Raw genomic sequence first — 101,243 nt, forward strand, 5'->3', positions numbered from 1 at the left:
TCAACGCTTTTATAGAAAACCAGTGTAATAAGTCTGGCATTGTAAAATAGGATAAATTTTTATTATGTTTAGAATTAGTTGTCAAAATGAGTTTTGCATATTGGCAGTTTTTGACGCAAGTACATTAGCTTCTTACTTTTTTTGTATAAAGGATTAATCGTTTTATTTATTAGATCCTTTAAAAAAAAGACTTAAGTAAGAATTTATTAACTTACTTAGTTTTTCGTGACTTTCTAAAGTATTACAAACATATTATATATTATTTTATACATTTTATCTTGCTATAAAAAATTTGAAATCCTGTAAATTTATCATGAAATGCACTAATAAATAGACGAAATTCTCGTTGTGTTGAATAAATAAAAAATGAGAAAATAATTAAAATTTATTACCAAAGTGCCTTTGTCATAAGATTAAAGTAAAAATATCACTCCGTAAAAAAATCATCAACGACTACTGACTTGGTCAATCGATTTTCAGCTGGTGTTCTCCTGTGCTTTTCACGAATATGGCCGAAAGGAGCAACGTATGTGGTAAAGTGTACTAAACAAATGACAATCTCAAAAGGCATAAATACATCGCCTCAGACAACGAGTCTTATAGTTGCAGAGTATGTTACTAAGGTTTTATCAGTATAAACCACTCGATGGAGCACGAGTGTACACGCCTTGAAATTCACAAACGGGTCTTGTTTAGTGGTAAGCCCTACTGCTGCAGACACTGTTCAAAAAGTTTTACTCAAAAATCGCATCTTACTACGCACGAGCGAACTCATACAGGTGATAGGCCCTACAGCTGTAAACACTGTTTACAAAGTTTTACTCAAAAATCGCATCTTACGAGGCATGAGCGAACTCATACAGGTGACAGGCCCTACAGCTGTAATCACTGTTCAAAAAGTTTTACTCAAAAATCGCATCTTACTACGCACGAGCGGACTCATTCAGGTGATAAGCCCTACAGCTGCAAATACTGTTCAAAAAGTTTTAATCAGCAATTCAGTCTCAAAGTGCACGAGCGGACTCATACAGGTGACAGACCCTACATATGCAAATTGTGTTTAACCAGTTTTGCTACGAAATCGTATCTTACTACGCACGAGCGAACTCATACAGGTGATAGGCCCTACATCTGTCAACACTGTTCAAAAAGTTTTGCTCTAAAATCGGATCTTACGAGGCATGAGCAAACTCATACAGGTGATAGGCCCTACAGCTGTAAACACTGTTCAAAAAGTTTTACTCAAAAATCAAATCTTACTACGCATGAGCGAATTCACTCAGGTGATAAGCCCTACAGCTGCAAATACTGTTCGAAAAGTTTTAATCAGCAATCCAGTCTCAAAGATCACGAGCGGACTCATACAGGTCATAGGCCCTACAGCTGTAAACACTGTTTACAAAGTTTTACTCTAAAATCGCATCTTACGAGGCATGAGCGAACTCATACAGGTGATAGGCCCTACAGCTGTAAACACTGTTCAAAAAGTTTTACTATAAAATCGGATCTTACGAGGCATGAGCAAACTCATACAGGTGATAGGCCCTACAGCTGTGAACACTGTTCAAAAAGTTTTACTCAAAAATCAAATCTTACTACGCATGAGCGAATTCACTCAGGTGATAAACCCTACAGCTGCAAACACTGTTCAATAAGTTTTATTAAAAAATCAAATCTTACTGCGCATGAGCGAATTCACTCAGGTGATAAGCCCTACAGCTGTGAACACTGTTCAAAAAGTTTTACTCAAAAATCGGATCTTACGAAGCATGAGCGAACTCATACAAGTGATAGGCCCTACAGCTGTAAACACTGTTCAAAAAGTTTTGCTCTAAAATCGAATCTTACGAGGCATGAGCGAACTCATACAGGTAATAGGCCCTACAGCTGTAAACACTGTTTACAAAGTTTTACTCTAAAATCGCATCTTACGAGGCATGAGCGAACTCATACAGGTGATAGGCCCTACAGCTGTAAACACTGTTTACAAAGTTTTACTCTAAAATCGCATCTTACGAGGCATGAGCAAACTCATACAGGTAATAGGCCCTACAGCTGTGAACACTGTTCAAAAAGTTTTACTCAAAAATCAGATCTTATGAGGCATGAGCGAACTCATACAGGTGATAGGCCCTACAGCTGTAAACACTGTTCAAAAAGTTTTACTCAAAAATCAAATCTTACTACGCATGAGCGAATTCACTCAGGTGATAAGCCCTACAGCTGTGAACACTGTTCAAAAAGTTTTACTAAAAAATCGGATCTTACGAGACATGAGCGAACTCATACAAGTGATAGGCCCTACAGCTGTGAACACTGTTCAAAAAGTTTTACTCAAAAATCAGATCTTACGAGGCATGAGCGAACTCATACAGGTGATGGGCCCTACAGTTGTAAACACTGTTCAAAAAGTTTTAATCATCAATTCAGTCTCAAAGTGCATGAGCAGACTCACACTGGCGATAAGCCCTACAGCTGCGATTACTGTTCAAAAAGTTTTACTCAGAAATCAAATCTACAGAGGCACGTACGGGCTCACATGGATAATAATCTGTTTAAATGCAAATCATGTTTCAAAAAATTTCCTCGCAATGGTCTTGTAGAAGTGGACCAGTCGACACGCACTAGTGATAATTCCTGCAAATTGTGTTTAAATAGTTCTACTCAGAAATTAAAGAGGCACACGGAAAATTTACAAGGTATATGTACAGTACTGCCCTTATTTTCCAGTTCTTTTTTACGTAAACCTTTTTAGAATTAAAGTGGTTAAAAAAAACTTCCACCAATACTTCCATGAAACTTCCCCATTAAAGCAAGTACAAAAATGTAAAACTCGGAAATAGACCATGTTTTCCTGTAGTTTAGGGTACACCCAACAAGATCCGAATAGCTGATTTGTCAACCACTAGACATATGGCCTAGACTAATGTTGAAATATTTATTCAAAATTTCTTGTGAACTCTACTGAAATTTTGCAGACCCTTGAATTGCAATGAAAATAATATAACCACATTTAATGGTGCTATGGATTTGGATTTTTTTTATTCTATTGGACTAGTACAAGAAATTAATGAGTAAATTTTACAGATATCCAGGTCCTTACCTTTTAATAGTAAGTTAGTTGGAAAGGTCATGGAGCTTCATTTAAAAAAGATGGGGAGGCTGATACGTAAAGAAGTGTATATTGCAGCATTCGTTTTTTTCTTCTTTCTCTATTCATAACTGTAAGAAAAAAAAATTGTGTAACTTTCTACATTTTGGATTTAAGATTTTTAAATAGTTACGTTTAATTTATTAATAAATATTTTTAAAACGTATTTTACAAAAAACATTTCTACATATGATTGTATACTGCTTTTGAAAGTGTGTTTTTATTTTAACCTTATATAAGTATTTTCTTATACTACTATTATACTATATACCGTTGATTCACGAATTTTGCTAACAGTTATACAAGTGATTTATTAAAAATGATTCATCAGAGGTGAATAATATCGTAATAAGTGATAGCGAAAAAGAGTGAAGCTGTAACGACCACATTTAATGTGATGATTGTGCTATTATAATAATTCAAGTTTTGGACAAAAAATTCTTTTCCAGATTTTTTTTTGTTTTTTTTTTTTTTGTTTTAAGATTTGGAAGAAAAGCAGCTTGATAATGTATCACTACTCTTTAATACTTGCACAATCACACGTATAGAGGTGGAAGTAGGAAAAGGAGACTAATGCTAGATTTTGTTTGATTAAAAATTTGACGCAAAGTTTTTAAAATTTGACTGTCTGTCAGATAAATAGTTCGAACTCTTGTGCAAAAAGGCAAGCTGATGTAACTATACAGCTTTTAATAAAATCAAATTTAAAAACCCCCTTTCAAGTAACTCAACAATACCATCAAATTGTCACTTTGTATACGTACAGCAAAATACTAACACTCAAATATAATTTTAATTGAAGAATTATGTATTTTTTAAGATATTTAATGACAAGAAAATTTTTAAAGGTAATTAAAAGGTAATTATTCCTAACAAGAAGCAAAGATTTAACAAATCATGTATGCTTATTATTTTTATTGCATGTGCAATAGCGTTTAAACAGATTTTAAATTGATGGAGTCTGCAGTAAAAAAATTATTTCTGCATATATACTAATCATCGATAAATTAATACGTTGATGCGCGTATGTTTTTTTTTTTTTTTTTTTTTCCTGTTTTAAATCGTCGATGATCTGTCTTATTGCAGTTGTCTGTTTTAACCCATAGTTCTTATGATTATATTTAAAAGTAAAAAAATTTGTTGCCCCATGATGGTAATAATATTAATAAAAAAGTTATCAAAGTTTTTATTTAAAGTTTTGAAAAAAATTTAAAAAAAAGTCTGAAAACACTAATTATATCAGAGGTACGCCCGGTATTGACGGCATTAGAAAACAAGCGGAACGTGAATAAAAAACAAAAAAAAAAAAAAAAAAAAACTTGAGGAAGAAAATGACAGAAAAAGGTAGATAGCGACTCAACTGCAGGACGACCACGACAACTATATAGAGTAGATCGGTGACACGAGGCACCGATGGATATGATGGATGAGAGGGCGGCCAGTTTCCGCAGATCCCAGCCTCTGACGGGGTGGTCCGTCTTTTCGTCTGTCGCAACGGCACCTCATATACGTATCGGTTATGCATACCTGTACTTATACGTGCATGTGTAAATGTATCAGTGCATATAGTACACGTACGTACAAAAAACTTGGTGCTCCTGAAGTAAAACAGTACACGTGCATTCATTCAATATAAAAAATTTTAAAATTAGAAAATGTAAAAAACGGAAATTTTCATAAACGATACCTGAATTTTCTACGTGTTCTAATAATAATATTTATTACTGAAGAAATGATAGTTATAAAATAAAAGTGCTTACAACAGTAGCAATAAAATGGTTCTCTTTTTTTTTCAGGAAATTTTTAATAAAACGAAAAATAAATAATTTTTTGCTTAAATAAATGTTTTTAAAGAACAACGTTTTATGCTTTAAAACAAATGAATAATATTTACCTAAGGAGATCTTATTGTCATAGATGCAATGAGTCTTACCACTCACGACTACTCAATTTTTGATGGACTGCCTTAAAAAAATAAAAAACAAAATCAGTACAACCGAACATATAAGTTCATATAGTTTAATAAAAAAACAAAGTTTATTACTGTACGTAAATAAAATAGGTTTTGATAATCTCACTCGTCGATTTCTTGAAATTTCTGGCTTATCAACGGTTAACAGCTTTGCAGTGTATGACGACATAACATAACTTACAAATGGTAAAGACAATTTTTAAATTCTACTTTTATTAAAATATATTTATTATTTCTTGAACCTTATTTAAATACACTATAAAATACTTATTATCATTATTATATTTTGAAAACTTATCTCTAACAGTGAGTAGATAACTTTTGTCGAGTCTCGAATTATTACTCTAGTTTTCAAGAGATGGCGCAAGTATCTATTTTGAGAGGGATCACCTTACATCAAAGTAAAGAAAATTTAGCCCGTAATTTTAGAACATCATTTATGAGTATAAATTGCACGTTATTATGATAAAATTTTTAAACATGATTTCATAATGACGGACAAAATTTTTACTATTATCTGTACTACAATTCAAATTATCAATAGCAGTGATAACACTTTTAAGTCTTTTCTGATCGATTTAATACTAAATTAATCGTACGATACTTATTAAATTGTCAGTAAATTCCTAATTTTTCATTATTAGCTTCCTATTTCTTACTTATCTCAAGTCCTTTGATCTTATGCCACTGTCTTTGGCTTGGGTGAAAACGGCAATCGCGTAAATCAGTTTCGAGCAAGATTTGACGTATTGAATTCCAGATTGAAATCCTGAAGTAAACATAAATAGTGGATGACTAAAATAAAAAGAGTTATTTTTTCACTTTCAGATTTAACAGTACGAAAAATTTTGCGATGTGATTCTGTGGATTCATTAGGTAAGAAAAAATAGCCCACATCTGTATACACATTTTCATAAATAGTGTACTGTTTGAATTTTTAAAAGAGCTAATCAAGTTATGAATTGATAAACATCGAAACAAATAAGCATGTTTATAATTTTCTTCACACAGTTAATACATAGTTCTTATCCATTTTGGTGTAATATAAGTATTTATGTCCTGCAAAAGACACGCATAGTACAAAATACTCAGATCCAACTTATTTTGAATAAAAATTTTTTCTACACAAGAAGTGTACGATGAAGGTATAATTTTTGCGCTATTAAAAATGTTAAATACACCGGTGGAGCAGTGATGCTTAAAAAGGGCTCATCAAATATGAGATAATCTTTTACTAAAATACGTTGCAAACAATCAAATTTAAAATTACAAGAAAATGCAAATTTATTTCACATGTTACAGGAATAAAAAATAATTATCAGCAGCTTTTTTTTATTTCACGCCTTTATATTGATATTTTCTGTGACTATAAAATACACCAGAATCCCAAAGCAATGTCTCACACGGACAAAGTTCCTCCCTGAGCAAGGAACTCCGTCCTCGATCAAGAACTCTAAACCTTACAAACCGATTCTCAATCACGCGAGGCAAACATCATGGCCTAGAGAAAAAAAAAAAAAAAAAAAAAAAAAAAAAAGTGACAGGTCCCAAAAAAATATCTGCACATTGACTCCAGCGTGAAAAAGCTACCGCAATCCGGTCCAAAATCCCGTTCATCTATATGCCAAACAGAAAACCCATTCCGTGCAGCTGCTGATGCTCCGATATTATCTCGTTCCTGTTCGCGCACCCCTCGATCCTTCGTTCGTTATACTCTGTGCTTCCGTCCTCTGGTGATTTTTCAATGCCCCACGATGGACTCCCAAATCCTCCATTACACAGGTATACGTAACGTATAACGAAAACCCTCAGGAAGGGATGGGAGGGCTAAGGCCCTCCTGATAAGGGCACTCTATCCCCCTGCTCGTGCTTATCTTGGCCAAGAGCCTATAGTCTCCGGAGAGAGAGTGAGGAAGGGAGGGATCGTAGCATTTCATATATATACATATATACATGCACGTGTACACATAGGATAATACTGCGCTCGGGCTGCACGTATCTTCGATCGGACACTTTCGATTTATTGCGAAAGTCCTTCGCGCGCTACTACCGTTGCACCGCTGCTCTATGGACCTGTTCTGTACACCTACGCAAGTACATACGTATACAAACTGTCCGTGGATCTGTCTGGGGGTATATCACGTGGGTAAATAAACAACTTTCTTATACGGCTATTTACCAGCTTGAAGTACACGTTCGTTAGTACATGGATTATTTACTTGTACGTGTATTTTACCAATATTATATACGTGTATTTTCAGGTGTGTAAACAACGGTTCACATGGGCGAAAAGTTTTTTTTTTAACACCAGCTGCATGTGTCACATTTTTTACTTCATCTCTTTCTTCTTTACTCTTCCACTTCTTTTTTCGGTTGAATGTATCTAATCTAAGCTTACGTATACACGACTTGTATGGAGTAAAAAGCTTCGATCGGCATTGCGCTCAACCTTGTACCTTTCGAGTGTGTCACACTCTGGAGGATTCAATAGTTAATTCGCTTACGACTCTTTCAATGTTTCCACTTGTGTACACGTGTATAATTTTTCAAATCGATTACACAGTGCATACAAGGCACTTATCATTCAAGGGTATCTTATTGTACTTCTGATTTGATTGTTCAAATTTCAAGTAGACGATCAAAAAATTATTTCCATAATTTTCTTAATCAGCGTGCCAAGAAATACTTAAGCTTTTTACGTACTTTTGTTTTCCTCACGATATATTTCAAGGTCTTGTGATTTTTAATTGAGTTTTGTTCATACAACTTTTATATCATTGGAAAATATAGACTTAAAAATCAAAGGTTGACCTTACAGAGTTTGTTATGCAGAATTATTTTTCTCATTATATTTATTATTCTTCTTGAATAAGGATAAAGTTATATTGAGAATAATTATCAAGAAAGGACCAATGAAGCGATTTTTTTAGAAATTTTCGAAATCATGATAAATTAAGAATTTGACTTATATTCTTTGTCTCAGAGAGCTTATTTTAAATAAAGCTACCATCGGAATTAATGTCTATTAGACTTACCAATTTTTATTTAGATTATTTTTATTGATAATTATTATTAATATGACACTTACTCTAAGAGAAAAAATTGTTATGTAAAGCTAAGAATATAAGACCAAAAAATTCTCTGGTTGTATCTTTGCGTGATAGAACATTTCTCTAATGCATCGTGTGTGACTCATTTTAAATTTGTACAACATTTAATTATTCTCAAGTTTCGTGTACAACCAAAGTTATTTTTATTGTTACCTAAGTTTTATTCTCTTGTTAATGTTACCTTAATATGTTAGCAATAAAAGAAAACCAAAAATTTGTAAGCGTTATACAATTTTCAAATAATATATTTTCTATTTAATGTTTTACTATCAATTTTTTATACTTCATTCAAAAATATTTTTTTGCTATCATCGAATCAACGGATTGAATGTTGACTCACATTTTGTTAAGAAATTTCTTGTTTAAAAATATTATTCTTGTTATTGTGTCGTTAAAGGATATTGAAAATTTAGTTAACGTGACATAATTTTCATTCAAAGTTACACATTTCTTTCTCAATACAAAAAAATAAATAAAATTTGATTCACTTTTCATAAAATGCATGTTTTTTAAATGTGATTGTTGAGATTCTTGCTGGCATCGATGAAACTTTCGGAGTATCTATAAGTAACTTGCGATACATTTTAATGTACGTTGCATTTTAGGTAATATAATATTCTATGTAATGATTTCATTTCGAAACAATAAAGCATTGTGATATCAAACAGCTGTAAGCAATACAAGTGTAAGCTCCGAAAGATCGTTTCAAGGAAACATTTTTATTGAACTGAGTTGTAATTATTTTGTCTGCAATCTATACAACTCCATACCAACCAAGAATCGCACAAGATGTACACGACTTCTCCGAAAAAAGCCTTTACAAGTACTTTCAATCGAAACAATACAGCATACAAGAGTCGAAATTGCGGCAACGCAATTGTAGAACAATCACTGCTGTAGCTTCCTGAAACGTGATTAGTATTTCAACAATCTTTTTTGTTGCAAACAATGAAATCATGATCAAGTCTGTTTTCTTATCTTTTTTTAATATGTTAGTTAAAGTTTTAGTAAAAATCTTAAAAATAAAGAAATTTGTTTTTACTTTTTTAAATTTAATCTTGAAAAAAAAGTTGTGATTCACATGTACTGATGATAAAATGTATAAATTAAAAATTAAATTCATATTGAGAGAAATTTTCTTTACTAGCAGCTGGAATGAAAATGTACTTTTTACTAAATTATATAGTTTTTATTGAATTAGTTTTTAGATACAAATAATGTTTCTCATTGGTAACTAAAAACCTCGACAATAATTACACCAATTTTATGTCCAGCACAAATATAAAATTGTTTGGTGATCCATAAACTCAATTTGTTGATCCATAAATGTTTGTTTCGCATAAAATCTTTACACATGTAAACATGTATTTTCAGCAAAATTTTATTCATGACAAATACAAAATTCCCTACTAGGAAGAAAAATCAGTCATCTAAAAAATTATTATAAAAAAAAGGTAAAATGTCTAGCTTCTTAATAAAGTATAAATCACAACTTTGGCACATCCCATCAAGTGCCTGATACTCATCACATGCGCCACAGATAACCATTCCTCCATCAAACTTGGAAAAGATGTAGGTGCGCGCGTGCTGGAGCTACTCTATTCCTTACACGTACTATATATCCTCAAAACGCAAGGCGCTTTACTTGCACTCTCTTTCGCACACGTACCCATAAGTACCACTACACAGATGTACGTATACTACATACGCCGTAAATATACTCTTACCTTTACCTCGGGACATCACGTACCCTCCCATATTACGTGTACATATATATACATACACGTGGGTAAGCTCTTGCCAGTGCAATTCTCTTTTTACTCGGACTACAGTAAAGTGGCGCGTGGTCGAGATTTTCAAGGTCGCACGCACGCTTACTTACCTATTTACCAACAGATGCCCACCACTTGATAGAGGCGTTTGAATCTATCTATCTCCAGCAGGTGCTCAGTCGAGAGGTAAAAGGATGGACCGCCATGGGATGACCGGTTTATCGCGATCCGATGTCTATATATGTATACAAACGCGCTTAATCGATCGTTCACGCATCAGTGGCCTTGTTTGCTATTCTTAAAGAGATGGGGCTTTTATTCGAGATAAGCCAAGTACTTACTTGATGGTGTGCGGTTGATGCAAGACATTGCAATTAATTACAGGTGTTACAACAGATTTTTTGTTTAGTTTCACTCACTTTGGCGTGCATTTTTGAGCGAAATAATTTAAGATTGATAGTTGGTAGGTAACCAGAGAAGTTCTTTGTGAAACAAAACTGAATTTTGTTGACGTTCTGATGTGACTCAAAAGCTAACGATACTTTTGTCTTAATCTCACTGCAAATGAAGGTAATTCGCAGGATTTTGTAATTTTTTGATGAGCGAAGAGTTACGCAAGCCCTGTAAATACATACGTGATAATAAGTTTTTAACAATTTATTACAGGTAGGCTTGTGAATGCGAAAAGTAATACATTCACGAGATAAATACCGGTTTTAAACGAAGATATTAGGTTATAAGTAAAGGTCACCCGAAGAAATACGATTTAATATATTTTTTTTTTTAAACTCGATTATTGCAAAATTATTTTACGAGATTATTTTACATTTTTATGATAAGCTTAAACTTAAGAAAAAAAAATTTCATAAGCAATAAGTCTTTGGGGAAGAATTCTGGATATTTTATTGAGATGGAAGAATTTACAAAATGACTGATATTTTCAAAAAAACTGAATCATTTTCTTTTTATGGCTAAGGTCAACGTTATTGAAAAATATCGGCTTGTGCAGCATCCAAAAAATACACAAACTAATGTTAACTTCAATCATTTTACCATCAGTACAAGTGAAACAATTATTATCTACTCTACATGACATTCAATAATTGCATCGCTGGATTGTTTTTCAATGTCATTTTCGACAGACATAAAAACTTGAATCATCCAACTTTAATCTCAAATATACTTTACTTGAGAAAAGGTAGACAAGGGCTTATGATCAAATTTCTCAACAATATCACTGGAACAAGCTTCCTGGCTTTTGTAATTGCGAAATATACAAGAATAATTCATAGCTGCAATTTCATACGATTACGCCTTTTTTTCTTTTAATGGGCATAAAACTCACAAGTCACACTTACACAAAGACAATCTCAACGCAGTATGAATCGTTTGATGTTTCTGGAAAATTTTCAATGAAGAAAAAAATAATCCAGCACCAAGCTAACTAACTTTTATTCGTTGCATTTTCTTTTGTTACAATTTCTTCGAATGACCAACAAAGCCTGGTATTTGTTCGCCGAACGCGTTTTCAGTCTCTTTGACGCGTCACCTTCAAATGGCCCTGACCCGAGAATCGAAAGTGCCACGTTCCCTGTCGCGCGAACGAATGTCCTATCGTAGAATTTGACGTCAATTGAAGCGATCGTTAACTCGAAAGCATCATCGTAGGATTATACACTTTTCTTTATCTTTCATTTCTTGTAAAAACGATACTTGAAAGAGAGATACCATATTAGAAAAAGCATTTTTCAATCCAAAGCACTGAATCAACACAAAATCGTACTTTTTTTGCTTCTAGCATTTTTTAATCTTCTACGTTCTTAATGCAGGAAAAATCCGTGTATTGTGAGCCGTTATGTTTTCATACTTTTATCCACGCCCATTAAAAAAAAAAAAAAAAAAAAAAAAAACCCGAGCAAATATAATTTTACAATCTCGTGCTTTCGCAAGTTGTACAAACGAAATTTCACTCAGACCGGAGCTTTTTTACCTCGGCTTGTACGGCGTGTACGTTCAAAGTTTGCAGATGCTATTAAGCTTGAATCTACCTCCCTAAAATAACAGCATAAAGACGAAAACGAGTGGGGCCTCAAGTTTTTCATTTTAAAAGCATGTATATGTACAGTATTATTTGATAAATTACGTCTGATACGAACTAGGATTTACTTGAATGTTTTTTAATTGAAATGACATAGATTTTATCGTATAACAGCGCTGCTATGTATGTGTTCTGTTTGTCTTTTAACGAATTTGTTATTCGATGCCGGCAAAGAAACTGTACGGCTAACTATCAAAACGAAAAGTGATTTACTATGCCAACAATGAGTTTTTCAATTTTTACTGGGTTGTTTTTTTTTTTTTTTTTTTTTTTTATTGTTATAGAGTAAGGAAAATGATTGCACTACGAAAAATCGCAGTAAGTAGTTTTTTACAAGATCAAGGAAGATTATGAAAACAAGTGGAGTTATTGAGTAATAACAAGACATTGAATAAATTCTTCCTTACGGATATAATATTAACAAGTTAACTACTATTTCGAATCAATGATTAAATTACTAGTGGGAACTTTTACCAAACTTTTTTTTCTTATTTTTTACTATTTGTCTACGCACGTAATTGATGAATAAAACGATTGTTAAAAGGTAAAAAAAATTTTTAAAATGAAATAAAAATTATTTTTTAACTAACTCCTGTACTCTCTTACTGTTCAGAATATAACTAAACTACAAATAAAATAACACAGTTTAGTTTGTATTTTCGTTGTTTCGGAATAATAATATTATATCAAATAGTTAATTGAGATGATTCTCCCACTCTTAATTTTTTTTACCCAATTGTTTTATGTAAGTACTTTCAGCTGAGATTGAGGAAAACAAAAAAAAAACTTCTACAGAAATCTCTGATTACTGGTTGAAAATTCTCGGATTTCAATGCAAAAATTTTAAGTGCCGTATCAATTTTTCATTGATTTCTTGTACTGAAATGATTAGACAGAAACAAGTAAGTGTAATTGCATCGTCCAACAGTACAATACAATGATTTATATTGCACCTCGCAACAGTACAGCAGCTTCGCATTTAAATTAAGACTCTCTGGGGATCATATGCACGTGGGATACGATCGAGGAATTAACGATTGGAAGATTTACGCTTTCAAAAAACGCCATTAAATCATACGACTAAGTATCGTTCGTTGCGTGTATACTTGATTAAAATCTCTGCTCATATCCTTACTAAAGTCCGGGTTGAAGCTCGTAAGGTAGCTGTTTTTTTTCTTCAAATTTTACAATGATTTAGTGGATTTGAGCATTCAAAAATACAAGTAAAAACACTGCATGAAAAAACAACGTCATCGATTGGATTGGGCATTCAAAATCATTTGGACCACCGTAACAAAAAATATCGGCCATGTATTTTTTTTTTTTTTTTCCACAAAGACGAATGACAAGAGCAGAGTTAACTCATGAATTTTGAACTACGTTATAATGCAGTGAATTTTACAAATGAAATCATTGTATCTAACGTCATGAGCACATAACTCCATGATTTTAACCTTTTCCGTCTTTGTTATTTCTTACTTATGTGAAAAGAGAGAAAAAAAACACACTTGCATACGTAATATTTTTTGATAAACTACATCAGACAAAAAAACATTTAATGAAATTTTTTCTATACAACGTAAAAAATTAGTTCGAAAGAATGGTTTATTATAGATCACCTAGCTTTGGAATCATCACACTCAGCACACAGTCCATTGGAAGCAAAAAAAGTACACCTTCATCCGAAACACTTCAAACCCACAAGAGCCGAAAAAATACTGCCAGTCCAAAATGTAGAAGACAGCGAAGTACATAGGTACATATACCTATATGGAAGCGCAGGCTGATTCGCGAGGGGGTTTAGCGAGCCCTTCTTCTTCTCCCTCTCTTTTCCTCCCAACTCTCAACAGAAATTCGCTGCGGCGGATAGCTCGAGGAGTAAAGTTGCGAGCTGGTTAAGCAAGTTACGAATGACAGAGTGGAGCAAGGGAGGGAAGGAAAAAAATTGGAGGCGAAGGTTGGAGCCGGGAGGGGACCACCACTGCTGCATTCCGCTGTTGGCTGTGTGTTACGTCTTCGCGAGAATGGAACTTGGTATAGGAAGAGACGGAGTATCCTATTGTCTATGCCTGATGACATCAGGTATGGATGCACGCGCTGGAGCAACGAGTTTTGTGCTTTCATAGTTCAGGTGATTTTTAACGCAGGGTACGTTCTTATGATTCTGAGATTGGAATCGTTTTTCCTTTGAGCTACGTCATTATTTTATCCCGAAGATAAATTATTTTTCTCGTCTCGCGACTGTTGTCTGTGCGAAGAAACCTGTTGGGGGTGAAGCTTTAGTCAGTGATCAAATTGTTTTTTAAAAAGCTGATTTCTTGGGATTTTTTTTATGATGATTGCAATGCACACGAGTAACAAACGATTAATTAAAAAAAGCATAGCAACATCGATTCAATAAATTCAATATACATATATATATATTTTTTTTTTCGAATGCAACGTAGTAACTTTGTTCAGGACAAAAAAAATTTATTGCTACCGAAATATTTCTACCTCGTAGTTGTACCATATCCAAAGCTACAACACCTAACCCCCCCTCCCCCTCTTAAATTACACTTCTCGCTGAGTACCCGTATACTCTACGCGTTTGCGAAAGCATAATCGAGCGTTTTCTCTCGATCGCTACGTCGCATTTTAAAAATGGCCCACAGGGAGATATATATGTATATGAAAGTAAACTATAATCTCTCTCGGCTCGCTCCGGATCCCAAAAAAATTCATCACTGCCTGGCAGATAAATTTTCACCGGCAATGCATGTGTACGCGTATACTACTGCGTCCATCGCTCAATTCAGCTGTGGCGTGACTGAAAAATGGCAAGCGCGGGGTCCTCGGTCCGGGCGAGCTTGCGATCACGAGCCTGGATTTATGCTCGCGTACCTACGTTGGTATTCACGTGCGGTGAAAAAAAAGGGAGCAGAGAAAGAGCGTTTGCGTACATTCATTTCTAGAATACAGGCGTGTACTGTAAGCGGAAAAAAAATTGAGAAAAGGAAGAAAGAAACAGCCTCGCCTTGTATGTAAATATACGCTCAGATTTATAGACTATGGGTAACTGGGGTAGGATGTGTAAAAAAGGAAGCTTCGATGCTTTTTATGATTGTGTCCATTTGCGTGTACGGACGAATTGATTTTTTTCCCATTCCATGTGTGTGCACATATAGGCTTATGAATAGTGTACACGTATATCGATACGCTTCGCTAAATTTTTCCTTGTACATGTATATGTACGTGGGATAAAAAAAAGCTGGTTATGCAATTTGTGTACCTCTAAGTAAAAATGCAGGGATACGTATAAAGCAATCTTTATATAAAATAACAGAGATTTGTAAAATCCCAATTACCATGTTTTAGTGTTTATTGACTAACTGAAAAGGAGTAAAGAAAATTCTTTAACTTCTGACTCTTTATGCATAGGCACATGTGAATATCTAATTGAAAAGATGTATTTCAATTTTTTTATTCCATTTAATATATGTTTTTAACGCATTTTTAATAATTATCAACCAATACGAAGCTTCTTTCAAGAGAAATCAGAATTTTATTAATTTTAACAAAAAAACGTAAAACCTCATAGAAGCCCACTTTTCACGTTAAATGTTCAAATTGAAAGGTGTGATCACTCAATATGTATTTTTTTTTTTTTCTTTGATGTGAGCTATTAAAAATATTTACCCAAGAAAAATTTTTATGGTTTTTTTGAGTTTATTTGTCGTGATAATGAAGAAAATACCGAAAATTGCAGTTTTTTTATTTTTTTTTAACTGTCCCACTACTGTTTAAAATCTCAAAAAATTAATAATAATATGAAAAAAAAATGTGTGTTTTGTTACAAATATTTTTCTGTAACCTCTTGAAAAAGGAATTTTTTTTGTTTTTTAATTTCATTTTTTTGTTTAAAATAGACTTTCTTCAAATTTTTTCTCATATTCATTTTGCTCACTAAGCAGAGAAAATTAAAGAAAAAAAAAAAAAAAACGGACAACCGCGTTTTAACCGATCATTTCTACTGGGAGTGCATAATTTTAAGTCAATCATCGCTTAAAACAATTATATACGTATCCGTATCCAGTAATCTAAAAACTCCGGAAAGTGATTACTTCGCCTAATGTTATCAAAAAACTCCTAAAGAGTTTACCCTTACCCAAAATATTAAAATAACTCTTATTCTCGGGAGTTGGTAAAATCTATTGGATACATATTAAGATATACAATACAAGCACAATACTTATACAGAAAAAGTGACTGAGTAAAAGCTTAAGCGACATCCGCACTCGTGTAAATTTGCATGTATTCTCCCTTTGCTTATTACCACGGATACTCGCCCAGATCCCTTCTCTTATTACCCAGACAGCGCACAACTGCATTCACCTACATGCGCGTGTACATAAAGCAAGCAACGACTCTCTGTTCTCGCTACCGCTATGCACATCAAGTATATACACATAATACAATAAGACTCGAGTTTTTCTCATTCGCTGTTTTCGCATCCTCATCCCCTTGCACTGCTACTGCTCTTCTCGTCCATATCTTTCTCTCATTCTCTATCTGGGCATGTAGGTTTTACTTCTAGTTTTTATACGGGTTGCATAAAAATAACAAGGTTATTGTTTTTCCACTCGCGAGTAAGTAACAAAGAAAAGTTGTTTTCATCACTTATAGAGTTTTTCATAGGCTTTAAAGTTGATTACATGGCACAGTTAACGTTAGTGTTTATTCTCTTGCATTCGTACATTTCACTGAGTATAAATACAGTGAAGAATTAAAAAAATTCAAATCATACTGAAGAGCCATATAATATGAAAAAATATGTAAAAAAAAAAAAAAAAAAAAAAAAAAAAAAAAAAAAAAAAAAAAAAAAAAAAAACTGATCCCATCGAAATTGTATTTTTATCAGCACAAAGATTGATCTTATGATTATTGAGTTAGGAAGCAAAAGCTGGTATCGATTCACTAAATAAAAGCACTTTTGAAGAGATGCATAAGTAAACCTCGTGTGTACACGTGGTAGCTCCCTGACTTCCCATCAATTATTTAATAGCATGTATACGTATCTATACGTATGACAAGTTCAGCAGCAAATCGAGAAGTGGATGGTCGAAGAGCCCCCGAGTGTTTCTTTCTCTTCCTATACTCCTGACTGCGAGTCCTCCCGTTACATGCTTACTCCAAAGGGAGTTACGCGTCGACGGAAAAGAGATTTGTGCCCCGTGATTTTTCACGATAGAACGTTTTTTTGTATTCCATATTTCCAAGAGCACTATGCAATTTGACGTATGAATCTTGGAATCCTGACCCAAGAGTCATCTGTTACTGACAGCACGAGTTAAAAATCACTCTTACGTGCTAGAAGAAACTTTGAATAGTATTTTTATATGTCTCTCAGCAATTCGTGTATGCTAAGAAGAAAGAAAACAAAAACTAGATATTTATTTATTTCCTTTTTTTAATAAAAGTTATGAAATAAATTGTTCAAAGAGCTTCATTAATTATCAAGGATGCAGATTAATAAAAATATTTTTATTCCTGGGTGGGTCATGCTTCAAGCCAGAAAGAATCAAAAAGCTAAAATGAATATAAAAATCTTACAGCGCTGCTGAAAACTTTGCTTCTAATTTGGATTTATGTATTCTTGTATGCAAATATAATAATTCTCATTACAATTTTTTTTGGTATTAACAAACAAAACAAAACTCTGTTACAGTAGAACAAATCTAAGCTGAGAATTGTTTCTGTTAGACGATGAAACAGGCCATACTCAATACTTTTTACTACGAAGCACGAGTTGTATTTCTGTTGTTATTTTTGTCACACGCCAAAATAGTTCTTGCTTTTTGATGACAATAATTTTGGTCAAAGTAAAATTAATTAATCAATATTTTGCCTTATTTTACAATAACATTGTTGTATGTACAATGTAGAGTAATGTATGCTTTCACATAAATTATGCAGAAACACTGAAATCTATGTGACGCGTCACTGTGTGGCAAAAAATTATAATTTTTTTCCTTCCACGCGGAACAAATGAGAATATTCTCTCTAACAAAACTTTTCAGCCTGAAAAAACAAAAAAGAAGTATATACTATTTCAAAACTTCAGCGAGCTGTACGTAGAAATTAAAAAAAAAAAAAAAAAAAAAAAAAAAAAAAAAAAAAAAAAAAATGCCAAATGAACCACATCCAGCGCTAAAAAAGCTCACTCGACCGCGAGACTGCGTACAAAAGCGCGAGGAAAAAAGGGACGAAATAATAAAAACGCGCGTCATGCGGCAAAAAGTTTAACCATAAAGGAAGTCTGACGTGCGAGTGCACGAATTATCTTGTGTAAAAAGCTGCACTGGAGAGGATCTAATTGCGTTGCTCACTCGCTGCGAATTCAATGAGCCACAGCTAAATGGTACGAAAAATAGGCGAGATTGGCTTTGCGAGTCTTTTCATCTGGATAGGATCGTAGGGTACATTTGTGCTTCAATCCACAAAAAATACCCCGCCATACAAACAGGGAATCAAAGGAAGGGAAAACGAAAGAGCGCTGTGGTCCAGACGCAGCAGCTATAGTTTAGCTCGCTAATTTGGACTTTTGCGGGATACGCATTTTTCGCTTTTTCGATTTTTTAGTTTTATTTATGACGTAGTGTACACAGATTTTCAATAAAAAAGACAAATTGTATAATATTTCCATTCATCGATAACGTTGAGTAAATTATAAATCGTCAATCAAAGGAAGGAGCAAAAGGTTGATTAATACCAGCGTTCACTCCTACTTCACCGAATATTCAAGTGAATTTCAGATATTACGGTGTTTTGATGCCAGCATTCTATTTGAAATTAAATGACATCGAATCATTATAAATTTGTCGAGTCAATATCTGTAAATATATATATATATTTTTTTTTTTCAATTTTGTACAAACATAGGAATTTTTTATCTTTTAAGAAAGAGAGAATTTTTCTGTAAACACCATTTAAATGAGAAAAATTTATGTATAGAAAAAAGTAAAATTTTAACATTAATTTCTTCTGTGGGTTATAAAATTAATTGTTAAAAATTTTTTAAATCAAACAAATTATTTTTATAATTAAATCCAAAAGATAAACATTAAATCAAAATAATTTTAGGACATGATATTTGGGGTAATGCTACTGACAAGATTAAAATAAATATCCATTAATAACGTCATTAAAACATCCTTATATGTATTTATGTACTTGGAAAATTATATAAAATATATATTGCAATAACTTTACTATTTAAAAACAAAATTTTTCTGCCAACTTTTTTTTTAACCTTCATATTAACATGTAATAATGTTGTACAGTAACTTTCGATTACAACACGTGCAAGCATAATTGTATAAAATTTAATTATAGTCTCACTAATTGGAAGGCTTTTTCATCCTACACATCGTTAAAATTATTCACGTGTTGTACATCGCACATAAGAGAAGCGAAAATAATATTTTTATATGTTAACCCGTAGCCCGGGAATTCACTTAATTGAATAAATATTTATTTTTGTACGCACCGAAAAAAATACCTGCGTAACCAAAGAGACTTTTTCCATTAGTCAACGGACCAAAAGAAAATAATGCGTCGAATAATTTTCCATGTGATTGAATCTCGCTCCAGTAAACACAAAAAAAAATAACAAATAAATAAATCCTACTACCGCAATTGGTCAACATTAAATCTCACGAAACGTAAAAAAAAAGCAATGATATCCAGTGGTTTTTTATCCCCAGAGCAAAGTCCATGAGAGGACGAGGGCTAAGAAAATCGGGATTCATCCCGCGTCCTTTACAGAAAAATAACTAAATAGCCGTGGCTACTTGCCGCGTATCTTTTTTTCCCTTGCTAAGAAAAATGAAAAACTCGCGCACACACACACACACACATACTCAGAGACACGTACGTACAAAGGGGATAGGTACAGATGAGCGGAGGGAAAAACTCGTTAAACAAGAAACGCCGAGCGGAGCGCTCGATGCATCCGTCCCCTGCAGTGTACACATTTGGTACACACGTAGTGTAGTGTATGCTGTGTCACCCCGGCCGAAAAAACAATGTGCTCCCGTACCTACTCTCGTATCCTCCCCTCTTTCGATATACGTGTACCGTGTACGTAAAATCCCGGATAAAGGAAATCGTGACCCTCCGCTCGCTCGTGTACTCTTTACTCCTCCACCTCTTCCACGTCCTCTTGCTTCTTGCCTGCATTCACGTGTACATGGTTACGCTTATGCAACATATATCCTGGATCCTGTACGTCTTGAAGAAAATCCGCGTCTTCGTTCGTTCCTCTGTGTTACGCAGAGTAAAATAAACCTTTGTAATTTTTTTATTTCTTTCATCGGAAAAATTACAATCTTTAACAGTTGTCATATCACTGTGATAATCATCGAGTCTTTGCGGTACGCATTTAAGCACAATAAATTTTACCACAAAAGCAGTTTTTTTTTAATATCGTAAAATCAAGATTACTTCGGATAAAAAATTACTATCGAAGTAGAGACACACGATTCTTTTATACGATTCTCCTGATTCATTTGTTGTCAAATAACAAATGTATACCTATACCTACACCCACAAAATCTAACTTCCTTTTTTTAATATACTCAAAAATATAATTGAAGAGCTTGCGTAAATATTAACTATGATTTGCTTTTTTTTCAATAGGACAGTTTTTTTGAACGAGCTTTTTAATTAGAATTGATTGTTTATTTTAACTTTATCGAGAAAAATCAGCTTTTAAAAAATGTTTTTTAAAAGGGAGTATGACATTTGAATGGTATTTATTTTTCTTTATTGAAGTGATAGATAATAAAATAAGAAATTGAGTATGGATTAGTACGATACTTCATTCCTAGATGTACACTCCATAGATAGATGAGTATACATGAACTGTCAAAAAAAGAGAAAAATTTTTTATGTACTTTTTAAGAAGCAGCTTTTTTAATTTTGTTGGGAAAGAGAAGCTGTTTTATTGCCACTGAAAAAAATAAGCTGTATCAATCATTACAAAGAAATGTAGATAACTTGCATTTGCTGAGAAAAACCAAATATTAGTTACAAAAACATAAATATTTTAGAAGAAAAAGTAACATCATAGCATTTTCTTTTGAATAGGTAATTGCAGAAAACAATTCTACGTTAATGATAAAAAAAAATTTTGATTCAAGCTTTTAAATTAAATTGTACTTGTCCGAAATAAAAATTAAGTAATAACCATGTAATCGCATAAAAGCTTCAACTACCACATCTCATTTCAACACCTCAAGTCCCGATTTTCCCATCTACATGCTTGAAAAACAATCTTTCATCGCAGCACCTATCGCACTCCACATCCAAAACCGGTATATAAATATAACACTCGATCGGTCCAGTAAGCAAAATTAAAAAGCCGCAAGCGGCTCTCCCACGAGCAACACACACGCACGCAAGCAGGCATCATCCGGACAACAACAACAACCAAGCGCACGCTGCCAGACGGTTGGAGCGGCGCGCGCTTTGACGCTCCTCTCCTCGCGGATAGCTCGCCACGGCCGCCCCAGACCCCAGCACTCCCAGCAGTCAGTCCGGCGATTGCAGCCGGTCCGTACGGTCGGTGGGAGAGTACGGCTCTCTGCGGCTGCTGTGCGGCGCGCGGCTCCGTTATTTTTTTCTTTCTTCTTTTCTTTCCCGCTTTCATCTCGATCGCACAGCATCTCTTTCCCAATACCACGTGTGCGCGTGTCCGAGTAGATATTATTTTTATCCGTGCACGCCCAAAGATCGGTAAGAGAATCGTCGTGAAACGCTCGCCGACGCCGATGCCTCGGCTGTGACTTTTGTTATTGCTTCCTTTATCTCGGTGCTGCATCCGTGCTACTCGTCTCCTCTCTTTTGACCTATCGCTTCTTTTGAAGAATAGAGGCGGAACCAGAGGAATAGGAGCCACGCGAGGGAGCCCGCCAAATTTCGAAGCAGGAGATCCGACGCGCTTGTGTGACAGTGTGCCAGTGCGTCCCCAGAGCTTCCTTTGCGGGGCTACTATTTTTTTTTTTTTTTTTCACCCCCTGCTTGCGAGTGGGTCCTTTGAAGTTTGGGCTGCCGATCCGAGCCGATTCCGTGTACAGCGACTGGACCGACTTCCGTGTGGCCGGAGTCATGTGACCTCATCTGGAACTGTCCTTTCTCGAAACGAGGTAAGTTGGGGGGTGTGCGGGGGAAACTGCCCGGGTATATAACTGAAGGGGCGCTACCCAATGGGGGTTCGAGTGGAGTCTGAGCTGTTGGCTCTCTTTTGGAGTGTACTACTTGGGTGCTTGAGAGTGCACTCGAAATCGAGCCCTCGGTGGAAAAAGGAAAAGAGGGAACATTGCCCATATTACTGGACTCACTGATGAGTGTGCCTTAAAACACTTTTCGGCAACTTGACTTGTAGATTTTGTTGATTTTGTTCTAAAAATGTAAAGTCATCGTTTGGGCTGAAGTTCGTTGTATCACCCCTTGTGATATAGTACTTGACAAAACTTTTTCCAACAAGCAAAATAATTCGTTGGATTTCGAATGAGAATCAAATTCATAAGAAAAAAGTATCAGAGTATTTTTAATAAATGATTTAAAGAAAGTTTTTAAAGAACGGGATTACAAATCGTAAGAAAAATTAATTTTACCTGAGAAAAAATGGTGCATTCGGAAAAAACGTATTTTTTATAGGTTTAAAAATCTATAAAATAATTTTACCCAAGATTGAGGTCTATGATTAAAACTGTTGGAGAAAAAACTTTTCACTTCATGGGTATATATGAAATAATCAATGAGCCAAACAGACGTATCAAATGGTGTCTGTTGTCGCTACATAAATTTCAAATTCACTTGAAAAGTATACCAAGAAATTTCAATCGTTATGAGAATATCATTATGCAACGAAAATATAACAAGCGAGACGTTGTTTTATCAGCTGAAATAATTTTAGCACAGGGGGGAAAAAGTTATGTAATATTCGCAACGTTGTTTGCCGACTGAAAAAAAAATTAGGGGGATACGTTCGAAAACACGATGATTTAGGAAGAGAGAACTAGTTTTTTGATCGCTATCAGTTTCTCTTTTCACATGTTGAGTGTCGAGCTGAAACTATGGTTTTTTGTAGTGACACATCATTGATGTGACTCAGTTTGAAGAATAAACATCATTTTAATGAAAAATTTATACATACATACAAGTCACAAAGAAGTCAGTAGTATTTACTTATTCATCGAAAAATAAATTTCATTCGGAATACGTGTAAAACCCCATGTCGATTATACACCAATTTAAACAACTGTAAAAACAAAAATATTAAAAAAGAAAATAAAAATAAACTCATAAAAATATTTCATACCTTAATTGCCGCTGAGCTTAAGATATTGTAATGAAGACAAAGACAAAAATTGACTCGATTGCGCTTACGTCGTTTTTCAAGCGAAATTAGGGTCTGTTAAAATAGTTGGAATGTCAATAACAATTCAATTGACTTTGCCCATCAAAGATAGGTTGTCAAAGTTCTACAAGAATAGCAAAACAATGATTTTTGATAGAGTATAGGATAAAAAGTGCTTTTCCTTGTACCTATCAATGATCATGAAACCATTTAATTGTTAGCGAGCGAAAAACTTTTACATTGCAACACGGATGGTTTCTCCGAATCTTCATAAGATATTTCACAAAAACAGTTTGTTCGGTTTTTTCAGTAAAGTAGATTATCAAATAAACATTCGGAACGTATTTTTTTTCTTTTTCTTTTGTCATACTTCAAAGTTTCGGAGTGGAGGGAAAAAAGATCACGAGTATAAAAATTTTCACGTAAAAACATCAGCTTGTTCTTTCTTCGTCAACTTTTTTTTTAAACGTTGAAGAAAAAAAAATGTGTCCATTATTTTTTGATAATCTACTTGACGGGCCAAATAGATTTTTTGCCTTGGAATCAACGAGTAAGATTCTCCTGTACCATCGTTTATATTATTCTTGTCTGTAAAACAATACTACTGAACCAATTACAACAAAAGTTATACATAATGTGGTTTTTCGTCATCTACTGTCAATATCCATTTAGTTTCCATACTGAATCGCTATATTTTTTAAATTGGATAAAATTTGAATACCACATGGAATCCTTGATCGATCCATCTGGCGAAAAGAGACAGATTTCAAGATGATCCGACTTATATTGTGATCGCTCCACAACCAAAGATCGGCTCGCTCGAAAAGACAAAACAATTGTCAGCCTACGTAACAAAACGTTGTTCCCACGCGGGCACAAGCGCCAACGCACGAGCTTCTGGGCTCTCACTTATCTTTTTTCTCCGAAACAACTATAGTCACTCACTATACAACGGAGTCGAGGGAAGCGCGGAGACAGAGGAACAAAAAAAACCTTCAAACGATTTCCTAGCTGCTCAGCAGACCACGGAAAGAAAAAAAAAAAAAAAAAAAAAAAAAAAAAAAAAAAAAAAAAAGACAATTCCATTGGGAAAAACCACGTGCTTGGCACATGACGAATTCACACCTGAGCTGCCGTATCTGAGATCTATACCTCCATCGCTCCAAGTATTTTTTCGAATAATGCCATCGTACCCCATGTGGCACGTTCAGGCAACAACGCATTTGCTCGTATTTTGTGAAACGAGCCCAAAAACTAATAGATACGCAACATCAGTCATTGTACCGCATAGAACAGCAGCACGTGCCACTTTGGCAATGCGCGTAAATTTATTACAAAAGCAATAAAAAAAATAATAATAATAAATCAAGCTTGGCGTTTAGCGACGCGTCCTTGATACACTGCGCGCTAGCCGAGTAATGACCTTAAATGCAGCTCTTCGCTGTCTTTCTCTTTTTCCCTCGTTCACCCCCGGCGCGCTGTTTACCGTGTCTCCCTCCTTGCAAAACTCTCCTCGACGTTGTCATCGTCGTCATTAACTTCGAAAACCTGCACTCGCCGCAGGTACAATATATTATATATGCACGACCGTCAGCTTTGTAAATCGCGTTATTTCCTATACGTTTTCTCCGCATCGTATGTATACAACACCTTGTATATTTTGCCGTTTCGCCCTTACTCGCATCCCAGTTTTCCTCAGACGCTTCCTTTTCCTGTGTGTTTGCCGGGCAAAGACGGAAGAAGGGAAAAGGGAAAACTAATGCCTCTGAGACCCTTGGACGCTCGCGCCGTGTCTGATCGTCGCATAAGAACTTTATACTTGTTATTTTCGAGCCAAGCACGTGTGATCGGATGATCCCAGCCGTATATGATATGGTTTTCCAAATACACTTTGTTGCAAAAACTCAGGTAATTGATTATTTAAAAACATCCACCGATTGGTCAAGTGACAATTAATTATCTAAATAATCGTACGTTATAACTGTGTCATACAATATTAGACAAAAAATATACAAGAATAAAATCAAGCTGATCTGAAGACATCGATGTCTCAACAATAGTTCACTGATTATTTAGTGCTATACTTTCCATTTACTAATAAATTATCACAAAAGCATTCTAAATAGTTAAACTAAATATCGTATGGAAATTGATTTTGCAAAACCATAACTATCATTAATATTATGTAAGATTACGCTTCATTCAGTCAAGTATCACGATATTAACATGATAATTAATGTACGCACATGGCTGTATCCATCGATACGTAATAAAAGTTAATGATGTACCTACAACGAACATAGGTATGGCAACAATCCCGGCGAGGCTCACTCATTTTCACTACCAGCTGAAATCTGCAGACCTCTCACTCTCATTCCTTCAGGCTTCAATGACTTTTCCATTTATATATTTACGTACATACACTCTGCACTCTATGTGACTACAATGTATATTCTGTCATTGTTGAAAACTTAAATCTAAGGGAAAAACAATGTGTCTCGAGTAGTACACTTTTAAATAAAACTGTTACTCGTATATTTGTTCTGATGCCGCTGCTGTGAGAATTATCTCATCATTAGAATTGACGTGATTTAATAAGAAACAAGAAGCATACAGAGAAGATATCTTTGTTGACATTATCAATTATTGATTTTTTTCCTCATTGTATTTAATATTTACGGAAAACCTAAAAATATGCGTTTAATTCACTGTTATTAATTTTTCAACATTTAACAGTTCAAAAACATTACTACTTGTGTGAATGCAGTTTTATGCAGTTAACATGAAGCAAAACAAGTCGTTGTCACTTTTATAAGTAATTTAATAACGTGATAGTTGGCTTTACACTTAAAATTACCTACTCACAACTCTTGCCTACATAGACAAGTTTCTACGTAGTGTACCAAGTTAGAAAATTACATGTAATTTTATACAATCTTATGTATATATTTTTGAAAATACATCCAACTTGATTGAACCTAGTTTATTAGATAATGTTAAATCTCACTAAGAATGAGCATTGCCCATAGAATCTTGGAAATACTTTTTTAATTATAAATTACAAGTATTTTCTGAAAAAAACTCAGCCCCCTCGATTCCTTCAACAACGTGTCTCGTTATAATCTCCTCGTTAATCTCCGTGACGGACCAGAAATAATAACAAATTCATCGATGCAATGGCCATACAACGTGACTCGCCTCGTTATAATTTTCACTGAAACTACCAAATAAAATTTAAAACCCAGAAAAAAACCATTTTCAACCCAAACTCCATCAGATATTCAACCGAGCAATCCTCAAGTTGAAGTATAATCCGCAACCTCAGAACAAAAAACCATCGAAAGAGAAAAACCGCAAATCAGCAGCCTCGGTAGCGCGTGGCTTCCGAATTCTACGCCGGGCGACCGCAAAAAAGCATGTCAAGGCGCACGCGATCGACAACAATCGCAACTCTCGTTTCAGCGCCTCTCTCCCGGCAAGCATCTTTCTCTGTAAGTGAAGAAAAAAAAAAAGTTTCCGGTCGCGTATCGCGATTACGTCGCAGGCACCGATCGTTTAAACTATAAGTCTCGTAACACACGGCGATATTTCGTCCATTGGAAAGTTGGAGAGGAAAAAAAAAACCAATAAATAAGCGTCCACGGCGTTTTCGCACCCGCACTGTGTAATGTGATGTGCAAACGATGAAAAAAATTCGCAAGCAACGCACGCGCGACCATAGCCCGCGAGTGCAATGACAATAATCTTGTCCTCCGTTCGTTGAGCGTTGCCGTCAGCAGTTTCGGTTCGTCACCGAATGGGTACGGATGTTTTGTCGTTTCGCAAGACAATCTGTTTTTCTGACGCAACGCTAACGCGCTCTTTCTGTCTTATTTGCTCGTTTGTCTTTTCCGACGAGTAGGCACTTTTTTTTTCTTTTTTTTTTTTATCACGCGCTTTTGGATTGTTCTGTACGTAAAAAAGGGTTAGTGTGAAGCTAATGTGCACCTACCTTCCGACTCTCGCCACTTTGATGCGCGAGGGGACTTTTTTTTTACCCAGTTGGCGTCGTATAATTTCGGACGCACAACTTTTTCGTTTTTTTTCCCTCAAAAGTTTAGGAGTCGAAATGTGAAAAATGTTTCGGCTGTTCCGTTATGGTCAAGATGACCCCGGAATGTTTCAACAAACAAGCCCAACTCGGTATTAAATTTTTACGTGGCGTGATACGTGACAGGAAGGAGAACATCGAATTCCGAGTTTGTTTGCTCGCTGTTTTGATGTGCTCCCCTGAAAAATTAATCTCATGAGCTTGTGCGGCTTTTTACTTTTTGAGAGAAGAAGAACGGTGCTGCGCATCACGGAAACTGTTTCAATTTGTTACCTTGGGCTCTATTATTAAAAGCTTATGTACGGGGTTTCGTACAGAAAGTTCGGGAAAGAGAGTTGAAAGTTTGTTACAAAGGCAGCCTGATCCACATGCACAAGTTGTAACATTTTTAATTTGGTTATTTGAATTTTTTGTCGATTGCTGTAAGTAACTCTTTTTTTAGTGATAAATCTAAAAATTTTTTAATGATTGATAATCTTCAATTATTTGAGAAAATCTAAGAATTCGGGGAAAAATTAAGAACTAACCAAACGAAACAAGCATTCAAGTATTATCTGAAATAATATAGTTTTATCAAACTGAATGCATATTTAATAAGGTACGCAAAGGTTTTAATGAAATGTTCAAGCCAAAAGAATAATGTTTCCATAATGATGTTCCTGCAAAACTTGAAAGGAGATTGATGAGTACATTAGTGTGTAAATTATTTTTTGAAAATTGGCATAAGTTTTTTAAGCACAGTTTTTAGGAAATTATATTCAAAACATTTGATAACTTACTTATCTCATGAAAGTGTTGTCTTTTCAAATTTTAATACAGAAAAGTAAAAAGGGAACATCATACAAAAATGTTTTTTTTATTGGTAAATATGATTAATCAATGTAGCAAAACAAATTCTTATTTTGAGAGGAAATCAACGTATCTGGAGAAAATGACAGTTATTTAAAAATTTATATCAAAAATATTCATGGAATTTCAACAGATTATATTTCATCGACATAGGAAGTCTCAAAGCAATAAAATGAATTTTCAGAAAAATGTTTATAAATCATTCAAAAATCGTTTAAACTAATACAAAGAAGGTAGTAAAATTAAATTTAGTTTGTAAAATTACACTCATAAAAAAGTTTTCGAAATCCCACTCACATAAGCAACATAAACAGCACAACTACCAAACAGCAGCTTACAAAGTCTGTCAGGTTTTACAGTCTTCCTGTACCTTTATTAAATAATAAATGAGCCATAAATCATTTAACAAAGATAATTTCCCTTCCGAGCTCCTGCACGTGTTCGCCGCTAATCCATACCGGCAGATTACTACTGCTGCCGTACACAGCTTGTAAATATCCAACTTTCTGTTAGCTGCACTATATTTCACGTGCCAACGGAAGGCTTTAAATATAATTTTCATTGAACATCGGTAATAAAAATTTTGGCTCATTTTCACATGAAACTATTGAAAATGTCTTTTTTTCAAACCTGTTACATCAAAACTATTATAATTTCTAATTTTTTATCTATTACAACTGTTTGCGTTATTTTTATTTAATCGAAGCGTTCCGATAAATGCCTATATTTGCTCCATCACTCGAATTCGTCAGGCTCGATTGGGCGATGGAAAACAAATCCCCCCCTAAAAAGTATCGCTCGATCTCGTAATCGATGAAATGGATGATCGGCAAATCAGTGCTCTTAACAACTTCAAAAGAATACGGAGAAAGTTTGAGTATTTCTCAAGCCTCACCAACGCTTGCTTCGGCAAATCGAAGGAAACCAACCCAATGCCCCTGACGAGGCAAAAATTAAAATCCCACTTTGATTGCTTTTCGCTCCAGTACACGCGCGGTGCTGGATCCCAAGTTTTTAGATTCGAGGATTATCCGCAAAAGGTATTACCGATGTAACGAATTTTCGACAAAATATTTGTCCACGGGATACCATCGAATTCATTCGAGCTCACTCTGAAGATATATGTCTATGTATATTTTGTACCAATCGATCCGAGATGAAGCAGCGCGGCATTTTCGAGACGAGCTGTCGAGTTGATTCGATCGCCGAATCGGTACACCTATAATACGCGCAAACCTAACGTGCATACGAGTACAAAGTGATGCGCGAAAATGGGCGACCGGTTTTCCTCGCGATTGCGCGATCACGCCGCGCGCTATTTGATTCGTTAATCCCCCGATCGCTCCGGGATTCCGATACTCGGTTGTTTTTTTTTTTTTTTTTTTCAATTCGCAGATGGTGGCTCCAAATTTTCTATTTCAAACCATCAGATGATCCAGAGCATTCGACAAAATTATTTTTGGAAAATGTAACATGCATTCTTTGTTTCTTCGAATACTTTGGAATAAACGAAAAAGAAATTTGTTGAATTATTTTCAGCTATAATAACACATTGGATTTTTCAAAAGTAAAATTTTATTCCCAAATGCTTGAAAATGTATAAAATAATTGTACCTAAAAGTAAAATGTCCCAAAACACCAATCATTATATTTGCATGACAAATTCATCCTGGTTTTCTTTCATCGCTAGCATCTACAATCCAATCTAAAAAAAAAAAAAAAAAAAAATTAAAAAAAAGAGGTTGATCACAAAGGAAAATTTTTAACTCAGAGTGGGAGCGAAAATTTCCATAAAACGTAGCGCCAACAGCTCGCGAACCGTAAAAAATACTACCGATGCACTCGTCAGAGTCGTTATTCCGCAATAATAGCGAGTCAACGATAAAAAGCGCACTCCACGGAGAGTGGGAAAGTTAAAAAAAAAAAAAAAAAAAAAAAAAAAAAAAGGATAAAAGAAACGAACTCGGCAAATTAATAAGCGCGTCCTCCTCCCTGCCCACTCCATGTATACGAATATACATCTATTTTCGTAAGCGGCGATGGCAAGGAAAGAGGAAAACAGTCGGCATAATGGAAAAAAGAAATGGAGTGGAAAACAATGGTAGGAAGAAGGAAGAGGAGCCCGCAAAGCGTAACGAACCAAAGCTAAAGCGGGTAAGTGCATAATATTTATTTATGCGTATAGGTGCGATGAGTCCATTTTGCAGCTAGAAAAGCAGAGAGAGACTCGTATATAGTTAAACCGATGGTGGTAATAGTAGCGGTGTAGTAGGCTTGTCGCAAGTGTCGTAATGTTACTGTAATTACGATGCGAGAGACAAATTTTCGCGTGAATTATTCATGCACCGACACGCCGGTCTGATTGCGCTGGTGACTGTTCGCGCGTATGTAAGTGAGTGTGCCTATACAGTGTGACACCAATGTCGACGAGTGATATAATATGTAGGTATAACCATTGCTCGAGGCAGACTCTGACTGCACGGCTGGTTCGATTGTATGAGTGCTGGAAAGTACACCACGAAGAATTTTATAATGTGCGTGCCCCGCTTTGTTTTCTATAATGGAGCTTAATTATATGTATGGCAAGTGGTTGCCATTTTATTTTTAGGACCCGCTATCGATGATCAAACTCGGTATCATTTTTTTCGAGTGATATACTGCCCCTTTAGCACGCCAAATGAGTTTTCGACTCGACTCGATTTCCCAATATGTGGCAATTCGCAAGCTTTCGATAGTTGAAGGTATAATAACGCGAAATAATGGCCCTTTTGGGAAAGAGATGGCGGCAAAGGGATTTGCACGGTAAATACCACTGTCTGTCCCATCAGTTGAAATGATGGATTTTTCTGTGCTCCTGTGTGCTATTTTTGATCATACGACTCGATCGGCTGAAATTATTGGAAATATTCTTCAAATCCAGCTGTTGACGTAGCATTGCCTTGTACGTGAGTTACGCATATCGCTTTATGTTTTTAAATTCTCGTTTTGAGATGATAAATGCTTTATAGTTGAAAATCAAATATTTATGTAGCAAAACCCAGGTGCGGTGAAAATGAAAAGTAAAAAGTTTACGGGACAAAATTTTTGAGTGCATCCTTTGAAAATTTCGTACATTTGCATTTGCAAAACCGTAATGAAATGTGTTGATGCCCAGAGGTACGAGAAATATATTTGAATTTTTTACTTGCTCATTTTTTATGTATTAAGTATCTTTTGGCATTTCTTCTCGTTACGTCGGTTTTGGTGCAAAAATAAATTTTATTAAATTTCGCCATGGCAGTGCTGTTATCTTATTTGTTGCGACAATACAACAATTTCCTCATTAAATTATTAAAACCACAATGACCCTGCGTTACCATTTAAAATTTTTTGAGAGAAACGATGTTTTTGACACAGCTGCTTTTTGAACCTTGAAATAGTAAATCGTTATTTCTTTACATAGCTGCAATGAATTTACGTCCGCAATATCATGAATTTACAATAGAACAGTGCATATCACGTATAAAATGTTTTAGAGTGGAACCTACACTACCTGCATCATTTTTCTATGAAGCTGAAACCATTCGCATTTATTTTCATCAGTAAGAAATAAAACGTACTGAAATAAGTTGCCAAATTTCCTTTTTTTCATGTGTTGAGTTAAATACTGTAGCTAAGCATCCGAGCAACAATTGGAGTTTGGGTTTGAAAGTGACGTTTTGTATGCTCAATCGCTAGTATCTCTCATTATTGTATTTATCTGACTCAGGGAGCACTTGAATGGAATGTATCGTTTGATATTCAAACGTCTGTAACACAAACAAAAAATTTTCAAACTAGTAGAGCAATACTACTTACGGTTATTAAACGGATACCAGCATCAAAGTAAACTGAACGCACTATTATGCTTTGTGCTCTCGTGGATGAATTCGGAAAAATTATTGGTACGATTACCCCCACTGTACCTACACACACATGATACAAATTTTCAATAACACTGGTAACCTAAGCTCAAAGGACTTAAAAGTACACGTGTTGTATTTGCAACAGTTTCCGACAAAACTGTTACTTAAAAAAAAAAATAATAATACAAACTTTATTATTTAGAGTATAAAACTTACATGCAAGTATTCAAGTGTCTCCAATTTTTTAGTTTCAGTATCATCGGAAAATATCGGATGGTAGATCTTGAACGCATACCTACATGTCAAATACTCAAGCTCTTCAGTCCGTATACACTTGATTGCAAAACTTCATGCATAACAAAAAAAGTGCATTATCATACCATTAATCGTCAAAGCTTTTTTTTTTTTTTTTGTATGCATTCATAACTATTCAGATAATAACCGACCAAATAAAAAAAATAAAAAATTTCAAGAAGGCTGCTTCGAGCCTGCAGCTTATTTATTTATTCAATCCAAATAAAAAAAAAGAGAGTACGTTACAAATTATGTAAACTAAATTAAAAAAATACACGTAGATTTGCTAAACGTTTGCTATTTATTTCACAGAGTTTTAATAATCTAAAGTGTTTGAAATAGCGAGTAATTACGTGAAAGCTGACTATCAAATAACAGTGGAAGAGCAAAGTGACCAAATCCCTCTGGAGTAACCCTATCGTAAGCGACTACTAGTGATGTAGGTACCTAATTTATGAAACATAATCTGAAGCTGTCGTTACACACTTAACAAATTCAAACTAAGAATAGACTACATGTGCAAGCAAATGATAAATCATGCACGATCATAGTATTATCACAATAAAAAAAAAAAATTAATAAAATTCATTTTTCACTACACGTTAGATTATTTCATGGTATGTATACCTTAAGTGATCATAAAGTATTATTACCACATGCAGTATTTTATTTTTTACAGTTATATCAAATATAAGCTTATTTTCATATAATTCATGAGATTATCTAATGCACGTGAAAATAATGATGGTTCATTTTGCTGCCAAAATTTTGAGCGCAACTCGTATAGGTATAGGTTTGAATTACTTTTTACACCACAGCCGAGCTCTCGACTCTCACCTTTCGTGGCGTCGAAGGTTCCGACACGATGATTTGAAATGAAATGCCAAGCTGTAACTGCGCGCACAATGGACATCGGATCTCGTACACATTATTAAAATGCAAAAATTCTCGTTTCGTAAATGTTGAACGATACACGCGGAGAAGGTATGTAGACCATGCGCATATTATGCAGCGTGGAAACTAGATCACGTACGGTATACGAGAAATATTTTTCTGTTCGAAAGTATATGTTTACCCGCAAATGATATTCGTTACACGCAATACTTTTGGTCAATGTTTACATATCTCTTAAGTACTTTGCTGTTGTTTTGTTGTCGAATAGAATTTGAGAGTGTGAACACTAATCGATCAAGTACTTATTTATATGTTTCAATTAATTAAAGCTCTTTTCTCCCATCCAACCCATTATATGGATAGACTTTGATTGGAAAACAAAATTTTATTGTTGAAATATTTTTATATTTATATTATTTAAAAAACATTTCATGTCTGTAAATTTTTTTTTTTCAAGTTTTAAATTATGAATTATTAAGATCTGCCACATGAAAATACAGAACACTAATAAAATTATTGATACATTAATTTGATGAGGTGTCGACATATTGTCAATAAAGAAAAATAAACCATATTATACATTTATTATTACAAATGATTCTTTGTATAAATACATGATATATAAAACTCTATAAAAAATGAAATTACCTGAGGTGATGCCTACAATAGTAATCTATAATATACATTGTTATAAAAATGCAAAATGAATTTTTTTTTAAAATCATCAGTGACAACATTGTCTCAGAAAAACCTTTAACAATAAAACTACCTTTTGTTTATGAATTGTCACGTCTATATTACAGATTTGATTAATTAATTTTTATCTAAAAAATCAGTACATAAATTTTAGTGGCATTGTAAAAAAAAATATCCAAATCTTACAAAAATAAAAAAAACTCTTATAATATTTAAACTGTTAAAAATTGAACGAATGAATAAATAAATGAGAAAATTACTAAAATAACAATAAAAAAAAATTTTGTTTTGGATTTAAATCGTAAATGTAAAAAAATGATAGGTTTTAAAAAATTTAACTGTTCAAAAATCCGCGCGCTTGAATGCAACTATACATACCCCAAATATCACTATGTTCTCGAAGTTGCAACTTTAGCCGCATGGGGGTGACGAGTTCAGTAGAATCGATATTTTTGCATAAAACATTTCATTTCTAAGCTCTTGTTTGATTTTACGTACTGGTAAGTTAAAAAAAACAGTAATAAATAAAATACGCTGTGGAAAAAAATTTTTTCAATGCAGTATGGCTAATGGTTATTTTTTCATGAGTCTTTAAAATGACTCCCGCATGCGGTGAAAATTGATGACGATTAGTATATAACGATGGATCCAAGTAACATGAGTAGGGTGGTCCGATGCTACTCAGTAAATCCTTAATTTGATGCATGAACACAAGGACAAATGATAGGAGTTCTACTGGGCATTTACACATGCAATCGCGATGGTGATGATGATGATGATGATGATGAAATAATGATTATGATGAATTAAAACAAATACCTTTGGAAGAAGTTCATATGGTACACATATAAGTAGTGCTGCCTATTTCCTGTATAGGTTATATTTTAACCCTTCCGTAAATTAAAAAAATAAATGTTGGGCAACCTTCATTGAGAGAGAGAGAGGAGAGAGAGAGAAAAAAAGCTCTGATACCGTACGGATTACACCACTGATTCTACGGCATTGGAGTTTCCTTAGTATAAATCATTCCGCAATCCATGATTGAAGCTTTAGTACCTTCCATAGCAACTTGTGTTCGTGTTATTGTCTAATAAGGGGAACTTTCGTCGAAATTCACTTTCGAACGACTGTAGTAGCAGCTGGGACCACCTTTTTGCTACAGTACTTGGTTGGTAAATATTTTTAAATATGATTTACACACGTCATTATTATAATTAAACAACTAAATTTTTCTGTGTCATTCCTAAGTAACATTCCTCGGTTACATATTAAAAATTATGATTGAATCAGAGATAAAAAGAGATAAAATCAATGGCAAATATCAGATAAAGTTGTTTATCAATTTTTTATAGTAGCAACTGATCATCGTATCTCCAAGGCACAAAAAAAATAATTTAACGTTTTTTTAAAGCGCTGTGCTTTAATGTTTATTACTGTATATAATCTTACATGCAAGACATTATTTTTAAACACTAAAATGTAAGAGTTTAAACAGTATTTAAGTATGATAACGAAGCAGTGAATTAAAATTATCTCAACTATGACCACTGCTGTCTTTTCAAAATTTGCTGTCAATTGCTGTCAAAATTTTAAAATTTATTATACACAACATTTTTTTCCATCCTATTTATTATGATTGGTGAGAAGAAAAATTTAATAGTAACCAAAGCTACCATCTCGTAAATGATTAAAAAACATACATCTACATTATCTTTGTTTGCGAACAGCATGCAAGGAATTCAGTGTTTTTTAATCGTCAAATAAAAAAACTGATCCTAATATACCTGTGTATTTTTATAACTGTATCGTAGATATAAGCGCAAAAAAGCTCCATGATTTATTTTAAAGTCAAACTTAATCTTGTATTATCGAAAGATAAAATCAGACACGCAAAATTCAATCAGTAGATGTACGAAAAAAAAATATCAACCTCGACTCCACCACGATAATACAAACGAACTGATCCACTTCAGTGGCAAAAGCGTATAGCTTACCCATTCACTGAAAAAAAAAAAGTTGACAAAAAGTTCAATCAGCGCAGGAGCGTCTCTTAAAACAAAACACAGTGTAGCGCGTCCAATTAATCTATCAGGCGGGGACACGATAAAATTCCCGTAATAAAAGCCCATATCTCGCGCTTACGAGCAAAAACTCGAGCTAAAAAAAAGAGCAGGGACGCAAAGGGAGAGAAAAAGCTCGGTTGAAAGAGGAGCCATCGTGTCTCCGACATCGGGAACCCGAGAGCCCGGAACCAGCCTCTTAGACGGCATTATCATCTCTGTCGTGCACCATCAAACTCATTAAGACGTCGATGCACTCCACTCTCTATTCCACTTGTGTATATACTACTTCACTACAATTTATATCAGGCTCTTCCGGCTGCGATTATGCATTCTATTGCACATATACGAGAGATTACACGAAAAACTATCCAGTAGGATTATATTACTGTTTTAATTTTTTGGTAACTAATTTTTTTTCAACCAAGAAAATTGAAGTGATATTTAAAAGTTTGAACAGCAAGTGTTCTAAAAGTGGTGCTTTTGAAAAAACCAGACTCAGTCTCTGCAATCAAGGTTTGTTTTTTGCCTCAATATACATAATGTAAAAACTCGTCTTACGTGATTACACTTTTAATTTTTTTCATTGACTTTCCAATACGAATATTTTGTGCTTGTAAACGATGTAATCTCATTCGTATGGTTTAGAAAAAGACAAAAAACACTTGTATTTGTCTAGAAAAATGTTAACCAAACCACAAAGTTTTGATCAAGAAAATTTTGTTTCAAATTTTTAATACTCCTAATTTTTCGCAAATGCGATGGTATTATTTTTATATTACATCTTTTCATGTATTAGGGCATACTACTTGACATCCAATAATTTTTATTTGATCATCCTCAAACTTTAATTATAGTTGCATACATTAAATTGTGTCAAACTCGGGTTCCTACAATCAATTATTCGAAAAAATTTGTTGCACCTCCCAATTTTTTTTTCTCGTCCATCACACAGTCAAACCAAACCATTGTTCCCAAAGGCGTGAAAAAAATAAACTTCAACAACGCGTGTAACGGATGACTTTCCGCGTAATCGCTCGTATAACACCGACGTGCTCTCGCATTCAGATCTCCCTCTCTCTCTCACGCGAAGCAAGACGCATGAATGCGTAAGTATAATAAATACACAGACGCGCACTGTGTCTATACCCGTATATATATGCACACGTACTCTGTCAGTCACTCGCAACATTAGTCGATTAGTGCATCCCAGGCAGAAGATGTCGACGCGTGAAATTGCAATTTCCGTCGCACACGTACCTACCTACTTGCGCTCACGTCTATACAGTTGTTGATGCTCTCACAGACGCGCACCGAGTTCTTCAACAATAATATAATATACACGTGCATACAGATGTAATCGCGCATCCCTCTCTTTCCCACGGGCCCCGTCTTCATTATCATGTGCACAGGTACATTTTAGAAGGCTGCTCTTCTCGGGCTCGCGATGATGAGCTCCATTTACCCACGTAAATATAGTACACCCCACTCGCTCACTCGGTCGAATAGAAGCGAGCGCTCGTTTCTTCTCTCGCGTTTCGCGTGCCGCTTGAGCGATGGGCGCACGAGCGGGCGATTATGCAGTCGGCGCCTTTTATTGTTCACGCCTGGCTGGCTGCTTTTTATTATTCTTCTTCTTCTTCTTCTTCTGGGCGATATTGGCTTGTAATATTGGCCGCCGCCGCTGTAGCCTCGGCAAGGAAAAATGGGGCCCCGAAATTTATGGTTAGCCGGTAGCTATATGTGTGTGGGCACCCACCGGCAGCGGGATTCTCTGATGCCCTTTTGGTTCAATGTGCCGTGAAGGCGAGGTTTCGGTGTGTGTAGGCAAAAGAGTCTCTCCGCTGGGTGAGGGATGAAAATTTTCGAACGGTGGTCGCGATGCTTTTGTCGCCCGTGGATTTATCGGGAAAGTTCCGCGGTGTACGAAAATGAGCCTGAAGTGGAATAATTTACAACATATACATGTATAGATGCGTGGGAGCTTGAGATGAGATCTTGTAATAAGTGGACTGCGAGGAAAAAATATTGTGGGTATGGTGTGACTAAAAGGTCTTTTCTTTCATACAACCGAGTGCATTGTATTTTTTGGCGTTACTGATCAGAGACATGTGATTGGACTCTTTTATTTACCCAATAAACAAAGCCCCTTTTTTAAAGTATAAATGTATAACAAGCCCTTTAAAAAAAATCTTTTATTTACCATTTAAAAAGCCTGATTTTAAGTAGTAAGTAGTTTTAGTTCATTAACCATTTGCTAAAAAAAAAAAAAAACAATGTGTCTGTATCAACATACATACGTACAAATTTGGATGATGTATCATCAAAATAACACTTTTCTTTTTTTTTTTTTATTACTCATTACAGTACAGGTTTTAAAAAGATTAATTTTAATAAAAATAAGGCATATTTGGGAATGGAAAATTAAAAACAGTAAATTAAAAATGCATTATAATCCACAACTCTCTGACGACTGACCATTTACTAATTTTTCTCCCAAGCAGTGCACGTACCATCCACTACAGCCATCGCACAGTCTCGGAGTCATACACGAATTTTGTACGGACATAAACGCGTGAAATCACCAACACTACTCGAAGAATCATATACCAAATTCCTCTCGCACCCACTCGATTATCGTTAATTGTTTCAACGTTTTCGACACTCCGGACGTTAGCATCGCTCTCGTATATTTTGCCGATAAATAATTGCAACTGAAAATACCAAAGTCCCACATCCAAAAGCGAACAATTGAGCAATCCGCCACTGCGTCGTATTATACGTTTTTTGTGGTTTGGCTTATAATTTATGCATATGCCCCTTCCAATTCGGATGATTGAGAGCGCGGTTTGTGGTGGCTCGGGAGTTCGGCTTATTGCGTTGTGCCACTACAGTAGTGCTTCTTGTTGTCAGGCGGCGGATTAGAGATCCCGTAACGCTTTTGAGTATGATCGCTCTCTCGCAATTGTTTGTAACGTTCGTGATATAATTATGTTAGCTTGATGCACTTGCGCAGTTGCTATACAGTCTTTGAAGTGTGTCCATGCGGGCAAAACAAGTGATATAGAGTGCCATTTTTTATACATTTCGAAATTGATTTAACTGTAGTAAATTCCAATAAAAAAAAATTGTTTTCGTCCAAGACTAGTGGAATATACCGGGTACGATTGTAACAGTGTTTACTTAATAACTCGTAACTTTGTTAGTGTGACAGATATCTGGAAGAAAAATGCTTTGTATAACAAATTGGACATTTACCTTCCTGTGAGTACTGAAATTGTGTGTCCAAACGCAATTGTTTTGTTTTAGCAGCAGATTGAAAACAAAACAAAAAATATGACAACCGACCATACCCCAGGGGTTGTTGGGATAGTGCTTTGGAGCTTGTGGATATTAAATGAGGTTAAAACATATGTACCAATATGGTCTAAAATCACTTTCATTTGCTAGTAATGTCTAACGTAATTCAATATAATCTTCTGGAAAAATTGTTAACATAAATGTAACGAAAGAGATAAAATATAGGATGGTTTAATTATTTACAAAATGTTGTTTAGGTTACGATCAGTCAAAAAAAATTGAATAAACATTTATGTTACAACTTTCTAATAGTTGTGCCAAAATAGAATAAACAATTATTAGAAAAAGAAAAAGAAAAGTTAAAACCGATTAATTAAACAATAAAACTACAGTTTTATTAGGACGTTAACATGTATGCCACTAGAAATATTCAAATTTATCGAGTAACAATATTAAATTTTTTCACGATAACAATTCTCATCCACCGCGAAGAGTAATCAGCCTTTTTTAAAATTCCTTACCAAAGTACACGGCAAATACAGCGTTTAGATTCCAAATGCTTCGGCAAATCCAATTTGTACTCCATTTTGCGTGCATTCACAAATCCAATTTGGACCTTCCGTTTTGCATAAGCAAACAGTAGTACCTACACGCGTCCACACACTAGGTACAGTGCATAATTTTGATTTAGAATCCATTATGAATCCTCGCGCATAATTGTCGAAAACAAACATTGCCTCGAAAACCATGTGTGTACCCCAGTAATGTAAGTGTAGCTTGTGCATATTGTTGAGGAATACCATGAATTTCCAATGGAGTACAAGAGAGAACTATGTCGAGAGAGAGAGAAAATTATTGGTCTTATTTATTGCAACACTCGACTTTTTGATAATGAAACTTGTGAAGTCGATCAAAGGAGTACACACGATTTTAAAAAACGAATCATTGCCAGTGGGTCGGTAGAGAGTGCAGTACTAAAAACTGAACGTATGATGGACCCAATATGCACTCTGAAAATCAGTGGAAAAAATCTTCAAAGTCATGCAAAAAATTGAAAATCTTCGAAAGTATCGAATGAATTTTGGAGTCTTTGAGAGACTTTAAAAAGTGATTTCAAGTCATGAGGCGTCATTCTAACTTTGAAGTTCTGATTGAAACTTTGAAATGGACGATCGAACAAAAGCTTCGGGAATTTTAATGTTGATGGGAAGAGGAGAAAACCCTGGATCTAAATGAATTTAAGTACCACCACCCACAAGAATCATTCGCGACACTGTACGCCACTACTCTAACGCCATAAGCAACTATCATTAGTTGCACTCCAAGATGCACTAAGTTATGCGGTGGGGTGTCAATTTTTACAAAAAAAAGCTCTATTAAAATTATTTTCTCCCACGTATGATGGACACTTTCAAACAAGCGATCGACCAACGAGGAAAAAAACTTTATTCTCTCCGTTGTATTGTAGGTATACACTCCCAGAAAGTAGCGATTAGCACAGTATCAACACTCATTCAACGGGAAGATGTTCAACAAACACCGACCCCACACTGGTCGAACAATGCTTTTCTGTATTTTCCAAATACCAGCAGCACAAACCACGCGTATATGTATATAAGCTCGCATACCCAGGTATCGAGTGTCATCTTGGCAATCATCCCTACATACAAACATGGGCACTCTGGTGATGAGTGCGGGGGCACGCCTACTTGGACCGGCTCCCGAGTGTCCCACAACAATTAAATTTAGTGCACAGACACCGATGGTCCATGCATGCATACATCACATGAAAGAAGGACTCGCACAAAATAGAGAAGCTGCACTAGCTTGTATAGCTACACCACACGTTTGGCGATGCTCTTCATAACATTAGTCCCTGCTTTGGAAACCCACCACCAGACTCCGTGTAGAATAATATATAATAGCACTCGCTGAGGAGGAATAAAGGGGGAAGCTGGAGCAAATATCATATACGTATATAATATGAACGAAGGGGGAAAGACGGATCATCGTTGCGCTCGAGCACACCGGAAATGGACTAAAGCCGTCTGATCCGGTACGAACTGTGTATGTATTATATGTATGTACGTATCGTCGTTTGAAATTATATGTTTATTCACGTAACAATGCAAACAAGCCGCCCCCGCTGTCGGTACTCTGTCATGTATGCATTTGTATATACGTGTACGGGGCACTCGACTCGACGAGCAATATTCCTTCGGATGCTCCTCCGCTGAGATACTTACTTACTCCGGACAGTCGAGAATAATTGCCGTCGCCCGCCCGCCCTCGCGTTATTCGCTTGATTTAGAGAAGCGTTTGTTTGTTGGGGGGGTTTTTTTTTTTCGCTCCGTCTCTTGGCTTATTTTTATTTCGCAAGTGTTTTCCCTTTTGTTTCTCGATTCCCCTCGTCTGTTCTTCTTCTTCTTCCGACGGGAAAAAGAATCGAGCTAATTGGTATTAACTTCCGAGCGGCTCTGATTCATTGTTATTGCTGCGTGCTTTATTTGAGGTTGTTAAAGGTTTTCTCCTTTTTTTTTTTTTTTTTTTTTCTTTTTTTTTTGCTTTTAATTGCGAGGGCAATCAATTTTCCGGATGGTCGATTGCTGAGGAGACAAATTGTTTAGGAAATACTGATCGTCGGAATATGTGGGCTGTATCTACTTATTTTTTGATTGCGTGAAAATAAGAGTACAGTGGTTTTTGCAACTTGTTTTGATATTTGCGTAATTTATTTTGAAAAAGTTGAAAAGAATGTTACAATTTGGAGTTTCAACGTGTTAAAAATATCACTGGACAAGTTTAAGTATTCGAAATACACTTATCTGTTGAAAGTCACTAAATGATAAATTTCATTGTTCTACTAGGTAGGTTTGTGTGCTTTGATAAAGTACACAAAAAAATTGTGAAGTTCCTTGTGTTTTATGTAAAAATCTTGGGCAAAAATTTTTGTAATTTAAATATGATAACACATGGTTTTTGTCATCATAAGACGATTAGTTGTACTGTTTAAAATAAAAAACCGTAACATCTTAAATTTAATTTGAAGAAAAAAGCTCTGACGAACATCCTGACATTTTGAAAACTAGAGGGTTTCAAAAGACTTGTAGAGAAAAACAAACAAGAATTAGCTCGTGAACTTTTTACAAACAAACAAAAAAAATAATAATAAAATAAGAGAAACAAAAAAAACGATGAGAAACAGCAGTGTTAGCAAAAAAATGCGCGGAAAGCTGCAAAATCTCTGACAAGTCCATAAAACAATTAGGATTGAAAAAAACGGGCTCTCGCTGTACGCCAAAAAACGCTGTGTACACGATTGAACTGCACAAAAAGTTTTTCGTACACAGATTGATATCTGCGGTCAATGGAAAGCTGTAGTTTCTGATGCAAAAGGACAATATTTTTGAGAAAAAATTTTTCCAGAGCCAATAACCCTCTTTTTTGTTGAAGCGTGTATTCTTTTTCAATCATATTTTCGATAAATAATAATTCATATGATTATTTTATCATACAAAATTCTGAAAAAACAATGTTACGTTTTTTATTGAGCTAAAAAAATTCTAAAAGTCGTCGAATGATTAGTAGAGACTCGAATTGTTATAATTTTTGGGTAGGTTATTTATTAGAATTTTTTATTAATGAGTATCGTTATGATATCACGGTGTATTCTAAAAATACGAAGCATTCTTTAACATTGAAGTTGCTCTGAAAGGAAAATCAATTTCAAAATAATGTGATTGTCAAACGTGATTATTCGTAAAATGAGAAAAAATTGTTCAAAATCAAGATAGCTTTTTTATCCTAAGATAATGATTTAATTTTTAAATAAAACAATACATATTAAAAATAGAGAATGAAATTCTTTTAAATAAACTTAATTTTAAAATTACATTTTACCTTCAGGTAAGTATATTTGATTACACTAACCCATCCATCTTACGTGAATGGCAATTTCGTTTGATATATCACATGGTTCCTGACATAAAAAAAAAATATCTTAAAATGTCAGTGAGACACAAGCTTATTGACTTTTTCCCGAAGCTTTTAACCACTAGAGCTTTTAGAAAAAAATTATCTGCTTCTAGAGCTGCGTACTTAAAAATTCATGAAATAAAAGTTGAAAAAAAGAAAAGTAAAGTTACTTACTACAAACTCTGGCTTTAGGACGCTTTGTCTCGAGCTTTGCAGCTACTCTGAAGCCAAAATGTTATCGATTTTATTATTATAAGAAATACGAGTTAATCTATGAGTGCCTGTATAATCGTAAGTAAAAAAAAAAATTTTATTTTATTTAATTTATTTATTTATTTATTTATTTTTTTTTTTAATACAACTATTTGCAAAATATTTCCCCACTAAACATGGAATTCTCAGCATCTAAATTTGGTGGGCTGCAGTACTAAACATCTTTTTCAATTGATTTTGAACGTGAAGTTTGACGAAAGTTTTGCATAGTGGTATGTGACAACTTCGCAAACAACCTCTTTAAATTTTGTTTCATTCGAAAGACTTTAAATTTACTTCATACTCCTCACCCACTCCTCAAAAATAGAAAAAATCTGCAACGTGTATGCAACGTATCTTGGACGAAACGAGACAACCTTCCTCACATACTCTGACCCGCAGCTGACGGTATAAATTTTCAACGGATTCCCCCATGTGCACCCATAAACGTCGAGATCTGCTCTCAGTTACCTCTTTCCTGCACTGTATAAACTCGCAAGTTGCTAATTGAAGCAATGATTTTCCAGACCAGCATACATAGTCGCGCAAAGGTTCACACGGAAGAATAATATACCTATCTCGTTCCCTGATACAATAAATTAAGCCATCCGACAGTTACATACGCGATGCCGTCGACGAGTATACAGTGCCCGCATGAGTGCACACTTTTAGATGCTGACAGACGCGTCGTCGGTCCCGTCTATAATTAATTAAATTACGACTGCGCGCAGCTACGAGAGTAACGTATAAACCTTTGTTATAACCAATGGGGTGGGTGTATATACTTCACTTCGGCTGCGCTTCGTTTTTTTTTTTTTTTTTTTTTTTTTTTTTAATCGTTTGCAATCGTAAATAAATTCACGTCAGTTAGTCAATAAACAAGGTCAATTGTTCTCTCTCTAGAGTCAGCTAAAAAAAAATTAACGTAGTCATTAATCTAGAGGACCCCAAAAATCGTTCATCAATGCGCTTATCGATAAATTTGTTTCTTCGAGTTAATCGGCAAAATTGATGGTACAGCCACTCTGGTTAATTGATATTTCCAATCTGGTTGGCCGTAACCAGAGCCACTGGATGTATTTCATCGACAAGATAATTTTGATCTCTATAGCTTTCAGAGACATCAAATTGCACGCAATCGTTAACAAGCACCAACTCTGTTGGAAACGTATGTACATAGGTCGTGTCGCAATCTTTCGCGTAATTAGCGTTGATAATGTTACTTTACGCACTTGTCCGGTCGAGTTTCTCAAAACTGGCATCTCAATTATCTCACATTCGCAAGCTTAAACCGTAAAAACGCGATTAAAAGCTCAGTCTCGAGTCTCGTCACGAAATCTCCGTAAACGACGTCGTTTCAGTTGTCTTCCCGTTGTACAGACACTGGAGATACACATTTTTTTCATCAAGTACACTTTGTCAGCTACAGAAGCAAGAACGGAAATGGCTGATATTGCGGAAATTTTTTTTTTTACCCTTTGACGTTGTCGCTCGACAATCCACGCGCCCGTATTTATATTTTACAACTGAGGAATACACGCGCATTCGTAAGATATGGTAATTCGAGAGACATTTCAAAGGGACGTTCCTTCGTATCGGCAAACTGCATTTAACAAGCGCCATAACGAAGGAAAGATGAATAAAAGAAACGGAACGGAATACACGATTATTTCGAGTGCAACAGCTGCGCTCGAGGATCCCAGCCCCTATACTGTTTCCTTTCAAAATTACGGATTCGACGCTGGGCGGAGAAAGAGGGCAAAGAACTGAGGAATGTTGCGAACTCGGTAAAATCGACAAGCGCACACTCGATCTCCCAAGTGCCATTTTTCTCAGGGTAATAGTAACGATTTCTCGGTTACATTAATGTGTATTGTGGAGAAAGGGGGTAAAAAAAAACAAAGCTTGGGCGTCTTGTCGCTCGCAAAGAAGCATTAGTTCCTGACAAGCCGTAACCTCGAAATACGGCACAATAGGAGAGCTTTTTCTTTCAAACAAGGCGGACCTTCTTCAACAAAATAGAAATAACAACAACAACAACAAAGATATATCGTTCTTTTTGTTGTGGTGCGCACACACACACAAGATGAGATAGAAAAAAAAGGAAAAAAAAATCGTACAGCAAGTGATGCGGTTCATCGACCGCAAGCCAGTGGTGAGAGAATAAGGAGGAAAAAAATTAAGGCTCGCAGGCGCTCGAGGGAGTGAGTATCGGAGGTAAAATTCCTTGCGATCTCTTTTTCTCTCTCTTGTGTATTCCACGACTCCCCTCCTCTTTCTCCCTCGCTTCGGACTTTGCAAATGTATGCCCAAGCCGTTTCTAGGAATTAAAAATTCTACCGATACATTTTTCATTAACGGTGATGCTCGTTCCCCCCCCCCTTTTTTGTACCTGTTGTAATCGAGTATCAGGTTCCTGGGCAAGATAAGAGAAAGATCTCTGGCAACTGGGAATTGTGAGGTATTACGTAATTATAATGGACCATCGTTTTCTGATAGTCGAGTATTGCGATGAAACGCATCGATGATCACAATCGTTGGATGTAAGTAGTGTAGATAATTCTCTGATCCAGCTTTGAACAAATTTTGCTTCAATCATAGACATAATAATACAATAGACTGATCGTATCAACATACCCCAAAAGACGGATGTTTGTTATTTCTTGTCCGAGTAAATAAAATGTGGAATGATAATAGAGTTTCCAATAAATATTTGGCAGCTCCCTGAGTTGTTGCTGTACGTATACCTCATGTATTTTTTTTTTTTCTGAGATTCAGGTGATATCCTGCTTCCGGACACTCACCTGCCTCGGACGTGTATCACATTATCAACTATAACGCAACGAGTAATGAGATATCAGCTTCACTTTGGGCTGAACAAAATTTCGTTACATGATATTATAGAGCAGGTTATAATAATACGCCGATGCAAAATGTACAACATTCGAGGCAAACTGAACTATGATGTTCCGTTTCGACGAGGTAATAATCGATCGTCTTTTCAACCAAATGCGTATCTACAGTTCATTAGAAATCAACGTCAATCATGAAATGTCAACCACCCTATAAACAGGCAATATTAATGAACATTTTAAAAAAGTAAATCGAATTATTGTGAAATATTTATCCAGGTTAACCGAATAAAACAATTATGAACAGAAAAAAAATCAATTTCGATTCAACATGTTTAATACAGACTTTTTTTTTACCAATTGTTGAAGAAAAAAGTTTTACTTGATAATATAGTGTTGATAAAGTACCTATTAATTCCATGCCCAAGTCTGATAATGCTGTAATGCAATTTACAAAAAACTGTAGCACAGCAATTATCATTTTTTTGTCTCTTAATGTAATTGAACACTCGAGTGATGCGTTTATTTAAAAAATACTTGGACTTACAATATGTAGAAAAAAAAAATCGACAATTACGAAATCAAGTATTTCCGATCCCTCACTCCCTCGTTTGATACAACAAAAGGCTAACCAAACAGATCGCAAGGCCCGTCGAACGGAATTTTTCATCTGAAACGATCCACACAGCCCAAGCTAAGCGTGCAATCAAACCCCCAGAAAATTTTAATTGCAAAGTCTGAACCAGCGTTGCATCGACATTGTCTCCCATTTCATTCATCGCGAGAATCATATATAACGAGGTCGAGGCGCTCCTACTCCACGGCATAAAATTTACGAGTCGCGAGATCGATGGAAGAAAAAAAAGCGAATCGGCAAATAAAAAAGGAGAATAATCACGAGGAGCCGATCGCTTCGCTAAAACGATTGGCAATCCCACGACAGCTGCCGATGAGGACCGTACGTGTGCTATGTAGCGATGCTTTTGCGTTTCGAGGGTTCTAATTGACTCGGAGCGAGAATTATCACCCTCGCAGGTTTTGATTCTTTTTTTTTTTTTTTTTTTTTTTTTTTTTTTTTTTTTTTTTCTTGCCTCGCATCACTCGCTCGGGTGTTTGAGACGAAGCATTGTGTTGGTGGAATAATTTTCGATGCAGTCTCGCTCGGGATTCACGGCCAGCCGTGCGGGTGAACGAGTTTTCTTTTTTTATTTTCATTTCTTGCAACAGCAAGCACATGGGTATTGTGAGAGGGAGTCTTTTAATTTGCCGCGTGAATTATGCGCGTTACAGATGTAGACGCTCGTGACATCGTTTCTTTTTTTTCTTTTTTTTTTCTTTACTTACTCGCGAGAGAGATGTTGATGATGGATTTGCAAGTCGGAGCTCTCGACGCGCTTCGTATACGTGTGTGTGTGGCGGCACTGCTTGGCTCGGAAATTAATGGCGTCACGAAGATCGTCGCTGATGCACCCGCGAGAGCCTCTCTTTGTCATCGGTGAGGTATGCTCTTTTTTCTCTTTTTCTTTTTCAGCCTCGTGATTAAATTGAAATTGCAGAGGACAACGAAAAAACGAAAATGTGTGATTGGGCTTGTTATTTTATTTTTTTTTCTTTCTTTTTTGTTGAAAAACTGTCCGCATGGACGGGTTTTTTTTCGGTCGGGGGAAAAAATACGCGACAAAGTTTTCGAATTGCGAGCTTCGACTTTCGTTTGTGCTCGCGTTTGCCGGGCGATCCGGGGTTACTTCGGAAATGAAGGCTGGTGGGGTGAGAAAAAAAACCTGGCTTTTTTTTCGTTTTCACGAAAACGAGGGAGCGTCGAGCTTTGGAGTTATTTCGAAAGTTTTGAAATAACTGCGGTGGTCATAATTGATTTTACCTACATGGCACGTCGTATAAAGTAATCGATATTTTTAATTGGACGCCGACAGTTTTTGAATTAAGGGCTCAGTTTATGAGATATTTCGGGGTGATCTAGTGACTTAAGTGTATTCACGAAATTCTATGAATTAATTTTAATTAAATTTAATTATTCGATCACACTCGTTTTACTCAATTATATTATGCAAATTAAATACAAAATCTTCATACGAGTTTGTAATTCAGACCAAAGTTATTCAGGAAATACATCTTAATTTACTATATTTGAGTATTTTATTTGAAAATAAAAAAGATAACCCAATTTCTTATAATACCCTTAATTGTTGTTGTTGAAACACCTTTGTCATTCGTTGAAAATATCCTTAAAAACTTGTAACTGATAAATTATCAGCTTGTTTAAGTATATACACACACGTATGTCCATACTTGTAACTGTGCCGAATTAATCCTTTTAAAATTTTTACAGGTTAAATAAACTCTTATTGACTCAGTATAGAAAAAAAAAAAAAAAAATTCTAACACACACTAACCTTACGTAAGTCTTTCAGCATATACTTAACATCCATGTTATATCTCTCTGAGCACTCCTGTCTTTTGGTCCACGTAAGCTAACAGCCCGTGTGCCGAACCCAAACGCACATGCCTTCAGCTTCGGGACCCAAACGCTACCGATCGAGCCATGTCAGATGGTTATAGGCGCTACGTTTAATTAAAATGGTCAATACCTGTTCAAGCTTCACTGCTCTGCTACACATTGAGCGCACATCGATGCGTCCATACACCTGCGTTTAATTAACCAATCAAGGGCACTGCAAAAAATCTGAGGATTTAACGAACGTGCGTGCAGCATCGGCTGTACGATAAAACAACGGATCGCTTAAATCCGAGGGGCGTACGTGGAAACAAACTCATCAATTGAAAAAGGTACGGACAAGCCTCAACGAGCGCAAAAACCCCCGATCCTGTCGTGTAATAATACATGGTTGGGCCGCAACGTATGGGACGAGTGTTTGCTGATTCAACGCGGAGTACGTACGCGCGTGTCGATGTTACAAATGGGTCAATAGGTGGTCCAGCCTCGCACACGCGATATTGGAAATGGTAGGAGGGATCATATGAGCTCTGAAATGCGTCTTGTATTACCAACTAACTGGTACGCATATGTATAATAGTGATGTCAAAACATACGTAATCGACTGTACAGGACGAAAATCTTTGTGTAAAACTTAAGTGCCTTATTTTGGCACAGGTATCCAATCTACACTTGCTTAGACGATTTAATCTGCATTAATTGAATTTTATTTTTGTTGTTCCTTAAATTTTTTTGTTGCCAATTCGTTTACTTCAAAGTTTTGGTAATCTTAGTCATTTTCTAGACTCTTTATCTCGTCGATTGTTATAAAAATCAATGCTGCGAAGTAGTAATTTATTGTTAGCTAATGAAAAATCAAGGAAAATCAATAGTACTAGTAGCTAAGCAACTAATCCAAAACTACATAAAGTATTTAATTATTCGAGACTATTTAAATACTCCTTACCTTTTTAAGTACAACCCACAAAAACATAACGATGTATGTATACAAGTGATCAAGTAATTGGCGGTAAAATGTTTTTATTCACAATGGTCGTGGGAAGGTGGGAGTAGCGAAAATTGAAAAAAAGCACGCGTCGGCATCACCAACAGCAACACCAAATAATCTCCAGAACAGCATCGGCGGCAGCAGCCGAGAGCAATACACCGGTGAAGTAGCAGCAGCTGCTTACCAAGTCTTATAAGCCCGAAAAGGCTTTTGACTCGAGGCGGTGCCAGAAAAAAGCTCTCTTGCCACCTCTCTCTCTCTCTCTCACCAGTTTTCTCGAGCTCGAGGCTCTTGTTCTGTTCGCCCGAGACCTCGGCTTTGCACACGTGACGTGTATAGCTCCATTGCAAGAGAGCAACCGCGGATCAGGTCCCTCTAGTCCTAACTCCTCTCCTTTCTCTTCTGCAACTGCAGCTTAGCTTATACAAATATACACATGCACACACTTGAGTCTATACATATAGATACAAGCATGTATAAATACGTAAGAAAGTGAAAAGTCGCGGTCGCGAAACGGGACTACTTGATACAAAATGTGCAAACAGGACCCGCACTGAAACTTGTAAGGTCGCCGCTGATTCTCGCAGTGCGCACAAAAGCCGGCGACAAAACCAGTCGGCAATTACGCGGAAAGCTATTATGCCGCGTTAATTAATAGAGAGAGAGAGAGAGAGAGAGAGAGAGAGAGAAAGACCGGAAGACTGGGAATTCTGATGGCCCGCAGTGGTGCGTTTGTATACTGTAGGTGGTCGGGCGAGCTTTTGTGGGCGCATACCTGCCTTGCCTGTTTGTGGGTATCTCGGATATTTCTTTTTTTTTTTCCCCCATGTATATGCGTAGTCGAGCGTGACGGGGATTTTTTTAGTCACATCACGGCGGTGCAGGCGTTCTTTCTCGAGGTGACGAGATCCCTGCGGTCGAGCGGTGGGTTTTCACCGGTTGTGTAGGGTGTACGGCTCAATTAACGCTGATGCTACAGGACGAGTGTGTGGTGCTCTGAAATGGATGGAAAATCAAAGCGCGTTTTCTTTACCTTGACGCTGGAGGACGTTGGCCTTCCGATACTGTCGCTGTGTGTGTTTGAGATGGAGATTGGGATTTTGATTACCTCCAACCATTTAGATTTATTAACCATTAAAATTATTAATAAGAATTTAAAAAATTTTATAAAGTAGCAGTAAGCTAAAGTTCAACAAAGCTTTCTGCCCATAATTTGTCAGTAAGTTTTATTTTTCTAATTTTCATCATCGCCATCCCATGTCAATAATATAACTACAAAAGAGAGGTGAAATTCATTTTGGAGAGCTGATTAATTCGTTATGCACTAGTGCATAAAACAAACAATAACAGGTGACTTAATTTAGCCAACCATTAGCAGAGTTTTTTTTATTATTAAAAATAATCAATTTATCGTCGAAACCATTAACGGATTCCATTGGAAATACATTATAACATATACTACTATGGAAGATTTAAAATTAAACTTCGTGGTAATTATAACAAGAAAATTTATTTTCTGCTTCTAAGATCTCGCGCATTCTTGTATATTTTGGGAACTGTGTTGGCCTATCGTGTTCATTTATAAAATGTTTTGGTCACGTGGAATTTCGTACTTAAAATTAGATGTCATGCATGTTTATAGAATTTTTTTTTTTTTTATACGTTGAATGACATTCTTGGCAAACGTGCTTCGATTTTCGGATGGACGAAAAATTTTTTTTTTCGTCGAATCTGTCAATAAAAATCGAGTTTAACATAAAAATTGGAAATCCTTCCAATTTAAAGGACGAGATTTTATTGAAAAATGGTATTTTTCTTTAAAAAAAATCGCAGTTTCACTTTTTTTTTTGTATCATTGAATATTGTACCTCTTAAATCTATATTATAATCAAGATTATATAAAAGTTGATTAAAAGTACTAAAAACTAAAATATAAGGACACAAAAGTATAGAATATTGAAAAAAAAAATTATGTTAATTTCGCGAAAATATCCAGTCCGTAAATTGACTTTCGTATCAAATTTTTTTTCATACTGCACATGAGGATACAGTTTTATGCCAGTCAATGCATATACCTGGAACATGACATAACTCATAACCCATACGTCAAAACATCATCAAAATGGAGCTCTATCGAAAATCTACGTTCGACTCGCTGAAAATTCAATCCCACTAACAATAGACCATTGCAATTCGTCAAAAAACAATGTCCACCAAAATATCCAACCCACATTCGAGAATCAAATACCGTGAAACAAATACATGTCCTCGTACATTTAACAAATTTCACTCGACGAACCGCAAACGAGAGATTTTCCAAAGCTTGTGACCACACGTTGCGTTGGCCGATTCAAGTGCTCTCTCCTCTACTCCTATCATTACAAAACCCGTACTATCATCATCATCATCCCAGTGACACATTTCGTGACCCACGCCCACTTTTACGCTTCACGAAAGCCAACCAACCTAATAATATTTCAATCCCCCCCTTGAAAAGGGTAGGGGGGGGAAACACTGCACCTGAGCCAGCCTTCCGAAATCACTTGGAGCGTGCCAGCCGCCCCGTAAATTTTGAACTCGCAAAAAACGCACACTCATAGAGCGCGGCATCCGCAGCCATAACTTACAGCTCTTTGCTACGGCCAAAAATCTCCTCACGAGTAAATGCAAGAGCTGAGAGAGAGAGAGGAAAAAATAGGGTAGAAAAATAAGATGAAAATTCCATCGTCGATATACTTTTCGCGCGTATTAGCTCAACGTTATGTTGGGGTGTATGCGTGCCTTTAACAGCTCGTAATGTCAACGTGGAGGAGGTCAAACGTGAAAAACGAGTGTCCCGCCCCTTTCGCTCTTTTTTTCACGTATACGTCGACGGAACTGGTATATATCATGTGTGAAGGTATACGTTGCTGCTCTGCGTGCTATATGAGTAAGTATGTGTATAAAGATTGCTCTCGCCGCCGGCATCAGGAAGAGATTGAGTGGAGCTCTCGCTTTCGATCGCGCGTTTTTTCTTTTTTTTTTTCTTCCCCTCACTCGTTGGCCTTTCCTGCTTCCTTGATACGTATGCGTGTGCACTGCATTCGAGGCATTCTTGAAGCTTTTTCGGGCGATTTTATCGTAGCAAGGTGTCGCAAATTACTTTTTGATTTAAGGGGATGATAAATATTGACCTTCAAAATACGTTAATATTTTTTTTACAACTCAAGTCGAAACAATATTAAATTTGGCTGAATCCTTATCTAGTTCAGACAAAATTTGTATGACACACTTTTTTTGCCCTCTTAGAAGCTTTATTTAATTTTGTCTGAACGCCCAAGTCAAAAAAAAAATTTCAACATTCAAGTACAAATAATTATCTACTCTTGTTTAGTTGTAGTTGACATTTTTTACGAAATCGTACTAATACACTTAAATTACGTATTACATTGAGTTTGAACGTGTAAGACGATAACGACATATTGACGGATGCTGACAGACGTCGTTTTGCATAATTTTCTTTTTATTTATACTTTGTTTAAATCTTTTAGCATAGAACAAGTTGTTTTTATTTTATCATGGTACGTCAACAAGCACTCATTGGCTCTCGTTGCTTTTATTTTGTTGCGAGCTCGGGTTTTCATTGTTTACACGGCTAATTGCGATTGAGCAGATAAAGAACGGAGGAGGAAGGGAAACCAGAGTGAAGGCTGTTTTATCATTAATTAGGCATCGGCGAGTGTTTCTTCGTGCGTAAACGTAGGCACTCGCATATTATCGGATTATGATACAAGTACATGATAAGATGTGGTGTGTATCTACTTTGTGTAGAAGATCGTTTTTTTGTATTCTATTGATGATTTTTTTTCTTCATAAATTTTAAAGCATTTTCAGTTATTGTATACTGTGATTTGATAATTTCAGATTCTTTTATGAAGTAATTTTTTTCTTCATTGTTTCACATTCGTTAAACTATGCAGATATCAACTTTAAAAATTTTTTTTTTATTTTCTCAAATTAGTAAGCAAAAAAAAATTATTTTCAGTTGCAAACTATACGATAAGACAATAAATATACAGAGATTTTTTCGTAATTTTTGGCGCCACATTCAAATTTTCAGAGACTTTTAAAATTTTTTAAAAATTCTAGAAAATACCCTTTTTTGATAGATATTACAAAAAAATTTTTTTTTATGATATAAAAAATTTTTTTACCATTTAAAATTTTTTTAGATTTCTAAAAGTGATATAACAAGCCAAAATAGATCAAAAACTGTTAGTTTTGACGTTTTGCCGTATTTTCATGACGACAAATAAATTTAAAAAAGATTCTATATAATTTTTGCTAAAACTAGATTTTTGTGGTCTAAAAAAGATTTTTTTTGTATTTATAAATCATACTGATAATGCAATAAATGCCAAAAACAGTAGTTTTTCATTTTTAATGGCTATTTCATAACTTTTAAAAATCTAAGAAAATTTTTTGATGATAGGAAAAAAATGTGTTTTCATAAAATAAATTTTTGTAATACCATTCGCAAAAAGATTTTTTCTAGAATTTCTTAAAGATGTGAAACTTCTCTGAAAATTTGAGTTTGTCACCACAAATTTTCCTTAATTTATGTGTGTTTTTTATTACATAGTGTATTTTTGTTTTTTGTTTTAATTTTTAAAGATTTTTTTTCTTGCTTACTACGCCAAGAATATTTAATAAAAAACTTATAAAAACGCTTTGACCGATCGCGTCCATCACGAGTGTTTTAGAATCCTTAAATTTAGCGTAAAATCATCTGTTTATACTACCATTCGATTGACAGGGGGTCAGTTCTACACCAGAAAATTCTACACGTGAGTCAATTCACAAAGTTTAAGTCAATAAGTCAATAGATTGTCAAATTTACGTTTAACTAATTTATCAAAAATGATTTCTTTAAATTTAATGTATCTGCGTATCGTCACACCCTTCAAACCATACCATTTAGCTGGGATCAACAAAAAAAAAGAGCACATCATGACTTACCTTAAATTATTTAATCTTCACGGTTATTCCACACACGCTATTTACTCGTAGCAAAAATTTATATCCGAGAAATAGAATTAAGCTCCGAAGCTAATGCCACGCTAATACCATCCAAGTGTTACGTACCGAGGAAGCGTGTAAGTACACAAGATGAAAATCAAGCCGACGAAATTAGCCGGCTCTTTGCATCTCTCCCTTTCTCCTTCTATTTAGCTCTTTTTTACTGACTTTTTTGAGGACATCGACCTCCATCCGAGGCATGCGGTTGCATCACGCTGCATAAGCAACACCCCCCCTCCCCCACGGCTTCTTACCCTCCGCCTGTACGTGCATTTACGAAGCGCATTGCGCGTCAACAAAAAAAAAAGAGAAAAAAAGGGATGACGAAAAAAGTGGTGCTCAGAATTGGGCCAGCGAACTAAGTATTTCCGCGACACTAGAGAGTTTCATCTCGGAAAAAGGATGCGCAAACGTTGCCGTCGTGTTTGTGTACACTTTGCTGGAAATTATATAACAAATACATTCGCTAGGCGTAACTGGTGCATATTTTATGGGTGGAGAAAAAAAATATTAAGTGTATATATATATACCGCTGGTGAAATGAAAAAAATTTTGTTTGATACAACGTCTTTGGTTTTTGCGAAACTTCCTTTGATCTCTGTAAGTTTTGAAAAACTTTTCCAAATCTTGTTTGCATGTCAAGTATTGTGAAATTGGATTTTTATTTCTTGACATCAAATATTGCAAATAAATAAAACGAATTTGAAAATGCTTGTTAGGTCTCATGATTAAACTTTTAAACGATCGTATTATTGGTACGTTGAATAGTTTGGAGTTTATGATTTCTAACATCTTTATATTCCTTTAATTTTAAAGTTATAGAAACCCGTTTATAGTGACATTTGATCAAATTTTGGCAATCGATGCGCGAAATGTGCACAAATTAAATAGCCATAAAATTTAGCTATTAAAAAAAATGTTCATTAATTCTGTACATAAACGAGATAAAAATTTCATTTTTCTCTCGTAAAAATGTTTTAACACCGTTCCAGTAAATAGTTCATTTATTGATCTTTAATAACAAACATCTACTATTTCACTACCGATATTTTACCCTCCATTACCCTTCTATAATTATAATTGATTTCGCAAGCTCATGCAAGCAAATTTAAATTATAACTTCCACAGTACGTTTCTATTCATCTCAATGATTGTTTCGCTCGGTGATTTACGTGATTTTTCGATAGTTATCCTTTCGTTTTCAATAGATATATTTTGAAGTACAAATAATATTACTTTCCACACTAGGCCTGCACGCTTTTATTTATTATTTTAAACCAAAAATTTCGCAACAAATCAGTCCACTTGAGCTGTGCAAACCCACCGCATGGATAATAATTACTTCACGATTCGTCGCGAGATCCCGAAATACCGCAGCTCCCACTTTCTAGAGGGAGACCCCTTCTCCACCCCAGCATGTTTCACTAGCGTCAAATTAGACGGCACTTACGTTTATTGGCCTCTAGTCTTCTTTTTCCGTAATAACATCTGCGCGTAAACAAACCAGCAAGGACAGAACGACCGAGATAATCACTCTGACCGCATTGCTCGCGGTAGAACGGCTGTCTATGTACGAAGTATCGGTTGTCGAATCTTCATTATTGGCGATTATGCGACAGAATTGAAAAGTATTATCTTCTCGGAAACTACAGGCTGATGCGTACATTTTTTTTTTTTTTTTTTTTTTTTTTTCATGCCAAGCAGCAACGCGATTTTCGTCGTGGTTAACCTTCTCCGATTACTCCGTTCCACTTTTGCAGGCCGCGTTTGGTTTCATTCTAATATTGTGAAAGAGTGGAAATGTATGCTTGCGCTCACTCTTTTTTTTTTACCAACGACTTTGATCTTTTGTATTCGTCACTTGCTTTTTTTTTCTTGTTAAATTGGTACTTGTGTGAAATTAATGTCGTCAGGATTGAACGGATTAAAAAATCTAATGTCCTTAAAATCGTTTTGCTTATGTTTTGTTTGCAATGCCAATTTTCAAGATTATCAATGACACGATTATAACCCATCACACTGCTTGCATGAATTTGTGTACAGGTGAAGCGTAGCACTAGCTCTCATTAATTTTCTGCTCCCCACATGGCGACCATACTTAGTTAGTGTTTTCATGCCGCTAAAACTTGTAATTTTATTACTAAACTTTGAAGTTTGACTTTTAAATAAATGCCTAACGTATGCCGCTTCGTCAGCATATTGAACAGAAAACTACGAGGGTACACATGATAATTGTAAGCACAAATAAAAATGAAATTATATTTTTTTCCGTAATTTATAAACAAATTAGTTCGTGCTTGTCCGTAATACATGATGCCTTAACTCAAATATTAATAATATTATGTGGAAACGCACGAATAATACAAAATTTTCTGCTAACTATAGTTGCGGACACTCGGTTATTCTACATCGGTCATCCTCGGATATTCTGTCACATGCAGACACGTATGCAGCAAGCTTACGAATCATAATTTATTTCCCCGCTTTGTTTCCACTAAATTCGAACTTTACTCTCTATTTCGCGTAGTTTGCACGACTCCCGCACATGCAAAATGTACATAATTATTGTATCAAGCCCACAGCAGGTTGCGGGAGCACATGTGCCACGTGTAAAGTTGTACTGCATCCATAAACTTTTGAAACGCGCAAACGGGAGAAGGACAAAAAGTCGTGCCTATATTATATACTCGGATGAGAGGGAAAGAAAAGTATGCATTTAATGTAGGTATAGTAGTTTGGGACTATCGGATTTCTTGTATTTTTCATGCATGAAAAAAAAACAATGCTTTTGTATGAAAATTTATGGGTGAATTAGCACAATTTAGAACATATGGAACACTTTGAAAAAGTGGCATAAGGTAAGGAGCCTCGAAACACGTGTGCTTTTTTTCTTTCATGTAAATTTGTTTATTTATCCATCCGTTCTTCCGAGAATAAGGCAAGGTTTCTTAAAAATCGCGTGGCTCGATTGTTTTCATTGGTCGCGGACTTGCTTATTGTTATTGTACACATATGGCTCGCACAGCTGTCTTACATACATTATATTTATTTGTCTCATGGTTGAGGCTCACAAAAGAACATTGACGGCCTCTCTGGAGCGACGGAATCTCGCGTCAGCGCCTTTTCCAGTGAAATCGTTTTATTCAATGTTTTTATTTTTTATTTTTACATACATTCATTTTTACGTCTAATTTATTATCCAACGAAAAAAATTAAATCATGACTGGTTGACTAATTTTTCAAAACCACAAATAATATTTAAACTATTGCTTGTTGTGATTACTTGTACGGTTATTCGTATGGTTTTATAAAAATGTAAAAATGAAACCGGACCATTTCCAAAATAATTTGGCATTGAAACACACAACAAAACGGAACGACATAATTTTCCTGTGATTCCCCTACAATTTTATTTTACCTCGAAACCTAAATACACTTTTTATCCACGTATTATTTTCTGGCACGCACAAACCTTGCAGTATATGGATATATACACTTGCACACCACTTGGCTCGCAATCGCAGCCGATAAGCAAGCATTTTCGGGTTATTTAAGGTAGGACAAATACAAGGGAGCAGCCATACGTACCTACAGATACACGTGAACTCTTGAGAGACTCGGCGAGTCGTGTAACCTTCTCTTCCGGATCGAAAAGCCAAGTGGCACTGACACAAAAATTCATGTGGTTCCAGTCGCGTGCGCTCGCTTGTGATTGCGCCACGTTTGTTTATCCTTCCAAATTGACGTGTAAGTACACCGCACAAAGGAAAATCGAGTTGATTTGTCATCGAATCGATGATTGATGGCTCTTTAACTCGAATGTTGTCTTTTGCCATTTATTCTGGGCTCAAAACGAATTTTCATTTTTTTTTACAACTTCAAGACTAATTCGAACAACCATGATTATGAAGGCTACATCGACGTATTTTCACACAATACAATTTTTTTCGTGATGAAAAGTGATAAACCCAACACGTATACACGAATGGGTATATTTTTGGTACTTCAAGGACTCCACCAGCATGGATCAAATGAGCATTTTTGGCACTACCAGAAGCATGTATAATATATTCATACAGAAATCACTATGGCAGGGGGGTAAACAAGGCGCGTATGTATATATAGCACCTGTACAGCGAGTAGGGTAAACGCTTACACCCCCGCACGCGTACACACGCACGTGCACACAATAAATTGGCCGTGTAAGCCACGCGTCTGAGTACATATACGGTGCATCTGCATGTGTAATGAAAGGGACAAATGCACCCACACGCGTGTGCACAAAGAGAAGCTTGCAGGACTGCTCGAGAGTAAAGTACATCTTGCCTCACTCCTCAACATAAATATAGGTACACCTCACCCGAGTCTATACATACACATGTGTGTATAAAAGCTCCTCGGAGTGACATTGCAGCGTGTCCACACAGTAGTGTCTCTCTGTGCTTGCCACTGAGTTCGACTGCATCACGTATGAGGTACTTACTCTTGTACCTCCAAGGCGTCCGCCCGACTGTTTACTCTCGCTGTGTGCCTGTTTGTGTGCGTACAGTCCTGTTGTGCGTTTACCTACTCCCGCAAACTGCACGGGATAATAATGCGCGAGCTTCTTTTCGCAGCCTTTCGTCTCTTTGGAGAGCGACGACGAGAGAGCCAATAATGGCCTCTGGGTGCCTTTTTTGTATCGCGCTGTCTTCCCTTTATCGGTGGGTCTTATTGGGGTTCATTGCGGTGTAGGGATTGTTGTTGGAGCTTGCAGCAAGAGACGTCGCAGCTCGTGCCGTAAGAGCGTAATTTCTAGAGGTTTTTTATTTTACGTAATTTTTTTTTTTTTTTTTGTTTTTTGGCTTGGTTTTCTTTTTGTTTCGCTCTTTTTATCGAATTGAAGATCTACGTGTCAGAATACCCAAAAAAGCATACATACCACATCGCTGAATTGGGAATTTTTATTAGCAATGAGGAATATTTGTTAAAATATCAAGTTGAGTCATTATTACTTGATGAATAAGTATTTGGTTTGATTTTTACCTTTATCCAGCCTCAACCATTGACAAATAAATACTTTGTTTGTTGATGAATGTGTACTTTCTCGTAATATTTTAATCCTCACTTACTACCAAGTAATGAAAGCATCGTGAATTCGAGTAATCCTTTCTAGCAGTGCTTCAAGTATCTTTTACTTTCTTTTGAAATAAATGTGTTTCGATTTTCATCCACAAGTATTTACAAAATAATTATTTGCATATTTTATTTTAGTGCGTGGCTTTACTTTACTAATACCAAAAGTTTTACAAAAAAATTAGGACCTTGTCTTTCTTAAAATAAGATACATATTCAAAACGTAATTTTTTCTTTTTCAAATTCAAAACAAAAATTTCGAAGTACAAGATATCTGTTGAATCTATTTTCCAAACTAGTTTCAACACAAATCATTACTTACACAATGCACAACAACACCCCCTGCAGTCGTCGACTTTTTTGTCAGGTTCGCATTGATCTTTAGCAGCTTTTTCCGAGTCGCCAGAGACAAACATCCAGACCAAGTGCGGGGGAGGAGTCGAAAAGTTTGGAAAATCCGGAACAGCCGGTATATATATATACACCCGTAACGCACTTGGAAATGTTTTGCTCCTATGCGCCCGCAAATGTTATTTGTCCGTTCGGCGAAAATAAAGTTCTCTCGATGAGTCTTTTTCCCTTGTTTCGCAACGAAATTGAATTCACGAGCTAAAAGTGCCAAAGACAACACAGAAAAAAACACACACCCCCTCCCTATACAATACAGACAAGACTAGCACGCATCGCAAGCTCCTAATTTCACGGACCCTCGAGCGCAACGCCGTTGGCTCTACTTGAGCGCAATGTATGTAGATTCGGCACTCACCCGAAATTTCAAGATGCAAATTGGCCCCTACTTTATTGGCTCATGCATAAAGAAGAAAAGAAAAAAAAAACAAACAAAGTTTAACGTAACTTTGTAAAAGGCGATTATATATTATATGGTGTGGAGGTACCATTACTTTTATCACACTTCGAAATAATCTCGAAGCACACGAGGGTGCCATTATAACACTAAGCGCTTGCCTAATACTATATATTATAACAACGAACGAACAGTTGCTTCGGCAATTGTACGGATTCACGGCATACGGAGAACAATGGCGAAACTTTGACAATTAAAAAGTTCATTTTCCGTCGAATTCGTGCAACGATTTCGACGCAGTTGCTCTTCCTCTTCGTTCGTTTTCTCGTTCGTCATAACCTTCGGTGCAATGGAATGAAACAATAAACTAGTGCGTATCTCGTTAAGTTACAACTGCTCGTCGTGACTGTGGGGTAGGTCGTTTACTATATTTAATTAATTCGTCGACTAAGTGAATAATGCAAGTGAACAAACTTTGCTGCTCGAATGATGCCCCCCTCCTTACCTTAAATTATTATTATTATTATTATTATTCTCTCAAGCAACTGTTGACGCGCGAGCACTGGATGAGCAACGGGCGTATAACTTATAAAGTTTTAACTAAATATTTGTGCACTTTCATTAAACTCCAAAGTACAGTATTTTTATCTTCGTTCGAATAATCTTTTGGTTAAAAAAAAAAATAATAATAACAAACAATCGTAACCAGTTAATTATTTTTACTTATTTATTTATTATTTTTAATACTTCGTTTGTAACATCTCACAACTGAGAAGTTCTTTTTCGTAAAAAAACAAGTATGTTGACAACCGTTTCTCTCACCAATTGTTACTTTCGTTTCCAAGAGATGCATGGATCACTGGATAAAGCATCTTTTTTCGTGATTTGATTGGTTTCGACTGATACCACGTGGTTTTCTTCAAGCGGTAAATTTTTAAATATTTAAACTTCTAGGGTTTCCATTCGATTTCGTGTACCAAACATTTTGTCGACAATATGAAAGTGTTCTCCAAATAACAATGATTAGAGTTGAGCAAATTTAGGTTAAGAAGTATTAAATGCTCTGATGAAAGGGATTGTGTGGTATTTAGCTTTAAAAAAGACACAACAACCTACTTTAGATTGAGTTTGAAATATTGTTTGAAACTATTATTATATCATTGAAAAGTATCAGTAGTATAAAAATATAGAGACACACCTTGCATCTGCTTCGACAGTTTCGTCTAACTAGCAAATTCTCCTCTTTTTTTCAGAGACGTAGAAGAGAAAAAAAGTCTGTCCACTCAAAGGAGCACAAGGACAGAAGACGCGCCGGTAGGACAAGCGCTCGAAAAGGGCCCAGACAGCGTCATGTGGACAGGAAGGAGGCCACTGGTGCTGCTGGTGCTGCTGTTACTGAGGCTCCAGCTGACGCTGCAGCAAAGGCCGAAACTTGGGGGTTCCGTCAACGTCTTCAGCCGCTACGGCTACCTGGCCGTCAGCATGAGGGTGGTGCCACGCAACGACAGCGACACCTGGATATTTCGCGAGCCGTCGCTCGACGTGTTTCGTAACGTCGCCCCAGCGCCGCCCAAGGCGAGACGCGACGATGTTCTATTCGACGGGGACTATCACCTGGAGTTCTGCGATAACGTGCGGCAACTTTTGCAGGTGAGCTGGTGATAAGTAGGTACATGATTTTTCTCCTTTTTTTTGCTTCTGTTGAAAACAATCTCACAATCGCGTTTTCTTCAAAACTGTGTGAGACTTGAAGAGTCGGTAAGGTTTGAGTAAACGATGAAGTGCAACTTTATTTTAGCTAAACTTTTTTTGTCTTTTAAATGAACGAAAAGTACAAAAACCTCGGTCGAATTTACGAAATCACGCAGTTCTCGTTACTTCGAAAAATTAAGAAAATTCTTTGTAGCAGATACAGACGTATAATATATTATGATCCACAAGGGATGCAAGCTTTAAGGTTTTTTTCTCCACTTTTTGGGAGTTGATCGTTATCTCATGGTATAATTCTAAATACCCTCTGAAGATTTTATTTTATTTTGTTTATTAATAAAGAAAAATATCGTGTAGTTTCATGCATGAAAATGTGTTATCAAACAGTTTTCGTGTAGTATAAATATTTTTCTACTATCTTTACGGTGCACAACATGTTACATGATACCAAATACAATTTAAAATATATTATCTTTAAAATCTTATTAGACGTCGCTATTTCGTTCTTATTACTGCTCTAATTAAACAGAAGACGATATAAGTATAGCACGTCATTGATGAAATACCTGTTTGCAATCAGTTTAGAGATACTTAATGAAGAGTCTTTAAGACCCGCTGCGAAGAACGTAAATTTAATCATTCCCGGTTTTCAACGTATTTTCAACATCCATATTGTTGCAATTAAATTTCAAAACTATAAATTTTACAATTTTTATTTTTCTAAAAAATCAAGCAGTTTTTTTTTCAAAACCTTGTTTGCCGTAATCATTTACTAATGAACACAATATCTGACATATGATTTTCCAACATATTTATTATGGATCAAGTAATTTTAATATAAAAAACTTTTATGAAATATTTTACGTATGAGCTTTGAAAAATACTGCTGTGAAATAAGTCAAAAGCCTTTTAAGATTGGAACTTAAACGGGAGCATATCATTAAAAAATTGAGAAAGATTTTTGACAACAAACGCATGAAATGAATAAAAAAAAGTGTATGCGGCAAAAAAGCCTTTGAATGAAATGAAAGTAATAAAGCCGAGTTCGGCGCTCTTTGAAACTCGAATGAATTCAAGAAATATTCTTCAAAAGCTGATTTATGGATAAAAAGCGTGCTCGTTGAAAGACGACTTGTTAAAATATATGGTAAGTGGGATAAACGCGGATAATTAACGTCACAAAGTTTGACGGCGATAAAACAACGTCGACCACAAGCGACGAGAGAAATATCGGAAAACATGGCCAAGTAGACGTCTTTGAACTTAATACGAACGAGATGGCAATTTAACTTTGCTCATTGGCTGTTTTGCTGTTTAGATTATGCGATGTATAAATGCTTTTGACATGGATGCTTTCACGAGAATATTACGAGATATTTAATGAATTTCAGTTTTCTTGTATTTTTTAAATATTTTGTATAACTATACACTTGACGTTCATTCAAACGTGGCTGTTGAAATTATTACGAAAATTAATTTAATTCCTCTCAAGTATTAAAATAAAGTGATTTTTCATAAGCTTTTGTACGGTATTCATTAAAAGATAAAATGTTGTAACAAAATGATTTTAATGCGTTCATTGCGTTATTCGTAAATCACATTTTTTGCTAATTAAAAAATTTAATATTATATTCTTACTTTTGTTATTATCAAGTATGAAATTGTCGGATTTTAATTAAATCCTACTGAAGCTGAGTGACACTCGAAAGCTGAAGTTTACTCGTTAGCTTTTTGAAAATTCGCAACTTCAAGGTACGAATGAAAATAGCTTTTGAAAATCACGGGCATGGAAATTACCCAAAAAGGATCATTGAGTGATTAAAATTTAACTGTAATTAAATTAAAAACCATAAAGGTAACATTTTTTTCAAGATACGTAATAAAATGCTAAATTTATTCAAAAGACTTGTAAGGCACGAGTAGTCGACACCACAGCAAAAAATATAATGTAAAATATACGATTTCACTTCAATGTATTTCCTAGAAGTACGATGTTTGAAACAAGTTTCGTATCTAAAATTTTGTCCGTAAACGTTAATTAAAAAGATTATGTTATATGAAACGATTTTTCGATAGTTAAAAAAAAATAATAATTTTCGTAATCTAATAATAAAAAATTATAAACATTTCTTGCTCGAAACATTATTCTGATGGTTCCTAATAAATAAATAAGTAAAAAAACAATTTTTTTAATTCACGATCGAAAAAAGCTGTAAATAACGACCCTTAGTTACTGTAATTAAAAAAAAAACATCTACGTTAGTGCCTAAAACGTAAAAAAAAAAAAAAAAAAAAAAAAATCTGACATACATATATTATGTTTCCCGTTTCGCTTGGCCGCCCGCAAAAACAGGCCTACTTCCGTGACTTCACGTTCGAGCACCTGGAGAGGCCGTGGCGCGCGTTCACCGGCAGCTGGTCGCGCGCCATGATAGCCAAGCACCTCGGCATCAGCGCGTCCTTCGTAACGGGGGACCACTGCTACGTCCTCGTGCGAGTGTCTCGCTTCAGGGACGTCAAGCGCCTCGACACCGGCCCCGGCTCCGAGTACCTGCATCTGGACGAGGACGTCGCCAGGGAGGCCGAAAACGTCACCATCGGCGACACGGCCAGTGTCATACGCTTCATCAAGAACTTCGGCTCGCACTACATATCCAGCTACGTCACTGGCAACTCGCTCTATCAGGTGAGCACTGCTTGCAATTAGGGTAACACACCCACACGGCTCGCAGTGACTGAGGAAAACATTTTTTGGACAATTTTAAGCCAATCCTCGAAGCTTTAGAGAAAAAAAAAGTTTTTCTTTTATGCGTTCTCAAAAAGGGCTTATATGCTGTGGTTGCCAAAAAATGGATCGGGTGAAAAGAGAATTTGCTGCAAATCCCAGTGGGCTCTATCGCCACAACACATTTTACGTGTTTGCACCCGAGTAATTTATGCGTGTAATTTTTTATTATGCGTGAAAAACGGATTATTGCGACCTGCCTTTAATTACGTAAATTATTAATTACTCTGGGTTAAAAAAATAAAAAAATTCACTGATGCAAACGTGTGAGAATCGTTACGGTTTTATTTGCCTTTAATAAGCGGGTTTAAATAAATCACTGGAATTTGCAGTGTTGCCGTCACCAAAACCATGACGCTGTTGGTTTCATTTGAGTCACGTTGTTACAAAAATATTACAACAAAAATTGTGAAAAAAAAAACATTGAGACAAATTGAGTGTAAACTCACCTACTGATCGATAATTATTGCAATTACAAATCATTCTGAAATAACTTTCCTTTGAAATTGGAATACAAAAGCTACATTTAATATAATTTCTACAGTGTAGTAAGATAACGAACAATGGCAAAGGAAAGATCAAAGCAATAGGCCGCTTTTATGCAAATGCCCCTGAATGTAGCTCCTCGCATGATACACAGAATAAATGATGAACCTCGAAGTGCACACGTTAATCGCACAAATGCAGAATATGGGATCGAGCTTTGACGTGCAATCCAAGAGGGAATATTTTTTTGTATTCTCAGTATGTTTTTTTTTTGGAATTCATACATTTTGTAAAATCAATTTTTTTTTCTTTTCAACTCGTTAGGTTCTTTACAACTTAAAAACAAAAATTAAATCCCACTGACATTTGGCAGTACAGGTCACTGCTAGGAGATATACCTGTGTAGTTCAATTTTGATTGGCGTGCATTTTAGCGTGAGCATCCTAATTGAATGGACAGGTGTAATTATACCAATCAAGTGAATTTAGCTGACAATGTCAATATGCTCCCGTTGTGTCCTTGAGAACGAAGCAATTTTGCGATTGAGGTATCATTTTTTCATCAAGTGTTTTTTAGAATCGCGATGAAAGGGGAAAAAACAACAAAATTTCAAAACTTGTAATCACTACAAACTTTATTTCCCTCTTACACTGGTGGCAAAAAGATGACTCTTGTTCCGGATACGTGTATAAAGCAACTCGAGTAACTTTTAAGCTGGGAAATATCAAAAAAACGTCTCGAGTAAATAAGCTCTTAGGTTTAATTTTAAGATGTCGATAAAAAAAAAAAAAAAAAAAAAAAAAAAAAAGTAAATAATTTTTTGGAAAACATGGGCGTACAATAAATTTTAAAGGATTCGTATCTCTTGAACAAATTTCAAATACTAGAGTGATTTCATATTTTACTCGAAGATAATGAAGCACTTGAGAAAATGGTTAATTAGTACGTGACTGCAAGGTCTATATAGACCATCCCCTGTGTTTTGACAAGCGGCGCGAATGCATGGCAACCTAATTTTCGCACAACGAGAGTACACACACACACGACATAGTTCCACAACCAGCTATTATCCGGAATGTGGGATGAAACTGAATTGTTAGTGTAAGTCTGGTACAGTGATTTTAAAATCATTATCACAGAGTACCAGATCGATGGCTCATTTTGTTTTCTTGGAGTATTTATTTATTAGTGGTTTTTTTTTCTTTTTTTTTTTTTGTATGCCGTAAGTGATAGTTTGAACATGTCATTTTTATAACTCAATATTATATTCATCCTACGGATTAAAAATTTTGATTAATTTATGAGATTTTCTTGAAAAAAATTTTTTTCCAACGATACAACAAAAAACAAAATTAGTTTGAATCATTTTTAAATATTTTTAATCATCGAAAACATCAAAGGTACAGTTCTCTACACAAAATTAATACTTAAACTAGAAATTCGAAAACTGTAGCCGTTACACTTTACCTTGGTAAATCCATCCAATTACACCTGACAGTAGAGCTCTTTCGGCAAAACGAATTTAGTTAATGTGCACTCGTGTGTGCACAAGAGATCACATATTATATATATGTATATGCATGTAACAGTGAAAGGTAATCGATATTATTTTAAACGTTGAATCATAGGGAATATTAAAAGCCCAGAGTTGTTTGCGTAATCAAATTCAGCAACTATTTTCTCCTGACCATGACCGGATAAAGTGCACTTGTAATTTCGTTTTATGGGCAAAATAAATTTTGTTACTAAAAATGTGCGTTTCATAGCATTGGATTCCCCGTACACGGAAAAGTTTGAAGCTCGCATAAAATTATTTAGAAATAAATTAAAGTTTTATGTGCCATAACGTTTGAAAAAAAAGAAAAAAAAAAAATAATAAATAAATAAAAATCATTCCTAACGCAAGCAACTGTGAATGAAAGGGGGAAAAAGACCCAATCATTTATCGGACTAAAATTCAATATTCCCGGGGTAAATCAATATTATTGCAGGGATAAAAATACAATCCACGTACTCACCGCGGATTTCACGAATGGAAGCCGATTGATAAAAATGCTCTCTTTCTCCTCGTGTGCGCGGGTATAAGGTATATAGAGACTTGGGCACCGTGAAAGTAATAGCTTCATACGAGCGTTGAAAGGAAGCCTTGACATTTCTGCTCTATTAAAAGGAAAATGTACAATTGAATTGCGTTTCATTCCCCCATTGTATATATTTATATCCCGTTGCTGCCTAGTGTATACATAATATACCTACGTATATGTGCATACGCGTATTGTCTCATTGTACGGAAAACTCCGGAGCCATGGGTACGTATTATGTTGATAAATAAAAGCATTTTTGTACCCGGCGAAATATTGAAGAAAGGAAAAATCAGGCTTATTAAATTGCATCGGGACAAATAAACGATATACGCGGGAGTCGATTTCCGGGTCGCAACGAATCAGTGCCGTGTGTGCATTGGACTCGGGTTTGTCGATGTGTTTGTTATATCTTTGGAATCCAGGCAACGGCACACAGAGAGTTCTGAATCAGAAAAAAGTTTTCATCACCGGTGCAGCCTGCACGTGTCTCTTTGGCGCGAATGAAAAAGTAGCCTAGTTAGAGCGCTATCGCGTATACATATATCGTACGAAAGGGGGGGTTGAGCCCACTGGAATAGGTACAGCTAGGCTGTGGGTATTTGTGTATATATACACGTGTTACAGTGTATGCACGAGCGACGGGTTTTGCATCATCGCTTTTTAAGTAGGCGACGGGAAAGTTGCATAACTGCCTGCAGGTATACGGACCACTCGCTTGAGCTCGCGATCGCGCGGGCGCCGAAATGTGCCACGGACTGCATGCGGGATGAATAAAAGGGAGCGAGAGGCTGAGAAATCGTCGTGTCGTGGGCATCCATACATATTTGCGTGGTTGAAAAAATCCACGAAAATTCAGTGGGTCGAAAAAAAAAAAAAAAAAAAAATTTTTTTGGCAGGATACAAAGGCACGTTTTTATGTGCACGTAAATCGGTAAAGTTGAGCTTAACAACGCTTTGTGTACGAGAGAAACAATAAGAAAAATCTATTTTGCAAAATATGATCAACGTTTGTCAAGCAACACAGTTTTATACGTTTTGAGCTTCGAAAGCTGATATTAGCATACTCTAGCACCACAACCAATATGAAGCTCTCCAATTTCTTTTTGTATATTACTATCCAATCGCAATATCAAAAGCTCAAAAAAATCGTCAAACTGCGGATCTTTAGCGCAGATAGTCTATGAAGTGTGCTTGCAAGCTCCGAAGCTGTTAAACGCAATGTGGCGATGATGATATTACTTTGTGATGATAAAAAAAAAAAAAATTTGGAAAAAGCGCAAAAATTTGTGGTCACAGTTGCTGCTACAACCGCCGGGATTTTTAGTCCCGAACTCCGTGTGGCTTTCGCCGTTCTCCTCTCCCCAATCACCTTTTCGGATCGTCATTTCTTTTTCAACGTTTCTTTTTTCCATTCTTTTCATCATTGTTTTTTCTGTTTCTGAGCTTGTCTTCAATCTTTGTTTATGACACATGAGGTGGTGAACACATACGGGGTAGGTGGGGGGTGTTGTGTCTTACTTCGTAGCGCGGCTTGTGAACTTTTATTGTCTTTTTTTCTTCCACTTTGAAGCACATTTCGTTTCTTTTGAGACACATACTCCAGCTTGGCCCAGGAATATACTTATAATTTTATTATTCCTCTTTTATTCATTGAATTTTTTTTTTCAAGCCACTCATCATGCCAACCAAGCTCCTTCAGTACAACATGCGCAGATGTTCCTTTGGAAGGTAACGTGTATATCTGCCTTGGTGATAACAGGTGATGATCAACGATTCCACATTTGTCGATAGTGATACAACAGTTTTGTCTTCATTCAGTCTTTCTCTGCGTGTATACATTTTGGATTGGTGTACACTTACTCGAGCAGTTGGGAGAGGGTCGGGCATGCCTGATGTTATACAGCGGAGCTGTCGTTGAGAAGCCTCGGACCACACGTGTTTACGTGCGAAAGAGGTTCCTTATATACTCAAAGCAGCGATTTTTCGACACTTGCGGGATTGTTTTTATTTTGATTGTCGTATCAATACCAATGGGACCAATATCGATTAGCCGCCTAGCGATTTCCATTTGAATCATCGATTATTTTCGTTTGTGTCTCTTTTGATTTTCTTTTGCAGTTGGTGAATTCGAACTTTTTTTTTTCTTCGTTTTCTCAACTATAAAAAATATTAATGCAAACCCCCACCAGTTGTATTTGTTATAAGCAGCAGTGTGTTAGTGGGGTAAGAAGCTCTTCTCTTACGTATATTAAAGTTATTTCAAGTGAAAGTGAGAAATTTTTTATTTAAATGGTTTTTTTTTTTTTTTTTTTTTTTTCTTTCCTAGCACAATAGACATTACGATATTCGAACGGTATTTAAAGTCTGCAGGCCGAGCATTTACGATATGAGGGAAAAGACCACAGGAATCTGCTATGATTCAGTCGGAGAATTTTGGTGTTTAGGAATAAAGTGGAAAATTTTTTTTTTTAATGCGTTGATTTATTTTTTTTATTTTATTATTATTTTTTTTTACACTCGCAGCGAAGTGTAAAGAGAAAAATGAAAGATGGTACACACGAGTTCACTTTCAGAAAACGTATGTAACGTATGTTATATGATGACCATAAGCTCTTTCAAGTCCTCGACACAAGCATACCCATATGAAACGTGGCATCTGCATTTTCATCAATACAGAAAATTCGATGGCAACGTTCCTAAAAACGCGTTAAGAAATTCCTTGATAATGTTACGAGTGAATTGACGCATATATGTACCTGATCGTGTTGGCTCACAGAGGAGTGTAATTAATAACGTTGTATCCGATAAATGTAATTAAAATTAAATTATTAACGATTTCTCTCTTGTCAATTGCGACTGGAGCCTATACTCATGGAACTGGTGTGAGGCGAGAGAAGGTGAATTTAGTCAAAAAAACGCTCGAGGCCGCGTAATTATCAACCTTGTAACTTGAATTGAATCGTCACACATGCACGGCTGAACTCGGATTTTTATAGTAAAAGCACGTCGGACACACTGACACGCGAGTAGGTAAAATTGTACAAACAACTTTCAAGTACCTACTACATTGTGTGAAAATATTAGCTCGTAAGATCGAGTCAAGTGCAATAGCCACGGTTAAAACGAGAGATCCAAAAATATTTATGCCCATCCCGGGTTATCTCGAGTTATGTTCGTGGCTTTTCATTTCGCTTTCACTTTTACGGCAAACGAGCTCGCAAAATTATTCGTCAACAACAACAGCTAAGAGACTAAGACGGATGTGAGTAAAATCACTACTCCAGTGGGACTGTATGGGCATATCGAGGTTTTTCCCCCAAACTGTTGGTGATACATTATTTTATCTCTATTGGTGTAGAAAAATCAGTGTAATACAACTTATCCAACTTTTAACCCAATATTAATCATTAAAAAGTTAGTTATCATTTTTATAGAAGATTACATAAATTTACCCTTACTGCCTAAAATAATATGATGATCATGCATGCACTGATATTAACACACTCGTGTAAGAAAAGGCACTTGAAATTAAAAAGTATTGTCACTTTCATCCGAAATATATACCTGCAATTGTACATGTTACGGAGCAATTGTGCGAAGCAGGTAATTGTCGCACAAGTGTGCAGGGTATAAGCTATATACCTGAGCAAAGCAAAAAGGTGAAAATCACACGAGTGTAACCATTCGTCGCACGCACGAAATACGTGTATACTTTTTTTTTTTTTTTTTTTTTTTTTTCACATTCAGAGTGCAAAGATTTTACCTTCAAAAGCGCAAATATTCGGTATACCTACTCATATAGGCGCTAGAACCGACCACTTTGCACGAGTAGTTGAACTTTGCACACCAAGTGTCAATAATTCAATTGTCGATAAGACTGAAACAACCAAAAAAAAAAAAAAATCAATAATAATAATAATAATAATGAGAGGAAAACAATAAACGCTCTCCTGTCCCCCAGGTGTTCGTGTACAGTCCGCAGACGTACCTGCAGATAAAGCGGCAGCTGAAGAGCCGGGGCGTGGCCGAGCTGTCGAGCATCGAGCTGAACAATTTTTTCTCGCCGTGGAACGCGGAGCACATGGGGGCCATACTCTCGGCGTCGGGCAACCGGACGGTCGAGTACTGGGCTGCCGAGCGGCTGCGCGTCCACTTGTACATATTCACCTACGCAAGCCTACTCAAGCTCCACGGCAACGGCGAACTCCTCGCCCAATTGGACTCGCTCCTTGGCGACGAGGCGCTACTTCAGCTCCAGCTGCGCACCCTCACGCCGCTCTTCCAGGACCCCAAGAGGCGACAATGGTTCCTCAACGTCATTGACAACTACTTCAAACTCTGGGAGGTCAACATTTGACTCAACCGCGCGAGTTTCGGCAGCCGAGGGCTCGCGTAGTGTCATCGTTGTCACGCCATGCCACTCGCTTCGTTTTTTTTGTGCGTTGCGTGCGAAAACCGCAACAATCCCGAAGCTGATTTTCTTTTCCCTTCAACTAGCACTACTATTACAATTAATTTCATATTATTATTATTATTATTATTATCATTACCATCGCTGTACTGTTGACGATGATTGTTTATTATTTATGTTCGAGGACCAAAGGAGCGCGCGCGACCCCTCCGAACTCGCCGAGAGCCTGCGTATGAGTGAACGGAAAAAAATCTTTCTTTTCTTTTTTCTTTTTTTTTTTCATTATTTTCTTTTTCTACGTTTTACGCAGAATAACCGAACGCAGAGACTGAAAGCACTAAAACCACGTATATTTATGTATTATGCTCACATGCGCTCGTAACGCAAGTTAATTGTCAATGTGACATGTCGTACGCGTATTGTTATAACAGTGTGTTTGTGCGCGCAGCGAGGCAAGGGGGGGCCTGTACATCTTTTTTGTAGGCGATGCTGTTACGTTGTTGATTACTAAGTATTTATTGCGTGAGTTAGGGTTTAGGAAGCGCAAAGGACAATTTTACGTATTAGGATCGCGTTTAGGTGTAGGCGTCTCCGACACGAGCGACCGGTTGTCTTTTCTGTATAATTTTTTTTTTTTTTTTCTTTTTTTTTTTTCCATATGTCTTTTATGAACCGGCCGCGGAAATCGGCGTTTGATACGAGGAAGGAAGGTAGAAACATACGAGTATTTGCTAACGGCGATTTCATTAATCTCATACTACGTAGTTGTAAAAGTAGGATAAACTGCTCGCGATAGAGAAGATGTGCGTTGTGTTTTATGTGTATTTTGTTATGATCAATGCGATGCGCGAAACAACGAAAATTACAGGGTCAATTTGTACATGGAGACAAGTCAGACTGTTGCTCTTGTTCTTATTGTTGTTATTTGTGATCGATTTAAACGGTGCCACCAGTTGATTTGTTAGCAGGAGTGTTTTTTTTTTATTTTATTTATTTAACGTCTCAGTATTTTGCTTTGGAGGTGAAATTTGAAAAAACGGAATATTAGGTACACTCGGTTGAAACGTTAATTTTTATCATTATATATATATATATTTTTTTTTAGTATTTAGGGATGTAACAATAAAGCATTGGCTTTTTAGGACTTTCAAAAAGTTTCAAAAAGTTTCCAAACACTTACTTTTTAATTTTTATTTTTTATTCTTATAACCATTACTGATACTTGTAATTTTTCATATCAAAAGACACAGATAAGGCTACTGTTGAGTATTTCAGCTCCGTTGGCACAGCGCAAACGACAGTCACGTCTTTTTTTATTACGTGTGTATTCGTATGAGTGTACATTATTTATTTTTTTTTTTCCAAACAAAGAGACGAAATGTTTTGAACAATTGGTCTACTTTTCATGTTAGTAATACATTACTACAGCGATAGCTGATTATTGTAAGTCTTTTTGTCCAGAAAAAAGTCGATTGATTTTTTTTTTTTTTTTTTATTATAAAATTAAAAAACAAAAAAAAAAAAACAGAAAATTCCTCGTTGACGTTTCAATAAACTTGAACGAGTAAAGTGTTAATCAATTTGTAAGATGTTTTATCGCCTATACACATATAGGTATTTTTGATATATTTATATGATTGATTTTAGAAATTTTGTATTTTATAACCGAGAAGCTCGTCATTAAGTTAAGAAAACACTCGTCCAAGACCCAATACATCTTGTTATTTGTATGTGCGTCTGAAAATGAATTTGTTGACATTTTGAAGAAAATAAAACTGTTTTTTTTTTTTTTTTTTTTTAACGGAATAAAATTTTGGTAAAAAAATAAAACTATTTAAAGAACAATAAGAAAAATCTATTTATCGTTAATAGACATTTATACAAATTGTTAGCTGATTATTCAAAACGTCTGTGTACGTAACATTTTAACGCTGAAAAAAAATTTTTTAATCGTTTACATAAAAAATTTGATTATTGCGGTGTAGACGACGTATTTTAATCTAGATAATTTTCGATCTGCATCAAGCATTTCGTTGGAATAAAAAAAAAGTGTTAGCTGAGCGTATGTAGTTGACACTTAGACAGTACGTAAATTCGTAGACTATCGAAAAAATATATGGTCCAGAACTCGTACTAAGCTTATGCAGTAACTATCAAGACCAAAGTTTAGTATAAAAATCGTCAATTTTAAATCACATTATAAGAACTTTCATTTCATGTACACATTAAAAAAAATTATTACAAGATAAACGATGAATTTTCATTTAATTCTATTATCCTCGTTATGCATCCGTTGCATCAATTTCATTATTCAGCCAGTTCAACACATACTGATCACATCATTGTACTTTAGTACAAAACTTGTTCTAAATATTTTCACGATTAGTCACTTTTCTTAAAAGTAGACATTTTTACGCTAGCTTGCTGTTCTCGTCCTAATTTCTTTCCGTTCACAACCAAAACGACTGGCGTTTCAACTCTAATCGATTTAAAATCAAATTTCTGAAAAAAAATAAAACCAATAATTATTAATTATACAACTACTACAAGTACTCTTTAAATAAAATAAAAGGTATGAATCTTACATCATCTTGGTAAGTAAATTGATGATGAATTAAAAAAGGCTCAGGTATAGCAACAGAATCTCCAACTGTAACACCTTTTCCTTGTGCTAAATTGTATAACGTCACAGCCACACAAGTCTTTTCTTTATCAATCATGCAAAAAACGCTACAAACAAAAATATGACAACGTAACAATGAAAAATAAAAAAAAAAGTCTACACAATGAGCTACTTACAATGGTACTGAATCTGAATCTTGAATCCAACAAACAACTTTGCCAAAGACAACTTTTTCTAAATTAATACCTCGTGTTAAGTCTTTTACATTAATTAAATCTAATTTAACTGACTTATCTCCTGAAGTATAACATCCTCCCATGTAAGGCCCCAAATGTTTTTCATTGAGAGACTGAAAAAAATTATAAATACTCAATGACCAATAACTATTTAAGGTTATATTTCTGAAAAAAAACTTACTTGGGTCATTTGAATCATCTTTTTTGTTTTAATACTGCCTTTTGTATTTACAGACTTTTGCACATTATTAAGATACTGCAATAATTCCTTTTGTTTTTCGCTTGGGGTCGGCCAAGTCGGATCTAGCAATTTTGCCTTTTGGAATGATTCTAAAGCCAATTTGTATTCTTCTTGATATTTCAGAGCCTACAAATGAAGACAATGTGAATTATAAAAAATCGTAAGGATATATTTTATTTTTCCGTATGATTTACCATTGCTTTATTGTAATGCAAATCTGGATTACTTTTAGCAATCAAGTCCTTTTCCTGTGATAAAAAAAACAGATTGAAATAAAAAACATTATCACTGAAAAGTTTAAGTAAAAATTAATAAATTAATCACCATACCGCTTGTCCATAAGCAGACATGCAAAGACGTAATGTAGAAGGATTTTGTGCTATCGTGAAATAACAAGACAAGTAAGCATTTCCCAAAATAGCCCAAGAAGTACCATCGGATGGGTCCAAACTTATGGCTTCTTTGGCATACTCTACACCTTGCTGGACATTTTTAATCGTCTCTTCTTTAGTCAAAGTAGCTTCTTGCCTTAGTACCATTGATAAGTTTCTCAAAGATACCTTATTTTTTCCCTGCAAAAATATGATGTGTTACATACTGTTTTTTAAACTAAAAAAACTAATTTCAAAGAATATTCTTACATGTGGCAAGGCACCAGTGAAACAGTTCTTTGCTTGTTGAATATCATCATTTTTCCAGTAACACTCCCCAAGTTCATTCCAGGCTTCTATTAGTTTTGGCTCTAACTTAACAGCTTTGCTTAAAAGTTCCTCCGCTTGGGGTGTAAACTTGTCTACTACATTCAAGGTTTTGCCTTTCAAATAATAATACTTTGCTCGAGCACCATCGATCTCGTATCCTTTACACTCATCAAACTTAGCAAGGGTATTCTTCATTTCTGCTTCAACATCCTTGCTTTTTCTTATAGCATCTTCAATGGAGTGGTTTTCAAAATAATGATCTCGAAACAAATAGAGCGATTTCACTTTATCCTGCAAAACATACCAGTGGAGTTTTTGTCAATAAACAGTCATGAGAAAGATAATCAGATCGAATTATGATAATTTACAATACTTTAACCGTTTAAGAAAAAAACTGTAAATCAAGAGATAATCGAAAGGATCACTTACAGTTAGCTCAACGATGGGATCCTCTTTGACAATGTTTGGATCTTGTGCTCCAGCCACAATTTTGTCATCAATAACAGCTGACATTCTTGCAAGAATTTTTGTAACTGTCAGTCTACTATCATCTTTGGAGACATTGAAATCCTGAAAAATAAAAATGATCAACTGTAAATACCTTAATAAATATTTACAAAATCAGTAGTTTGTGAAACTTACGCGCTTGGGCGTGTTGTAATTTCATTTCAATACGTATCCGAGCAAACTTCTCAAACATTTCATTGTTCAGGTAAAACAATTTTTTACCAGAAATTCGCACAATAACTATAAGTTTACACGTTTACAGTGTATGTATACTTAGGTTAACTTAAAAATTAGAAATATTTTAATCTGTCAAAATAGAAAATACACAAGTAAACTAAAGCCGACTCTTCATGTGTCAACACAATCGTGGCGACTGCAAGACTCATGTGAAACTGCCCTAAGGTTTCTGTCTTGTCCGAGATGAATTAGGATGTCGCTCTTTAAAACTTAACTTTCTAATTCTAAGGTGGATAAAAAGTGCTTTTGAAAACATTTCTTAACATAAAGAGTACAAAACGTAAACAAAACAACAATTCACGTTTATTCTTTTATGTATTTAGCAATCCGCAACACGTGTATGTTTTAAATAATGTTGTCGCGTGGTTGCGCCGTCGCGGTGCTGCAATTTTGGCCCGCGGCAAGGACAAATTGGACAAAAAAGTATAGAAAGAGGGGTAGAAAAAGAAAGGGAAGGTCGTAGCTATATGTTTGGCTGAATTTGGCAAATTTTGGCTAGCTCGAAATTCCGCCATTGACCCAACCGACTCCGTTGAGCTCACATCTCAAATTTCAACTTCGAGTACAGAACTGCTGATGCTGACGAGCACACGTGTTGGCGCGAATAAGTGGTTAACGCCATCTTGAGTAGCGACGCCCTGACCAGAGGCTATTACTAAACAATCGCCTTTGGAAGTTGTGTTACTTATCAGCTTCAATTCAACGACATAACGTCTGTTGCTGTCAACGAAGACGTCGTATTCCGTTTGTTTGACGTTGTTTTATTTACGAAAAACCAAAGAAGGAAGTCACTCCTTGCGGTAGAGTATAAAGCAACGGGTTCGTTTCTAATTTTACTTGGACGTACTCTTCAGGGCCAAAAATGGAATCGGCAATCATACACCTAGAGCAAAGCGTAAGTACCGTCCCTCCTCTTGATCGGGAGTTACAAAAATATACTGTATTATTACGATGTTGGTTGTTAATTTTGAGGAGTAATGGAGAGCCAGTAACTCCTCTTTACTTGAATGTGTGATTGTTGTTTTACAGTAAAAATCTTGTTCTTCTTGCAGGTTCAGGAGGCAGATGGGAAACTTGACATGATAGCATGGCAAATAGATGCTTTTGAGAAGGAATTTCAAAACACCGAAACAGAGGTTAGTTGCGTACTTGTGTAACCGGAATATCAATTTAAGTAAGAAATGTTCCGATAGTAATTATCAACTAATATTTGTTTTACAGAGTGTATCTGTGCTGCGATTACTTCGATCAGTGACTCAAGTCAAGGAGGAGTACCAGGTGCTGCGACAAGACATACAAGAAGTTCAGCAATTGCAGAAACAGCTCACTGACTCTCTCAGAGCTCAGCTAATGCAGGTTCATGGGCATTTCAATGTTCTGCGCAACAGGATTGTCGGTCGCAATAGGACGCCTCAACTTAAGTAAAAATAGTTTTCAATGTTTACTGCTTCTAGCTTTATTTCGATTACAAAGAGCCTTCAGTGGATCCTTTTTCACTCAATGTTCTGTGATAATTTTACTGTTAATGTTCTAATTATTTTTTTCATTTGATTTATAAGTCATCATAATTTTTAGCCCTAAATAATTCATACAATCATGCTTTAATTCAGAAAAACAACCAATTGGTTGTATTTTGCCATATTTACTATATTTTTTAACTTTTAAAATCATTTGGGCTTCAAAAGATAAATTAAAAATATTAATTAGGATGACAGAGCTAATCTACAGTTTTAAGTATTGAATTTGACAGTAGAGAATGCAAAATGGTGTTGTTTGTTAAAAATTCAAATGACCAAGTTGCACTTGACAAAAGCAACGTGGTTAACATGCTTGTGCATATATATCGCTTTATAAAACAGCTCCCAATAAAACGGAGTCTTGAACACTGGGCAATTGAAATTTGCATGATCATTTCTAAGTTATTCTGATATTAAATAGATCTTTACAAGTTTTCTAATGCACTTTATAGCTTATGCCAATAAATTTTTATGTACATCTGAGATCTAAACAATTACGAGACATGAAAATATATATGCAGTTAGTAAAATAATTATTTTTCCACTTCACATCAGTTTTGAGCCGTATATAGAGGCTTGTGGATAAAAATATTGGTGTACAAAATGTACTTTTGATGTACGCTGATTAAAACATGATACTTTTAGTTTTACCTCTTTAGCACTGGGTTAATCTTGACTAACGTTAAAAAAAAAAAAATTGAGCCTAGTTATTTTCTGTGTCGAACAATTTTTCCTGCGTTAGTGGATAATTTTTTGTGAGTATTTTTTGTATTACATTTAAATTTCAGGATGATTCAAAAATAAGAATAAAAATAAATTAAATTAAGGCTATGGCTGTTACAAGTAATCACAATAACGTAAATGCATTTCCAAAAAGTACGTTTCCTCTTTAAAGAACTAATTTCTTGCTTGCACGTCTTTCAAAAGTACAAGGGTGTAAACCCGAAAATATTTGCGTTTTTAGCAGATCAGCCAGTAAATAAAAAATGCTCAATAGCTTATGAATCTATAAAAATGTCTGTAGGTACAATCATGATACAAAGTAACATCCGATCGTGTGCACTCCGAAATTTATACTTTTTCTATTTATACTAATTCTGTTGTATAGTCCAATTCCAATGTTGTATTCAATTTCTGGGTGTATTTTGTTCGTATCCGGCTCGCTACAGCCCGGAAAAAGCATAAAATTTTTTGTGCTTTCCTGGTGAGCTTGTTTTTTAATTTCGAGTTGTGAAAGTTGGTCAGCTCTTTGGTCTTTTGCTAGCAGCTCTCTTTTTATTTCCCGTACTTCTCTTTCGGTCGTGCTACTGCTTTGTCTTTTTAAAAGGCTTGCTCGTTCGCGCAACTCGATCTCTTCTTCACTCAATCTCACTTCTTTGTAGTCCAAGTTTTAAGATATGACTGCAAGCGTGGCAGGCGGTAAGTTTTATTTTGACGCGTGTCCGGCATTATTGATAAGATGAAAGATTATCAAGACATGCAGCTCTTAAAATGATCTATCCTCTCGTTATCCAATCAGAATTCTTAATTTATACATCATTTTTTTATTTTGCTCTTATCTTCTGCCTCCCATCTTGTTAAAAATGCGATGTCACCTGTATTGTTACGTGGGAAAACTGCGTTTGCCCCTCAACCACCACAAGCTGGGCCCCGCGGACGCACCCGACGGACGGCACCCGTCGGCAAATATATAACACCACGGACTAAAGGAGAAAAACAAGGAAGTTACATACGGTCACGCACAAGGTACTAATTGGTACAAAAAAAAAAAAAGAGACGCTTCCATGATTACACTGGTGGCACATCAACGTCTCCTCCAATGTGGCCCCATCCAGGATGTCACACATACTCCCATCAGTAACCTTAAACCCGGGCTGGCGCAAACTATCGCGATTCAAACTCGCAAAATCCCGAAGCCGGCTCATAAAACCCGTCAAATCGGAATAAAAGGATGACATTATAGATATGTATATAGATATAATTATACAAAAAAAGTAATAATAACAAAAAATGACTACGTAAAGAAAGAATGAGTCGAACTATAATATCTGATTCTTTTTACGTTTTTTTTTTGTATCCTGGCATCTAAGAAAACTAATCAAAATCCTTATCACCATCTTGAATACCAGGACCCTTTATATTATAATATCATTATCTACCATTAATTTTCTTGCCGTTTTATTTTTTGTAATAAATTAAAAAATCTATTCTATATTCATATTATAGATACTTCAAAGCTTGTTCATAGATGTGGTTTTCTTTACGGCTATGCCCGTTTTACTTCTAAAGTTGTTAAAATAAACATTTGTATTGTTGTGACAGACCCGTACACAGACAAATGATTGTTTAGGCTAATTTTACCTAGGATGTAAGAAAGATTGAACTTCATTGAAGCTCATCAAGTGTTCAATCAATACCCGTTTCTCTGCGGTATATGATGTTAAAAGTGAGTAAACCCAATCGGGATTGGCTGTAAAAGATATATCCATTTTTTTAGAAATGGGCATATATTTATTAAATTTGTCCATACTTACGTGGAAAGGTTACAAAATACGTCATTTCAAAATTCTATGACTGGCTGGATCTTAACTTACCTAAGCGTTTACAAAATCTGAATTTATTATTTTTAAAGTTTTAAAATTACAAATTATTTTTATTTAAGACGCCATGACTGGCTGGATCTTAACTTACCTAAGAGTTTGCAATATTATTTCATCATTCTTAAAGTTTTAAAATTAAATTGTTTTAATTTAATACCCTATGATTGGCTGGATCTTAACTTACCTGTTCGTTTACAAAATTTCATTTTAATGTTTTTAAAGTATTAAAATTAACAATCATTTTAATTTAATACGTTGTGACTGGCTGGATCTTAACTTATATTAGCGTTTACAAGTCAAATTTAATTAATTTTTCGAATAACATTTGTAATATTCAAATTTCTTAATAAATTAGTAATAACACTAATTTTCGAAAATAAATTTCGAATTTGAAACTCATTGATTGGCTAGACCTTTCTTCATTTGAACGTTTACATTATTTTCTAAATTCTATTTCAACACATCTATTAATACGTTTTATGAAAAATAATCGACAATTGTTAGTCTTCTCTTTAATCATCAGAGGTAATTATAACCTCCTGTCATTTTATTTCAAATACGGTGACTGGCTGAATCTTAACTGTTGAAGTGTTTGCAATTTTTAATTTAAATCAAATTTCTTCAAGTTGACGATTTCATTTCGGTCGTAGACGCAGAATTTCGTGCTCTTAAAAAAAACCAGATTATTTAGATAACAATCGTAATCGAATAGACGTTATGCTCCAAGCTTTTTATCAATCTTTAAACAAAGTATCATTTATTCCTTAATTTCAAGTAAAATATTGAAATTAGTTCTCCCATTTTATCATAATCTATATCTAGTAATAATTCTATAAATATTTGAGACCATGATTTTTTTTACAATATTGAAATTAGACAACACTTGGATGAGAGGCGTACAAAGTCTAATAACAAATATATTAGGTAACATAGGTGAGGTATAGTGAAATATATATATATATATATATATATATATATATATATAGAATAATGCATACCTACCGAGTACTCATGACGTCGTTAACTCTGTTAGCGCACGCTCTATAGCGCATTAAACCAGGTAGGTTTTTAACCAGTTATTTATCTAGTACCTGAACCGACCGCTCACTATCAATAAACCTTTGAGTTGGCCAAAAATTGGCTAATTAGACTTTTAAACACCATCGTGACAATTATTCACTGGATTAACCTATGAAAAAAAATTTTATTTCGGTTGACTAGACTTATTATTTCCTCTGTATTTTGGCTCACCAAGAATCAAAAGTTTTGTCTAAAAAAGTTTTTAGTGTAATTTAAAGAATTTTTTATCATATTATAAGCCAACAAAAAAAAGACTGTCTTTCTTAGAACTAGAAAAAAAAAAAAAAAACTCGTACAATATTTACCATACCTGTCAAAAATCTCTTCACTCTTATTATAAATTAATTAATACTGGGTAAAGTACATCGAAAGTAACATTTCGCTTTTATAACTGGTTTGATAAGTTTTGTTTTTTTATTTTCTAAAATACCTCACAGTATACATTAAAGAACTGTTTAGATTTTAAATTTTGATGGTCATTAAAAAATTGCTTAAAAAGTCCATAACTTGCAGTTCTTCAAATGTAATGATCATCTAGTTCTTATAATGATCATGCATACGCTCTCCTATGTTCAGTACATCATTTAAGTTATAATTTTTATTAGTTTCCATAACGTATTTTACTCATAAGGATTTTAATATATCATTCATTGTTAACATATTTAGTTATTACTTAGCGTTCGTATACATAATTTGTATGTATACAAAACACTGAACCAAGACACTGTAAGATTGAGAAACTTATAATTTGTGAGTCAACATTAACGTTTGCAAAAATTGTTCGGTTCGAAAAAACTAAATTTAGACTTATACATTGAAAAATTATAACTGTACTAATCGTAAAAAAAATAATATAAGAATGTTTTATGGAATAGTATTAAAACCATGTGTCATTACAAAAGTGGCTTTCATTAGTATTTTAAAGTTTTTGTTACAATTATGCTAAATAAAATGTTGAAAAATTTTTATTGAACTTGTCATAACTTCATTTGCGTATTCAGCGTTCTAACCCCAACTGCTTCATTTATATTTTGTATGTTTGAAGAGTAGTGCAGTGACTGGTAAGTTAGTAGTTATTAAACATTTTCTGATAAATTATAAATTTCTGTGTGGAGGAATTTTACGTTTAGTAAAGCAAATTTTTAATTCTAAGTAGGTAGAAAAGTGGAAATTTCGAATTTAACACAATTTAGATATCTTCACAGTTTCGTAAAAACAGCAACATTTTACTCTGAATGATACTTGTAATAGATTACGTGTACTTATCTTTGTAGAGTTTTTCGGTACTCTGATTTTCTGACAAATCGTACTCGAACTCAAATCATTGTTTTTTAAGTTGTTAACTAAAGACTTCTAAATTGTGTTCCATTTGGAACTTAATCTTTCTTCAATCAGATTCCTCTTAATCCTAGCTCTTCTATGGTTACATCTCAGTTATTTTATGATGTAACAGAACAAGTATTTTTATCTTTGAAACTTGAATGCTCTTCGGTAAAATACTCTTAAATAAGTACAATGAATATAATCTCTGTAACTGTAGTATCTTTCAATTTTCTCTTTAAAATCTCATAATTATTTCAACATGGACTGTGAAAGCTTCTGCTGTCAAAAAGTTTTTATTCCATAATGACAAATTTTTTTCAATACTTTGTCTTTTGTCGATCCATGAATTTTGGTTAGTTACTCTTACTATTTGCGAGATACTTAAAAGTATATTATTATCTCATTATTAATCAAAAATCCTATTTTGTCTCAAAAAATAAATCTGTCCTCAAACTATACTGTCTGTGGCTCTATAATCTCCTATTTCGTGTTGCCTTTCACCTGCTCACTATTTTTGAGATTTTTGAGACTATTTCATACGATGTACTTTCGGATGGCTCCTAAAAGTTTCTTTACCCAATACTTATCAAGGTCTGGAAATTTGTTCACAAATATCCCCGAGACATTTTTGTAGGTACAAAATTACAATTTCTTCAATTTTCCAACAGATCGTGAATAAATTTTTACGACCCAAGAAAAATACACTTTCACAACTTCAGCGAAGCTTCCACTTTAGTCGCTGATTGAAAGCACAAGTTTCAAAAATCTGGAACAATCTGAGCTACTTTTCCCTCGAACGAGAAAAAGTTTTTATTCAACAGAAAGCGCACACCACGAAATTTCGCCCTCATCCAAAGGATCCACACTACATGCTTTTTCTTCCCTTCTCTTCACCGTTATCTTTTCTTCGCTATGTAAAAAAAAAAAAAAATCGGTCGTTCATTCTTCCGCTTTTGCTTCTCTGTACGTATACCTTACACGTACAGCACGCACGAGATTCGTATACAAACACATTTGGCAAAGAGCTTGCTCTAATGACCTACTCCTACGCCCCTCTCGGGTACCTCTCTTTATATTCCTTTCTCTCTCTCTTTGCCTGTGGCTGCTTATACATATGCTTACCGTACAACCCGTGCCTATATACACGTGTGTATACGTTGATATCGGTGGTGAGCAGTACCCGCCCGCTATGGCGAGAAGGAGAGCGGCTACGGCGGCGGCAGTGCTCGACAACCGGTTCCGAGGTCCGGGTCCTTTCGACTCGGCTCTATAGCGCCGCGGATGCCAGCCGCTGCAAGACTGTAAGGCCCGGCCAGCGCCATGGTACAACGCTTCTCGTCCCTGCCCCTGCGGCAGCTGCAATGTCACAAGGTGAGTACGTTGGGTGCGCTTACGCGTATATTGGATTTAACGTTAACGGCCCATGTAAGTCCGGCAATGTGGTTGTCTTTTGCCGGTTTTTAGTGATGGTATAGTGGTACCATTAGAATCGTAATAGTTAACGCAGGTTTTTTTTTGAGCCTTTGACGGGTAGTGATTAGTGATTTGGTGTCTCGGGTCGCTGACCCGTGCCACGAGGTGATACAGTTTAATGTGGCAGTGGAGCCCGTGTGTGTTTGTATACGCGGAGTGGTACTGTGTGTATAATGGATGTCTTGGGCAAAGGGTTTTTCTTTGTTCGAGCCGAGGCGGACCTTGTGGGATGGATGTGAGTGGAAAAGAGGATATCGATCCTGCGAGCTCACGCTAAGTTTGTGTCCTTCACAGGAAGTTGATTAATTAATTAATAGTGGGCTCGTAAAATTTTTTTCAATACAACAACATTAGAACATTTTTTTTGTCATTATTTGTTGGAAGTTTCAACGTTTTTTTTATAATTTGATATAGAACAATTTGTAATCATGTGTACAGTTTTGTATATACTTGATGAACAAATATTAAATGGTTAACTGGTACAGTAATTTTTAGCTCGAACACATGCATGTACAACTAGAATAATTACTGCACGATATGTATTTATAATATTTTTTTGCTTTTTAATTTATGCCCTAAAATTTTCTTTACACAAATATGTTTAACTGTCATGTAGATAATTACAACTAATTATCCATCTGATATCGTCATTCATTATTGTCAATAACTATTAGCTGATCTGTAATAATTGAGCCGACAAGTAAATTGCAAGTCGCCCTCATCTTCATCCATTAGATGGACTAAATATATATGTAATGTAAGTGTGTATTAATATAACTCATAAATCATCCCTGTAAAATTATATAAAAAGTTTGTGATGGAATTGCCATAAAATATTTTTATAGCGCATTAATTTCTTTTTTGACAATCATATTTATAAGCTCTAATAATTTTCTTTATACATTTCTCAACAGTGAAAGCATGAGAGACATTCTGAAGCTAGACTTAATTATTTATTTATATAATTGGTGTGATGATTCCCACTCTGTGTGCATTGAATTAATAAATATTGAACTAAATTCTCATTTCTGTGTGTTAATAAAGCAACTCTAACGTGAATCCGGAAATTATACGTGTCGTTAAAAAGATCCACGTTAATGAGGGTATTCTCATTCTTCCGTGTCTTTGCGTACAGCTTTCGTTCCGTTTCCTACGCCATTGTGCTTTCCATAGATACGAGAATTCGAATGAACCTTTTCAATTGTTGTGTTATAAAATTCAATGAGTATTAATATAGTCATATTATTCGATTAATCACTTAAAAATGGATTTCATGTTGAAATTTTTTTTTTTTTTTATAAAAAATTTAAAATCTTCACTCTTTCACAATAGTGTTTGATCTACCTTACATTTTTTTAAATGTTTTATCAAATAACAGCTTGTAACATTTTCGTTCAAGATTTCTAATGTTTGGCACGAAACCACTTGATGTTTCTTTCAATGGTAGCGATCCAATAATTTTAGAATAATTTTAAAAACAATTTTCATCTTGAAGTCAGCATCAGAATCAAAAATACGACGAAAAATCATTAAAAAAAAACTCGATTTTCGTGTACCTTGGGGCATAACAGTATCGAGACTTTAACATTTTATGATCAGCTGAGCGTCAAAAAAAAGGAGTTTCCAAAACATCAGCTAAAAATTCTACTCGAACGCTGTTTCAAAACCTCCAAGATTACCCAAATAGATAATCGCTCGGTCAAAAACCCGTAATCACGAAATCCAACTTACCATACGAAATATATGGATGTGTACATATTACTTATAGTTGTAAACATGACAAAAATCATTTCCTTAAAAGTCGACGAGTCACGTGATGATATCTCTAAACTCGAGATATTGGCCATGTTTGTTTACGACAGATAACTTTATATTACGAATCTCAAATTGTACTGTTGAACATGTTCCTTTTGATAATGATGTAGACTAGGTAAGCTTACGAATATTCGAGAGAAAAAAAAACAATGTTAAGAAATGTCACATAGTGCTGGTGCACATACAAGTTTTCCTGTTAAAACAAATGTCAAAGTGACCTGCATGTGGCAATTATTCATGCTAAGCTCGTCAGTAATGAAATTTTCAATTCCAATTCACTCGCACGTGTGAATAAAATCAGCCATCTAATGCAACAAAGCCATTATCAAAACACATTCCGCGATGTATCGAATATATTCCTCCTAAGCATCAAAGCGAGCCAACAGCGCAAGTAATCGTCCCGCGGTGTCGATTTAAAAGGCAAACAATGTCCTTATTATTTTTTTTTACGACTCCGGCTTGTCAAGTCGAGCGCGAACGGTAAATGGCTCGGTGCCCATGCAAAGTAACAGGAAAGAACAAATAATGACAACGAGGGGGAAAGAAAAAAAAAAAAAAAAAAAAAAAAAGAAGAACAAAGCGTATCGTCCTCCCAACAGACACTAATATGTATACAGATAAGTGAGCGGATCACCGTGTCGATCGATTTCATTCGCGTGCACTTTCTAACTCCAAGCTCTGCTTCCTTTGCCGCGGTGACCGCGAGGAGCCGGTCGCTCAAAACTTCTTCTCCAAAGACGAAATCTCTCCTTTGCGAACTTTCGAGCGCATCGGCTCCCTCGAGTGTCTTTTTTCCCCTTCGCCTCCGCGGTTCGAGACGTTCCCGCGGTACTTAGGTACACTCGATTGCGGAGATGGGTGCTGATTTTTTTTTTTTTTTTTTTTTTTTTTTATTTTCACCATGACAGGGGTGAAGAGAGAATTTCTTTCTTTTATCTTTCATTCGGCGTCTCACTTGTCAAGCGCTCGTTGCGCAATCGCGTTGATACTGGCGATGGAAGAACTGATATGGGCGTCAAAGACGACGGAGGTAGCTTTGTGTACGTGTATTTTCTTTTATTTTATTATACATTACATGTATGATGACGATGATTACGGTAAAGACTCTTCTTTTTTCTTTACGTAATTTTAGGAAATGGTTCAAAGTGTGCTATTATTTAGCTGTGATTTCTTATGCGCTTTCTCACGTAAGTAATATCATTGTTCTGGTGAGAAAAAATAGGGAAAATCCATCATTAAACGTGTAATTGTCATGCGAGTCTAATACGATGTGGGTTCCGAGTAGAAGAAATAAATTTTACCACCGTGCTTGAGCGGAATGGCGTTCGAGTTGAAGTTAATGTCTTTTTTTTTTTACAAATTTTAAATGGCATGTTAAGAAAATTTTGTAAATTTTGTATCAGCACATATCAATTCTTTTGCACAACTTTTACCTTTTTCCAAGTTCATTTCGAAAATGACAATGCATTTGCATTAAAAAATAATAACCTAACACGGTAGTGTGCGAAACTTACATATTATCTTGTTAGGGCTAAAAAAGGTTTGAATAATTAATAAGAAACATTACACAGAAGGGATGTAGGTACGTGTTTTATAATTATTTTTATTAAAATTTATCTGACTTTAGTGATATTCTAATTACACTTACCAAAGAAAAATTAATTTACCGTGATGTATTAATTGTGCTTTTCAAATTAATTTCTGTTGAATGTTTTAAGGTAATATTTATTAATTTAGTCAGTAGCTATAGCTTAGAATTTATTCTTCTTTTCCCCGAAAATCGAATGTACACGGTAAAAACTCTTACGAGTTATTGGAAAAAACTTTTTCAAAATCACACGTATTATAAGAAAAGAAAAGAAAAGTTTAGCATGAATATAAAAAATGTGCCGCAGAAAAAGTTGCACGAAACCTTCCCCAACGTTTGTTTTGTGGTTGAACATCAACAAAAATCCATTTCCTGTTGAACGAACCCCCAAACTTTCCAAACGATTCGCGGCACAAAGGCTCCATCGATCACGATCTTATCGCACATCCATAAATCATAGAGCCATCACGTACACCCAGTGCACGCTCAAGAGAGTCCTCGTTTAATAAGGTAATACATACCTATCCAGCGAGCGGTGTACTTATGCATCTAGACGCAAAGAGCCAATTTCTCTCTCGCACAAGTACACACCGCACCGGTCAATTTCACTTGGTTGACTTTCCTCGTGATTTTGCTTTCCATTCACGAGACTCCGGTGCATATGTATCGTATATACACATGACGCGGGGCGTGTCCTACGTGCTCATCAGTGCCACTTGATAATCATATACACACGCGCGTAAAGAGTAATGCGGTCGCCATGTAGTCGGAGAGGGAAAAACGAACCGCGAAAAAAAAGGGCGGTGTGCAAATACACATACAATCTCGGGTATAATGTGCAGTTTCACTTGATTTCACTTGCCACTTGCATTTCGTCGTTTTATGTCGTGCAAACTCGCGATGGCGCTCTTATTACCTGCGTTTGCGGTTTTTTTTTCTTCTTTGTTTCCAAGAACGAGTTCTCCAAAGATCTGATTGATCGGACAAGTCGCGAAAGACAAAATGAAAACAAATCGTCCGACGTTTTCGAAAAACTGTACCGTGCCGATATCGTTTGAAAAAAGTATCTTCTTTAGGTAAAAGCTTATAACATACATGATTTAATTACGGGGTGCCTCGTTATTACACCGATCAAACGTTGAGATAACAAATTGAGGCCAAACGCGTGCGACTTTCCTGTAATTAAACGTCAAATTAACTCAATGAGAAAAATTCAGTCCAAGATATAGTTGCAATGAAAGGAAAAATCAACAAATTGTTCAACGTATACAACATAGTGCCGTGAAACCAAGTAAGTATTCATCATCGGTGGTTCTAAATGGCCTTAGGATTCGGAGTCCATATAATAAAAGCTGTTTGGTTTTTTTTTGTTGTTGTTTTTTTTCCTGAAAGTATATAGATCAAGAAGAAAATAATGATAACCTGAATAAAATCTTTGTAAAAATAGAAAAAAATGTTACAATACTTTTCCCAATCGTATAACATTTGACAAAGGTTCAACATGATCTGATAAATGACGAATATGTCAAAAAAAATACAACTGATGAACCTAAAACATCGCTCAATATGTACGAGTTTCTACAATTACGTATTTTTGCAAGTTATTCCGAGTTTTTCTATTATTTTTCTAAAATAAAACCATGATAGCAGAGAATATCAAGACAGATGTATTTTTTAATTGCTGTGGTGACACGTACAAAAAAGCCAAGTCATACAACCGTTGCGTATACGTATCGTAAAATTGAGGAAACCCCTGTGAGCCGTCGGAGACGACTAAAACTATGAGAACGTCTCCATTGACGTACTCGTTGTATAGGTAGTGCTTAGGCGGGTAGTGTCCGAAGAGAAAAGGGTATTTACTTACAACACCGTAGCGGATGGTAAGAGATGTACTTGCACCGCACCCCCGTACATGTATACTCGCGTAAAGCACGAAAAAACTTGCCGTCAAAAATCGCGGAAAGGGTGCAAGTAAAAGAGCTGGTGCCACTCTACTAATAGCGGTCCATTGTGGTACGTAGCCGCGGGCTGTTTGCTTCCTATGTAGAGCACTATACCGGTGCTCGCAGCCTCTTCTTATCTTTGTATCGCGTGCACGTGTGTGTATATATATATATATATACACTTGTATAAAAGGCCTTTGCCTCAACATGTTCAACGTTAAGTCGCGCCTCGAGTAATTAATGCCGGCCCAGTATATTTTGCTTCGTGCATTATTCAACGAGCGAGCCTGGCATTCGCGCACACGTGCCTATCTTTTTTTTTTTCTTTCTTTTTTTTTTGTGTTGCACGTAAAGGTGTATCATACATTGCACGTACCTTTTGTGCACTTAAACTTGCATGAGGCGAAGATGCCGCGGGACTTTTTAGAGCGTTAGCGGCGCTTCCTTTTCCGACCTATTTGGCTGAACGTGGCTTAGAATACTTTTTTTTCTCCTTTTGCCAATCTTGATTACAAACGAAACGGCGTTTGGCTTGAAAGTCCAAGGCTGCGCTTTCTTTCCTCATTTTTTTTTCTACAGTTAAGAAGCTGGTGGTGTGCTTTGCGCTTGCAAGCTTGCAACGCGTTGTTAGGTACATACGCCGAATTAAGGAGTGTGTTTTCTTTGTTGGCATTTTTTTGTTCAATTGGCCGAATGTGTGTTTTTATTTTCAAAACTATGAATGTTTAATTCAATAGAAAATTTCGAAATCGTGGCTAAACGTAATTGGTGCACGTGATGAACTACCTTTTCATTTATCCTTTGATTATTGCAAATAATTTTTTTTTTCGGTTTTTTAATAAGATTGAATAATTTTTTACCGTTGGAGCATTTGTTTTCATTTGTAAGAGTTTGCCGACTCGACCAGCGAATTTGAATTTAAAGTAGTGCGGCATGTTCTGCACAATAGAACGAATTTGATTTCAAAACAATTGCCTCAGTTTTTCAACAATGCACAATAGGACAACCGGCAGCCGCTCAAATGAAATACAGTTCGCCTCGTCGCGAATAAAATGCGGTCCAAGTCGTTGCGATCAATTTTCTACACGAACCGTCACGCGTTTCTGGAGAAATTTTATTTTATCCACTGATCGATAGATTTTTTTTTTAAATCGCTGTTTACTTTTGGTGGAAAATTCGTAAGTTGATACGATTTGAGATGGTAATCCTTTAAATCGAATTTAAATCGAATAATTTTGCGAAAGTGAAAAATCGTTCTCAAGAGAAACTTGGAGACATTTGTTTATTTTTTGTCTCAGTTAAAAACTTTGTTGATTTTTGAAACTTCAGTACTTGAAACAACAAATTGTCTTTAAAAAAAAAATTAATATCTAAATGTATTGAAAGATAGTTTCACATAAGGCAAAATTTAAAGGGTGACACTAAAAAATCATTAAAATTAATTAAAAACTGAACATTTAACGATACCACTCGAGCTTTAACCTCACCATGTGACACTTTCTGAAAATTTGTTATTTTTTAGATTCGCTACCTTGTACTGTATCAAAATCACTCGGAAGCCTTAAAATTATAAAATAATAATTATACCCTAAATGTAAATAATCATTGTCTGTGCATCGTCGCTCAATCAACTGACAATCAACTCGTCCACCGCGGCCGCGTCGTGACCTCAAATCGGAAAAAAATGGCCTTAGATACCGACAGCTCGATCTCATACGAGCACCAATCCAAGATCATACTTAATTAACAAACAAACAGACAAATAAATATAACGGAGGGATGCCCATCACGTCGCGTTACAGGAAGCCACCCGGCGGAAGTACCTACTGGCGAGCGTCTGCGTGGCGATCGGCAGCTTCCTCGTGTCCGAGGTCTCGGCCCATGGGCGGCTCATCGAGCCACCGTCCCGGGCCTCGATGTGGAGGTACGGCTTCGACACGCCGCACGACTACAACGACCATGAATCCTACTGCGGTGGCTTTTCACGCCAATGGCAGCGGAACGATGGCAAGTGCGGCATCTGCGGCGACGCCTGGGACTTGAAAACGGTAAGGGTGCTTTTTTTTTTTTTTTTTTTTTCTTCAAGTTTACTATTTAGGGCCAAAACTGAGAGTTATGTTTTCTAGCTAACTCACAATGGTGATATTATAGTAATACGTAATTTTTTCTTTGTGCAGTCTCATTGTTTCTCATTGGTACATAGAAACACATACTCGTTCTTCGTCTGTATTTTCTCGACTACGAGAAATTATTCAAGCTCTTTTTTTTAATTTGAATAAAATTAGCTGAATCATCGCGGACGCGTACGAGTCCCATGTAAATTTATATGTTCGCTCCAACTTATAATTTATTGTCGAGTGAGTCTCGTGGGAAAATATTAATTTGACCGACGTGACGATTCCTTGTGCTCTGACAATCGAGTTTTCATCGTTTGAAAATCTAAAGGAGCAATCGGATGGGCGTATATTACGCCCAAAGTTCAAACGTGCGCTGAAGATTCCCGATAACAATTCCGGTCTGGTTGGCGAGGTTTGATTCATCGCGAACGTGAATCACCACATTCCTCGCTCGTGAATACATTTTGATGAAATGGATGTAATCGATAACAAAATATACGTGATGTTAGGTACTCTAAACATTTTTTTTTTTGTTTTTTGTTTTTTCCAACAAAAAAAAAGGTAAAGGACGTTTTTTAAAGTAGCACGATTTGAGACGTACGAATTTAATCAACAATTATTCGAAATTTGTAAAAATGCAGGTAGAGTTTTTCGAAGGTAAATCTGACCAAAGGATGTAAATGAATACATTTTTTTTCTCTTTTTAAGGCACAAGGACACGCCTTCCCATGCATGACTTGTTCCACAGCACATGCGTTTTTTCCTTACGTCATCTTTTTCTTTCTTACTTTTTTTTTTACAAAAAGCGGCTCTCACGATTCCATATGACAATGCTTATGTATAATACTTAGTAACAACTATGCTATTAACGATAAGTAGGATACGATAATTTGAGGGGATGACGAATAAAGTACGATCCACCCAATTCCCGTAAGACAATGTTTTAAACTGTTTTTTCCCTCAGTATACAATTTATGCAAAATTGGTATAAACGTGTATACCTTATTTAATAAACATTATCTTAATCCAAAAGTTGGGTGAAAAAGAAAAACGATTTAATTTACAGCCACGAGCACACGAAGCGGGCGGCACGTACGGAAACGGCGTGATAGTGCGCCGGTACAAGACTGGCTCGGTGATACCGGTGCGGATCGAGCTGACCGCCAATCACCACGGCTACTTTGAGTTCCGCACCTGTCCCATGACCTACCACAACCAGGAGGTCACCCAAGATTGCCTGGACAAGCACGTGCTCATTGGGGAAAATGGCACCGCTCGCTACTATCCAGGCGAGGGCAACCGAATCTTCGAGGCCTACTACAAGCTGCCGGATGCCCTAACTTGCAGCCAGTGCGTCTTTCAGTGGCGCTATGTGGCTGGAAACAATTGGGGAGACTGTGGCAACGGAATCGGTGGGACGTTGGTTTTTTTTTCTTCTTCCCTTCCTTTTTTCAATCGTCTTCATTATTGCGCGATTGGTATATTTAGCGTTTGGCTATATCGATTGAAATTCAACGAGCGTCCAAAGCGCGAGGGAAAGTATATATTACATGATATCGAAAAGTGTCCGCCACCCAAATTGCATCATTTTTATTTCATAAGCAATAACGTTGCATTATTCGTTTGGCAATTCGGGTTGAGTAATTCTTATATGTACGTAGTCGTACAGCTGGAAAATCACTAGTGACCAAAGTCAAGGTAAACCAAAGTCAGATGAAAGTGAAATTTGATGGACTTTACAGGCGCAGTGGGCTGCGGACCCCAGGAGGAGTTCCGAGCTTGTGCGGACATAGCCATAGGTGACGAGGAAGCGACCCTGCCGCCACGGCCCCGACCGACGAAGAGACCAACGAGGCCAACGACACCGAGAAGCCCGAGTTCGCCCACGTCCACGGAGTCGAGCGATCACGCGCCCGAAATCAGCACGCCCTTCTGGATGTACCACGTCATCATCGCCGGTACGTGTCTCCTGGTTGTCATGGCAGTCATGGCATTGCTTTACGCGTATTACTACCACGCCGGCCGAGCCAAGCAGTGGCTCATGGCGAGCAGGTTGTTGGCGAGACGCTCCGAGCAACAACAGCATGAGACGGTGCCGCCTGTCGCTCCACCCCGACACAAGAAACAGCAGATGCAGATCTAGTTGCGAGCTGCGGTTGTTCAGGAACGATTTCTGGGATTCTTGTTGTGCTGTCCTATAAGAGTGAAGCGATGATTCATTAGATGGCAGAGAGCGAGTTATGCTTGTTATGATTGGAATTTTTTTTTTTTTTTTTTTTTTTTTAATAGTAATTTTGGTTGCAAAAGTCAAGGAGATTTGTGGAATTACTTGTAGCAATTCGTATCGACCTATACATGTATATATACGTATAAACATATTTTTGCGATGGACATTATTATTACTATTATTAAAAACGTATTTATTTTATAGCAAAAGTTGCTTTATTTCTTATGCTTTGTTTATATAATTTTACATGAATCACTCACGTAATCTTAGATTGTAGCGTTGGATTGGTGTAATGCTTCAAGCCGATCATCTCATCCATATGTACATAAATACAAACTTTATTACTCATGTAGAATATATCCTATACTTTAGTAAATCTTACTTTAATGTCGGTGAATTTATCTTTTGTGTTTTATTAATCTATCAATTTCAAATCTTAAAAAATCTCTTTGTCTCATTTTTTTTACTTTACTTCATACTTGTAGAATTCCAAGTAAATGTAAAATACACTGTAGACTCTAACTATATCCATGCAACTTGGTATAAGAATGTTCAAGGAATCAATTATTTTTGTATAGCATGTGCAGAACGCAGTGTACGGAGAAAGCTGTTTTGAGCTCCAATGACAACTTTGTTTTCCAGAGATTCAGCATGCATTTATCTTGCGTGGATATAGTTGTGCCATACATTCATGCTGCACATTAAAAGGAGACAATATAGATTTTTGAAGATTTAAACTTATGAATTATCTTTGTGCTTTTCGTTAGCAAAGCCTATAAATAAACTCGAATATTACTTTTTCAGCAGCATATTTCTGAAATCTGCATTACTCATTGGCTGAGTAGTAACTCCATTTCCAGCCCCGTTGCCAGTTACTTTATCGCTCTCATTATTACTACTTGCAGCTAGTTTCTGTGTGACAGTTCTAGGTACAAGTGACAAGATCGTTTTGGGATTGCCGAAAGTTGTTCTTTTCGACGTAGTGCCGCCAAGCGATCTGGTCGGTGCGTATGGCTCATCACTGCTATTTGGCACATACCTTCGCGGCGGTGGTTGACTTATAGCTACGCTTATTACCCTATCCTCTATCTGCATTCCGTCGGTCGCTACTACAGCTTTAGCTACACTGCTTTCGTCTTCAAAGTCTATGTAAGCAATACCCTTTGAATTGCCGTTGCGGTATGTTACTATACGTACGTCCTTTAATTCACCGTGAACCTTGAAAATTTCTATCAAATCCTCCTTTGTCACGGATTGAGGTAGCCCTGTAAGTAAAGAAATTTTTATTATACATTTAATTTTTTTTCGTCCAATGAATTTTTTCAAAATTAGTTAATGCAATACTAAGAATTTATTTAATTGTACGGTCTACGTTTTTCGAATAAAGAATCTTGAAATCTCATAAAAATTAATTCATCAGTACTTTTACGTAAAATAATTTTCGTACCTCTGACGAAGATTTTGTTTTTTTCCAAAGCAACGTTGTATTTGAAAACTGGATTTCTTGATGTCTTGTTAGGATCACACCTTGAAATAAACATAGGTCTGCCATCAATACGTGCTCTGTCCAATTTTAGAGCTTCTTCTACCTCTTCCTGTAATAATGGAAGTGTTCAATGTAACTTTGACGAGATTGTAAAATTTCACCAATTGTGAGTAAAAAAAGACTTACAGGACTGCTGAATTGTACGTAACCAAATCCTTTGCTCTGTCCTTTGAAATTTTTAGCTAATTTAAATAAGGTAATGGGACCAACTGGTTTGAAAATTTCTCGAATGTCTTCTTCATTTGCTGTGAAATCTAAATTACTAATGAATACGGAAATTTTGTCATCAACTTCTGGCATATTTTGTGACTCTTCTTCTTTTCTTTCTCGATTACGTTCCTCAAAACCAGGAGGTGGTGCTATTTTCGGTTTTACAGTAGTACTTGTTACTTTTTCGGGTGAAATTTTTCCTTTTTCTGTGAAATTTGATGGCCTTGCACTTTCTTTATTAGATCTGTCCATCTTTGCTGTTTTTGCTGTAGATCCAAGGTTTTTCCATTTTCCACTGTCATCCAATTTTCTCTTTCCTGCTTTTCTACTCGTGGATGCGTCTTCTTGTGTCATCGAACGCTGTTGCAATTTTAGTCTCTCTTCCGCAACTCTTTCTAATCGCTCCTTGGTCTTTGTTTCACAAACTTCCATCTGTTCTAGTGTTCCTTCATCCCGCTCAAAGTTGATCCAAGCGTTTGATATAATTTCCGGCCAATCTTTGACGGATCCCAAAGCTTTTTGGAAAAGCTTACGCAAGTGTTTAGTATCACCATAACACCTGAAATTTTTATTTTTCCTTTAATGAAATTCATTACATTACACGGTTTACAAAATGTTCAAATATAATTTTACCTTTCTAACGAGATGTATTCCAGCCAACTGGCAGCTGCTTCAGAATGGCCCTGAGACATGATGTCTGACCACAAATTTCGAGCTTTTTCCATGTCACTTGCATAAAGTGCCTCAATCCTAGCCCAAAACTGTAAAATTTCGCAACTAGGATCCCCTTGGAGACCAAATCGCGCCAAAAATTCACAAGCTTTGTCAAACGAGTTTCTTAAAATTTCAATCTGCTTCTTTTCATCTTCTGACTTGTCGATTCTACGACGCAAATATTCCAAATATGTCATCCAGAGGGTTTTGTACTCTTCAGGAGCAGAAAAACATTCCATTTGCAGTGCGCTTTCGATTAATTTTTGTGTTTCCACAACAGGCTTGTTGCTCTTTTCGTAAAATCTAATCCACTTTTGCCAAATTTTACTACACCATGGAACATTTCTGACCGCTCTGATGTAAACCTTCTCTATAATGTCATCTAATTTCAAAGTAGTTTCCAAGTATTCCACATAATCTATCCACAAAGTAGGTTCCAAACTCAATTCTGCAACAGCTCTTTCATAAAGCACTGTAACTCTTGCAGGATCACCATGTTCTTTCTCATAAGTCAGATACATTTTAAATGCATCTAACTGTTCTTCTTTAGTTTCAGATGACTCTAATTTCAATTCAAATGGCAACCGAGCATTAAGTTGCATGGAGGCTTTTTCATAGTTGCTCTTGATAATTTTTTCATCCTCTGCACAATCAGTGCCCTCCGTGCTTCTCCATATACCATATTCTTCAAACGTCTTTTCCATACCATAGAGCGGGCAAGACAACTGACGTCGATAAAGCTTACCTATGCGATTTACCTCATCCATTTTTTCCGGACCATCTGAATCAATCTAGAAAAAGTTTATTGTATCAGCAATAACATTAAAAAGACCAAGTACTTGAAATATAATTTGAAAAAAATGTCTTGAACAACATTACCATGAGAAGAAGGAAGTTTTCAAATTCTCTAAATGCATCCCAGATCAGAGCTCCTTTCATAACATGCAGTCCAGCTGCAGTTAATGCTTTCTCAAACAGGTTTCTAATCTTTTCAGTGGTCTCTTTGTCAGTACCAAGTCCGGTACTAAATTGCAAATATTCCAGCCACACTTCCACAGCTACAAATAAATGGAGAATTATCAAGTGATTGTTAATTTTACTCGTTACAGAAGCACAAAATCAAAACTAACAGACATTGATATCAATTAATAACTTTGTGCAAAAGCTAGCAAGTAAAATTTGAAATGTATTCTGTTACTCACAGAGGTAATCCTGGACAGCTCTCTCGCAGAGCTCCAATACAATAAGCTTCTGCTCCGAAGTGATGGACAGCTTAATCTCATCCTTGATCCAGGCTAACCAGATGTCAGAGGTGAGGGGGAAGGTGGAGCTCATGTTCTCCCTAGCAGCCCTGAGCCGCTCGAGCTCGCCCATGGAGTGGAGCTTGTTGATGAGCAGCTTGTGCGCGTCGTAGTTGTAGGGCTGGGCCGTGACGGTTGACTCGTAAACTTTTACCTCCGCCTCATCCTCGTCCTCGTTCCCTTCCTCGTCGTCATCGTCGTCCTCATCATCGTCGTCATCATCGTCCTCGTCTTGGTCATTTTGGTAAGATTGAACTTTCGCCTCCTCGTCGTCGTCCTCGTCATCGTCCGAATCACTGTCCTCGTCATCTTCTTCTTCGTCACCTTCCACCTTCTCCATAGCATTGGCAGATTTGCCGGCGCTCGAGGGCACGTGTCCGCCATCATCGTAAGACGGGAGGACCTCGTCGTCGTCTGGCTCCTCTTCGTCCGACGTGTCGGCCAAGAGTTTGCGCTCGGCTTCCTCGTCGTCGGCGCCGGCCGCGCTTGACTTGTCCATCTCTTGCTCCATAAGTAGTTTGAGCTTAATACAAATCCGAAATCGAGAGGGTGCGAACTATTAAGCTGAACCGATGCGACGATGCTTGGGAGTTTATTATGATAAGCTTCGTTTTGACGATATAATTCGGAATTTCAGATACACATTTACACACTGCGATTAACATATACGTTTATGTTGATTTTTATGATGGCTTAAGTACTCCAAACCAAATCAAATAACAATACGCACTCACGCACAGAATTTGCCATGAACTATAGTTATAACTTGTAGATATGAATTGCCGTGGAAAGCGGCATCGACTCTCTGTCTTCTTCTTTATCTATTTTCCTGGAAGGTTGTTATATGCACAATGCACGCCGGTTGCCAGATGAGTAGAGAGATAGACGGAACCGATAGTACCGATCATGTACCGTGGTATGCGTCAGTACGGCAGGGGGTGTTTTCCGCAATCGTCATACCAGCAAGTAATTGAAGGTTGCGCTCTACGCTACCATCAGGTCGATAAGTCAACTACCTTGAATTAACTGGCGCTCTGTTCCGTAATCTGGCCAGTAAAAATAGCAGACGACAGTCAACAGCGATGAAATCTTCACTTTTTTCTCGACTTTCATACGGAATATATTATTTGTTGACTTACTGACCTGACGGTAACGTATAGAGCGCAAAGCGCAAATTTAAATTACTTGCTGGTGACGACGATTGCGGAAAACACCCCAAGCGGCGTTACCACCACGACCTACGTAACTTTACAGCCTCTGATTTTATCATTCTGGTAAAGAGAGCACGGTGTAAGATGTACGTGAAGTTATGTGTAGTAATTAAAGAAATTACTACTAAGTAATGCCATATGGTCGATTTTATTAAACCATATGAATATCTCTATTTTTAGAGGTCGACTTTTTAGTAAAAAAATAGATTGTAAACTTGCCGCAAACAGCACAAACTACGTCAACTTTTTATTATCTATCTGTGAGATTAGTTGCGGCTGGTTTGTAATTATCAAAGTGACTTTGCTGTAAATAGCAACAGTTATTTGGATCAGCGCCATCTAGCGGTCTTTATTTTTTGGCCAAAAGTGGCTCCTAAAATTCTCAATCAGAGCATTCAGGATTAGAGCCATTTAGTCAATTATAAACCAGCCGCAACTTATAATGAAGCTATAAAATAAAAAAATAACGATACGTGTGTTTTTAGCGGCAAGTTAACAATCTATTTTATGCTTGAAAATTTATCTTTAAAAGGACAAACACATAGGAGGTCGATTTTTTGGTGAAAAATAAATTGTTAACTTGCCGCCTAAAACACACGTATGATTATTTTTTTCATTCCATAGCTTCATCATAAGTTGCGGCTGGTTTATAATTGACTAAATGGCTCTAATCCTGATTGCGCTGATTCAGAATTTTGGGAGCAACTTTTGGCCAAAAAAATAAAGACCGCTAGATGGCGCTGATCCAAATAGTTACTGCTATTTACAGTAAAGTCACTTTATTAATTATAAACCAGCCGCAAATAATTTTATAAATAGAATATAAATAGTTGACATTTTTTATGCTTTTTGCGGCAAGTTTACAATCTGTCTTTTATCAAAAAATCGATCACTACAAGAAAATAAATATTCTATTTATCTTGTACGGCTTATAAAATCTACCATATTTGCAAAATTACAATACTTTAGACCTTTTACCATTAACTCGCGGAAGCACAGCCCTTTAACTTTATAGTTTAAATAAACAGTTAACTTATATAATATGTACATGCCAAGATTTGTGTTACAGAAATCTTGAACAATGATTAAATAGATACGTAAAGTAATAAGTCCAAAAGAGACAACTAAAGAAAAAAGTTTAAAAAAGAAGTTCAGTTACACAGGAAGAGTCTCCTAAAAATGGAGCATTGGATCTCACTTAATTTAGATTGCTTTACAATTGATCTTTTACCTAAAAATCGATCTCCAAAACTATCAATATTCCACTTATCTTATATGGCTCATAAAATCGACAATATTTATAAAATTACAATACTCTTGACTTTTTACCATTAACTAATGAAAGAACAGCCCTTCGACTTTAGATTTCCAATAAACAGTTAACTTATATAATATGTACATAACAAAATTTGTGTTACAGAAATCATAAATCACGATCAAATATACACGTAAATTAATCAGTTGA

General features: G+C 35.8%; 6 protein-coding genes across 7 annotated transcripts; 4 read left to right on the top strand and 2 right to left on the bottom strand.

Moving 5' to 3' along the window:
- The first annotated feature begins 646 nt into the window (after positions 1-646).
- Positions 647-10,218, top strand: LOC149373462 (uncharacterized). Its single transcript, XM_089596425.1, has 2 exons — positions 647-2,699; positions 10,130-10,218. The coding sequence occupies exons 1-2, from the start codon at positions 647-649 to the stop codon at positions 10,216-10,218; spliced, it is 2,142 nt and encodes a 713-aa protein (XP_089452551.1).
- Positions 10,219-22,142: 11,924 nt separating this feature from the next.
- On the top strand, positions 22,143-73,725 carry tsl (membrane-attack complex domain containing protein torso-like). Its single transcript, XM_014359929.2, has 4 exons — positions 22,143-22,290; positions 62,346-62,742; positions 65,156-65,488; positions 72,119-73,725. The coding sequence occupies exons 2-4, from the start codon at positions 62,443-62,445 to the stop codon at positions 72,512-72,514; spliced, it is 1,029 nt and encodes a 342-aa protein (XP_014215415.2). The 5' UTR covers positions 22,143-22,290; positions 62,346-62,442; the 3' UTR covers positions 72,515-73,725.
- A 508-nt stretch (positions 73,726-74,233) lies between these two features.
- Positions 74,234-77,159, bottom strand: LOC106646949 (tetratricopeptide repeat protein 5). The gene is made up of 9 exons (XM_014363182.2): positions 77,012-77,159; positions 76,799-76,939; positions 76,310-76,660; positions 75,998-76,240; positions 75,863-75,916; positions 75,609-75,794; positions 75,368-75,540; positions 75,154-75,298; positions 74,234-75,070 (listed from the first exon to the last, which is right to left on the bottom strand). The coding sequence occupies exons 2-9, from the start codon at positions 76,880-76,882 to the stop codon at positions 74,951-74,953; spliced, it is 1,356 nt and encodes a 451-aa protein (XP_014218668.1). The 5' UTR covers positions 76,883-76,939; positions 77,012-77,159; the 3' UTR covers positions 74,234-74,950.
- Positions 77,160-77,641: 482 nt separating this feature from the next.
- LOC106647849 (uncharacterized) lies at positions 77,642-80,640 on the top strand. Its single transcript, XM_014364412.3, has 3 exons — positions 77,642-78,008; positions 78,166-78,249; positions 78,335-80,640. Exons 1-3 carry the CDS (start codon positions 77,976-77,978, stop codon positions 78,536-78,538), a joined length of 321 nt encoding a protein of 106 aa, XP_014219898.2. The 5' UTR covers positions 77,642-77,975; the 3' UTR covers positions 78,539-80,640.
- A 4,176-nt stretch (positions 80,641-84,816) lies between these two features.
- On the top strand, positions 84,817-95,015 carry LOC106647842 (uncharacterized). The gene is made up of 4 exons (XM_014364399.2): positions 84,817-85,004; positions 92,255-92,500; positions 93,636-93,981; positions 94,312-95,015. Exons 1-4 carry the CDS (start codon positions 84,954-84,956, stop codon positions 94,710-94,712), a joined length of 1,044 nt encoding a protein of 347 aa, XP_014219885.1. The 5' UTR covers positions 84,817-84,953; the 3' UTR covers positions 94,713-95,015.
- Positions 94,913-99,327, bottom strand: LOC106647833 (spliceosome associated factor 3, U4/U6 recycling protein). 2 transcript variants are annotated; one of them, XM_089596580.1, is made up of 7 exons: positions 98,941-99,327; positions 98,469-98,829; positions 98,146-98,324; positions 97,186-98,057; positions 96,469-97,111; positions 96,244-96,391; positions 94,913-96,061 (listed from the first exon to the last, which is right to left on the bottom strand). In XM_089596580.1, the coding sequence occupies exons 1-7, from the start codon at positions 99,076-99,078 to the stop codon at positions 95,589-95,591; spliced, it is 2,814 nt and encodes a 937-aa protein (XP_089452706.1). In that variant the 5' UTR covers positions 99,079-99,327; the 3' UTR covers positions 94,913-95,588. The 2 variants fall into 2 exon arrangements, with proteins under 2 accessions (XP_089452706.1, XP_014219873.2); XM_014364387.2 differs by having other exon boundaries at positions 94,914-96,061; positions 98,469-99,327.
- Positions 99,328-101,243: the final 1,916 nt, after the last annotated feature.

Source organism: Copidosoma floridanum, unplaced genomic scaffold (assembly GCF_036245765.1).
Source record: "Copidosoma floridanum isolate Cflo_tuat_1 unplaced genomic scaffold, Cflo_Japanese_pri ptg000030l, whole genome shotgun sequence".
NCBI classification, from domain to species: Eukaryota; Metazoa; Arthropoda; class Insecta; order Hymenoptera; family Encyrtidae; genus Copidosoma; species Copidosoma floridanum.

Excerpts from the sequence above, each read along its gene's own strand:
- LOC106646949 (XM_014363182.2), bottom strand. The coding sequence starts at position 76,882 with ATGTCAGCTGTTATTGATGACAAAATTGTGGCTGGAGCACAAGATCCA. Across the intron at positions 75,795-75,862 it reads TGCATTACAATAAAGCAATG|GCTCTGAAATATCAAGAAGA; the intron begins GTAAATCATACG and ends CTTCATTTGTAG. Across the intron at positions 75,071-75,153 it reads AATTTACTTACCAAGATGAT|AAATTTGATTTTAAATCGAT; the intron begins GTAAGATTCATA and ends ATTTTTTTTCAG.
- LOC106647849 (XM_014364412.3), top strand. The coding sequence starts at position 77,976 with ATGGAATCGGCAATCATACACCTAGAGCAAAGC. Across the intron at positions 78,009-78,165 it reads TCATACACCTAGAGCAAAGC|GTTCAGGAGGCAGATGGGAA; the intron begins GTAAGTACCGTC and ends TTCTTCTTGCAG. Across the intron at positions 78,250-78,334 it reads TTCAAAACACCGAAACAGAG|AGTGTATCTGTGCTGCGATT; the intron begins GTTAGTTGCGTA and ends TTTGTTTTACAG.
- LOC106647833 (XM_014364387.2), bottom strand. The coding sequence starts at position 99,078 with ATGGAGCAAGAGATGGACAAGTCAAGCGCGGCCGGCGCCGACGACGAG. Across the intron at positions 97,112-97,185 it reads GAATACATCTCGTTAGAAAG|GTGTTATGGTGATACTAAAC; the intron begins GTAAAATTATAT and ends TAAAAATTTCAG. Across the intron at positions 96,392-96,468 it reads ACGTACAATTCAGCAGTCCT|GAAGAGGTAGAAGAAGCTCT; the intron begins GTAAGTCTTTTT and ends CCATTATTACAG.
- LOC149373462 (XM_089596425.1), top strand. The coding sequence starts at position 647 with ATGGAGCACGAGTGTACACGCCTTGAAATTCACAAACGGGTCTTGTTT. Across the intron at positions 2,700-10,129 it reads GCACACGGAAAATTTACAAG|ATGCCCACCACTTGATAGAG; the intron begins GTATATGTACAG and ends ATTTACCAACAG.
- tsl (XM_014359929.2), top strand. The coding sequence starts at position 62,443 with ATGTGGACAGGAAGGAGGCCACTGGTGCTGCTGGTGCTGCTGTTACTG. Across the intron at positions 62,743-65,155 it reads ACGTGCGGCAACTTTTGCAG|GCCTACTTCCGTGACTTCAC; the intron begins GTGAGCTGGTGA and ends CCGCAAAAACAG. Across the intron at positions 65,489-72,118 it reads CTGGCAACTCGCTCTATCAG|GTGTTCGTGTACAGTCCGCA; the intron begins GTGAGCACTGCT and ends CCTGTCCCCCAG.
- LOC106647842 (XM_014364399.2), top strand. The coding sequence starts at position 84,954 with ATGGTACAACGCTTCTCGTCCCTGCCCCTGCGGCAGCTGCAATGTCAC. Across the intron at positions 92,501-93,635 it reads ACGCCTGGGACTTGAAAACG|CCACGAGCACACGAAGCGGG; the intron begins GTAAGGGTGCTT and ends TTTAATTTACAG. Across the intron at positions 93,982-94,311 it reads AGACTGTGGCAACGGAATCG|GCGCAGTGGGCTGCGGACCC; the intron begins GTGGGACGTTGG and ends TGGACTTTACAG.